Raw genomic sequence first — 135,023 nt, forward strand, 5'->3', positions numbered from 1 at the left:
CCACATCTAACATATCCATAGCAGTCATTCAGATTCGAAAGACATTGACTTATTTCTCTCCACAATTTGCAAGCAAAGCAATAATGCTTTAATTATGTGTCTATTATCGTCATCATCATAATGCACCCACATGGATGGTGGCAGCAAGGCTGGGTTAACATATTCATTAGGAACAGGCACGAGCAACATGACATTAATACTGCTAATAATACCTAATTGGGCTTAATTACAATGTGATGCCTAATATATTGTGATGAATTTATTCTCAAAGTATTTACATATTTGTAGTTAAGTAATTAGCATTCTGCCCATAAATAACTCCTCAAAAGTCCACTCCAGCTCTGGAGCAGGGAGAGATTGAACACACCCTTCTGCTTGGAATGGTCTGGCACAAATGCTCTTAATTTGTGCGAAAATACAGATGTCACGTTTTCCTTAGAGGCAAAATGAAGGAGTCCCACGGGGAAGACATTTGGGGGAAGGTGGTAGGAGGGGGAGATTTGTTCCTCTCACCCTCGAGAGTCTGATGGAGAATAAGCGCTTTCCTGCCGGGGGTTCTGCTGTGCCTGTCAGACCACACAGAGAGTGCCGTGGTCTGTCCTGGGTGACATTCTAGAAGAGGGACCTTCACAAGCCAGGGGAGGGTGAGCCAGTGCAGGGAGGACTCAGAGGTGCCCCTGAAAGTACTCGGCATGCTTAATTTGCAGAAGAGAAGTGGCCGAGGTAGGAGAGCTGTGTTCCCAGATTTGAAGGGCTGTCATGGGGCTGCAGGAGCAGACTGTGAAGTGGGCCATAGCATGGATTTTTCAAGTCAAGGAGACACATTTGAATCCCAGCTTGGCCACTTACTGTCCACGTGACCTTGTGCCAAATACACAGTGTCTCTAGGCCTCTGTTTCCTCTTTGGGTTGCATTGATTAGATCTCAGAAAAACAAAGAAAGGATATGATGTCTGAGATCCTCAGCCTACTGGCCTCAAGGAACAAGGGTTAAATAATCTGGGCACTAGAACTGGAATGCATTTCATGCCTATTCCCGACATTTATTTATTTATTTATTTATTGAGACAGAGTGTTGCTTTGTTGCCCAGGCTAGAGTGAGTGCCGTGGCGTCAGCCTAGCTCACAGCAACCTCAAACTCCTGGGCTCAAGCGATCCTCCTGCCTCAGCCTCCTGAGTAGCTGGGACTACAGGCATGTGCCACCATGCCCGGCTAATTTTTTTTCCATATATATTAGTTGGCCAATTAATTTCTTTCTATTTATAGTAGAGACGAAGTCTCGCTCTTGCTCAGGCTGGTCTCGAACTCCTGACCTGGAGCAATCTGCCCGCCTCCCAGAGTGCTAGGATTACAGGTGTGAGCCACTGTGCCTGGCCTATTCCCGCCATTTAAAATCTAGTGATGTGGGGCAAGTTACTGAATCTCTGTGGACCTCAGATTTCTCACTTATAATGTGAGGATTAATATCACACCTAACTTACAGAGTTGTCATGAGAATTGAATGAAGAAATAATTCATGGAAAGTGCTTGGAGCAGCCAGCACATAGAGAGCACTTAAGGTTAGCTAGTATTATTATTGCTGTGGCCACCTCTTTTGTTCAAGGTCCAGCTGCAGAGAAAAATATCCTCCCTAGCTAGTTGAAGTAGAAATGGAATTTATTATAGTGATTAAATGGACAAAAGGGTTACTGAGTGCTGAAAACAAGTCCAAGGTTGGATTTTCAGGAATAAAGTTCCAAAGCCATGCCACAGGCCCCAAGAGAGCCGCTACTCCTTCTACCATCTGGAAACTACCAGCTCCAAATCCTTCTTCGTGGCCATAGTCAGGAAGCTACTGTGACCAGGAAACTGCCACTGTCAGGAGGCTGCTATGAATACAGTTGCTGCTGGTGGCTCAGCCACATAGTGCCTATTATGATTTGCACCAGCTGACTCACTGCCCAACATCCTGCATCCCAACACGATGCTGGTTCATGGGCAGTGGAGCCTTTGCTAATGCTGCTACAGAAAACAAACAAAAAAACAGAAAAATGAAGCCTCTTCAACCATGGTTTCCAGCAAAAGTAGCAGAAGCAAGGTTTCCCTCACTTCTAAATCTAACATGAGCAACTCTGAGTGGCCAAATTCCAAAGACAGCTAGAACCCCATCTGCAAGGAATCTAGGAAAGGTAAGTTCTACCTTTTGAGATGCTGCACTACAGAACAACACACTAGAAGGAAGGGAGAGTGGTTGCTGAGTTCTAATTCACCTTCTCTATCATGCCACCTCTGCCATGGTCCCATGTGAGTAGATACCTCCTAGGACAGCATGCTGTCTATTACTAGGTTTTTAGTACTCAGTCCTATCTGGTTGTCCATATAAAGCCCAAAAAACTTCTTTTGCTCCCTCAGCTTAAGGATCAGACATGAATTTCGGCAAGAAACTGCCCCTTGGGCCATTCCCTTGACTGCATCCCAATCTTAGACATCTAGATCTCATCATTTCCACGGCAGGAAGAACCTTGCAAAATCCAACAACCCTATAAGAGAAAGCACTTCTCCCTCTGGCACAGAGCTGATCGCCAAAGCAGAATGTCAGTTTCTCCTTCCCTGATCCTGTTTGTGTGCTGGGAGGGGACAAGTGGGAGGGAAGCTCCATCTAGAGCAGACTAAGGCTTGCCTCGCCACCCCAGGTCCTTCTTCTCTTGCCAACTGCACCCACCTAGATCCCAGCCCTCCAGATACTGTTTGGGTTAGGACAATGGCACTGGCAGAAGATCTACAGCAAGAGGAGATCTGAGAGGCAGGTATTTCTGCCTTGCTTCCTCCATATTTCAGCACTGAAGCTCTGGCAGTGTCTGCATTCCTCTGTAGCTCTAGCTCCTGAAAGGTGGCCCTTCATCCTAGGTTCTAGTGACACCATCACCTTCCCTTTCACTAGGAGGCCAGGGAAGTCATGGCTTCCCACCATTGCTAACCTCCGAGGGCATCGCCTGTTGACTTATTTAAGCCTGTCCACAGTTCTGTTCAGTTCCATTATTGAATAACTCTCTTCAGTTAAACGCTATTTCCTGCAGAACTCCTGACTAATTCCAGCCCCAAAGGAAGGATATCTAGGAGCATTTCCCCTTTTCTCAAGACTTATTTTGATTATATTTCCTTTACTCCTCCCACTGAACTCTTCAGTCCCTCCTGAAGGATCTCTGCTGTGTTCTCAGGCTGTATCAGAGCTCTTCTCTCTCAGCTGTTCTATAAATGTCTGTCAGGTCCATTTGTTCTAGAATCCCATTTAAGTGTGGCATTTCTTTGTTTATTTTCTCCTTGAAGGAATATACCTCAAAATTATAAAAAGCCATATATGACAAACCTACAGCCAAAATCATAATGAATAATGAAAAGTTGAAAGCATTCCCACTTAGAACTGAAAATAGACAAGGTTGCCCACTGTCACCACTTTTATTTAACATAATGCTGGAAGTCCTAGCCAGAGCAATCAGACAAGAGAATCAAGGGTATCCAAATGGAGGAAAAAGAGGTCAAACTATTGCTCTTTGCTGACAATATGAGTAAAGAGAAATATCTAGAAAACCCCAAAGATTCTGCCAAGAAACTCCTGGAATTCATAAATAAATTCAGTGAAGTCTCAGGTTACAAAATCAAGGTACACAAATCAGTAGTATTTCTATACACCACAACAGTCAAGCTGAGAATCAAATCAAAGACTCAATACCTTTCACAATAGCAACAAGAAAATAAAATACCTAGGCATATATTTAACCAAAGAAGTGAAAGACCTTTACAAAGAGAACTATAAATCACTCAGGAAGAAAATGGCAGAGGATATAAACAAATGAGAAACATGTCATGCTCATGGATTGGCAGAATAAACACTCTTAAAATGTCTATACTACCCAAAGTGATTTACAGATTCAGTGCAATCCCTATTAAAATACTAACATCATTTTTCAGAGATCTAGAAAAAATAATTCTACAGTTCATATGAAACCAGAAAAGACCCTAAATAGCCAAAGCAACCTTATGCAAAAGGAGCAAATTGGGAGGCATAATTTTACCAGACTTCAAGCTATACCACACTGCTATAGTAACCAAAACAGCATGTTACTGGCACAAAAATATAGACATAGACCAATGGATCAGCAAACGCAGATATAAAACCATCCTCATATTGCCATCTGATCTTTGACAAAGTAGACAATAATAGACACTTGGGGAAAGAATCCCTATTCAATAAATGGTGCTTGGAAAATTGGATAGCCACATGCAGAAGATTGAAACAGGATCATTACCTCTCACCACTTACAAAAATAAATTTAAGGTGGATAAAAGACTTCAATGTAAGGCATGAAACCATAAGAATTCTAAAAGAAAATGTTGAAAATACTCTTCTAGATATAGGCCTAGGAAAAGAATTTATGAAAGAAGACCTCAATGGCAATCACAGCAACAACCAAAATACATAAATCAAACTTGATTAAGTTTAAAAGCTTCTGCATTGCCAAAGAAACAATCAATAAAGCCAATAGACAACCTACAGAATGGGAGAAGATATTTGCATATTATACATCTAATAAAGGGCTAATAACCAGAATCTATAAAGAAATCAAGCAAATCAGCAAGAAAATATCAACCCCATTAAAAAGTGGGCAAAAGACATGAACAGAAGCTTTTCAAAAGAAGATAGACTAATGGCCAACAAACATATGAACAAATGCTCAATGTCTCTAATTATGAGGGAAATATAAATCAAAACCACAATGAGATATCACTTAACTCCAGTGAGAATGGCTTTTATCAAAAAGTCCCCAAACAACAGATGCTGGCGTGAATGTGAAGAGAAAGGAACACTTTAACAAAATACCATAGAATAAAAAAAAAAAAGAAAGGAACACTTATATGCTGTTGGTGGGACTGCAAATTAGTACAACTTCTATGGAAAATAGTATAGAGATTCCTCAAAGAACTAAAAGTAGACCTACCATTTGATCCAGCAATCCCACTGCATATTTACTGAACGAGAAAAAAAGCCATTTTACCAAAAAGACAATTGTATTCGAATGTTTACTGCAGCTCAACTCATAATCATAAAGATGTGGAATCAACCCAAGTGGCTATCAAGTCATGAGTGGATTAATAAAATTTGGTATATGTATACCATGGAGTACTACTCAGCCATAAGAAAAATTGATGAATTAGTGCCTTTTGTAAAAACCTGCATGGAACTAGAGACCATTCCCCTAAGTGAAGTATCACAAGAATGGAAAAACAAATACCACATGTACACACTATTAAATTGGAACTAGCTGATTGGCACTCATGTGCACAGATGGAAGTAAAACTCAATGGAAATCAAGCAAGGCTGTTGGGGGGAGGAGGGGATGGGTGAAATCACACTGAACAGTTACAATGTACACTATCTGGGTGAGGGGCACACTTATCCTTTGATATAAGCTATACAAAAGCAATCCATGTAACCAAAAAATTTTTCTCCCCATAATATTCTGAAATTAAATATATATATATATTTTAAAAAGAAGAATAGATCCTAAAAACCCTCCTACAAGTTGACATAAGGAGCAAGCAAGAGAACCACTGTAAAGTACATGAAGACTGTGTAACCCATTGTTCCTTCCACACCCCTCTTTGTGACTAGGCTTTGCTTATGAGCTTACTCCAAACACAGCCCTAAGATATGAGATCTATGATTTTTTGAGCCCTTTGGGGCTTGGCTACTGCCAACAGGCTGCTGAAGTTGGCCACTCTTTGTGTCTATGACTGCAGGCCGAGTCTTCATTCCTCTCCTATGCTGCATTCTCCCCACATCATCAGTGTTGTTGGTCTCAGTGGAAGGGGCCCTTAAATCCCCCTTTTGGGAGAAATAGTTTCTTCTTACTTGATACCATACAAATTCTATGCACAGTAGCCCAAAGACAAACTCTTTGCACATCATTATCAAAGACACCACTGTAAGCATACATGAACATTGCTGCCAAACCATCACGGACCAGTATTGTATAGGTTCCACCAGGCCCCATGGAAAAGAATTAAGAGTAGGCTGAGCAATCCAAAGTGGAACAACCACCTGTATTATTAGTTAGGGTTCTCCAGAAAACAGAATTAATAGTGTGTGTGTGTGTGTGTGTGTGTGTGTGTGTGTGTGTGTGTGTGTAATAAGATTTATTATAAGAAATTGGCTCATGGGACTATGGGGACAAACAAATCCCAAGATCTGCAGGGTGAGTTGGCAATCCAGAGACCCAGGGGAGCCAAATGGCATAGTAGGCTGGAGTAGGCATAGTAGGCATCAATCCAAATGCAAGTAGGCTTGAGACCCAGGAAGAGCTGATGTTTGAGTTCAAGTCCAAAGTCAGGAAGCAGCCACTGTCCCTGTTCAATGGAAGTCAGGCAGAAGAAGACTCCTCTTACTGGAGAGAGGATCAGCCTTTTTGTTCTAGTCAGGTCTTCAACTGATTGGATGAGTTATCTGAATGGAATCTGATATCTTTGAGATTCTGCCTAAATTGATTCATGAAGAGATAGGCCCTTGAACCAAAGCAAGCCAATCTGCATTCTTCACCAGGGTTTTCTAACCAGGGCAAGGGAACCTCTTTCTTCCCTTTTAATAAAGATCATGAGCCTACAGATACAGGCTGCCAGAAAATGATGGAGAAGCCAGTCTAAGAGAACGGAACCAACATGCAAGACCAAGCGATGTCGTGATAGTGCTCACATTCCTAACTCTAGCTGTCCCCAGGTCCAGCGGTGTCCTTACCCCTTCCTGGTTCTGTGTGCCCGTTCTTTCCCTTAGTATTTTCCTAAGCCAGCCCCCAGTCGGCATTCTGCTGTTGAGTCTTGTGGGGTCTGAAGCTCAAAAAGGCATAGATGCTGAATGCAGACTTGAGGGACTTGAGAAAAGAAACAGCAATTGGAGCTTTTAATACAAATACTGGCCAGGCCCAGTGGCTCACGCCTGTAATCCTAGCACTCTGGGAGGCTGAGGCAGGTGGATCGCTCAAGGTCAGGAGTTCAAAACCAGCCTGAGCAAGAGCAAGACCCCGCCTCTACTAAAAATAGAAAGAAATTAATTGGTCAACTAAAAAATATATAGAAAGAATTAGCCGGGCATGGTGGCACATGCCTGTAGTCCCAGCTACTCAGGGGGCTGAGGCAGAAGGATCACTTTAGCCCAGGAAGTTTGAGGTTGCTGTGAGCTAGGCTTATGCCACAGCACTCTAGCCTGGGCAAGAGAGTGAAACTCTGTCTCAAAAAATAATAATAATAAAAGGCAAAGAGCTTGCCATGGACAACAGTCTAGAATGAAAAGAGAGGGAGCCAGGGACAGACTTTGGAGAATCCCCAATATTTTAAGGATAAGCAGAAAAGAAACCCAGGAATGAGAGTAAGAAGGAGTTTTTAAAAATTGAAGAAGAATAAAGGGAGTGTGATCATTGAAATAAAAGGAAAGAGAATTTCTCAAAGGACTGATCAACAGAGTCAAACATGGAAGAGATAGACACTGAAGAGAATCCATTAGATCTGATCAAGCAATTGGCAGGGGCAGAAGCCTTCTTGCCTCAAGTCTAAGGAGGAGGAGGAGATGAGGAATAAGAGGCAGGAAGTGAGAAGGGGTGTAGAATAATAGTCGTGGTGGTGTGATGTAGGGTTAGGACAGATCTTTAAAACAAGGAGAAGGTCTGGAGTTTGCCTGCATCCTGACAGAAGGTAAGAAGGGGAGAATACTTATGGGGAGTGGGGAGGGTCTAAAGCACAGGGGTAGGAAGAAACTAAAGTTTACAAAGCACATCCACACATCTTTTCTCTTTCCCTTGATATACTTGTGGGTAGTTCCTGGGGAGGTTACTATCATTTCATTTTGCACTGATAAAACTGAGGCTTAGAGAAATTAAGTGACTTACTCAGGTCCCACAGTAAATAGTAGACCTCAGACTCAGGGACGTGTTTGGAAGTCATGCCCACTGCTCTTTCTCCTACACCACGTTTCTTACTGCTCAGGCTAGGGCTGGTCTCTGTCCTGGATTCAGACAGAGGACTTTAGGAGGCAGGTAGAAGAGAACTAACCCAGACAGAGGACATCTGCCATGTATCAGATACCGTGCTGTGCATTAAGAGTCATTCAGCACATGTTTGTTAAGTACCTACTACGTGCTAGGCATAGGAGCTGGGAATACAACAGGAAACCAAACAGATGACCCTGTGCCCTTGTGGGGTTTACATTCTACCAGTGGTAAACAGAAAAACAAAACAACTTCTTATATTCCTACATTCAGCAAACTTACACTGAGTGCATACTATGTGCCAGACTCTCTTTAGTATCTACACATATGGCAGTGAACAAAATTCAAAATAAACATAAAATAAAAAATAAATGAATGAAATCTATACTCTGTCACACGGCCATAAGTGCTATGGAGAAAAGTAAGGGAGGATTGCTAGAGTAGGAGGATTGCAATTTTTAAAAAGGTGGTTAGAAAAGGCCTCATTGATTTAAAAAAAGTTTTGAGAAGACTCTGAAAGAGGTGAGGGAGTAGCCTGTGAGCATAATTGCGGGAAGAGGAAACAGCGTGTGCAAAGGCCCTGAGGTGAGCACATACCAGGAGTAGTCAAGGAACAGGAGGGAGGCCAGTCTTGGTGGGGTGGGGTGGAGTTGGGGAGGTGGGGTAGGTACGGTGGGGTGGTGCACAGTGGAGAAGATCGGAGATGAGAAGGGGTAGGGTAGAGTGAGGAGGATTTGGGTTGTGGTGGGGTAGGGTACACAAGCCCGAGGTAGTGGGCTTGTGTGGAGCTGGGTAGGACATAAGGGCCTTCTAGGCACTGAAGACTTGGGCATTTACTCACAAAGAGATGGGGAGCCCTTGGCAGTGTTGATCTGAATAGCGGCATGATCTGACTTACATTTGAGCAGCACCACTGAGGCTGTTTATTGAGAATAGACTGTAGAGAGAAAGGGTGATATCAAGGAGAACAGTTAGAAGATTAGGAATTTAATTCAGGGGAGAGATACCGGAGGCTTGGACCAGCGTGGAAGCATTGGAGCTGGTGAAAAAAAACGATTCGATTTTGAATATGTTGTGAAAATAGAGCCGGCAGTTTGTGCTAGATCTCAGGTGTGAAAGAAAAACGAGTTGAGGATAACTCCAAGATTCTGGTCTGAGCAACTGAAAGACAGAGTTGCCATTGAATAAGATCAGGAATTCTGCGGGGCCAGGAATTTGGAGATCCAGTGTTTGACTTGGTGAGTGTTATGTTTGAGATGCCGTATCTAAAGTGTTAGAGAAATACATGTGTTTGCCTTCTGTTGAAAGAAAGAAGAAAAAAAAAAAAATAAAAATAAAAATAAATAAAGTGTTAGAGAAGGAGTTGCTTATGTGAGTCTGGAGTTCAGGGGAGAGGCCTGAAATAAAGATAAAAATGTAAGAGTCATTGGCTCAACAGCAGGAAGAGGTTCCCAACAGGCAAAGATGGGACAGTTCATCCAAGAATACTAACTGGCGGGGCGCGGTGGCTCACGCCTGTAATCCTAGCTCTCTGGGAGGCCGAGGCGGGCGGATCGCTCGAGGTCAGGAGTTGGAAACCAGCCTGAGCAAGAGTGAGACCCCGTCTCTACTATAAATAGAAAGAAATTAATTGGCCAACTAATACATATAGAAAAAATTAGCTGGGCATGGTGGCGCATGCCTATAGTCCCAGCTACTTGGGAGGCTGAGGCAGGAGGATCGCTTGAGCCCAGGAGTTTGAGGTTGCTGTGAGCCAGGCTGACACCACGGCACTCACTCTAGCCTGGGTGACAAAGTGAGACTCTGTCTCCAAAAAAAAAAAAAAAAAAAGAATACTAACTGCAGGGGTTTGACACACATAGAATATGGCTACAAATCCAGGCATTTATCATGATGCTAAAAAAAATAACATTGGTCCCTTTGAGGATACTAAAGGACACACTCATTATTTAAAAGCTGGTAAATAACAGAAAATAATTAAGTATTCCAACTGCCTTCCTTTATGAATTGCACTTCCAGGTAATCAAATGGTTGATGAGGGAAAATTTATCTTTATAGAAGTATTCTAATAAATGAAGAAGCAATAATAGGCTCACACCTGTAATCCTAGCATTTTGGGAGGCTGAGGTGGGAGTATTGCTTGAGGCCAAGAGTTTGAAACCAACCTGAGCAAGAGCGAGACCCCATCTCCCTAGAAAAAATAGAAAAATTAGCCAGGCGTGGTATTGCATGCCTGTAGTCCTAGCTACTTGGCAGGCTGAGGCAGGAAGATGGCTTGAGTTCAGGAGTCTGAGGTTGCTGTGAGCTATGATGATGCCACTGCACTCTAGCCCAGGCAATAGAGCTAGATCCTGTCTCAAAAAAAAAAAAGGAATAATAGAGTTAGATGATCATTGCATTTTATAAACCCATGATGAAATATTGGTCCTAGGTTGCAGTCACCGGTAGCATCACAAAGCCTCTAGCTAGACCTGATGCACCTCCTGTCAGACACCAGCTATAAAATATTCTTGCCAAAATATGGAATTTGGCTCCAATCAAGTTGCCAAATCTATTTACTAATTTACAAGAAATACAGGAGACAGAGGGACATGTTTAAAGATACTAAGTGGATACAATCAGCAAAATCCAGAATGTGAAAAGTTTACAGCACAAATAACCTAGTTTCTTCAACAAATAAATTGCAATAAAATAAAAGAAGACAGAAGTACCCATGCATTAAGAGACCAAAGAGCTATCTCAACTAAATACTATGTATTAACATCATTTGGATCCCAATTCAAACATACTACTGACCAGATATTTGATAATATTAAGAAGCCATTACCATTTGGGGGTGTGATAATGGTATGTGATCATGTTTAAGGGAAAGAATCCTAATCTTTTAAGCATATATGTTAAAATATTTACAGTTCACACAGTGTCCTGTCTGGGATTTGCTTCCAAATAGACTATTGGAAAGAGAGGAAGGCAAATGAGAATAGAGGGCTCAAGCATGTGCCTTTATTATACCATTCTTTGTACTTTTGTGTGTTTGAAATTATCCATAATTTTTTAAAAGAAATTTAATAAAAGAGTTATCAGCATAATGAATGACATGTTTGATATTTTCTATTATAAACCAGGCACAAAAGGAATGTATACAAGAAATTCTAGAACAGGCAACCTCATCTACTATAAAGGGGTCCTCTAGGGTGGAAATGCTATCGATCACAAGGGGATACAAGGGAACTTTCTAGTGTGATGAAAACATTTTATATCTTCATCTGGGTAAAGGTTACATATGTTTTTGTAATCATATAGTACAAAGAGTCATAATATGTGCACATTTTACTATATGTAAAACTATACCTCAATTTGTTAAAAGAGAGGGAAAAAGAGTCCCCAGAACATAAATGACATCTGAAGTCATGAGACTGGATGAGATCATCAAGAGAGCAAGTGGGGACAGGAAATAGGATGGAGGACTGTATTTGGGGGCATTTCAACCTCCAGGAGCCCAGGACTTGAGGAGAAGCCAGCAAAGGACACGGAGAAGGACAATCAGTGTGGTGGAAAGACAGCTGGCAGGGAGGCATCCTGAAAGCCAGCTGAGGACTGGCTTCTACTGTGTCAGAGGCTGCTGGTCGGCCAAGTCAGATGGGGACTGAGACATGCTCTTGAATACACCCCTTCAGGAGCTCCCTGAACAGTGAGGGAGGCAGCCAAAGACAGGGCTTGGTGTGGAGGCAATTCGTAGATGCTAAGTACAGAGACAGCACGGAGGAGTGGAAAAGGCCTGGTAGTGCTAGATGGTTCAATCCTGGCATCTCCACTTAAGAACCTGTGGCCAGGGGCAAGCAACCCCACTCCCTGAGCATTGCTTTCTCTGGCTGTAAAGCAGGTTTAGCAATGACATCTGTCTTAGTCTGTCCAGGTGGCTATAACAAAATGCCATAAATTGAATAGATTATAAACAACAAAAATTTATTTTTCATAGTCTGGGGACTGGGAAGTCCAAGATCAAAGTACCAGCAGATGTGGCATCTAGTGAGGGTTTGCTTTCCACTTCATGGTTGCACAGGGGATCCCTCAGATCTCCTTACTGTCATCTCACATGGCAGATGGGAGTGTGTGTGGGGTGTCTCTATGGCCTTTTATGAGGGCACTAATCCTGTTCATGAGGGCTCCACCCCATCACTCCCAAAGGCCCCACCTCCTAATACCATCACTATGGGGGTTGGAATTTCAGGATATGAATTTGGGAGGGGAACACAAAGCCGGTGCACGCCCAGCTTGAGACCATAGCAATGCCCATCTTGTAGGTGGCTGTGAGGACAAAATAAGGTAACGAGTGTGAAAAGTCTAGCACAGTGTGCAGTGACTCAATAAGCCATTGGGACTAGGGTACAAACTGCAAGCCTGAATGGACGAGTTCAACCAGAGATGAGATGGCATTGATTGGGTCTGGAGGATGGGTTGCATTCAGAACTAGGCAAATGAGAGACAGGAGGAGCTGAAATAAATAAAGTAGAAGATTATGTCAGGTTAAAAAAAAAAAAAGAAAGAAAGAAAGAATGGAGAAGGCTGATTTTTAGGAGCCCTCTGGCTCCAGAGGAGGAGCTTGAAGAAGCCGCCTGCCAGCTACACTCAGCCTGCAGCCGTGACCTTGCTAGGCCCTGAGAGTGACAAGAACGGAGCCCATAATTATTAACCTTGCCACTTGTTTCTGTAGTTTATTGTGACAAGACAATGCAATAAGGAGGGAGGTAATCAAAAAGCAATTTTGTAGCAGTAAGCTTAAAGTGACAAACCTCGCTTTTCCTAAATAAATCACCATTATTCCCATATGGCTCAGGACTGACAACTTGGGTTTCCTTAGTAACCAACTACTTAGCTACACCCGTGGCCCAGTGTGAGCGAGTGCGGGCTGCATCTGGAGAGAGGAGCGAGTTGCCAACTCTTTCCCCTCTCGTACCTTACAGGTGCGTGGCCACCATTAACATTCCTGGCTCTAATGTTGCCCGTTTGCACTATTCTCTGGGGATCCTGAGATCTATGACACATAGTAATTTGTCATTTGGCAGCATCATTAATTTGGTTTTTGAGAACCATTTTGCTTTGCTAGTGAGCCGGTTTGGGAACGCAAGCCTCCCTCACCGTGGCTTTTGAGGTTTGCAAGGTAATGCTCATGAAGTGATTCCTAAAAAGGCACCCAAACTGGTTTCCCTGTGACTCAGGGTCCTAAAAAAAGAAAGCCAAGAGCTAATGCTGGTGCTGGAAGGGAAGAAAAAGTAATGAGGACTAGGAAAGGATTGGCTCTTAGAGAGGAAAAGTTTTGTTCCAAAAATAATATATTTTAGATTGCTATTTTCAAATATCTAGATTTATGAGGATTTCTGAATATACCCTTTGCAAGTGTTAAATATCTAAGTATCTATCTATCTGTTGTTCAGAAATTAGCTCCTTCCCTTCCTTCCTTTCTTCTTTGGACACATGTACTGAGCACCCACCTGGTCTAAGCCGTGGGTATCTGCACGCAGAGGCAGAGCCTGGCTGGGGAGACAGAACTGTGAACGGATGAGTTACAACTCCAGGCTGGGAACTGACAGGACAGTGTGACCATCCCAGCCTGCAGGCTTTAGGGAAGGTTCCTGAAGGAGGCGATGGCCCTAAAGGACAAGTGGGATTTGAGATGTAGGACTATGGGCCAATGGCCTGGGGATTGGTGTGACTCTGAGCAGGTCTTCAGCGTAGATTTCTTAGAGGCTCTAGAGCAGGTGTCCTCAAACTATGGCCCATGGGCCACATGCAGGCCACCTAGCACATTTATCCGGCCCTCCAGGTGTTTTTGCTGCCACTGCCTGTCCTGCTTAGCAGCTGACTCGTCCCGGGCCCACAGTGCACATTCTCCAACAGTCTGAGGGACAATGAACTGGCTCCCTGTTAAAAAAGTCTGAGGACTCCTGCAGAGGGATGGGTTTGGAACAGATGTGGAAGGGCCTGGACTCCACACACAGAACCATGTCATGCCAAGAACGCCCCGTCCTGGCTGCCCTTCCTTCTCTGCAGTTCCTCAGGCTCCCCCTGCCTCCGGGCCTCTGCCCGGGATACCCTCCAGCCCCACGCTCTGCACAGCTGCCTCCTTGGCACCCTGCAGCTCTTGCTGTGAACCGTCCTTTCTTGGGATGGGAGAAACCTTCTTCTAGACACTCCACCTAAAGTTCCTACTATTTTCCTGCATGGCCTCTAACAAAAACAGATTTTAATTTTACATTGTTTACTTATTTATCTGTCTTCTCTTAGACTCTAGGTTCCTCAAAATCAGAGAAAACTTGTCTGACTCACGACTGCATCCCCGCATCTGACATGACGCCTGCTCACACAGGGCTGATTGTCCACAAACACTGGTTGAATGAGTGAGCACAGATGCAGACCAGGAGCTGCCTCTTCTGCCAGGCCTTCCCTCCAGGTCTGGAGTAGGGGTCCCTTGGCTGCGTGTGTTGCCGTGGTGCCTGTGCTTGCCTGGTGGTGGCACTTATTTCCTTGTGTGCTCTCACTCCTCCCCCTGCCCTAACCAAGAGCTCCCCAAAGCCCAGGACCACTGGAGTCTCCCCGTCCAGCAGCCGGCACAAATGTGAGCCGAACTGACACTGTGCCGCAATAGCAGGGGTGTTCTCCTGGAGGCAGGAGGAGGCGGGGCACCTTCTGTGAGCGCTAAGCTCCCCTCCCCCATGCACAGGCAGAGGGGCCTGGATGAACCGGACTTCCTTGGGGATCCAGGGCTGGGTTCCCACTCCGTGCCCCCTCCTTCAGTACCCTCCATGTGATGACATCAGGGAAGGAGGGTGGGCCCCTCCTGCTGGCTGCCAGCTCTGCTGTGGCATCCTGTGTGCCTCCCAGGCGCTGTGCTTTGCAAGCTGACTAGTACCCGGAGGCGAGTGCCTGTGCTCCTGCGTGTGGATAATGAGGTTGTGGGCTGTGTAAGAAAGCAGAGCTCGGGCAGCCAAGAGGGGCCCCCCACACCCCGCCTATTTCTTTCTCACCCAGGCGCCAGCCAGACTGCAGGGCTTCTCTCACAAACGTGGCAGGATTGCACATTTGGGGGGTATTTCACACGGGCAGTCTCAGCTACTCCTCTTAACAAGCAGCCCTATGAGTAAATAAGAGGAAGGGTAGGTGGTCAGACAAGCAGGAAAGGGGAAGGGTGGACAGGTTGTGATTCTAAATATGGTGGTCAGGGTAATCCTCACTAAGAAGATGACATTTGAAAAGAAATTTCAGGAAGTGATGGGTGTCTTAGTCCACTTTGTGCTGCTAATAGCTGAATGCCACAGACTGGGTAACTTATAATGAGCAGAAATTTTTTTGACTCATGCTTCTGTCAGCTGGGAAATCCAAGAGCATGGCACTGGCATCTGGCAAGGGCCTTAGGGCTACATCATCCTGTGGTGGACGGCAAAAGGACAAGAGAACATGCATGAGAGAGAGAGAGAGAGAGAGAGAGAGAGAGAGAGAGAGAGAGGTCTGAACTCATCCTCTTATCAGAAACCCATGCCCACAGTAACTAACCCATTCTGGCAAGTACAGAATGAATCCATTATTGAGGACGTAGCTCTCATAACCTAAATGGTCTAACATCTCAATGCTGTTGAATTGGGGATTAATTTTGCAACACATGAACTTTGGGGTACACATTCAAGCCAACCACAGCAAAGGGTTAACCACATGGACATGGAAGAACATTCTAAGCAGAAGGGAAAGTCAATGTAAAAATCCCCCAGGTGGGAGCTTCCTGGAGTTTTTGAAGAACAGCAAGGAAGCCAATGAAGTCAGAGTGGCATGTGGGCAAGGGTAGTAGGAGGTGATATCAGAGAGGAACATATGGGGGCACAGATCATGTAGGCCACTGAAGGACTTTGGCTTTGACTGAGTGAAACAGGGTCCACGGTAGGGCTTTGAGAAGAAGAGTGATATAGCCTGGCTTGTATTTCGAAAGGATCATTCTTGCTGCTATGTTGAAAACAGACCTTAGGTGGCAGGGAAAGGCAGAATTAGTATGGGAGGCTACTGAACTAATTCAAGCAAGGGTGATGGCTTGGAATACATCAATAGAGGTGGAGACGGTGAGAAATAGTAGCATTCTGGCTATAGACCATTCTATATAACATTCTGGACATTTCCTGAGGACTGGATCTGTGATATGAGAGAAAGAGAAAAACCAGGGATGATTTCATGTCAGAACAGCAGAGAAGAAGAAAGGATGAAGTTGCTGTCCACTGAGATGAAGGAGACTTCACATGGTACAGATTTAGGAGGAGGAAAAGTCAAGGGCTCCTTTTGACTTATTGAATTTGGAATATCTATGAGTCTCAGGTTTAGGAGAGAGATCTGAGTGGGAGATATAAATTTGGGATTTATCACCAGAGAGATGGTATTTAATGCCATTAGGATGAATGAGGTCACCAATATAGTGAGTGTAGGTGGAGGAAATAACTAAAGTCCAGCCTGGAACACTCTAACATTAGGAGGTTGCTTTGACACCCAAAAGCTATTAGTAACACTTGGAAAATTAAATGAAGTGCATTCTCTTCATGCTCCAGCTCACTCGCTTCCTTCTCAGTCAAACTTCTTAAAAAAGAATCTAATTTCACAGTTTCCACGTTCTCCCCCAACCTGCCCCAGCAAGCTAGCTTTGGCTCCAGCCACTCTATGGAAATTTCTTCCTTCAAGGTCAGCAAAATCTTCCAGTGAAGGAGCCTTAGTCAAATTTGACAGTGTCCCTAGGAAGTAACAGATGACCACAAGGACTTGCATCTGTGAGAGCTAGACCCATGGGTGGCATGACATGGGATGCCCTGCTGGTTGACTTCTGGTTGGATTTATCTCATGGGAGACTGGTGGGCAGGAGGAAAGGGAAGCCAGAGGAGTTTTTTTCTCTGCTTTCCCTTATTTTCTTTCCCCACTTCTGGCAATGGCCACATTCTTCTTCTTTGGGATTCTGTTCCTCATTGAGCTATGGCAGAACGTTGTCTTCTCCTGCTTTTAACTTTCTGTGTCAGTCTCTGTAACTGGTTGATCCTTCTTCCATGTACTAAATGCTGGTGTTCCATCCTCACCAAAATTCTCCTTTTTCTTTTCATGCTATGTGCTCCGTATGGCCTTGTTTGATCCCATGGTCTTAGCTGCCACTCACATATAATGCATTATTAAATACCTCAGCTAGAGCTCTTTCCCATACCTAAATAGTGAGGTGTAACCAATATTTCGGTACTCATCAGACAATTCTCACAGAGCCCTCCAAGTCATCATGTCCCCCAGTGACCCAAGCTTCTGCCCCCACAAATCCCCAGGGCCTGTTTCCTTGGTTTTGTCATTCCCTGTTCCTAGACTGTCCTCCCACTAAACCCCCTTCTCACCCACTTTTCTCCTCCCTGTCAGCCTCCTGCTAAGGGAGGAAGATGGTCCCCTTTTCTGTCACTATTCCTGTGTTTCTGCTGCCTCCAGCCTTGTGGTCTTGTCACTGGGTGGAGAGTCTGTGTTATTTATGCCTCAGGCCTAACTCAGTTAATCTGTTCAATAATTTATAAGACAGCTAACCTTAGCATGTCTGAGTTATTGAACAAATATCGGAGAGAATTTAGACTTGGTTGCCAATGTGCCGAGGACCTGCAGTCTGGGCAGGGATCAGACTGCTTCTTCAGCTTCTCAAACTAGGCTCGGTCTTCAACCCTGGAAGAGAAGCCACCTCCCACCCAATGCCAGCCTGCTTAACTGAGGTCCTGACAACCTGCCCAACCTTCACCTGCCCAGTAGTGAAAACATATAAATTTTAGAACCCAACTGCCCAAGACTTGAAGCCAGATCTTCATCTTGGCTGTGTGACTCAAGAAAGTCACTTTCCTTCTCTGAATGTGTAGAATGAGACTAATAATATCTGCCCAGATCCTTCATTGAGAAAATGCATAGATTATACAGAGACCCAAGAATTTCACATGCATTATCTCATATAATTCTCTCCAAATTATTAGCGAGCTAATCTGGGGACACATCCACTGGAGTTTTGGGGGAGAGTGGGGGGTGATATGGAAATATCCCTTATCCTATAGGATTTCGTACAGGTGTGAGGGAATGGGGATCCCCCCCAACAGAGCAGCCAACTTCACCCAAGACTCCCAGTTGGAATAATCAGAAGTTCTGCCACCGTATTTGCAATCTGTTGAGTCTCTTAGCCCTTCAGTATCCTTCTCCGTCCCTCACTGCATACCACAGACACGAAGCTGGCCACTCATTAACGGTCTCCCCTTGGCAAATGAATCACTACTGTCAGGAATACAAAGACAAGCAGTTAATACCCACCCCTTTCTGGTAAAGGTCCAGAAGCTCAAATAAGAAGACACACTAGGAAGAGGAAGAAAAAAATGAAATTATTAAAGATTTTTTATTCATCTGCTGAATGTCATCAAATGATATCTAAAATCATGCCTTGGATATAGAGTATTTAAAGAAAGAAATGCCATGTCAGGGATGGTCACAGCTCCTGTTGGGTGATGGCATCACTACCCCCAAGCACCGTAGTCAGAGCACAGGAAGGCTTTGAGCCCCTCTACCCCCCTCCCCCACTCAAATAGTCACCTCTTAACTCCTACCCACCTGCCGCCTGTACATCCTGTGCCGTTCCACCACCTCCAGCTACGAGTTCTATCTCCGTCTCTGGGCCCCCAGCCCACCCTCCACGTAGCCTTTAGAGCTGTCTTTCTAAAACTCAAATGAGCCCAACTTTCTTCCCTGTCGAGAGCCTGTCTTCTCTCTCTACTGCCTCAGTAGTTTTCAAACTTGAATTTCCCTAAGAGTCACCTGGACAGCTGATTAATAATAGATTCTTGGTCCTCACCCCAGAGAGTCGGAATCTGTGGGTCTGGGGAGAAGCGTGGGAACCTGCGGTTTTTGACAAGTACCCTGCCCCTGCTGGGTGTTCTGATACCTAAAGACGACATTGTGGGAGATACTGCAAAGGAAGCAAGGGAGGGCGGGAGGGGGGGGAGGGAGGGAGTGAGGACGGGAGGGGGAGGGAGAAGGCTGGGCTGCGGACTCGGTTCCAGTCTCTTGGACAGCACAGCAGAGGCTCTCCACCCTGCACCTGCTGAGCCACCTTCCAAGTGCCGCCTCTGACCACCCTGTGGCATACAGTGTCCCCTTAGCAGCCCTCGTCCCCTGTACTCTGCTTTGTTTTTCTCCAGAGCACTATCACCACCTGACACACTTTTTATTAACGTACTTATTTGCTGTCTTCCCCCATTACAGTGAAAGCTCTAATGTAAGCAGGGACTTACAGTTTGTTTTCATATCCCTCATTACCTAGCACAGTGGCTGATGCATACATAGTAGGCACTACCTGTGAGTATTTGTGGGGGGTGCAGTGTTGACAAAGACAGAAGTGTGTGCCCAGCCCCTCCCCTGCACTCTCTTTGAGGAGTAGCACCGCCCCCTCAGGCCAGGTGACTCTGGAGGCCCTATGAATGGCAGTGCTGAGCTGGGTGAACATGTGACCAAGGCCCAGCCAGTCACTGTAGCCCATCTCACTGTACTCTTCAACATTTCTCAAACTGACTTTTCACCACCCATTTATCATCTTTGGCCAAGGATATTTCCTCTGTCTGGAAAGCCGTCTCCTACCTTCTCTACTCGGTTAACTCTGATGTATCCCACAAGGCTCACTTCAAGTATTGCCTCCTCCAGGAAGCCTTTCCCGACTGCCACTGCTTACTGCCCTGACCAGGACTGGGCTACACACTCCTTCTCTATCCTCCCAGCATCTTCATCTTAGGTTTATCATTCACTTCCCTTCAATAAATGAACATTTATTAGGGGAACATGCCCAAACTTTCCATTGTAGATGGTATAAGTAATCAAAAGAGTTTAGTGACCTTAACTCTAGCCTCAGTCCACTCTTATTCCTTTAAGTCTTATTCGATGTCTAGTGGAAACCAGCAATTGCCTGCTTGCCTACTAGGTGGTAGACCACTGTCCCAAGCACTGTACACACTATTTATTTATAACAATCCAGTGAGGAAGGTGGGTGTTATCCCCACTTTACAAATAACACAACTGAGGCACAGAGAGATTAGATAATTTTCCCAGGATCACACAGCTAGTAAGTGGCAGAGCAAGATTCAAATTCCGGCAATGCTGACTTCAGAACCTGGATTCTTGGGTAGGTTGAGGCCAATCCACAGCACAGGCACACAAAAGAGCTGGGGGTGACTATAATTATCACTCTCATTAGAAGATACCCGCTTTTCAAGCCTCATTAGCCCACTTTCCATCTCCTACCTGCTTTTTCTCATATTTCTTAACAGTCCTTGGAAGCTTCTGCCACTCCAGCATGACTTCACAATGGAGCAATTACTGTGCTTAGATTCCCACTAGCTCTAACAGGTAACCTGGGAGAGCCTTGCCTTCCCGAGAAGATTTTAGGGAAGGCTAGACACCCTGATGAAATTTTGGAACCCCCAAGATGCCCATCAAAGACATTTACAAATGTTCTCTGCAGTAGGAATGGGAGGAGAAGAGTATTTCCTGGAAAGATTTCCAAAATGCTTCCAGTTAAAATCTGAAGCCCATGAGACAGACTTTCACACTGGGCTTTGCCCTTGGCCAACCTCCCTGGCTTGTTCACTACTGCTTGGGTTATATTCTCATTTATTCAGCAACCATAAGAAGCCTACTATGTGCTGGGCACCAGGCTAGACACTGAGCTTCCAGAGATGCCTAGGTGGCAACCTAAAGGAAAAGTGCAGCACACAGGAGGGCTGTATTATCACACTGGAACAAATGCTGTGATGGGGTCAGGGGAGCACAAGAGCAGGCAGCCTTGACCCAGACCGGGAGCACTGAGGAAAACCTTCTGGAAAAGGCAAAAATGAAAGGAACTTTGAAGATGGATCTGTGTTTGGATCTTGATGTTATTCCTTATTAAACCACATGACTTTGGAAAAATTATTTAACCTCTCTGACCTTGGATGATCTTATGGGAGTAATAGTGTGTACAGCATGGACTTCATGAGATAAGTATTTATGAGGCACATAGCTAATATTTGTTGAATTCTCACTAAGAGTCAGGCATTATTCTTTGCAATTTTGGCCCATTTAACCCTAACAACAACTCTTTGGTACAGAAACTATCATTATCACCACTTTACAAATGAAAGAACTGAGACATTGTCTTACCTTAGATTAACCAATCAGAGGCATGTCCTGAGGCAAGAACCTGAGTGCAAATAGTTTATGGAGAGGTGCAAAGAGCACAGCTAACATCAGGAAAGGAGAAGGCAGCCAATGACAACATTATTAAGCCAGCTACTACGATGGGTAACTAGTGCTTAATCTTGCAGGGGAACTCTGGAAAATGGTGCAGAACACATGCCTTGGAATTATCTCAGTCAAGCAGGGAGGGACCTGGGACATTTATACCCCCCACCTGTCAGTTGTTGGTTAAAGGCTGCCCACAGGAGACTCGGGGCCTGCAATGCACGATGACAAGGTGGCTTCTAGAGGCTCAAGAGCAGCCTTCCAACAAAGATGCAGTGCTGACCACAGAGAGTTGGGCTGGATCATAGGCAAACACTAAGGGGATCTGAAGTAGGTGCCAAGCACTGACGATGTCTGCTACAGGTCCCAGAGGTTAAGGAACTTGCCCTCTGGTCTCACAGCTATGAAGCTAAGCGCCAGAACCGGGATTTGAACCCAGGCAGCCTGGCTCCAGAGCCCACTCTATTCACCCCACATTGTAATGTCTCTCCTACAGTGCTGGCCCCATAAAGTGGTTGTCGTTGTCATCATGACTACTGTTTTCTGGTCCCACCACTAGAGATTAAACCCAAGGGCAGGTAGTCAAGTCGTTCATCCTACCTCGTGTGGTGTTGGAAAGAGTTGGGAATCGGGGCTTGTTGATTCAAGTCCCAACCCTGCCCTGCGTGGCTAGACAGATCACTTTCCTTCTCTGGCCCTGATTCCTTCATTTATAAAAGAGGAGTCCGATTGGAGGCTCTCCAAGGAAGTTTCTCTGCCTGACATTCTTCGCTTGTCTCATGTGCTTTTCCACCAATGTGCAGGGTGCCCTCCTGGGAGGCCGGGTCAGTGGGTGTCTCTGGCTTGACCGTCTCCGCCCCTTCAGATGTCCAGTTCCTGATTAACCAGGACTGGTGGTAATTTATGTACTTATGAAGTCCTCCTGGTTGGGAACAAGAGGAAATTAAATTGCTCACTGGAGTCGGAACAGATGGTTGGCTCCATCTTCTTTCTGACTGGGACCCCTCCAGAGAGAGTAATTGAGGGCATCCTGTCACACGAAAAGGGATGGAGGGGGTGAGGGAGGCTGAGGGGTGGTCGGGAGCCCTTCCTTTGGCACATAAGTCACTCTGATGTCTCCCCATTTCTCAGTGAAGGAGAAAATCAAATAAAACCCGGAAGGAACTAAAGCAGTTTGTAAATAGGGCACGCTGGGGTGCCTCTAACTTTTTTATTCCACTTTATTTATTTTGTTTTGGTGTGCATGTGTGAATCTCCAAAGCCAAGTTGGAGGTTTCCCAAGCATCTGGTCTAGGAAACTCAACTTGGCCAGTCCCAAGGGAACCCCTGGACAGATCTGGAGGCTGCCTGGGCCCTGCTCATTCACACAAATGCTGGCCCCTCTCCAAAACCTTTAAAACACTGGTTTTACCCAAGAGCTGACCCAAGATTCTTTATTATTGCCTAACTGAGGGAAAGAGGGAGGAGAGACTGAAATCTCTACTTCAGGCAAATGGTTCACCCCCAAAAACCCTGTGAACAAATACCCACTCACAAAACTCCACTGTGCCTCCTGAAATCATCTTATTTCTTTTTTCTTTTTTTTTTTTTTTTATTACCATTGTCAAGAAGTCTATCCAGAAGAAATCATCTTATTTTTATTCCCTCCCTAGGTGTCTCTTCAGGCCCCTTAGCCAAATGCCCAGCAGAACGTTAAGGCCTCCCTTTGATGTGTCAAATACCAAAGAGACTTTTTTTTGAGGAGATGTCAAAGAAGTACAATTTGGGGCATAAAAGAACAATAGAGTCCGAAAAAACTGGGTATTAATCCTTGCTGTGTTATTGATAACCTGTGTGTTCTTGGGCACGTCGCTTAGCTGCTCTGATCTCTCTCTCTCTCTCTCTCTCTCTCTCTCTCTCTCTCTCTCTCTCTCTCTCTCTCTCTCTCTTTAAAATGGAAATATGGACACCTTAGTTTGAGGGTTTCAGGAGACAGCACTCAAAAGGCAGCCAGCAGAGGGCCTGGCACACCATAGATACTTAATAAATCTTTGTTCTAAGAATCACAGAAGCTCAAATTTGGAAAAAAAAGTCCTTGAAGTCATTTCTGGATTTACCAACCACTGGATTGATTATAGACCCACAAGGCAGAATTTAGGTACGCCCTGCCCCTGCCCCTTCCTGTTCTCTCCTCGGTGACAGTGGTGGGCAGGGGATCACCTGCCTCCCCTCAACATACACACGTGCATGCTTCTCCCTCACTGCTGGGTCCCGCAGATAACTTGAGGACCTTCCCAATCACACCCTCATTTGAGTCGGACAACGCCAGCCAGACAGGAGCCTTTCTATGATAACCTTTCCCCAATAGTTAATGTCACAAGAGTGTTAACGTTTTGAACATAGGGGAAAATACCGCCTACAATTATACTACTTTAATATCAAATTATTCCATTAGCAAACAAACTTTTACATTATCACCTAGGCTTTTTTTTTTTTTTTTGAGACAGAGTCTCGCTTTGTTGTCCAGGCTAGAGTGAGTGTCGTGGCGTCAGTCTAGCTCACAGCAACCTCAAATTCCTGGGCTCAAGCGACCCTCCTGTCTCAGCCTCCCGAGTAGCTGGGACTACAGGCATGCACCACCATGCCCAGCTAATTTTTTCTATATATTAGTTGGCCAATTAATTTCTTTCTATTTATAGTAGAGACGGGGTCTCCCTCTTGCTCAGGCTGGTTTCAAACTCCTGACCTCGAGCAATCTGCCCATTTCGGCCTCCCAGAGTGCTAGGATTACAGGCGTGAGCCACCGTGTCCGGCCTCCCCTGGGCTTTTTTTCCACTTAAAATTCAGTAGCCCCTGGACTGGATCCTGGAACAGACAAAGGACATTAGCGGAAAAATTGGTGAAATTTGAATAAAGTCTGGGGTTCAGTTAGTAGTAATTTCTAAATTAATTTCTTAGTTTTGACAAATGTCCCACGATAATGTAAGACATTAAGATTAGGAGAAGCTGGGCTGTTCGCACCCCACCCCTCACAGCAGTGGAGGCGTGAGTGTACCCGCCAGCAAAAAGGACGGGGAGAGGCGCCGTCAGTGTCCCTGCAAGGAAGATGGAACATTACTCCTTGGTTCTTAGGCGTTTTGGCCCCGTAGTGGTGCACATCTCTTTCACTCACGTTTCACTGGTCAAAACAAGTCACCTGGTCATGCCTGACATCAAAGGTTCTGGGCACAGAAGGAAGAAGAAAACTACAAATACTGTTGAGTAGCGCTAATGTCAGATGAGCATTATTAATGGAAAAGGGTTTTCTCAGAAGGCTAGAAGCACTTGGTTAGTATTGAAATGGAAGTCAATCTAAATATTAGTATTATTATATCAATATGATGCATCTTCTATATACACAAATATTAATATACACATACTACATAATGCTGTATATATCAATAATAATTGTTGGTTGTGCTTTTATTAACAATTTTAACAAATACTCTTCTACCTCAAATATGTACCGGTTCCACTACTTGCTAATTCTATGATTTTCTAGCTGACCAACTATCCTAAGTTTCCTGTGGCTAAGGAATTGTCCAGAATGTGAGACTTTCAGTCCTGGGCAAACCAGGTCAGTTTGTTACTCTACCTTGGCAAGTCTTTTAACCTCTTTAGGCCCCAGTTTTTTCCATTTATAAGATGGAAGACAGTTAAATCTACTTTTTATGGTGATTAAATGTGCATATAAACACATAGCACAATTCTTTGTGCATGGTAAATTCATTAAATTCTGGTGATGTCATTATTATTATTATTATTATTATTATTAAACTTCCAATAACTGGATGGAATAAATATTAACATTCCTGCTTTACAGATGAAGATACTGGAACCCCAGGAGGTAATGAGACTCACCCAAGGTGTACAAGCCCACCGCAAGCCTGCTCTTTGGAGCCACAGAGGCCAGGCACCGCCCTCCCGCCTCACCCTGCCCAGGGACCTGCCAGCAGGAAGATGCTTGGGGCTGAGACCTGGAGAAAGTGCCGACCTGCAGCATCACGGTTTCTCTTCTGTGATTTACACCTCCCGAGGTGAGCTTGCGCATGCGCCCCTGTTCCTGCATCTGTAGAAAATGCCTCTTGCTGGAGGATTTAGGATCTGGATATGCGGCTAGAGATGCTCTCTGTGCAACCTCTCCTGGAGGAATGGGGACTTTCCTTCAGAGAGTAAGGAATTATAGTTCCCCTAAAGCAGCAGGGACTGGTTTCATAGAAGACAATTTTTCCACGGAAGGCATCGGGGGTGGGGAGGAGAGGGGGGCGGGGGCGCTCTGTGGTCCCTAGCAGGCCACAGACCAGTAGCAGTCCAGGCCCAGGGCTTGGGGACTGCAGCCCTGAAGGAATATTAATCCCTTGCACTTAGGAAGCGTGTTACACCTGGCGAAAGTCTTCCGTAGTAATAACTCCACTTATCCCCCCAAAACCGTGAGAAAGCAAAAGAGTCATCATTCTCTCCATTCTCCAGACAGGGAACGTCAGGCTCAGGGAGGGGAAGGGACCCCAGAAAACAGGTCTCCAGCCTAGCAGAATTCTCTCTGCCATAAGATCTTCAGATGGCACCAAAAAAATCACTTTCTTTTAAGGAGACCAACCAGCCTGATTTGCCTGGCATGGTCTCGATTTTAGAACTGAAAGTCACCTGTCACAGGACACCCTCAGTCCTGGACAAACCAGGATGGCTTCCCCAATTCTCCTCGAAACCCCCTCCTTTACCCTATTACAGAAATTTATATGCATTTGTGCTTCTCTTTTGTATCCCTGACCACAGTAATAATAAAGCAATCAGTTGAGAAACGTGTTATTTGATGTTTGTTTTGTCCACTAGACTATAAGCCTCATGCAGGCATTAATCAAATCTGGATCCCTGGCTCTTAATCCCTTACATTACAAAGAATAGTCTCTCTAGACCTTTCTCTAGTGAATGAAAGAATGAATGAATGAACTGCTCAGTAAATGTTTGGTATATAAGAACACCTAGTAACCACCCTTGCTCCAATCAGCCTTTCCCAAAATATCTTCCTTCCAGGAATTAATATTAGCTGCAAAAAATAAGGGTTTCCTTGGTTAAATAAGCACTAGAACACTGAGTTAAACAAAATCAATCAGGTTTCTTTATTTTGCAAGGACCTTCATGTTTACTGAGCAAAGCACAGTTGGAAGGGCTGGGATGAGGAATACGCAGGTAAGTACACACTGTTTTCCAAACATTTTAACCACAGACCCTTTTAGCAAAGAGCATCTGGGGGACTTATGCTCTGCAAAACATCAGAGAAACATTGGACTAGATAACTAAACGTGTATACTTGATGCCAACTCCATTTCCAGTGTCCTCTGAGCCTGTAGTTATCATTATGGTCACCAATGTCATTGTTATTGTTCCATCAATGGATATGACAGAGCTGAGGCTAAGCTCTGCCTCTCTCACTATAAGCTCTGCCTCTCGAAACTTCCATGCTTCCCCTCCAAGGCAAACTAATGCTTCACAGGAATCAATCACCATGGTGCACTGGCTTATTTCCAGAATACTCCTGCTAAATGACAGGTTGTTCCAGTTTGCTCTTCCCAAAGCCCCCATATCACCTGCCATTCATAAGCCCCATGATATCTCCTGAGCAGTGGAAGGCAACTCTCTGGACATCCCACAGGATGGTGTTGGTGGCAAAATTGCCCTCATGTGATTAGCAAGGAGCCGAGTGCTCATCGGTAAGGTGGCCAGATTCCTACATGGTTCAACAACCTCCCTGGTCATTATTCACAAGTAATGACTGATCGGTCACCTAGAGCCAGCAGAGGAAGAAAAATCAAAGAAGGGGTTTACTTAGCTGTCATGAATGCTAAAAGAATAGCAGCAAGGGGTAAAGGGAAAAGCACCTTTTCCTGAGAGAATGAAATAATGGTGCATTGCAAAGTAAATTTAAAGTTGTTTTGAAATACATCAGCCAATGATTGGGTACAAAGTCATTTGTCAAATGGAAAAAAGGAGTTGATCAATGTTCAGTCTCAGAAAGGACATGAAGGTAAACTTTCCTGCTACGTGCCAGTTCTTTTCTACATATATTCCTGTATGAATTCATCCTTTCATTTGACAAATACTGACTGAGACTGTGTTACATGTTGGGCGCTATCCTAGCCACAAAAGACTTGTGGCCAGCAAGAGAAACAACACCTGCCTTCAGGGAGCTGCTTATAGATCAGTGAGGAGGAGTTCGGATTATCAGGTAAACAAACTCTGACAAGTGCTATGAAGGAAATGAGGGAAAGACACAGGATGCTAATGATATATGACAGGACAATGTGACCTCAGACGGATAATCAGGGAAGGCTTTCTTGAGGAGGTGACGCTTGGGCTGAGATCTAAAGGGTGAGCAGAAATTCTCTCATCTGAACATTGTGAGGTGGGCTTTCTAATACCGCATGTCAGGATGTTTGGGGCTGTGAGTCGCATTAAATCAACCCAAAATGACTTAAACGAAAGAAAATTGATCTCGTGCAATAAGAAGACTGGAGGAGGCACAGTTTCCAGCTTGGTTAAGTGGCTTAACAATGCTATTCAGGACTAGGTGTCCCCGTCTTTCTACCCTGCCATCCTCCTGGGGGTGTGGGGCTTGTCCTTTTGGTCTGCCTTGTGCAGCCTCATGCAATGGCTGACACATCTCCAAGTTGTGGTAACATTTTCTTGAGGGGACAACATTCTGGGGCAGAAAAGTATGTGTTTCCTCCTCTGCGGCTCCTTTCTCTGTTGAAGAAATCCTTTCCCAAAGTCTCCCAGCAGACATCCCCCTCACGCCTCCCTGGCCAGAATTTCATCCCATGCCCATTGCTAAGCCAATCGCTAGCAAGATGGGAGGAATGACCACTGTCCACTTAGATCAAGATTAAGCCACTCGGCCGGGCGCGGTGGCTCACGCCTGTAATCCTAGCACTTTGGGAGGCCGAGGCGGGCGGATTGCTCAAGGTCAGGAGTTCGAAACCAGCCTGAGCGAGACCCCGTCTCTACCAAAAATAGAAATAAATTAATTGACCAACTAAAAATATATATACAAAAAAAAATTAGCCGGGCATGGTGGCGCATGCCTGTAGTCCCAGCTACTCGGGAGGCTGAGGCAGTAGGATCGCTGAGCCCCGGAGATTGAGGTTGCTGTGAGCCAGGCTGACGCCACGGCACTCACTCTAGCCTGGGCAACAAAGTGAGACTCTGTCTCAAAAAAAAAAAAAAAAAAAAAAGATTAAGCCACTGAGGGCTTCAAACCCCTCCCTACAAGTCTGGGATACCATAATATCAAAACAAAAGCAGGGTTTTTTTATAATTTTTTTTTTTTTGAGACAGAGTCTCACTTTGTTGCCCAGGCTAGAGTGAGTGCCATGGCATCAGCCTAGCTCACAGCAACCTCAAACTCCTGGCTCAAGCAATCCTCCTGCCTCACCCTCCCAAGTAGCTGGGACTACAGGCATTCGCCACCATGCCTGGCTAATTTTTTGTATATATATTAGTTGGCCAATTAATTTCTTTCTATTTATAGTAGAGACGGGGTCTCGCTCTTGCTCAGGATGGTTTCGAACTCCTGACCTCGAGCAATCCGCCCGCCTCGGCCTCCCAGAGAGCTAGGATTACAGGCGTGAGCCACCACGCCCGGCCAAAAGCAGGGTTTTGTTGTAAGCAAGGAAGAAGATAGGAATTTTGCCCACAGTCCATTTTAGAACTAGAAAACTGAGATCAGAGAGTTGTAAAACTTGATCCCACAATTTTGAATTGGAGAACAGATGAATTTGACCCCAAGTTCATGCTTTTCTTCTCCATCCTGAAGCCTATAGTGAGGACTGGACCAGATCCAAGGGGGCAATTGATTCTGTACCCCAAGATGTGGGGCTGGCCCTGGTACCAAGTCTGCAGTTGAAGGAGGTTCGATCATGCGAGGAGGCAAGAGGCTGGGAGCAGGGAGGGCCTAACTTACTTTCAAGGGGAAAATTTGGGGACAGGCAACATGAGCAGAAGTAATGACTATAACTACGGATCCCATGAATGTCTCAGAAATGAGGCAAAACTTCCAGCTACTGGAAGTGAGGCTCTAGCAGCCAGGGTAAGCAACTGAGCATCCCCGTGTCCCTGCCCCATCTCATCACTGAACTGTGCACCTGCCTCGGCTGTGAGGACGGGAGGGCTAGAAGGAGTAGAAGCAGGGTAGATAATGAGAACTGTTCCAAGGTGAGCCATCCACACTTACAGAGTAGAGAATGAAATGGAATTCATCAGAAGAAACAGGAAGGAATGGTTAGAAAGGTTAAAAAAAAAATGGAAACAGTGAGAATGCAAAACAAGATTTTCATAGAAAAGGGACAATCCAACCAAAGTCTGGCGTAGAATATGAGTGGACTACACTTGGATGCATCCATGCATGCATGAAGGAATGGGTCAAATATAGAGAAAGGCCTAGAGAGGTTGCAAGACCTGTATGTATCAGGGAACTGAATCTGAGCCCCTAGGGCTTGCGATCAAGGAGAAAAGAGACCGATGGAAGGCTCTTGAAGATGACTGGTAAATCTCAGGGCTTGGCTCCTCTTGGACCTGAACATTGATTGGTCAGAGCCAGGTTAACCCAACCCCTTTCCAAACATAGAAGCTACGGCAGGCTCTGCTGCCTTCCTGCCCTTTACAGATGATGTGTGAGTGCTCCGACAGACTGGCCAGGGTCCTTGGAGCAAAGCCTACACTTCTGCAAATAATAGAATACCAGGCAGATGGACTCCCCCAGGATGGGAGAGAATAGGATAGGAGAGACCACCAAATATGAATTTCCTAAACTCCATGATTATCTTGGAGGAGTCCTCCTGCTCCACTCTAGGATTGTTTTCAATTACACCCTGTCCTCATATCCTACAAATGCCTGGATCAAAGAGAAGAGACACCATTTCTTCAAATATGCCCCCTTGATTTCCCAATCCAATATTTTGGTGCATACTGTTATTTCAAAGTGAAATGCCTGCTGATCGCAAATTGACTGGTCCCCAAAAGAAACAACATCCCAGAGCAAAGTGCCTTTTTATAGATCCCCTCATTTAAGGAAGTATCATAGCACTCATTCCACTCTATTCATATTTATCTGATAATTCACCTGTTTTCCTTCTAACCCAAGAATTTTTCAAGATAGGAACTATATTTCATGCCTGTATCTGCAGAGAGTAGCATAACACCTGATTTATAGTAAGTGCTCAGATCAGGTGTATCGATTGACATGTATATGATTTATGAGCAGGTAAGTAATAATGAGTAAAAGAATGAGGGATAAGTGAATGAGTGCATGGGAACCAGGGAAGGAATTAGTGAATAAAAAATTAAAGAGGGGTTTCTGGTTCCAGTCAAGATGGAATATGCACTCTCCACTCTGTCCTGCTCCCACTAAAAGCATCTAAAAACGCTGGAAAGAAAGCATGGAGCAGCCATCTGAGGACTCTGAAAAGCAAATGGTAGATGATGAATTTGTGAAGGAAATAACTTCAAGTTACAGCAAACTGATGGTGAGTTTGCTGTTAGTTTTCCCTCCAGTGTTTCATAGCCTGGACTCAAAGGAAGCCTGAAATCTAGAACCAAGAGCACCAGGTAGAAATAGAAGAAGCTCTAGGAAAAGTCTTTTAATCCTGGTCCAGGGAGTGGCTTCCCACTCCAGGAGGCAGAGCTTCGTTTCTCTCCTCCTGAGTGTGGGCTGGACTTAGTGACTCATTTCCAAAGAACAGAGTATGGAAAGGAAGAGAAATAGTAGCTTAACAGTGGAGAAATCTGACAGACAGTTCTGTAACTAAGCGATCCGGGTTAACGTCAGCAGTGATAAGTCATGTTGATATCTCGTGTCCCCTGAAGTGACACAATGAGAAGGACACTTCATCTGTGCAGCCCCAGTCCACCGTAAGAAAGCATCAGACAAGCCCAAATTGAAGGAGATTTTACGAAATAACTGACCAGAACTCATCAAAATTGTCAGAGTCAGGAGACACAAGGAAAGCCCAAGAAGGTGCTACACATCAGAGGCAACCAAGGAGACAAGATAACTAAATGTAATATAAAATCCTGCATTCAATCCTAGAACAGGAAAAAAAAAAAAGACATTAGTGGAGAAACTGGTGAATTCAAATAAAGTCTATAATTTAGTTAATAGTTTTTTACTAGTGTTAATTTCTTAGTTTTGACAGATGTACCATGATAATATCAGATGTTAATCTCAGAGGAAGCTGGGTACAGAGTATATGGGAATCTCTGAATATCTAAAATTATTTCAAAAGAAAAAGTATTTTTTTAAGTAAAAGGATAAAAAGATATACCATACAAATACTGATCATAAGAGAACAAGAGGGGCTGGATTAATATAAAACTTGACATCAGGATAGGAAAAATTACCAGAGATAAAGAGATAGAAAGAGACAATTAATGACAAATAGGGAAATAGAAAAGACTGAAAGAAAATATTTGCAACTCACGAATCTAACGAAAGACTTGTATTCAGAATGTATAAAATCTCAAATCTCAATAGTTACAAGCAAGCATCCAGTTTCTAAAAAGGCAAAAAATTTGATGAGACACTTCACCAAAAAAGTTATTCATCTGGCAAATATGCACATAAAAAGATGTTCCACATTATCAGCCATTAGGAAAACACAAAATAAAACCACAATGAGAGAAATAACTATATCGCTATTAGATTGGCTAAAAAATAAAAAGACAAAGCCAAGTGTTCACAAGGATTTGGAGCTACCGGAACTTTCATCCGTTGCTAGTGGAAATGCAAAATCTTACAGCCACTCCTCAAAAGAGTCTGGAAGGTTCATGGAAAGTTAAACCCGCATTTACTGCATGACTCAGCTGCCCCATTCCTAGGTATTTAATGCAGAAAAATACAAACTTTCACGTTCACACAAAAACCTGTACACAAATGGCATAGCTGCTCTTTCATAATTACCAAACATTGGAAACAATGTGGAGTGGATAAGCAAACTGCAGTTTACTCATACAATGTGATACTACTTAGCAATTAAAAACAACAAACACATGGTGAATCTCACAGGCATCATGCTGAGGGAAAGGAGACTGTCTCAAAAGCTTACTTGGTGTATGATTTCATTTATATGCCATTCTGGAAGAGGCAAAACTACAGAGACAGAACAGTCAGTGGCTGTCAGGGGTTAGAGGTGGAGGGAGAACAGGGTTATAATGCAAAGGGGCATAGGGAGTTTTGGGGTGATGGACTGACTGTTCTATGTTCTGATTTATGGTGGTGACATAGAGTATAATGTGCACTCATAGAAAGAAAGTCGATCTGGCTGCATGTAAACTTATGTAATAATTATAACCAACACCAGCAATAATGACAGTGGTGAATGAATGTATTCCTGTTGCAGGTCTTTGCTCACGCTGTCTCACCCTGAAAGCATTTCCTTTGCTCCTCTCAGCCTGTCTGAATCTATAGCAAACTCAGCTAATTCCCGGAATCCCACCTCTCAACATTCTCCCCTCTACTTTTGTCGCTCGCTGTCCCTGGTGACTTTGCTTGCTGCAAAGACTTTGAGAGATGAGTCTCTCCGGAGTCAGCCTCTCTTGCGTCTTGGGGGACCCCATCCTCACCTCCATCCTCACCTCCATCCTCACCTCCATCCTCACCTCCATCCTCACCTCCATCCTCACCTCCATCCTCACCTCCGCACACGCTCTGCTCACCGCCCTCAGGAGCTCCCAGGGGCAGCGGCATGTCGGTGTGCAGCCACCCCAGGCTTCTCTTTCCGCCAGGGCTGGACTGTGTGGAGGAAAACCCCCGCTGAGCCACCTGAGCGGAAGGCCTTTACCACAGGGTGTCCCGGAGACCTCACACACCTGTGGTGGGAAACTGAGGCGAGCCAGGCATCTGTCACAGGGGCCTGCCCCGTTCCCCAGCTCTCCCTCACACCTGCTTGCTTCAGCTCACGCATCAACTTGCACACGGCCCCCAGATCCTCCAGCTCCTGCTCCACACTAGCAGTGGTCTCTTTTAAGTTCCCAGTTCCAAATCTTGGGGAGAGAAACCAAGTAGCTCAGCCCAACTTTTTAAACCTGGCCCCCAATGCCGGGCTTGGATTAGGTGTCCATCTCTGGCCCAATCAGCAACTGGATGACGTCCAGGATCAAACTGTCTCTGAGCCGCTCCGTCGAGGGCTGTGGCAAGGACAGGCAGCACAAAAAGTGCTAACTCACACGTCAGGTTATAGATACACCCCTTGGGCACAAAGTCGAGCCCACACCACAAGGTGACCGCAGGTTGGGGGTAGCAAGGACCATCCATGCTGGCCAGAGCAAGAGGACGCTCTGGGAGGGTGAGGTCGTGAGGCCTGCAGGAGTCTCCGACCCAAACTCAGAGTTCACCTTGAGCAACACAGAGCAGCTTTGCAGACAGATGTGGGGGCAGCCCGGGGAGGGCGCAGGGGCGTGTCTGTGAAGGGCACTCCGGGGAGAGGCGAGGAAGTGGCATCCCAGGGCCACACCTCCTTGCTTTCCTCCTGCTTCCTGCCACCTGGGGACCCTCCCTCCTCACCCAAGGCTTGATTGAGAGGCTGCTGCCTCGTCACCTGTGCTACAGCCTTGCGGAGATTCCATCAGTTCCGCCTGCTCCCAGACAAAACAATTCTCTAGACCTAGTTTGTGAGAGTAAAGTGCTTTTCCCCTTTCTGAGGATAGGAAATATGTGGTCACACACCCTTCCTACCTTCCAATAATTCATTTATTCTGTAAAACTCAAATCCTCCTGCCCCACCCCCCAAAGGCAGAGCTAGCCCGGCCTGCCCTTGGCTGCCTTCGGGTCACTGCTCAGCAGTGACTTGGCGCCTCCCGGGTGGCATCTGTGTGCTTCCCTCTCCAGCTCCATCCCAGAGCGGGAGCTCCTGAGCGATAACCTATCTTTTCTACCTCGTTCCCCACCACCCAGGCCAGCTCTGAAGAAGCTGGGCTCCTCCAGAAGCCACTCTGAGGTATGGCCTGTAGGGTAAGTCATTCCATTGCGAAAGGACCACAGAGTAGGGGACAGGAGCTTGGGGCGGGGCAAGGCAGCACGCCTTGGATAATTAAAGCCAGCTACCGCTGTGGGCGACTGGAGCTTGACCCCCCTGGGCAAACCCTGGGAGTGTAGAACATGCACTTCAGAGTGGCCACCATGGCGGCGGGGAGCAGGGATAGGCACACGCCAGCACCTATCAGTCATCCGTCCAGGGCTGCTTCTAGGGAGCCTTAATTCCCGGGGTCACAGGCTCACCACCAGAACCGGCAAAGTGGGCTTTAGCAGTCAGAAAAAGTCCTCAGCAAAGATGCACAGGTGCTGGCCAGTGGAATTTGGCACAGTGGGGAATGGGGTGGGGATGGGCCAGGCAGCATGGAGTTGCAAGCATCTACTGCACTGTGCTCTGCCGACTTCGCTCAGAGCTCTTCAGGGATCCGCTGTTTGTCATTTGTACCACTATAGAGGAGTATACAAAAGAAGGAATTAATGCGGTTATATTTAAATCTTCGTGATTTGCTGGGGGAACCTCAGGCTGGTTACCTAAGTGCAATGTTCCCTCCTGACTGCCCTTCCTTTAGAAAACAAAAAGCCCCACATTAACCCTCACTTGATATCTGTCGCCCACCGGACAGCCGACTCAGAAGCTGTGGTTGAGCAAGTGGGTGGGTGTCTCCTTCCTCCCCTCTCCGATCCTCTAGCATCTCTCCCAGAGCTGTGAGGCCAGAGCGGGCAAGTGTCCCCAGCAGGATGGCCCATCATCAGTCAGGGGCACACACAGCAGGGGCTCTAGAGTCAGCCCAGAGCAGGACCCTGGCTCTACCCTACTCACTGGACAACTGTGGGCAGGTTGAATCACTCTTCTATGCCTCACTTGTATCATCTACAAAATGGACATATCCACCTCGCTTGGTTTTGTGGGGATTAAATAACATAAATTATGGAAAGCGTTCGGCGCTGTGCTCATCCATTGTAATTCCTCGAATGTATTTCCCTCCCCTAATGCAGGGTAACACGGTAAGAGAGGGTCTAATGGGGGAGAGGAACAACTGATTTCAAGCAAAGGCTGGGATCTTCGGGATCCCCATTAAACATATGCGGGAACTGAAACACAGGAAAATTATCCAAGGTCACACAGCTAGGAAATGGCTCGGCAGGGATTGGAACCCAGAGTGTGGCAGTGTCCACACTCATAATCACTGTTTTACTGATTCGTCAGAGAGAGAGCTGTGTTGGGTTGAATACTGGAAGCAGGAAGTGCAATAATGATGGTCCAAAGCTGAGCAGGCCGGGATGGGGGTGGGATGGAGGCATGGAAGGCAGAGATAGGACAATGGAGGAGTCTGGGGGAGGGGGCAGGGGAAGGGAGGGCAGGAGAAGGAGAAGGAAGGAAGAACCAATCGGGATTTGCATTTCACAAACTGGGACTATTTTTTTGTCATGTGTAATTTAGGGCCAGGAAGCCAGGTTAGAGGGAATATGGTGACATAAGTGATCTTTAAAATCTCTATTGAGTCATCAAACACTTACTAAGCCCCTGCTACATATGACACCCCCACCCCATTAGGCCTTAAATGTGAGTCCGAAGCAACTAAGGAGCTCATTGTTCAAATCCCAGCACTCAGACCTCACTGCAGACAATTAAGTCAATATCTCTGGGGGTGAAGGCTGTGGGCACTGGTGTTTCTTAAAAGCACTCCAGGTGACCCTAATATGCCATCAGGGTGGAAACCAATGGAATTCATTGTCTCATTTAATCCTCTCAGCATCCCTAGGAGGGTCTATTGTTACTGTCTCAGAGAGGCTGAGCAACAGCTGGGAAGGAGCAGAGCCAGGGTTTAAACTTTAGTCTATGCAGCTGCGAAGCCCATCCTTTCAGCCACTCTGCAAGCTTTGAGCTGAAAGGGGTCTGAAAGGTTGCCGGGTCCGTCCCCTCCTGTTTTCCAGAGTAGAAAATGGAAATCCCAGGATGGGAAGCGAATCGTGGCAGGTCACCCACGCCAGTCATGTCAGAGTCCAGACTCCGACCTCCTTCTCCCCTTCCCCCAGACCAGAATTCATTGCTCCTGGCCAGGCTGCATTCTGTTTTAGACTAGAATATCCATCCGGAGAAGAAGTAGTGAGGAAGTCACCGGAGAGTGGGACAGTGCTCCTCACTCCCGAGGCGGGGAAGACAGGCGCTGTATTTCAGGGAGGTGGTGAGGAAGGGAGCCCCAGCTGGCCACTCGCCTGCCACTTCCTCACGTCTGCACAACAGCTCCAGCTCAGTGACAGCCAAACTCCTTATTAAGCGGCCCGTGCCATCCTGCCTCCTGCCCTTGCTGAACTTACACAGCTCGTGTTGTAGGGATTAGGGGGAAAAAATCCCTCCGCCCCGAGGCAGAGCAATAACAACATGGAAGCCGACGGGGAAACCCGTTCATCCTGTTGGCTTGAAAAATAACGAAGGTGACATTTAGGGGGATGCTCTGGCCTCCCTGTCACAGAGCCTCATCATTAATTTAACCGTCTCTGTTACAGCCAAACTTTCTAGTCAGTCTAGGAGGGGTGGGGGTGAAGGCTTCCTGTCCTGTGTGGCCCATTAAAGATGTAGGGGGCTTCTTTTCTTTCCCTCTGTCCCCCTAGTCACCTGAAATCTAGTCCCTGTCCAATTCCTGACACTCAAGTGACATTTCTGCAGGAGAGCATAATTGGCTGTTGTTGACAGGGGAGGGGGAGGAAAGGCAAGAAGCGTCTGCTGCACATCAATGCCCTGCCCTGCTGATAGTCTGCTTACTGAGAGCCCACTCATTCACACATTCATTCGTTCAAGGATTAATTACAAGTGCCTCCTTTGTGTCAGGCACTGTACTGAGTGCTGAATGTGCCACTGTGAGCCAAACAGGCGTGGCCCCTGCCTCCCTCCCTGGAGCTTAGAGTCCAGGGCTGCACTGCTCAATATGGTGGTCACTAGCCTCATGTAGCTTCTTCAGTTTAAATTTTTTTTCTTTTTTTGAGACAGAGTCTTGCTCTGTTGCCCGGCCTAGAGTGCTGTGGCATCAGCCTAGCTCACAGCAACCTCAAACTCCTGGGCTCAAGTGATCCTACTGCCTCAGCCTCCCAAATAGCTGGGACTACAGGCATGTGCCACCATGCCCGGCTAATTTTTTCTATATATTTTTAGTTTTCCAGCTAATTTATTTCTATTTTTTAGAGAGACGGGGTCTCGCTCTTGCTCAGGCTGGTCTCGAACTCCTGAGCTCAAACGATCTGTCCACCTTGGCTTCCCAGAATGCTAGGATTACAGGTGTGAGCCACCGTGCCTGGCCTTCAGTTTAAATTCATTTCAATTAAACACAATAAAAAGTTCAGCCACATTTTGAATGCTTAGTAGCCACACGTGGCTTGTGGCTACCATATTGGACAGACAGGAAACATTTCCATTATCGCAGAAAGTTATTTTGGATGGCACTGATCTAGTGGGACAGGCACTTTCTATATATTCTTGCCTCTGTCCCTCATGGAACGTTTTGAGGTGGGTGCTGTTTTCACCATGTTAGAGAGCCAGGATTTGAACCCAGGTTCATCCTCCTCCCAAATCTGTAAATAAAGTATAGTACCAAAATCAAAGCTGCAGATGGCAAAGTGGCTAAGAGCATATGGTTGGCAGTATGACATACTGAAGCTGAAATATTAATGTGAGCCAGGTTTTTTTAACCTCTCTGAGCCCTTTCTGATAATTTTACTCATTATATGGGGATAATCATACCTTCACTTCATATTTTGGTAGAGACAAGTGATAAGATAATATACATGTGCATCATGCCTGGAATGGAGAAAATGCTCAACATATGGAAGCTGTTGTTGTTTTGAATGAGGAAGCTGAGCTCTGAATAAGGGAAGTAACAGTAGCAGTTTAGGACCAGAAATAAGAGATGAACCCAAAATTATTTGTCTGGAAAACTCAAGAAAGCAAAAATTTAAATCAGTGATGAACAAGGAGTGGGCTCAGGATTCTGAGCATTGTATTATCTATTGCCATACAATAAAATAATCAAAAATTTAGTACCTTAAAACATCAAACATTGATGATCTCACAGCTTCTGAGGGTCAGGAATCTGAGAGCAGTTAGGCTGGGTTCAGAGTCTCTCACGAGGCGGCAGTGGAGCTATCAGTTGGGGCTGCACTGTCTGAAGGCTTGACTGGGGCGAGAGAGGGAACTTGTAGGAGGACTTAGTGACAAGGCTTTCAGTAGGAGGCCTTGGTTTCTCTCAGGCTGTTGGTTGGTTGTCTCTGATCCTCACTTTATGGGCCTACACAAGGCCTCTGAAGAGTTGTTGAGACGGGGCAGCTGGCTTCCCCCATGGCAGGTGACCCAAGGGAGAGAGAAAGAAAAGAGAGGGAGCAAACGTGTGAGTGAAAGAGGTGGGAGAGAGAGAGAGAGAGAGAGAATCTACAGTTTTTCTATAATCCCTTCTCATAAATGACATACAATCACTTCTGCTGTGTTGTATTTATTAGAAGCAAGTCCCAAAGTTCAGTCTACACTGGACTGAGAGAGGAATTAAGCTCCACATCTTGAAAGGAAGAGTATCTCAGAATTTGGCCATATGTTAAAACTACCACAGGCATGAACTAGGCTGAGTGTCTGGAGCTCCCTTTGAGCAGAGTGCGTGGGTAAATCAAGTAGAGTTGGAGGCACAAAGTCTAGACATGTGTACACCACTTTACCACCCAGGAGTTGCGGGACAGACCAGGAGGGCAGGAGAGGCCTGACCCTATCAGATGAAGAAATCCACAGCAGTGGGGCATACATATGCAGAGAGGCGTCTACATGGGGCAGGCAGATGCACAGTCTGCGTTATAACAGGATGTGGACTCGGTGTGCACACAGCCTTTCTCCTCATTGGGATGTTGGCGTGGGAGAGGGAAGCAGAAACACTTCTACTCAGAAACGTTTCCAAAAGTGTATGGTTTTTATTTCTGGCCAGAACATCTGCCCTGAATTCCTGTCTCCCTTTGTTCACTTGACATCATATAGAATAGTGAGAAGGAGAAGGAAAGAAGGGATAATTATTGAACGCTTACTATGTCATCTTATTTATTTCTCATAAGCATCCTATCAGACAAGTGTCCCAGGCAGATAATTAGCAACACGGTGCCCTCCCACACATGCGGGTAGCTGTCCGTGGTCCTGAAGCTCATGGTCCTCTAGCTGACTGGGCTCCAAAATGAGGCGGCCCCAGCCAGCCAGTGTGCATAATGATTCACAGGAGCTATGGGAAAATATATGGGCCCTTCTACTTATATGTTTAAATATAAAGAATATTAAGGTTTACTAAGATGTAATTTTCAGATGGACACTGATGCTCAGTATTTGTCACATACTCTCTCCGAGAAATCCTGAAGCAAGTGTCAGTGTCCCACAAGGCAGAAGGGCTACCCATGAAATCTTCACTCTATTTTTGGCTTTTAACATTTTGTAGCCTATTATAGTTGATTTATGCTCAGTGGCGTGAAGTTATCGATTATAGTATCAAAAATACAAGAGTTGAGAAGAGATGATGGAAATCTTGTATACCCAGATAGAGGTTCACTGGTTATCCCAGCGCTGGATGTGTAAAAGAGTTGTCTAAAATAAAGATGAGAAAGGTAATTGTCTTTCAAAATGACACGGGTTCACAATTTCCTGACCTTTTCTGTGATGAAACTAGCTGTGGGTAGTCTCTTACAGCAAAGACAATAATTAAATTCAACCTTTGGTATAAATTGAACTTTGGATTAGACCTTTGAATAACCATTTCAGGAAGTGTTAAACCAAGGTTTTCAAAAACATAATATTTTAGTGTGAGCAAGGATTTTTGTCTCATTAATAAATCATTTTTAAATTGCTGTTTATTTTTATCTCATGCTTTTAAAAAAATCTCCATCTTAGAAATCACCATTTGTGTATATTTTATATATAAAATATTAGTACAGAATTAACCATGTAATGTGGTATTAAAGAAATAGGCATACATTAGTACTAGATGCTCAAAATTTTCATTGCCAATAGAGGCATCTGATCAACAAAAATTGAAGAACACTGCCTTAGAGCCCAGTCATTTCTCCTAACCTGGTTGGGACTTGTGCTCATTCTCTTGAAGCAATTAAAGTAAGGAAAAGCCAGGGATGGCTGAGAAAGGAGAGAGCAAGGATGGAGACACTTAAGAGATGAAGGCTTGGGAGAGCCAGAGCTGCTCAGGGATTGCCAAGGAGAAAGCAAGAGTGAAATTTGTTTTGAAGCTGTTTTCACATAGTCACAGTAACCAAGGGCAAAACCACAGCAACTCCAGCTAAACCACTAAAAAGCTAAAAAAAAAAAAAAAAAAAAGAGTCAGAAAGGTGCACCTCAAGGGCTACAGAGGCAGCAAATGTTGAGATGAACAATGGTGGTCCTGCGGGTGCCCCAAAGAGTACCGATGAAGGGACCGAACTCACTCTGTGGCTAAATTATTCCGAAAGGCTTCTGGCTTTTCCTCTGTTTTTATTTTCTATCTTGATGAGAAATGTGCTGATTTTCACCCTGTCTCAGGACAAATAGAACTTTGACATATAGTTCACAATTTATGTAACTGCTTCCATACACTTCTGCCGGCTGTATCACACTCCTGACAATTACAAATATTTCTCTCCTCACTCCAAGGCATTGTGGGGCGTCCACAGTTGTGCTGCTATCCCTTGGCTGCTGCAGTTCTGGGTGCTGTCTTTCCATCTGACACTGCAGGTAAACTGAGGCTGAGGGGTAGTGTCACTTACCTGAGGATGTGTAAAGGGTGAATGGCAGAGCCAGGGTCTGGACCCAGGCCAATCTGAGGAGGTACCTTGACTAGAGCCTCTCCGATGTCCCACAGGTCTCCAGCCTGGGTCCCCTCAATCCCAAGTCATCTTTTTAAAGGTTCATGGTACCCTAAGCTATTCTCAAAACTTCAAAAAGTCTCATCAAAATGGCACAATATAGGTTCTTTCTTAATGAATACAGTGTTGAATGAATAGCGTTTGTACTGGATAAAATCTTTGGAGGCAATGATGTAAGAAAATCATATCTGTGGCCAGCAGTGGTCAGAATATGGGGAACAATTGCTTTAGATTTTTATCTAGAAGACAGATACCCTGTATCAAATCCCTTTAACTTCATATGGCCTACAATGTAGCCAGACTGCTCACTAAGTATGTAACCTCAGGCTGTCAATTTGACCTTATGTGCTTCAGTTTGCTCATGTATAAAACAAGAGTGAAGACAGAGACATGCCTCTTAGTGTGATTGTAAGAACTGAAAAAATTGAAACGTGTACAGCATTTAAAACAGTGTTTGACACATAGTAGGAAGTCAGTGACAGCTGTCGTTTGCCTCAGTTTCCTCGTCTGTAAAATGGGGATAGTTCACATATTCTCTACCCCATAGGATGTTTGTGAGGCTCAAATGAAATGATGCAAAAGTGCTTTATAAGCTGTAACATGTTCTGAAGATGAGCAAGTATGCTGCGATTTTCACTCTTATGTCTCACATATGAAACAAGTCTAAGAACAGAGTATTCCAGCCAAGAATTAAAAGCTTTGTTCCTTTGGAGTCAGAGTGTGTCCCTGTACAGATTGGCGTTGCTGAAGCAAAAAGAGAAAGATTTAATTATCTCAAGCCTTAGTGCCTTCCCCACTGAGAGCAGAGAGCTCCTGGTGAGAGGAGTGGCTGAGTGTGGAGGTGACAGGTCGTCTGATGGGCACCTAGGGACTCCTAGACATAAGCTCTGGCACCTTCCTAGGGCCAGACAACTTGACAAAGGAAGAGCTGGCCCCAAGGAAAAGGTGTGAATCTGTGTCTTTGAAAGGCCATGAGCTGTGATGAAATCTGCTGCAGTGTGGCACCCTGGGAAGAAGGCCAAGGCTGCCTTCCTGGCCCTTGCACGGCTGCGTGTGAGTCCTCAGGTACAGGGGACATGGTGTTGGCATCTATTGGTACCCACAGTCTAAGGGGTTTATGCACCCACATACTGAGTCTCACATGCATAAGATCATATGCACGCTTGAGAATCTGTGTGTGGGTCTGGACATATCCTGCATGCAAAACGTGAAATGGGTTTGCATGTGGGTGCTGTCTCTGTCCCCATGGGTACAATACATGTCTGTGTCTCTGCACCTGGCTCAGTGTACATAGATCTGGCTGGCCATGTGGACCCACCTGTGTAAGTGATGGCTTCACAGACATATACGAGTCTGTACGCATCCCTGCCATGTGTCGCAATAGTGCCCGGGAATCAGACAGAGCAGGCTGTGGGGCTGCCTGCTGGGACCATCTGTGGAGCTGGGTCTCAGAGATTGTGGGTAAATGCCCCAAAGCTAGGAAGAGACAGGAAGGTTTGCATGGGGGAAGCTGAGATCATAGCCCCAGGCAAATGGATCCGGCATCCAAATAGGGATCAAGGAAGGTTGGATACTACATGACAGCCTGGGCTGCGAGGAGGGGAATTGGGAACAGGGGTGAGTACAGTGCAGAAATGCAGAAGCAGAGCATTCTGGCCAACAAAGCCATGATTGCAAGCAGGCACAGGCAGAATAGCTTTTTTTAAAAAAAATCAGAGATGTCTCCTTTTAAAAAAAAAAAAAAAAAGATATGTCTCCTTAAAGGTGCCATACCAGCTACACCATGCATCTGCATATCAATGTGTGTGTTGTCATGCATACACGAGTGTCTGTATTTGTGCAGGCCTCTCCCAGGGTTTGATATACAATGTGATTACATCTCAAGGATTTTCACTATTAGATGGTACTTAGACAGCACCTACTGTGTGCTCAAGGTGTTGGAGAGAGACTGGAATGAGGTGGAATAGTGTCCCCTGTCCTGGAGGTACTTATATTCTACATGTAGGCAGAAACAGAAATAGTCAATACAGAGAAAAAGCATAAGCAACATAAAAAAGGAAAGTAGGAATTCTGCTGCCTGGATTTGTGTTCAAGCCTAAACTCTGCCTTTTACAAGCTGTGCTGCCTTGGGCAAGTTATTTAACCTCTCTAAGCTTCTTTTGTTTCATCTGTAAGACATAACACCATCACTAGGTCGCTGTGAGAATTAAAGGAAGTGATATGTGCAAAGTCCCTAATAGAGTACAGAGCAGATACGATGGATGTGGGCTTGGCCAGGCAGGCTCCTTGGAGGAGGAGGCGAGAACTGCCCAGGGTGGTTGGCAAGGCTAACTCCAGTCTAGGGAAGGATGTCACCAGCCTGAACTCCACCTGCGAGTTCATCCTTGTCCTCACGTCTCAACAGTATCCAACAGGCTCCCTCAAATCCTTGAATGGCAGGGCAGGAGAGGAACTTAGAAATGTGAGTCCAACCCTTTGTGTTGCCAAGGCAGAAACAGATTGGAGGTCTCATCTGAAGCCTTTCTAGAAGTTTGTGGAAAGCAGCTGATGCAGAATAAGGCCTGTACTGGCGCTTTTGCACACATTGTAAGGGCGGTTTATCAGCAGAGTTTCTGTTAGCCAACAGAACACCTTTTTCAAATCAGAAAAAGACCCACCTCTGGACAGGGGCAGCCCATGAGGGCCCAGCATGGAGCGCTGTCAGCAAGGTTGTGTGAATGCAAACTAGAACACATGTCTCTTTCGGGCAGGACGGCCCCCTGAGCACACAGCTGGAGCTAGTCTGCAGCCCCTGCGTAACCCTAGAGAGTGGCCCTGTGCTCAAGCCTGGCCAGGGCAGGGGGCAGCCATCATGCAGGAACTGAAGAGGCAACAGGGAACAGGACATTGTCCCCACCCCCACAGGAACACTCAGCTTATTGGAAGAAATGACAACAACAACAACAAAACATGCAAGCAATCATTGTAAAAGTTCCCTGGGAAAGGGAGGCTGCAGGCCCAGAGGAGGACCCCAAAACAAGTCTTGGGGTCAAGAGGAGCTTGGGAGAAAGGTGGTTAAAGGATGAAGGACAGAGCGAGGTGCAGGTATATTCGGCACACAGCAGGGGCGGGGTGTAGTGCAGCCCTGTCAACTGATGCATGGGAAATGGCCCTAAATCAGAATGGCTCTGTTAAAATATTAATAACAATCATTCCATGTATTGAGCACTTATCATTTGTTTTAATTAATTTACTCCTGCAATGGCCTCATGAGATAGGAACCTTATCCACACTTTCACAGGAGGAAACTGGAAGGCCGAGTAACTTGCGTACAGCACCCAGCTGGTAGGTGGCAGAGCTGGGGCTGGGGTGAAGCTGTGCTCCGCACTACTGCCCTGCTCCACCCCTAGACACATGGGCTTCCCTTGGCAGAACCCAGGAATAGAGGACGAGCAGGAGCCCAGACTTTGGGGCAGACAAACCAAGAGGAAGGCTACCAGCACATTCCTCTCAGATGTCCAACTTCAGGTCCGAGAGTGGGCTGAGCAGTGGTCCCAGCAATGGCTCTGTGAAACCCGGCGCCAACTCTGCATCATGATCGCTGCGGCCACTCCCAGCGATGGAGGAAGGGCCATTCCTGGAGATTTGGGAAGCCTCCACGGGCAACTTTGGCTCAAGGCTCCCAGACGGCCTTGCCCAGGTTTCCCGAGGATTGTGTAAGACGCTCCCAGCCAGCCTTCCCCCTCCCTCTCTCCTTCACCGGCAGTCAGACCTGCCTCACCTACTGGTGGCTTTTCTAACGCCCCACCCTAACCCCCGGCTTCCTCCTAGTTTGCCCTCACAGGCATCTACCCTAACAGATTTCTTGCATGTTTAATGATATCTAGGCTTCTGCTTTCTTGGAGGACCTGGACTAACACAGATGAGATTGGAGGGCCTGAGAAGAAGCAACACGGGAGCCCGGGGGCTCCTAGGCCTGAGGACTCCGAGCCTGGACGCAGGTGAAAGGGACACGCCGGGAGCATGGCAGGCGGCCCTCATGGAAAGCCCTGCCGCTTTGCTCTCTCATCCTCAGGCCTCGGAGAGGCTGTTCTTTCATGAAGGGACGCTCTGTCTCCCCGCCACACACCCTCCTCTCTTCCCTTCTGCGGCTGTCCCCTGGGTGTCCTCTGGAGGCCCTTGGCATTCTGCACCGGGTGCTGCTCGCTGCCTGGCGCCGCCACAGCCCGCCTCGACCTGCACCTGTCACAGATCTCGTCCCACTGCGAGGGCGGCCCTGTTTGTGCGCCTCAACCCGGCTGGCTGGGGAGCCCTTGAGCCGGGTGTCAGCCTGTGCCATTCCTCGCTGCGCTCTGGTAGCTAGCGCAGCCGTGCCGGGGACATCAGCGGCAGGCATAAGTGATTGGAACATAGGGGGCAGGAATAAACGATTGGAACACCTGCGGCAGAGAATAGAGGAAAGCCTGGAGGGCGAGTGCGCACCTCCCAACCTCCCAGCAGGTCCGCGCTTGCCTGGGGGGACGCAGACAGAGCACCTGCATGCGGTGCCCCCCACCACACCCCCACGCCCCTGCGGACAACGGGGACCAGAGAGCCTTCCGTGTGAGCCTGGCTGACCCCACTCACGAGCGGGTGGGGGCTCTGGCCGCTCTCAAACTTGCTGTAGATAGAGGTGATAATGCCCAACTCCCCAAATTGTTGTGAAGGTAAAAAAACCTAACACCTCGAAGCCTGTAACAAAGTGGCTGCCACAGTGATAGGAACTCAAACGTGTCTGGCCCTCTGACCTGGCTCCCGGCCGCCCCACTGCAGGCCTGCCGCCCATAGGTGGCCGTGCTCAAACAAAGGCAGGACCTCTGCCTTTCTGGCTGCATCGAAAAATAGTCACTTACGCGCTGCCGTCTGCGCGAACTGCCATCTCTCTCCCCAGTGCTTCGTTTCCTTGTCTCCTGATTATTAAAAACATAATAAACACATATTGCTCCCCTGCTAGTGTCATAGCCACTGGGGATTCAGAAACAAGGAGATGAGAGCCTTCTTTCGTAGAGCTCATGGTCCAGTGAGGGTTGAGGAGCGAAAGAGAATAGAAACAAACATAAAAATAAGTAATTGCTACTCAGCGCAGTAAAAGCCACAATAGACTAAGACTCAACTGCTGGCATGTGACAACATGTATCTGAAATTTTCCAAAACGTACCCAATTTCAAATCATTGTATTACTTTTTGCTGGAGACAATTTGTTGGGTATAATATAATATGTTTTAATTTTTTTATTACAAAATACTTCAGGCGTATGAACAGCATAAGGTACAATGAACGACTGTGTGCCGACCACAGCTTAAAATACAAAACCCGCTTGCATTCCTCTTTCTTTCTCTCCCCAGTGGTAACCTTTCTCCTGCATTTGGTGAGTACCATTCCCTAGAGTGTTTTATGCATTTTAGAAGCACATGTATGCTTCTTACAAATGGTGTATGACATTGTTTGACAGGTTTTAAAATTTTGTATAAATGTTACATGCTGTACTAGTTGCTCTGCAACTTTTTTGGTTTTGCTCAACATGCTTACATTGTGTTTTTGAGATGTATCCATGCCAATGCCTAATTCATTCATTTTCACCGCTCTATAGTATTCTGTTGCATGACAGTATCATAGAATTGAGCTGCTTTCTGGATGATAGACATGTGGATTGGGGAAATAGAATCACTGTGTGTATTAGCGTCCTCCAGGAAGCAGACACCAAGACGGGGTTAGCCGTGCACGAGACGTGTTGGAGAAACTCCCCCGTGCATCATGAAGGAGAGGAGCAGGAGGAAGCAAGGAAAACCTCCAGACCACGATGTGGGTCTGACATGTGCAGAGGGAGAGTGGGAAGGAAGCAGGAGGAAGTAGAAGAGCTAACTGAGGTGCAGTTCTAAGAAAGTCTTGGCCAGGCCAACAGGGAGTCTCCAGCGAAAGGCCACCGATGAGAGTGTCTCTAGAGTGCCACGTGTGCAGGAATGGCCCAGATCTAGTGCCCCTGCCACCTGCAGTCCCTGTGGATCTGAAAGTGCAGCAGCTGAAGCATTTGTTGGCCATTCTGATCTCCACCGGGCTCTCTTAAAGAGTGATCTGTGGGAGTTGGCACACTTGAAGCTCTGGCTCGGGTGGGACAAGGGCAATATACGTAACCTAAACATTTGTACCCCCATAATATGCTGAAATTAAAAAAAATTTTAAGTATAAAATTTAGAAATTAAAAAAAAAGAGTGATCTGAGTGGTGGCCTGCCATGGCTGCCCCACTGTGTGCGAGCAGAGAGGAAGCAGAAACTTACTCTTCCTGAGTAAGTTTATTCATCCATCTATTCTTCATGTATTCATCCATCTTCTATCTTATGAAGAAGAAGGAAAAATAAAAGGTCACCACAGGACAGTGTCCTTAAAGTGAGGTCCCAAGGGACTGTGTCAGACATCATTGCTGGGACCAGCAATCACAACAAGCCACTTCCATTTATTTCTTGGTGTCTATGTTGAGCTCTGCTGCTCATAGAGATCTACCATCAAAGCTCCAGGAGGCTCCATGGTAAGGTTCTGGAGTCACATAGACTTCATTCTTTCACAGACTTTCATTCTCAGCCACTTAGCCGTTGCATAACACTGGACAAGATTTCCACTGCCGTAGGTCTCACTTGTCATCTGCAAAATGAGGATAACAAGACCTATCTCATGGAGTTGTTATGGGGATTTAAAAAAAAAAACAACACAATATAAGCATAGTGTCTGGCACACACAGCAGGTGCTTCAAAAAACATTAGTTCCTTTCCCATCCAACAAGGTCATTATTAGGGGTACAGAAATCTATTCTTGGATGCAACAATTTTTCCCAAACTGAGAAATGTTTAAAAACTCAGAGTCTTAGTTCCACAGACTCCAGCTATCTATAGCAATCGGGGTGAATCAGAATGATCTCCACCAAACCTTCTTATTCACACCCATCACTCTTTCTAAAGCAGCATTTGTGATTAATCTCACTCTAGGGCTAAATTGGTCCCAAGCGTTTCTAAGGCACCTGATAAAGAAGCCCTCTGATTTGTAGCAAACACCATTATTGAGCGGTGGCAGGGAGAGGCCATCGGGGATTTGTCTTGCTGGAAACTCTGTCCATTGGAGCCATTTCTTCTATTTTCCTGGATAAGAGCTCAATTTATTTCAAAATAGATGATGGAGTCCTTGTCTTTTGTTTTTGTTTTTGCTGTTTTGGTTTTGGTTTGTTCCCTTGGTGGGGTAGTAGGAGGGATAGAGGACTTGGATAATTTTTTATAAAATAAATAATAATACTTAATATTTTTAATTTGCAGAGCTCTTTTCAGCTTACACAGACATCAGGACTCAACAGAAAGCTAGGCACATAGTAGGTCTTCAATAAATGTTTGTGGAAGTGCACAATCATCTCATTTAATCTTCACAGTGGCCCTGTGAAGTACCCCTGGGCCGTTCTTTCTGTTTGACATAGGCGGCTGCTGAGACTCACAGCCAAGAAATGGCAGAGCTGGGACTCTGGTGTAGACCCAGAGCCAACCCTCACCTTCCACCACCCAGTTGCCCTCCGGGGGCCACGAGCAGCAGCATCAAACTCATTCCTTGAGCATGGATGCCTGAAGCCCGTCTTACATCAGACTGGAAACCTGGTTAGCCAAGGTGGCGGCTTCTTTTTCACCGATACTTTGGGCCCATTGGTTTATTCCAGAACACGTTAATGGCACATTTGCTTCTCACTTCCTTACTCAGTCCATCTTCCTCACTTCTGCCTACTGAGATCCTGCCTCTCCTTTCCAACAGCCTCATGGGTGGTTGTTCTGTCTTTGTCTTTGCTCAAACATTCGTGGTGCCTAAGAGCTCCTACTCAGTGAAGCTGCCCAGTGTTGAGAGCTGTTCTTCCTTGCTTGGACCAAACTGTTGCCCCTGGAATACAACTGCCCTGGACCTTACACTTCTCCCCAGGCAGAATAATAGCGGCGAAAAAGTTGGGCCTTTCCACTGACTAGCTGTTTGACAGAGGGAAAATGATTTATTCTACGTCTGGGTTTTCTCGTTTGTAAAGTGGCACCGATAATATTTTTCCAGTAGAAATAATTTTGGGAGCCAGTAAGAGAATACCCAATTAACAGTGGCATGAATGATAAAGACATTTATAATCTTACTTCAAAAAAAGTTTCAGGGCAGGCCGTGCCCAGTGTCAGCTCAGCAGCTCAGTGATATTCGGGTTCTTGGTACCTCCAGTGTCTCTGGGCCAACGTATCTTGATGCAACACCTGCAAAAAGGGAAGAGAAGACAAAGGTAAAAACAAACAAGCAAACACACACGCAAAAACAACCTTTTCCGTGGCTTCTCCATCAGGAAGGACGTTGCTTTATTTCTCATTGGTCAGATCTGGCCACGTGCCTGTTCCCAGACCAGTCACTGGCTTAGTGAACAGCAATACCATGACTGACTTAGACGCCCTTGATTCATTCTCTCGGGCAGGGCACACTGCCACTTACACAAAGTGAAGATTTGCTGGGAAGGGGAAGGAAGAATGGCTATTGTCTGAGCAACAACATTAAAGTGAGTAAAAAACTAGAAAACATATGCAAAGGTGTTTAGCAGAATCCCTAACACATTTTGCTTTGTTAAGTGTTAATTATCACTGTTGTCTACTATAATATTATTAAATATTATAAACATTAGTAAAAAGTAACCAGGGCCCCTATGGCCATCTCTCCTCCCACCTGGAACTTCTGTTCATCCTTGATTTCTGCTTTGAGGATCATGCTCCTCTGTGGGAAAGATAAAGGCACCTTAGCAAGGCCACCTGGCTGCCTAACCCTGTGGGATGTCACTCACGTCGTGGTCTGGGAGAAGGGTACCCTCTGGGGGTGTGCAGTGTGCAACCCGTGTGACCATTGGCCTCCGTTCTGAATGGGAATAAAATAGCTCTTCTGTGTCATCTGTCTTCATCCATTATCTTCTCCAAGACGGGGTCACCTCCTGTCCTTGATATAGTTGGTCCTGACATAATTTTATTTTCAGTTTTGGTTTTTATTTTTGTCATTAGCACTTTTCATAAGTCTCACTTCAAAACTTAGCCTGAATCAACATCTTGTCAACATCTTGGATAAAAAGAGGGAGAGGTAGTTCCCCTTCGAGAGAAAGAGTTGGTGACCAGCGTGTCCATTGAGCTTGGCCATGGGAGCTCTACCTGGCCTTCCTGTGTCACTGGGGCCGGGGATGAGGGGAGATCCCGGCCCTGCTGGGATGTCTGAAATAGTTCAGAGAGAGACAGAACACACCAGCAAAGGGCTGACAATCCAAGCTAGGTTATTCCTGGTTATTATTTGCAGTTGTCTTGAGTAGAAAACAAAAGACTTTGTTGAAAACCTCTTCTTATGCTTGTCTCTTGAAGTTCTCTGCCTTATAAAAGAATGTCTGAACTAAATGGAGACCTGGCAAGAAGTGAATCTCCTCCAGGCTATGGCCCCAAGCTTTCCTTTGTGAATCACCCGTGGAAGCGGGCAGAGCACGAGCCACAGGTGAGAGGGAAGGAGGGGCAAAACATCGTGACCACTGGCCATGTGCATCAGACCGGCGCCTCCCCATGGGTGCCCTGTGGGCAGGCAGCGCTGGACATTTGGTAGGAGAGGAAGCAATCCCAGCAATCCCAAGTAGTTTCCTAAGGTCTAGCTCACGCATCCTCAAACTATGGCCCGAGGGCCACATACAGGTGTTTTTGCCCGTTTGTTTTTTTTACTTCAAAACAAGATATGTGCAGTTGTGCATACAAATTTGTTCATAGTTTTTTTAAAACTATAGTCCGGCCCTCCAACAGTCTGAGGGACAGTGAACTGGCCCCCTGTTTAAAAAGTTTGAGGACCCCTGGTAGCTGATTCAAAAGCCATCTCTTCACATCACACTGTGTTTTCATGCATTACAAACCAACCAAACACACAGAGCCAACCCACCCACACGCTTACCACCTCCAATGGCATTCGTTACATCTGAGCCCCAAGAGCTTGCAAGGCTGAGGTGGTCTCACCTGTGAAGTTTGGGTCAAATCACCAAGGCTCTCTGAGCTGCAATTTCCTCACTCATAAATGAAGTGGGACAATCCTATCCACCTTGCAGAATTGTTGCAAAAGTCAAACCAGACGCTGCGTGTCAAGTGCTCTCAGGACTTGGTGTGTAAGAGGTCTTGATAATGAATGGTGGCCGTTGTTACTGCTCCAGTTACTGCACTTATTGCCAGGGACTGGATCTTACTGAGCCCCTGTGACCACAACTCCAGAGCAGTGCCACCCAGGGCCCTGTGCAGAGTGCGTTTAAGTACCACTGAGCAGCCCTCCCCAGACTGGTTTGTCCTCCCAGCCTGCATTTCCTTCACATTTCAACTCCGACAGATTTCTGTGTTCTGAACAGGCTGTTGAGTGTTACTCTGCAATCTGTTCTGGCTGTTAGATAAACTTCTCCTGCTCCCAAAGAGCCGTTACGTGCCTGTAAATATCACCTGATGCCTGGACTGTGGTTTCCAAGTCAGAACTCCCCCTTCATGGCGGCTATTGTGGTCATTCTGGATCCAGAGCCTGTGAATCACGGATTAAGGCTCGAACTGCGGGGCTGCTCTGGGGGCGGGGCGTGTGGCCTGAAAAAGGCCTGATTGGCTATTGTACTTGGGCACGTTTATGGCTACTCTGGGCATCCCAGAGAATCATTGTCCATGTCACCATCATTAGAAGAGGTGGCACTGTGAAGGGACAAGAAGCAACGTGTCCACAATACTACAGGTTACAGGGCCCATTTGTATCTGATAGTTGATTGTTACTTCCTCAAAACAGCGCCAGGAGGTAAAGATTCTTAGAACTATCTGCTGTGTAACCACAGCCAGTTACCTCACCTCTCTGAACTTCAGTTTCTTTGTCTGTCAAGTGAGGTTGTTGTGGGATTTCATAATAGTGATGCTAATGTTGGATAGCTGACTTCCCAGTTTGGGCTCCCCAAAGCAGGACCCAAGACAGGCATGTGGGCAGGGCAGGCAGGCACGAGGGAGTTGGTTTGGCAGCAATCTCAGGAAGCACCGTGAAGGTGGGACAGGAAGAAGAGAAAGGCCACTAAAGAACACACTAAAACACGTGGACTAAAGCTGTGGGCCCTGGGTCAGTCCCACGGGGGACCCTTAGACACACCATGGAACACACCCCAGAATCATTCTGAGAGGGAGGGGAAACTGAGGCATTCACCCACAGACTCTGATCCCCTCTAATTGGGGAATGCGGCGGGGGAGTCAGCCCCCTGCACGTCTGGCTTGCCCGCTTGTGCTGAGAGAAACCCTGGGGTCCTAGAGAAACCTCCCAGACAGAAGAAAGCGGCAGTGTGAGAAGAGACCAGAAACCCTGCACCGCAGCTGTAGGTGGGCTCGGGTGGGCCAGGGGATGCAGGTGTGGCCCCCAGGTGACCCCGACACCAGCTGTCAATGTGCACCTCCTACGTGCTGGGAAGTGAGCCGTGCCCATCCAAACACCGACCCCACGAAGCATCAACCGTTATTGTCTTCACTTTCCAGAGGAAGGAGAAAACATACATTGGGCAGTCCCTTGAAGGACTGTGGATGAAGATGAGCATGGCGGGAGGAGCCAGTGGTGACAGCGAGCTTTCAGTACATCGTGGTAGGTGCCGTAACAGGCTCTCTCCATCTCTACAACACAGGGGTGAGGATAACTGACGTTGGCAGAGAAAGAGTCGCTTGTTCCATCCACAGCTGGTCAGGAAGGCAGGATATGAACCCAGACCCTCTGGCCTCGAATCCTCAGTGGTTCCCTAACCTAGTCCCCCTGAGTGGAGCAGTTGGGTCATTGTGATTAGCTCAAGTCAAAGCTGGTGGCCCGAATGACTTTGGGTAGCCATTATAGTCAAATAAGTCTGATTTCAGAGGAAGACAAGGTCTATGAAGAAAAATAAAGCAGATAACAGCATTAGCAAGTGGCTGGAGGGTGCATAACTGGCAGGATTTTTCTGTACTGTGCTACGGGTGTTCATGGGTGGAGCCGAGGCTTACAGAAGCCTGAGTGCTGGGAGGAGGCATGGGTGAGACTTTCCCTTCACTATGTTAGTAAATAAATTTCACCCCAAAATTATCTCAAACATTTGAATAACTGCCATTGCTTGTTTTCACTCATTCATTTGTCCATCCATTCATCCATTCTTTCAATCTTTTGACTTGAATTCACTGAGCACTTACTATGTGCCAATGTACAGTGGGCTCTTGAATAACATGGGTTTGAACTGTGAGGTTCCACTCATGTGGATTTACCAGTGGTGTCACCCGAGCTTACTGAATCTTCAAACTCCTGGGCTCAAGCAATCCTCCAGCCTCAGCCTCCTGAGTGGCTGGGACTACAGGTACATGTCACCATGCCCGGCTGATTTTTCTTTTTTTTTTTTTTTGTAGAGATGGGATCTCACTCTTGCTGGTCTTGAACTCCTGACCTCAAGTGATCCTCCCAGCTCAGCCTCCCAAAGTGTTAGGATTACAGGCATAAGCCACTGTACCTGGCTTATATGTGGATTTCCTTCTGCCTCTGCTACCCCTGAGAGAGCAAGACCAACCCCTCTTCTACTTCCCCCTCCTCAGCCTATTCAACATGAAGACAATGAGGATGAAGACCTTTATGATGATCCATGTCCACTTAATGAACAGGAAATACATTTTTACTTCCTTATGATTTTCTTAATAACATTTTCTTTTCTTTAACCTACTTTATTGTAAGGTTACAGTGTACATAATATATACAACATACAAAATATATGTTAATTGATTGTTTATGTTATCAGTAAGTCTTCCAGTCAACAGTTGGCTATCAGTAGTTAAGTTTTGAGGGAGTCAAAGATTACATGTGGATTTTTTTACTGCATGGGGGTGGGGATCAGTAACCCTAACCCCTGCGTTGTTCAAGAGTCAAGGGTTCTTGAGGCTACTGGGCCTTTTTCACGAAAACCTCCTATTTACCTGACTGGCTCATTGCAAGGGGGGGCTGGTGTTGAGAGAAGAGATCATGGAAAGTTTCAGGAATTGTGGAAAAGGAGAAAAGCTTCAGGCACTAGAACAAAGCAAGATCCCAAACAAATGTTCCCCACATTAGCCTGCCAAATGCTCTCATTTCCTGTGTGCAAGCAGAGGCAGCGAAAGTCTTTGAGTCTTGCAGACCTAGTTGGATTCCTGCACTATCTGTGTGACCTTGGTCAAGCTGTACATTCCTGCGAGTCCCCATTTTCTTATCTGTAAATTAGGAGAATAACCCATGCTGCACAGCATTGCCGTGAGGATTGAAAAGGGAGACAGGTTGTGTAATCTTGCTCTTAGTAGGGTTCTACTAACATTAGTTCCTGTTCTCCCAGCAGATCATCTGGAGATTGGACTGGTGATTCCAGCAAAAGCCTAGCCTATTTCTCTACATTTAAGCATCAAAATGTAGAAATTAAAAAAAAAAAAACAACTATATAGGTACATTTCAGAGTTTCTTTATCCGTTAAATAAAAATATGACTAAGGTGAAAAAAAAATGTAGAAATTGATGGAAGTCAAGAATATCCTATAGACAAGGGCCATTATGGGATTAATAGAATTAGGTTAATTACACACACATACTCATAAATCCAAGACAAAACATGCCACAAATAAAAGTGTCCCTTTTTCTCACATTTGAGTAAGAACAGATCATCATCAATTCTGAGTTGTAACAAATCAGACAAATAGTCATCTTTTTGGAAAGAGTCATCCTTTTGACCTCTCTTAACAAATACTTTTATAGCCCAGACTAAGAGTGTTAGAATGTAAGAATCAGCATGGGTATAATATGTTGGATGGTCTACAAAACATATACATGTTACTATATTTAAAACCCATAATAACCCTGGGAATTAGGCAGGGCAAATATTACTATCACATTTGCTCAAATTAAAAATAAGATTAGGGACATTGATTCTTGATTCTCAAGCATACAGTAATATAAGAGGGGAATAATTATGGAAAAAAATTAAATTCAACTTGTTTTTTTCTGTGAAAAAACAATAGTTGCTTGAAAAACTCTATCATTAAATATAGAACAACAGAGTCCTTAAGTAGACCAGCCATCATCTCTAACCTACAAAAATATGATTATACTTTGATAACTGGTCAAAATTAATACATCTTAATTCTACTTTCTTTTATATTCTAAAGATTTAAAAAACCCAAATCTGATTTCAGACCAATGCTGCCCAGGATGAGGTTCCAGGCCCCTTGTGGCCTGGGAAGACAGTATTGGGAATCTGCCAGCTATGCTTAATATTTCAAAGAGCCTAAAAATATTATATTTTCTCTTGTATAACTGGGCCACCCAAACTAATTAAAACCACAAATTTCTTTTTCTTTTGGCTGGAATTTTGGTAATACCAGAGATCACATGATGATCAGAGGCCCTGATTGGTCTTTGATGATATCATAGAAATTCTGAGCCCTGGAAACAAGACCACACGGTGACTTCTGCTCTCTGCCTGATGGTCTCGTGCAGTGAGAAACCCTGGTCATGAGTCTAGACACACCAACCCCTCAAGACAGAGAACTTTGGGTGTAACACTCCTTGCACACAGAGCCAGATAATGTAGAAGGAGTCCTTGGTGACGATAAGGCTGGGAGCCACTGGCCTACGTTTTCTGTGGAATTCAGGGGACAAGGTGTGGGAGGGTAGAATACTGATGGGGTTTCCTTCCCAGTAATGAAGCGAAAGATATTTCTCACCATGGATTAAAGAACTCTTTAGGCCCTAATAAAAATATGTTATGAGGTGATTAACAGGAATCTTATCCCTCACATGTATAAATATGCTCAAAATGGATATTTTTACCACTTGTCATAGAGTATTAAAATGAGTGCTTTTAAATAGAGCAAAAGTGGTACTGGCCTTGTGTTCACAAGTGAGGGGCGAAGGGAAGTGCACACTTTCCATCTTCACTTCCTTTGTGAGGTTTGCCGATGGAAGTGGCAGTATATGTGAAGAGCACAGATTCTGGAGCCAAAAGATGCAGGTTTGAATCAGTTCTGTCACTAAGGGCTGAGTACTGCTGGACACACATTGCTTAATACCTCTGAGCTTTGGTTTCCAGATAAAAAGTGGAGGTAATGCCTCCCTCTCCAAAGAATGTAGTATTCCAGAAAGAAGACTGGGTCATAAACCAGTGATTCCTTTGCTTTCAATCCCAGTTCAGTCATTTACCTGAAGTGCATGCTTAGATAACTTGCTTAATTCCTCCAAGCTTTAGTTCTCTCCCTTACGAGTAGATTATTATCTATTCATATTACCATCTGTCCTTTCAATCTCATAGGTTGGTTTTGAGGATAAAAGATAATTCAGGTAAAAAACAAAAACACCTTGTAAATGGTAAGGCAATATGCTAATGCAAATGTATTATATCAGTGTAAAACTCATGCTACATTAGTTTTACTCAGATTAAATATTGTTTCAGACCAAATCTTCAAGGAATTATCCTGTTTATCCTTAAGATAAACCTAAGAGGTTTTAGTTCTAGTTCTCGCCACTTACTTGGTAGACCCTGTGCTTGCAACTGTTCCACCATGTCCCCGCCATTCTCCTTGCACGGTGTTGACTGTACCCATCCTCAGCTCTAATGTTGGATCCTCTTAGGTCCAAGCCAATCAGGATAATGCTGCCCCTTGCCCTGGCAATTGCTTCAGGGGTGCAGTTGGAGTACTCAAGGCTTCGTTTCAACAGTTGTGAGATGAATCACTCTTCCCATCTGGATATGAAAGCATGCAACCCTGGGAGTTGCTGGCAGCCATCTTGATACCATCAGGGAAGAGCTGAGAAAAACTGCAAAGAAAAAGAGCCAATTGCCCTGATGATATCGTGATCCTCTGGATTAAATTGTGCCCGAAGCTAGTGTACTTCTGAGTTTTCCTGTTAGATTGAGGCAATAAATTTTCCTGATTCTGAGTTGGTTTTTCTGTTCTTACAAGTAAAACAATCTTAAGAAATACACCACGTAACCTTGAGCCAGTTTCATTACCCCTCTAAACTTCAGTTTCCTGATCCATAATGGGGGATAGTATAACACCTATCTCATTAATACACAGGGTTGCAGTGAGGCTCAACAGTGCTTGAAGAGTGCTCAGCATGTTCATGGTACAAAGTAAGCACTCAATGAATGGTGACTATTTTCATTATGCTTGGAGCTCTGGATTTTGTGTTAAATGCTTTAAATGCATCATTTCACTTCACTGATCAACCTATGAGGATTTCTTGTCCCAATTTTACAAAAAAATGAGAGTTAGAGTTTACCTGACTTGTCCAAGATCCCACAGCTACCGAGAGGCAGAGATTTCACAAGGTATGATTGTTTCTCCCTCTTTTTTATCCTTTGACCGGATGATTGATGTGGAATATACAGTGTCAATAATAGAGTAATGAATGCCTATAATGTGCTGAGAACTGTTAAGTATTAAGCATAAAGCAGTAAATATACACACTGTCTTTTAGAGGATACAATCTCACAACTATATGAATTATAAGAGATCAGACTGAGTAGGTGCCTTGGGTTTATTAGCATAATGCTCCTAACCACCAAGCTAACCAGCCAACATCTAAATCCTATAGGCATATGAAAAACACTCACAGTAACAAAAAACGTCTGCAACTAATTGCAGAATGTAGAGGTTATTTCCGTATAAAACTTAAAATTTGTGTATACATCTTGCATTTCAATTGCTATTTAATTTCTCCTAAAACACTGAGGTGGATTGTATAATATTTCTTTTACATTTGATTCTGTGGGTTAAAAAAATCTTTTTCATAAGCACTAAATCATCTATTATCTCTGCTCTTTCTGACATGTCAACTTGTATACGTGTTCTAGGAAGTCTGAACAACACAATGAGATGTGACAATGAGAAGGAAGAAAAAAATCTAATGGTGTGTTTTACTGTTTACTTCTAGATGACATTCTCCAAATTTATGTTAGGATCACAAAACTCCAATCAACAGGAGTGTAAATGACTGTATGGAAAACAATTAATGTGAATTTCTACCTTATTAGTGTCGTCTTATGTGCAGATCAAGAAATTTCTCTATAGTAAGCCCTGAAAAACATAAATAGGCTCTGAACTTGCTTTAACATCTAGGTAAATATTTTGTCTAAGAAAATTGAATCTATCAGGATACATCACAAATGAGATTTCACATGCTTTCACAGGCAGGGGGAGAAGCTCCACTTTCCTACTCAACTTTACCCAAGGCTTTTCATGTAAATTTTGATAGAAGGGTCTGAGAGGAGACCCTGGAAAATCATTCTGTAGACAACATAAGTGGTCCCTGATTTTATGAGATTTTTACCTGTATTGAAGCCATACATGAGGAAGCTTACCGATAATTGAGAACAGAGTTTGTTCCTTCTTTTTTGATAGCTTAGTCTTAAGATATCTGAGAGTTGTGGGAAATGGACAGATTTGTAGTCAGACAGATCTAGCTTTGTTTTAAGTGAGAGACAATTGTATGTCATTTAACCTAAGTGTTCTCCTTGTAAAATGAGAATAATAAAGCTACTTTATAGGGTTGTGGAATAAATGAGATAAATATAGGGCTCAGCTCATAGCAGCTATACAATAAAAAGTCGCTCCTTTTCCATTTAAGAAAATATTTAATATGATGTGTTTCAAAGAAAATGTTCCTCTTAGAAATGTAACCTAAGCATCACTAGACATCACTAGTTTGGGAGTACAAATATCAAATAATAACTCATTTCCACATTTATATAATGCAGTAACTTCTGGACTACTGAGGATGTGTCTTATGCTGTTTCTCTCTTTTCTTCTTCCTGTCCCTTTGTTGATTTCTGCTGCTCATGGAGATCAACTTGGGGACTACACCCTTCCTCTGGCTACCTCCAATGAGAACAGAGTTGTCTTCTCTGAGAACCCTAAAGATTCTCAAATTGTAATACCACTGAGAGGCCAAATGACACAACTTTTTGATAAGACTTCAGTACACCAGGAATATGTGTCCAATGGAAATGCCCCTCTCCCCACATTCTGTTTCCCACTTTGTTACCTGGACCACAAACAGTACTTCTTGTGCCTCCCTATGACCATGGCTTCTTTAGCTTCTGCTGGTGGCCTTTTTCCTTGTCATCCACAGGGGAAGACCAGGAAATTCTCTATCCCAAAGTCCCCTTTCCTACATAACCCTACTACAACGTAAATAATTTTCAAAAAACAGAACCTTCTGACTGTGTTTCCCAGTTCATCATAATAACCCAGACTGTGAAATCCAGTTTAGGCTCAGCTGGAACCACTAGGGGTCTGCCTTAGAAATCAAAAGCAAGTATGAGACAGAGTAAAATGTGTAATATAAATTTATTCTGTGATATTTTCTCATTGAAGATATTTTAAAATAGATTAAAATACATCAATATTTCATGAAAAATAAATATCTAAAAGAATTTAGATAATATCTATAATATACATGATTTGAATTGAATAGCCATTTTTTTCATTTCAAACATCATTTTTTAAAAAGTAACATAAAAATGATAAGGATTATTACATTCTTCATATAGCCTTTGTCTCATACATTTTAAATCAACTGCCAGTTCTTTTCTCAACTATGTATGTTAATGGAATTTGCTCCTGTTTTTGAATAGAAGTATCCTTTTTCTGTTTCTTAACAGTGGTATTTAGGTCTTCTTTCTCTGTTTCTTCAAGAAAATGTTTCATGCTGAGTTTGAACAGTAATCGGGGGTCTGGTCCAGAAAGTGGTGGGCAATTACATATCTCTCTAATTTTGAGAGCCTATAAAGAATAAAATAAAAAATATATAATATATAATATATAAATGTATTAAGATTGTTTCAGTAATTCTTAATATGCTCTATGTAAAACAAATGTAAGAATACATTCTATATTTTTAGAATAAAAGATCTCTTGATTATAACACATAAAAGAAAACCATAGATAAACTCATGGGAAATAGTTACCTTCATGATTTAGTCAAATAATAATATTTTAAAAACATAAACAACAACAACAGAAATTGCATCAACTGCCCAAAAGCACTATTGAGGTAAGTAAGTCATAGAGATGTCTCTGTGGTTTCAAACTCTTGCAGACTCTAAGAAAAACCATTCAGATTAAATCTAAAGATTCTACAAGAAATTTTTTCAAGAAAAGGAAAACAGTAGAATATAGATGTCTGCACATACTGAAAAAAATATATACATAACTGGTACAGTCTGGGGAGGAATTGATGCTAATACCCTAGAAAAGTAAACAAATCAAAATCACAACAATTTTTAATCCCAGGGAAAATAAGATGCTGCAGGGGAAGGAAAAGTAATCACAGTATACTCAGCTGTGACTAGTGTTTGCAGTTTAAAACACCAAATCTGGATCTAACCAAAATCACAATTTAATCATTTTGAGAAGGGGAGAGCTGCATGCGTGTGTGTGTGTGTGTGTGCACAGGGTGTGATAGTGGTAAGAGAGAGCTGAAATCTGTCCTCTACAATGAAAAGCAAATAAGAGAAGGCCTAAAATTAAAGTTAGGAAGAAGCAATAAAAGCATGTTATTTAGATATGGGGGGAAAAAAACCAAAAGAATCAACCAACAGAGTTGGAAATAGTTACCCTTGAAGTTGAGGGCAAGGAAGAGGGACAGCTGTCTTAAGTAACTAGTCTTAGAGATACTATTTAACTCTTTAAAGTGGCCACATGGATAACTTTTAAGACATAAAAGCCAAAATAACTTTAAGGAAAAATAGTCAATATTTAAGGGGTTTTAAAAGAAAGATATTTAGGGGGAAAAGCTAATTTAGTTTTCCAGTACCTCTGACTTTTGTGACGTGTCTTATGGAAGTAAATAATGCAGGAAAGGGGGCAGTAAAGTGTTTGGAGGGCTGCTTAAGACTTTAGAAAGGCTGACCAGGCAAGGTCTCTCTGATAAGGTAAGGACTTGGGTGGGCAGAGACTTGGTGAAGGGAGAGACCAGGGCAACCCAGGGGAAAAGCTTTCTGAGAGGGGGCTGTGAGTACAAGGAGGGTGGGAGCATGCCTGGGGTGTTCTGGAACAGTGAAGAGGCTGGCACAGCGGAGCAGAGGGCAGGAGCAGATTATGTAGGATCTCACAGGTCATGGCAAGGATTTTAAGTTTGAATAAGCCTGCCTCTAATATTTGTGGGGTCCATGGCAAGAATGAAAATGGAGGCCCACATGCCACGTGACTAAATAAATACCTAAAAGCTGTAAATCAAGCTAATAAACTACTATATAAAATATATTCTATTCTCCTACTTTGAGCAATATACATTCAAAATTACCTGGAAGTCCATGTACAAAATTCCAGAACATGTAAGGTTGTGGAGAGCCTACTCTAGCTCCTACCACTAGCTTGCTATCTGTCCCTTCTCCTCCCACCTTGGCTTATCTGGAACTGAGAGGGACCTCGTGTGAATGTGTTCAAGGGAAGAGGTCCAGGTGGGCCCTGGCAGCAGGCTTGTACATGTTTGGGCAAGGAGTTTCATTATCCCACATACCCAGCGTGTGGTGTGACAGGGCACAGGTTCTTGGACGGGAATTCCGTTAAGTCCCATGAGGGAGAGGGGCATGCAGCCTGAGGCAAGTGAGGGCAGGAGCTTGGGGCACTTCTGACTCTGATAAGGCTGCGAGTTGCCAAAGTAAGCTAAAGAGGAAAAACCATTGTTTAATTTGAAATTCTTTGGGGGCGGGAGCCTTGTCTTTATTTTTCTTTATAATTCACAATACAAAAGATTCAAGGTGTTCCTTACATCTATTGAGTGTTAAATAAATGTTTACTAAATTAAACAGAATTGAAGTAACAAGACAATGTTTCCTAACTATAGCAATGAAGTAAACAGAAAGTCAGACCCCCAGCTAAAGTATAAACTTCTCTCCAAATTGGATACCTTTGAGAGATGCTACTGAGATCTACACTGAGACATTAGGCATAAGCTAAGACTGTCTTGGCAAAATTGGGTCACACAGTCACACTTGCCCTATCTTCTTTTTAACTATGTTGATTTTCCTTTCCAAGTGAGGAGTTTATCGATCACGGCTACTACATCACATGTCTAAGCCCTGTACTGGTACCAGTAAAGGGAGAAAGCATGGAGTTCAGCAGGCAACAGATGGTATGGCTGAGTGGTGACTCAGCAATGAGAAATGCAAAGCATCAACGAAGAGAACAGGATGCCATCCCCTATAATATCTGTATATTCAGTAAAAACTTCACTTTCCCTTAAATTCATTTTTCATTTTAGTAAACAAACTATATATTAATATTTTATCTCATTCCTGATAGCCAAATTCTGGAAAGAGTACTGCTGCTACTGAGTACTTCACTGACATATTATTCAATGTGTTTCATTTATTAAGGATCTTACATCTTAAAAGAAAGAAAAGTTAGTTTGGCTAGATACCATACCAAAGCTATTGCTTTTTGTTTGTTTGTTCCTTTTCCCTTAAACTCTTACACTTCTTCAAAGTCTGAAAAGGAAGGTCCAAAGTCATTCTTATTACTGAGTGTCTTTAAATTTTCTTTTTATCAAAGCAGCTTGTAAGAGCCTTTCTTTGCAATGAAGATTAAACACTTCATAAATTGAAATACCATGTTTCCCTGAAAATAAGACCTACCCATAAAATAAGCCTTAGTAGGATTTCTAAGCATTTGCACAATAAGCCTTAGCCCAAAAATAAGACCTAGTGATGGGTGTGGCTACCCAGTGTATCTGCACAACCCATGCATTTCATCACAGAGCCGTAAAGACAAGCAGCCCTTCTCATCTGCCCCATGAGAGCTCTATTGCTTGACGTTAGAGATTGGAGCCAATGGTTCTAACGGAAATAGAGTGCAAGAAATTCAGGATGGAATTCGGGGTTTGGAGAGTTATGATGATGTTCCAAAAGAAGATGACTTAACTATATTTGAATAAATGTAGACTGTTGTACCATACTTAAAAAAAATAACACATCCCCTGAAAATAAGCCCCTAGGGTGTCTTCTTGAGGAAAAATAAATATAAGACCCTGTCTTATTTTTGGGGTAACACAGTATCTAAGCATTGTCATTTCAGGGCTTCTCATGCAGGGTACTCTGGGAATCTTCTAAAAACATATCTTGAGAAATGTTATCTAAACCAAAAAATGCAATACAGAAACCACAAAGAAATGAAGATGTGTAAACGAATGAATGTATTGGTCTTTCCCACTGTTACAGGTAGCTTGGATTTCCTGGTGTCTTTTCAACATTCTTTCACTTTTTTAGACTTTTTTTTGGCTTTGGGTGTTTTAATTTGGTTGTGCTCTATTCCTCTATCTTCTGCATCAATGAATCATTGCTTGGGGGCATCAATTCTGCTCAGCCTCCACTGGAAGTTTTACAGCTTCTCTGCTATATTCACGAGTTGAACAATTTTATGAAATGGATGTATCTTATGCATTTGTAAAGTCATTCTTTCAGCTTCTACCACTTTCGATGCAGTTAAATCAGCCTTATCATGCCAGCTTCAGGTAGGCACTGCTTCTACAGTTCTTGACACCTGGGCTGTCCTCCCCAACGTTTAAGTTGGATCTGAGATTTGGTTTTGTTTTCCATTTTTCTAGCTTATCTAACTGGGGACAGTGGGCATTTCAGAAGCTTTATTTTTTGTTGTTATTGCTGGATTTAGTATAGATGAGGGTCCTTGTGGTGTTATTAGTTATGGGACACTCAGAGGTTCAATAAATCTTTTAAATAAAATTACCTTTACTTTTCCTTTCTCTTCAACTCTATTTTTCCAACTCTTGTACACTTTTTGTTCTGATTTAAACGTCTCTCTTATCTACCTCTTAAATCTACTCTTGAATAGGACAAAAATGTGGCTGCAATATCTTTTATTCCCTACAGTCAATTTGGCTGTGATTTTCTTCCTTATGGTCATAAAGTGATTATGGGATGAAAATCACCTTTACAAAGGAAGGATCAGGCTGTCACTATCCAAACCCATTGATGCGGAGCAAACAGATATCAAGAAACTCTGAATGCAAAGCAATATGAAGCATAATTATATCATCTATCAAGTATTCTTGGCAAAATTTAACTTCTATTTACAGGTATATAGAGAAATAAGTTAGAAGTGATACCAGAAAGTAGTCAAGTAAATCTAGAATCTAGAACGTGGGATTAGATATATTCAACAAGTCGATGACAAGTTTAAAAACAAAACAAAAATGAGCGAGGTAGCATCTGTTCTAAAGTCAAAAAGACAAAAGGGATGTAAGAGCCAAATGCAAAGTGTGGATCATGATGGATCCTAATTTGAACAAAATAACTATAAAACTATATTTTGAGCAGAGAAATCTGAATATAGACAGGATATTTAATTTTAATGAATTACTGTGAATTTCCTTAAGCAGGATAATGGTCTTATTATAAAAGAAAATGATACTACTTTCTGAAATGCATACTGAAATTGATGGAGTTCAGGACACTGCATTCCAAAATATGATTATAGAAGACCAGGATATGCCATTCCAAATAAGCCTCTTTAGCATAAGGATTATTTGAGCTAATCAGCAGACATAGAAGAAGCCCTGAAAACATAAGTTACCCTTTTGTTAGAGAAATGTATATCCTATAAAGGAAATCTCCAGTTTGTATGTCTCCCTCCAAGCACCAGGAAGAGAAGGATGTCTCCAAATCACTAGAAACTCTTATTAATGAAGAAGACACATATTATACAAACCAAGATCTGTGTAACAAACCTTATCCTTGTTTACTATGCTTTTGCTGGCCCCTCACCATAATCTGGCCTTCCCTACACCCTTCTATCTTTAAGTTGAAGATGGTATTTATGCCTGAACTCAAAGCCATCTCTTGGAGAATTACTCATTTCATGAGTATCTCCCATGTATACAGGAGGTATACATGTTACTATACTTCTGTTTCTCTCTTGTTAATCTTTCATTACAGGGGTTTGTCCCAACAAAGAACCATGAAGTGTAGAGAGAAAATTATTTTTTCCTCCCCTATTAAGTGATCAGGGGTCAAATGCCCTGATGTCCAGGGTTTTTGTTAAAATACTTCCAGGAAAAAAAGAGAGAGAAGGGACAGATGGAGCAGGTACAAAAAAGGGTTATACTGTTGAATATGGGTGAGTGAAAAATAGGGGTTAAATTATTCAAGATAGAGAATAATTTTATCTTTACATGTGTTTTTAAAAATTTATAATAAAAAGTAAAAATAATAAATTTTTCTAGAAAAATTATTTTTCCTTTCTGTTCTTCATTCTCCTCTGTCATTTTTCATTTCTGTAACTTCACCGTTGATTCTACATTTAAGTTGTTGATTCTAAATGGCTCATGAGAGATTTAAATGTTTCTCCTGGAAAATGAAACCAGTTCCTTTGCTACCACCTCTATTTCCAATTTTTTATCTTGATTTCTGAAAGCACGCATATACTTTTCAAAAGGCTAAGGAGTTTAGCATCAATGACCTCAATCCAAGACTCACTCAGCAACAGATATAATAGAAATTAATGAGAATGGGTTACTACTCTGAGACAGAACAGAAATATGACAGTGATAATGCCTACGTGGCTACTCAAAAACAGAACAAAAACTTACTGTTTATATACCATGTTTCCCCGAAAATAAGACAGGGTCTTATATTTATTTTTCCTCAAGAAGACACCCTAGGGCTTATTTTCAGGGGATGTGTTATTTTTTTTAAGTATGGTACAACAATCTACATTTATTCAAATATAGTTAAGTCATCTTCTTCAGGAACATCATCACAGTAAAATGGCAGCCACAGCTTTCCTTCTTCCCCTGGGGACACACAACACCTAAAGCAGAGAGTCCCACTCCTCACTTCCCTGAGGAGACTTTCCCTTCAAAGCCTCAGCTTGCAGCACGCACAGGATGGCTGGGACCTGACAGGGGGAGCTGACCATGTTGGTGGGGCTGCCTGCACCTTTCCGGTCACATCTGGGATAGTAGCTGTCACGGTGGGGCAGATGAGAAGGGCTGCTGGTCTTCTTTACCGCTCTGCAACAAAATGCATGGGTTGTGCAGATATGCTGCGTAGCAACGCCCATCACTAGGTCTTATTTTCAGGGTAGGGCTCATATTGCGCAAATGCTTAGAAATCCCGCTAGGGCTTATTTTATGGGTAGGTCTTATTTTCAGGGAAACATGGTATTAGTCTGATAGAATGATTTGATTTGTTATCTTTTCTTGAAAGACAAATAGATGACAACAGAAAATAAAAACAGAAAGAGTTGTGGTCTACGGCCATACCACCCTGAACGCGCCCGATCTCGTCTGATCTCGGAAACTAAGCAGGGTTGGGCCTGGTTAGTACTTGGATGGGAGAAAGAGTTGTGAAAGACTTTGAAATAGGCAACAAAGATCATCAGGTGTCCTATAAAGCGCACCCTTCTGGGTTGTCTCTACTTTTCATGGTCTTTGAGCTATTTTACAACTCTGTAATTTGTAGAAAAGTAATAATACTGAAAATGATTTGTGGAATGCATTTAAGTATTGCCCCATGAATGGAGCAGTTTTGCATTTATTTGTAAAGTCACTTCAGCATTCCTTATTCCTATATAATTATGGTTCTTGAATTCTCTTTTGAACTAGTTGTAACGTAGTACCATTTCCCTCATTAATTAATGAATTAAATAAAATCTCAGGCATGGTCATTTTATATTTATATGATTCGTGATTTCACCTTTTAAAAAAATGTATCCTTTAACTCATTTCATTTCCTTTCACAAACATTGCAACGGAAATTGGAGTCTGACTAGCTTTTGAAGTGGTCTAAAAGTGAATAAGTATAAATAATGGAAGTAATTTAAAGTAAATATACATAAAAATTAAAAATTAAGGCCATCTTGACATAGGTCAATTATCTTCTGGTATGATAAAATAATTAGGAAAGGCTTTCAAACATTTTATAATCAACCACTCTTAAGCTGAGAATGATGAAATCCTGTCATTCGCAACAATATGGATGAACCTGGAAGACATTATGATAAGTGAAATGAGCCAGGCACAGAAAGAAAAATACCACATTGTCTCACTTATCTGTGGAATCTAAAAGAGTCCAGCTCAGAAGTTGAGAGTAGAATGGTGGATTCCAGAGACTGAGGATGGCGGTGGGGTGAAAATGGGGAGATGCTAGTTGAGCTTCAGTCAGACAGGAGGAATAAATTCTAGAGATCTACTGTATAAGCATGGTGAAAATACAGTGTAATTCTCAATGCACTGTACACTTGAAAATTGCTGAAAGAGATTTTAAATGTTCTCACCATAAAAAAAAATAAGCATGTGAAGTGATGGATATGATAATTGTCTTAACCATTCTACAATGTATACAAATATGAAAACATCACATTGTACCCCATAAATACATACCATTTAAAAAACAGTTAAAATAAATAAAGGAAAAACAAACACACTTATATAAAAAATAAAAAAACTAGCTATATTTACTCCCAGTAACAACTAAAGTATTTACACGACAACTGCTGGTACACATCAGCATTTTTAAGGCACTACACAGCAATTAATTATTCATAAAAAATAAGCAATAATAATTAAGTTTTTTGAAAAAAGAATGGAAAAAAAATTAATGCCAGAGGCTAGGCTTCATGATTAGATTAAAAGCTTCCTTTGAAAGCAGAAGGCAAGACATTTCAAGGGGAAAAAATTACCTCTATTTTTTAACGTGTTTTTCTAAAAATATCATTACTTTTCTCCCCTTTCCCCCCAAAAGCAATTTTTTCTAATAGCCCATTCATTTCAGCCTCAAGTAGATACACATCACATGTACCATAATTTTTTTTTTAAGGTTTTAGACAATGTTACTGTCAGGCTTCCTGCCTTTATATGATTCAGAGGCCAATTCAATTACAGTAGCTGCTCTGATATTTGCCTTTTCCTCAACACTTGCCATGTCTGACAAAATGAAATTCTGTAAGGTGAACAGTGTATGTTTGTGTACACTGGCCAACAACAACATTTCACTTCAATGTTAAACAGTCTCATACTTTCTACTCATGAAATGTATAATATTAATGATTTATTCATTTACTTTGTCCAATTATAAATGCATAAGAATGATTTACACATGAGTTCAAACCCCTAGCTTCCTGAAAGTGTAAAGGATTCAAAGTAAAATGAGATTAAAATGAATGCATTTACAGCCTGCCACTGAGGAATTCTAATATCTAAAAGCTGAATGTAGTAAATTTGAATACTAAGATTTAAAAAAGAGTTTAGGAATAAAGTTGGCACTGAAAGCTCTAAAAACATTAAACAATAAATCCTCTTCAAGTTATGATTATAACAACCAACCCTAAATATTAAATAACTAATTCCTTCAAATTATATGTTTTTTCTATATATTCTATCATTCTCCATCCTCTTCACCCCATAAAGAGGGGATGGCAATGAGAGAGTTGATAAGAGAAACAGAGAAGTTAAAAATTCGGACTAAATGCTTTCAGTTTTAAAATAAATCTTTCATGTCAATTTCCCTTATTCACATTTATTCATGTTATAACAATTCTTATAGGAAAAATGTTAACTAAAGTATCTCTTTCAAAGACAAATTATAATACACTTAAATTTAAAGTCTGAACAATGTAACCATAATTTTAAAACTGTCATACTATTAAACATCAACAGGTTGATACAACATCTGTTTCTCAATTTTTCACCCAAGTTGTTATGGTAACCAAAATATGTGGGATATGTGTTTCCTAAATTTAACTGATTATTTCAAATAAATAAAATAACATCAGCTTATTAACTACCGATAATATTATTACTATAAACGTATATTTATCCTTTTTAAATGTTAGTGGATCACAAAATTACATTTAAGTAGGTATTTACATATTTTATCTCACAATTCACATTTTAAAAAAGCAAAGGTTTTTTTTCTTATTTAGGGGTATTATCTTGATTTTAAAATGAAATAAGAAATGAACTAGTCTATCTTCCAAATACAGTATGTTAAAATACTCCAAAATTACAGAATTGCATTGCTTTGCAGGAGCTATAGATCATGTCCTTTTCAAACATAAGTCAGATCCTACCACTCCCCGAGTCCACTGCTCAAAACCTTCCACTATCATCCCGTCCCATCGGTAACCAAAAGCCAAAGTCCTCACACGGGCTACAAGGCCTACACTGCCCCCCTTCCCTTGCTTAGCCCCCTCTAGCCATGCGGATTTCCTCGTTGTTCCTCCAGGCTCAGAGCCTCATGCTCACTATTCCCTCTGCCCAGAGGGTTCTTCCCCCAGGCATCACAAGGCTCACTCCACTTATTTCAAGTCTGTGATCAAGTGTCAGCTTCTCAGTGAAACCTCTGATCAGCCCCATTTTAAACTGCTATTCCAGCACCCCTCCCATCTCTGCTCACATACTACCTGTGTGCTACGGACTGAGCTGTGTGCCCCCAAAATTTATATTTTGAAGCCCTACCTCCCAGTGTGACTGTCCTTGGAGAAAGAGCCTATAAAGAGGTAATTAAGGTTACATGATGTCATAAGGGTGGGCCCTAATCCAACAGGATTAGTGTCCTTATAAGAAGAGATACCAGAGAGCCGCTTCCCCCCACCACCACCCACCCCCATTTATTGTCTTATCTTCCTTTACTGCACAATAAGCTTCACAAGGACACGGATTTGTATCTCATATTTAGTTGACATCACCGATAACACCTACAACCTGGTATATAACAGGTGATCAATAAATATTTGTTGAATGCATAAAGCATAAATTTAAAACATCTCAAATGTTGATATACTATGGTAAGAAATAATACAGTTCATGATACTATTCAAGGAATTTAGTAATAAATAAAAATATACAATTTTCAATACATTAAATTAAAAAATCAAAATTACCAAACTGTGTTCGCATCATAGAACCACAGAATCATACTCTCTCGGTTCTCCTCCTATGAATCTGATTCAAAACAGGCTGTCTTCCTCACACCAACTGAACATGAAAAACACCTAATGCTGTTACTTTGATCTTTTTCTCTACTCACTTCCTAGGTGAGCTCATCCACTCTCATTGCTTTAACAATTACCTCTTTTTGGATGAGTCTGAAATCATCATCTCTGGCCTGCATTTGTCTGCTCTGGTGCTGTATTCCCAGCTACCTTTGAGATGTACACACTTTAGCCGTACTGTCAGTGATGTACGGCCTAGGAGAGCAGGGGGCTTAGGTAGAATATCACATTGTACTCACTTGAGCAGAAAAAAATCCTAAATAAAATATAACTTTAAAATGTAGTCTTTAGTAATATATAGATTCACATAACTCTACATACTGCCTGAGGAACTGCTTTCTTTCATTACAGAAATTATACCTATAATAGGTAATTCCAATCTGTGAGTTATGACTGTGTATTCTAATTAACAATATACTCTTGTACTAGCAGTTTCACTTCAACCACTGAATTATTCCCAATATTGTAGTAGAGTTTTATTACTTTCAAATTGAATTTAATCACTTGGGGGGGGATATAAGATATTATATGAGGTTTTCAAATTAAGTTTCTAAACTAGGATAGTTTATTTTTAGAAGAAACATGGCTCCCATTTTTTCTTTCATCATTGGCTCCCAAATAACATTTATTTCTCCAAATATTTTTCTTCATACTCATTAATCAATTCATTATTAAAGACTTCTCTAAAGAAGTAAAAGTAAAAAGACTTCTTTTTACTTCTCTGAAGATCCTCATTAATTTGATGAGGAAATGACAACTCAGAATTTAGAAAAGGCTTCAGATGAAAAGTTGGCTAATGGAATTCATTATCCAATTTAAACAAACCACATATTTTTAGAATTTCACTGCGTAAAAATAGAAAAAAAAATCCCAAGAGAAATATGGCTATTAAGGCATTAAAATAAGGGCTCCCAGGGTGAAATAAGGTCCCTGGGCAGCACTACGGAGGCTTCCCCATCAGTGATCCTCAGTACAAATCAGTTACTGATAAAATACATCATGTCCCAGGCCTATGCTGGCCTTTTAAGATGAACGAGTACTACTCATTATATCAGGTAAACTTCACTACTATTTCTTTCTCAAATATTTTTTATTCAAATTAAGAGTATAAATGAAATCTAGTTAGGACAGGTATTGATACAGACTGAATGTCTGTGTTACCCCCAAATTCGCATGTTGAAATCCTAACTCCTAATGTGATAGTGTTAGGAGGTGGGGGCATTTGGGAGGTGATTAGGTCATGAGGGTAGAGCCTTCATGAATGGGAGTAATGCGCTTATGAAAGAGGCTACAGAGAACTGCCTTGCCCCTGCCACCATGTGAGGTTACAAGGAGAAGACAGCCATCTATGAGCTGGGAATCATAGTGTCCTCACTAGGCACCAAATCCACTGACACATTTGGTGTCCTCACCAGGCACCAAATCCACTGGCACCTGGATCTAAGACTTCCCATTCCCAGTCTCCAAAACTGTGAGCAATAAATTTCTGTTTTTTATAAGGCACCCAGTCTACGGGATCCTGTTACAGCAGCCCAAAGAAACTAAGACAGGTGTTAAGAAGCCACGGCTGGCTGCCCTCAATGCTCGTGAAAAGCACAAAGTATGCACAATCAACAATTCCTGTCATCACTCCTTTCAAAATATACCCAGAATTGGACCACTTCTTTTCCACTCTTTTACTACCAGATATCTTCGTTCAAGCCACCTTTATCTCTTACCAGGATTACTGCAAGCCTCCCAAATAGTCTCCTGAATTCCACCCTTGCCCCACTACAGTCCACTTGCCACACAGCAACCCTGGTGATCACAATAAAACATGAGTCAGATTAAGTCACACACCTGCTCAATACCCTCAACCAGTTTCCCCTATCACTTGAAGTAAAAGTCAAGTCCTTACAATGGCTTAGAAGTTCCTTCATGGTCTGGTCCCCTACAACTCATCTTGAACTGCTCTCTGCCTTCCTTACTCCATTCAGCCCCGTGTCTTCCTTGCTAGTCCTTGAACACACCAAACACTCTCACTTCAGGCCCTCTGCTTTAGCTGTTTCCTCAGCCTCAAAGGCTCTCCCTGCAGGTATCCATAAGACTTGCTCCCTGCTCCCCTGCTTTCTTCCAGGTGCTATTCAGTGAGCCTTCCTTGACAACAGAACATAGAATAGTACCCCTTCTCTGCCACCCATCCCTCTCTAATACATTTAACCTATTTTTCCCCAACGTGCTTATCACTGCTTGACATACTATATGTTTGTTTGTTATTTGTCTACCTTACTAGAATATTAGCCCCAAGAAAGCAGTGCCTGCTTTCTTACCTGCTCATTCCCCAGCAACAGAACACAAAATGGTGGATTGTAATAAATATCAATAAATCGTTTCTTATCCCAAACTAGCTACAGATCCTTTTTCCTTCAAACCACATACCACTATATTTATACTTTTCTTATGATAAGTCATACTTTGTATTAATAATCATTTTTACTTATCTTAGCATCCTGCAAATATCAAGAATGATGTCTTATTTCTCTTTGTATCACCTGTATCTAAGCATCATTTCTTCTTTTAATAGGTGCTCCGTATTTTTTTAGCTGAATTTGAAGTCATACTGAAAGATACTTTTATGATATACCTGGATCTGTCCTGTTATCATTTAGCAAATAACCCAGTACTAATTCTTAAATTGCTAAAGAGTGTTCTGCTTTCATAACCAACCAGAAAATTTAATGCAAGCAAAACAGAAGAGAGCCTGGCTCAGAGATGCCTGACATCCATTTTGTACTGATGTGGAAGCCACAGAAAACATTTTTGAATGATGTTAACAAATCAAAAGTTTTTCAGAGGCTTAGTGAAAACTATTTGGGAGAGAGCTGCCTCAGCTTGATCCATTAATGAATTCTACAAAAAAAAGGGGCGAGGGGCCAGACAGCACATGCTTCACTATAGCATTATAAAGAAATAAATAACCAGAAACAAACTAACATGACGAGATTTCTCCTAAGAAAACAAATTCTGGCATCACTATTGTAATTAATACCCATTTGACCCAAAACTTTTGTACAACTCATTAACTGATAGTTTTAACAAAAAGCTTAAATCACCAAGGAAAGACTGAATTATAATCAATATGTGGAAAACAAAAGCAATATGACTTAAGTTTTAAACTTTCATCAGATCAGTTAAAAGTAAAGATCTGATACTAAAGGGGTTAAACCTTCACCATCCAGAAAAGTCAACTATACACAGCAATTTATTCTCCAGGACTTGTGGACAAACAGAATTTTATTTTTCAGTCAAAGTCTTTGAAAACTGATAATCCATAATTATAGTAATCAAAATAGTTGACAAGCTAGAATTCTCTTTTTCTAAGCAAAAGAAGTAACAGTATTAAAAATAAATGATACAGTAAAAATAACTTCCTGCCTTACATAGCGTTAGCTCACCTGAGGTATAAGTCTGTCCAAGTGCTCGGCTCGATTTCCATGGGAAGGATGTGTAGATAACCATTCTGGCAACTTGGGATGACCATGAAGGCTATCTACAAACTCCATCTGCTGCCAAAACACTGAACTTGATCTTACATCCACACAAGCCTAAAACCAAAATTAATAAAACCACACAATGAGCTTAGTTAGTTTTGAGACTTTTTAAAAATTTTTACCTTTATGTTACTACATGTTTTAAAAATGTATTCTATCATTTTAATAAAAGTAGATGTTCAATGCTTTTTAAAAAAACTCAAACATTGTGGTATTGCAGTATAGAAATAAGAAAATGCCTACCATCCCTCCTCACCCCTCCCCCATACACATTTACAACAATCCTCCTCCCCAAAGATAACCCACTATTTTCAGTATGACAGATACTAAGAATATATATTAAGGGTAAAATCTTCCACACAAATTAAAAATTTCTGTTTTTGTAAAAAGGTTTTAAAATATAATCTGTAATTAAACAACACTAAAGAAATTTTACTTCTAATCTATACCACTAGAATAACTGTAAAGACTTCAGATAAATATGTAGAAAGAAAAGAAAGTATGCAGTTATATTTTTAATGTGTACATCAATTTATCTACTTTTCCTCAGTGTATATGGGGAAGAACATGTTTAGCTCATCAGAACACCTCAGAAAAGTACAGCATTAGTATTTTTTTAAAAGAATATATTCATCACACTCGAGCTTCTAACAAAGAAAAAAGAAAAAAAGGAAAAAAAAAAGAATATATTCAGATCTGGGTACATGTGTGCACAATTCCATCATATACTCATATGCATATCCACACATATACACCTGTGTATGCACAGAACATATCTATAAGACTTAACAGTAGCTGCTCTAAGAATTTAAGTGGGGTATTTGATGGTGATGGTGGAGAGGGAGCAGTACTTTTACTTCTGAATTAGGTTATTAAGTGTGAAATGTCTGAATTCTTTAAGTACTAAGTTTGACGTTTGATATCTCTGACATTTCACTTCGACACTTCTTGTTTTATGTTTATTGTGAAGTTGCCATCCTGAGTCTTTCAAATGCACATTTTGGCTTGTGATTATCTCTCAAAAATGTTTTACAGCAATTTTTGTGAAACCATGGATAAGTGAAAAATTCATGTTATTTTCAAATATGTGTTCCGTCATGGAACCAAGGCAGTGCAGACAGCTTGAAATATCAACGAAGTGTTTGGGAAGGATGTGGCTAATGAAGTCCATGGTTTGAGAAGTTCTGTTTGTTGATTTTAATCTTGAAAATGAGCCACACGGGCGACCTGAGACCAAAGTGGACAATGATGAGTTGAAAGCTGTAGTAGAACGGAATCCATCTCAACCTACAGGTGAATTAGCAGCAAAGTATGATGTTACTATTCCAACAACACTGGACCATTTGAAACTAACTGGCAAGGTAAAGAAGCTGGATAGATGGGTTCCGCATGAGTAGGGTTCGCCTTTATGTTGTGAGAGCAAAGAAAGGCAAGCTTCAAGATGATTTCTCTTGTGATGCTCATTTAATCGACCATGTTTCATGAAGCTGTAGTGGATAACACCAGCTCTGGACCACCAACAGACACCATTAGCTGTTTTGATGAATATCTGGTTTTGAACCATGTTTCAGCACTTCATCTTTATCCAACCATTGTGCCAAATGCTTGTAATTTGTCAAAAAGAATCCCTTTTTCATCACACGTTAGCCAATCAATTACAGAGGATGTCTACTGCAATCAATTGGACAAAATGATAAGGATATTGCAATTAAGCAGCCAAGATTGGTCAACAGAGACAAGCCAATCCTCTTGCAAGACAACGCTTGACCACATGTCACACAAACAACCCTACTCAACCTACAGAAGCTGGACTTGGAAACTCTGTCATGTACTGTATTCACCAGACCTTGTACCAACTGACTACCACTTCTTCCAGGCTTTGGACCACTTCCTGCAAGGAAAAATATTCAATTCTCAACAAGCTGTACAAAACGCCTTTCACAATTTCATCACCACTCGCTCTCCAGACTTCTTCGCTGCTGGCATAAACAAGCTACTGTTATGATAGCAAAACTGTGTTGATGGTTTAGGTGCATGCTTTGGTTAATGTACTGCTTCTTTTTTGAGACATAATAAACTACAGTTTTAATTCAAAATCGGACATTTCATATTAACAACCTAAAATATATTATTTTTATTAAAAAATATTTTAAATATTCCATAAGGTGACTTTATAAGTTTGTTCAATTTATTTACATTTCTTAATTTACTGTTTCTATTAAGTAGTAACTGGAAATAAGTGATATTTCCCACTGACTTTACTTTTGATTAAAAAAAATTACACTGTTGACTAAAACATGCTCTCGAAAAGGTCTAAAATAGTATAGTCGTGACATCCAAAAAGGCAAATGTAAAACACTGCATGCTGATATAGCTAGTCAACATCCATGCTATTAATACATCATTTCTTAACAAACACCACTAAAATATTTTTAAATGTTTAAAAATAAAAGGAAAAATAATTGGAAATTCAAGTAAATCTGGTCATGGTGGCTCAGGCCTATAATCCTAGCACTCTAGGAGACTGAGGCTGGCGGATGCTTGTGACCAGTGTCAGCAACATGGTGAGACCCTGTCTCTACAAAAAAAATAAAAATAAAATATTTACCCAGGCATGGTTGTACACACCTGTAGTCCTACCTACTTGAGAGGCTGAGGCAGGGGAATTGCTTGAGTCTAGGAGTTTGAGGTTGCAGTGGGCTATGATGATACCACTGCACTCTAGCCAAGGCAACAGAGCAAGACCCTGCCTCAAAAAACAAACAAACTAACTAAAACACACACACACACACACACACAAATCAATGTATTCAATATTTAAATGTATTCAATATTAAAAGAAATATAATTCTTTAAGATCTTTGTGTATCCTGAGTTAAAATGAATACAAGGTACTTTATCCTATTGCAAAGATATGATATATATGTATATTTGTATATAAATAGGAATACATAATATAAATGTACATAACAGATAAAAATATATGATCCATGTTTATACATATATAGATATGTCTATAAATATGCAAGATATGTGTGCTTATATGCAAAATGTGTAATATGCATATCCACACAAATAATTATTTGATGCTGAATTCTAACACCTACAGGAATACATCACTCAATAGCAGATAATCACATTCACAACATAGATACAAGCTGAGATAAGCAAGTAAGGTATTCTAAAATAATTCATAAAAACATAAAATGACTTGAAAGAATTATGGCTGAAACAAATTCTGAAAACTGGAAGATAAATATTTCAATAGACTTTTATAAATTCACAAATTATCTAACTACATGAGGTTTTTCTGCTATACAAACCAAAAGCATACTTATCTAATTTTTTGTAACCTAAAAGTGCGAATCAAAAGACAAGTAAAATAATTCCCAGTTCAATCTCTAAGTAACACAGTTGAAGGGAATCTTTAAACCATATTTGATGTGCAGAAATATAAGAAATTAATAACCCCAACAGATTAGAAAGTATTTCAAACTTTAGATTAGAAAGTATTAAAGATTGGAAAGATTAGAAAGTATTAAAAAGGAACTAGAGATATCTGTTTAATATTAAGATAAGGGTGTCAGAGCTAGTCTATAATGTCCAAACTCAGTGTAAGGACTCATTAAAGCCAGATAATTTTGTTTCCAAAATGAGTATTTTATTTATATTTGTCTAATTTATGAAAAATAAGTGACAGGATGACTTCAGCAAGATGGCAGAATAGGAAAGCCCCAGATCCTCCTCCCCAAGAACACACTGATTCAACAACATACAAATTCCCTTTGTGAGAAATCTTGAAATTAGATGAGGGCTTCTGCACCCTCGGCAAGTACATAACCAGCCACACTGAAGCTTGTAGGACTACTGGAGACACTCTTACCACAATCTGTACCCCTAGATCAGTACCATTATGATTGGAAGGAAACCTGCAGCTCCCAGCTACTCCTGACAAGTCCAACATTCCAACTTTTAAAAAGGGGTTGGTTGCCTGAGGGACTGGCTTCTGTCTTGCCAGCTTTATAACACTGATGGAACCTAGAACACTCTAGACATCTGGAAGCCAGCAATAGCAGAGACAACAGTTTGAACAAGCACACAGTTGCCATTGCCCCTCCCCAAGGCTCAGTGCAGAACAAATGTTTAACCCCAGATCCCAGGTTCTCCCTGCAGAGGGAAACAGGTGGACCGTATGTCCAACATTCTAACATTTCTGGGGGCTGCCCAAAGAACTGGCTTCTTTCTCCTCTCTCTTGGAACACTGATGACACTCAGCATACACTAGATACCTAGAAGCTGCTAAGAACAAAGATGGTGGTTTGGACTATCAGGAATGTTTGAGAGGATCCCAGAATTTCTGCTGGGCTGGTTGGTTAGGGTCCTTTTCTGATATACAGCCAGTCTGTAAAAACTGGGAAAGGTGGCTACTTTTTTCCTAACACGTAGATACCAACAAAACGAGTCAAACAAAATGAAGAAACGGGGAATTATGTATGAAAGGAACAAGACAAATCTTCATAAACCAATCCTAATGAAAAGGAAATGTATGATTTATCTAACAAGAGAATTCAAAACAACCATAATAAAGTTGCTCAATGAGGTCAAGAAGAACAATGCATGAACAAAGTGAGAATTTCAACAAAGAGACAGAAAATGTAGAAAAGTACCAAACAGAAATCCTGGAGCACACTCCTGAACAGCTAGTGGGTCACAAAATAAACCAAAAGGAATATTAGAAAATATCTTGAGATAAATGTAAATAAAAATACAACCTAATAAAATCTATGGCATATAGTAAAAATAGTTCTAAGAGGATAATTTATAGTGATGATGCCTGCATTTAAAAAAAAATTTAAATAAACAACCTAACTTTATACATCAAGGAATTAGAAGAAGAACAAATTAAGCCCAAAGTTAGCAGAAGGAAGGAAATAATATAAAGCAAAAAATAGAGGAAATAGACAATAGAATAGCAATAGAAAAAAATCAATAAAAGAGCTTTTTTATAAAGAAAAACAAAATTGACAAATCTTTAGCTAGAATAATAGAAAAAGAAAGACTCAAGCAAAATCAGAAATAAGATAAGAGACATTACAACTGATACCACAGAAATACAAAGAATCACAAGACTACTCTGAACAATTATATGCCAAAAATTGGATAACCTAGAAGAAACAGATAAACTCTAATAAATAAACAAGCTATCAAGATTGAATCATGAAGAAACAAAATATAAACAGATCTATAACTAATAAATAGACTGAATCAATAATCAAAACCTCCCGACAATAAAAAGCCCAGGACCAGATGGCTTCACTGGTGAATTCTACCAAGAACATTTAAAAAATTAATGCCACTCATTCTCAAACTTTTCCAAAAAACTGAAGAGGAGTGAATACTTCTAAACTCATTTTACAAGGCCAGCATTACTCTGCTACCTAAAACATAGATGCTACCAGAAAAGAAATTTATAGGACAACATCCCTGATACAGATGCAAAAATCCTCAACAAAATACTGGCGAACCAAATTCAACAGCATATTAAAAGGATCATATACCATGATCAAGTGGGATTTATCCCTGGGAATCAAGAATCAACATACAAAAGTCAATTAATGTGAAACACCACATTAATAAGATAAAGGACAAAAATCTTATGATCTCTCAATAGATTCAGAAAAAGTATTTGAAAAAATTCAACACCCTTTCATGATAAAAACACTCAACAAGTAGGAATAGAAGGAAATTACCTCAATATAATAAAAGCCACATATGAAAAGCCCACAGCCAGCATCACACTCAATGGTGAAAAACTGAAAGCTTTTCCTCTATGACCAGAAACAAGGCAAGAATGCCCAATCTTGCCACTTTTATTCAACATAGTACTGGAAGTCCTAGCCACAGTGAAGAAAGAAAAGAAAGAAAGGGAAGGAAGGAAGGAAGGAAGGAAAGAAAGAAAGGGCATCCAAATCAGAAAGGACGAAGTAAAATGATTTCTCTTTGCAGGTGACATGACTATGTATTTGGAAATCCCAAAAGATGCTACAAAAAAACTGCTGGAACTAATAAATGAATTCAGTAAAGTCAGGATACAAAATTCAACATATAAAAATCAGTTACATTCTATATACTAACAACAAATTATCTAAAAAGGAAATTAAGAAAACAATTTCATTTACAAAAACATCAAAAATAAAAAATATATTTAATAAACTTAACTAAGGGGGGTGAAAGACTTGCACAATGAAAACTATAAAAATTGATGAAAGAAATTAAAGATGACTTAAATAAATGGAAATACACTTTGTGTTCATAGATTGGAAAACTTAAAATTTTTAAAATGCCCAAAGCAATCTACAGATTCAGTGCAATCCCTATCAAAATCTTATTAGTATTTTTTTTTACAGAAATAGAAAAAAACCAATCCCAAAATTCACATGAAACCACAAGTGATCCTGAATAGCCAAAGCAGTCTTGAGAAAGAACAATGCTGGAGGCATCATACTTCCTGATTTCAAAATATATTACAAAGCTACAGTAATTAAAATAGTATGGTACTAGCATAAAGGCAGCCATTAAATAAATGGAACAGAATAGAGAGCCCAAAAAGAAACCCACTCTTATACAGAGGTGCCAAGAATACACAATGGGGAAAAAGTAGTGTTTTCAACAAACAGTGCTTTGCATGTGGAAATTTGGAAAACCGAATTTTCACATGCAAAGGAATAAAAATGGACCCTTACAAAAATCAACTCAAAATACATTAGACTTAAACTCAAGACCTGAAACTATAAAACTCCTATAAGAAAACTTAGGGGGAAAGCTTCATTGCCAAGAGTCAATGGGTCTTGGCAATGACTTCTTGGCTGTGACACCAAAAGCATAGGTAACAAAAGCAAAAATACACAAGTGGGACTATATCAAACTAAAAGCCTTCTGCCCAGCAAAGGAAACAATTAAGAGAATTTAAAAATAAGCTATGGAATGGGAAAAAATATCTGCATATCACATATCTGATGGGTTAATATCTGAAATATACAAGGAATTTCTATAACTGAATAGCACAAAAACAGAAAATCCAATTAAAAATGGGCAAAGGACTTGAACAGACACTTCTTCAAAAAAGACATAAATAGACAACAGATATTTGAAAAAACATTCAACATCACAAATCATCAGGGAAATGTAAGTCAAAACCACAATGAAATATCACCTCACACCACTTAAGATGGCTACCATAAAAAAATAAATAAAAGATTAGCACTGGCCAGGATGTGAAGAAACTGGAGCCCTTATACACATTGATAGGAATGTAAAATGGTACAACCTCTATAGAAAACAGTATGGAGGTTACCAAAAACATTAAAAATAGAACTACCATATGATTCAGCAATCCCACTTCTGGGTATTTATATAAAGGTGAAATCCAGATCTCAAAGAACTGCACTCCCACATTCATTGCAGCATTATTCACAATAGCCAAGACATAGAAATAACCCAAATGTTCATCAATGAATGAATGAAGACAATGTGGTATAAACATACAACAAAATATTATTCAGCCTTAGGGAAAAAAGGAAATCCTGCATTATGCAACAACATATATGAACCGTGAGGACAGTAGGCTAAGTGGAACAATCTGTTGCAGAAGGACAAATACTGTATACGTGATTACACGTATATGTGGTATGTATCTCAAGTAGTCAAACTCATAGAAGCAGAGAATAGTGTTTGCCAGGGGCTTGGATTAGGAGGAAATGGCTAGTTGTTATTCAATGGCTATAAAGTCTCAGTTATGCAAAATGAGTAAGTTCTGGAGATCTGCTGTACAACACTGTGCTTATAGTTAAAAATATGGCATTGTACACTTAAAAATGTAGCTCTCATGTTAAATGATCTTGCCCACCCAAAAAAGAGAAAAAAGACAAAGTAACAATTATAGACCAAAATAAAAACATTTTTTAAATAAATGTTCAGCTCATCACAAGCCTAACTCATTTGCCTCAATAAAAATTATGGCAAACTATGGAACTTGTGTTTATGAAGCATCCAGAAGTACATAAGGAAAGAAAAGATGAAAAATGACAACTTTTCCTTCTTAAAATAACAATGACCACGGCTAGCCAGAGAAACATAAGCAAATACATGTCAGTGAAATACATTGGTCCTAGAATACTTTTTGAAGCAGTAAAGTGAGACAATGGAAAGATAGGTTTTAGAACCAGAAATATCTGGGTTTGAAATACCAGTTATCCATTTTCTTTAACAATCACTCCCACGACACTCCCATGTGCCATGCACTGTTCTCAGTGTATTACAAACATCAATTGACTATATTAACTCATTTAATCCTCATAACAACCTCATGAGGTAATTACTATTATTACTCTCACTTTACAGATCAGAGGAGGAAACCAAGGCCCATGGTGATTAAGTAACTTGACAAAGGTCATATAGCTACAATAGTAGGTGACAGAGCATAATTTGAACCTAAGTAGTCTGGTGCCAGAGTTTGTGCTCCTGGGACAATAATTCGGTCTTCAAGAGTCTCACTTTCTTCTGTAAAATTGAAATTAAAGCAGTGAATCATCAGGATAAAATGTGATAATTCCTGCAAAGCAGCCAGTCTGGAACCCAGAGCACAGTGGACCCTATTTCAATTCTTCCTTTTCACTGATGAGCAACCAGAGGCCTCTGGTAATTGCAAGATGCTACCTATGGTCAGAAGCAATGATGTCATGAATTTACAAATAAAGAAGGTTCTAGTATAATGCAGACTATAATATGAATATGTATGAATATGCTCTAAGGGATATATTAATTGACAAAGAATTTGCTACTATTCAATTAGAACCTCAGTGGGATATTATTAATAATAATCAGCAGTATAAGAACTGTTCTTATAATTTTAACATCTCCCAATGCCAAAACAATACTAGAGAAAAATATATATAAATATATCTAGACCAAGTGGAAGGCCTACCTGTAACCCCACCTGTACTCAAAATTTTCACTAGAAAGACAAAGATGTAAAGTGTTTCCGAACTTTGCTGTTTGTATTCACTAGACTCTCGAACAAAACTGTCAGCCATCACCCCCTCCAAGAGGTAAATCCTGATGTTGAATGAATCTGAATCTTTTTCTAGAATGCCATTGATATCTTACACATGTCCCAGTCTTTCTGGCATACCATCCTATGTTACACATAGATATTTGATAGGTAAAATAATCATCTGAGACAATACTACAAAGGGCTGCGGCAGAGGGTTGGATTCCTAGAGCTGGAAAAATACACTAAGGCTATTATAGGATGAGATTTAAAGGGAACAAAACAGATACAAAAATGATCGTTATTTTAGAGGCAGTACTGCAAAAGATCAAAACTGTTTCCAGTAAGTTTAAATAATATAGGAACTTCCATTTCAGAAATGAATGTATCTCTACCTTGGGAGGGAAAAGTCTTACTATCTGTGAGGCCTTTGCCAAGTTTCTTAACTTCTCTATCCCTCAGTTTTACCTATACCTAACAGGATTATTATGAAGATTAAAAGAATTAACACATGTAAAACACTCAGAACAGTGCCCAAGATATGAAACATTTTTTTTTTCTTTTTTTTAGAGACAGGGTCTCATTCTGTCTCCCAGGATGGAACTGTTGGGTTCAAGAGACCCTCTTGCTTCAGCCTCCCAAGTAGCTGGGAGTACAGGTATATACCACCACACCTGGTTACATTTTTTTTTTTTGTAGAGATGAGTTCTCGCTATGTTGCCCAGGCTGAAAAAATGTTATTTATTATTATGACCAATGGCAATATCATCATCAGTGTTGTCCACACTACCATCATCACTGTTATCATCACCTAATAGGAAACTACTTCATTTCAGTCTCACACACTTTCATAGACTCATGATTTTTCCAACACTGCTGATGGCACCACTTGTTAAACTTCATTTTATTTTGTAACCCACTTCTCTAAACATTTTTTCTAGTCAATAATTTAACTGTTTTCCAAATGAATGCAACATAGTCTCAAGATGGTTTTAGCTAAGCCATTCTTGGTATTTACCAATCTTTGTCACTAAAAAAGAAAATTTGATATAACAAAAATACTTTGTGTGTCCCAACAGAGATGATAAAGGGAGACTTACATTATTTTGTAGTTCATTTAATTTTAAAGTTCTTTTGGCCCATCTTTTGATTGTCAGTATGTCAGTTTGCCAATCAATACAATAAATTTTAAGTAAATTCTCACATGTATATTTTTTCTCTATCTTAGGTAAATTTTTATCTTAAGACAACACTCAGAACTCAAATCACAGCAACTAAAAATTAAATATACAAAATCCTGTCTCATTTCTCTGGGTGATAAAATTATTAATAGGTTCAAAGTAAGATGTTAGGCATAATATATGCATTATGAAAGTTACTTTGTAACACACCTGTTAAAAAAGACGGTCTCGTTTATCATTTTTTCTTTCTTAAATGAATCATTAAGCAAAGAACCTAAGACAGAAACCCAAATAAAACACAAAGACAGTCAGTTTTCTCTCATGAAGGCTCAGAATACTAACCTGGAAAATAAGAACCAAGGGTCTTCTTACTAATTAGGTATAGGTTATTAAAAAGTCACTTCACCTCTTTGGACTCTAGTTTCCTTATCTTAAAATGAGAAGGTGGATTAAATTAGCTCTAATTTTCCTTACTGCTCCAAAAGTCGATGATTCTATAATGAAGTATTTGACATAAACTTTAGAATTTTAAATTTTCTCTTATTTCTGTGATAAAGGTAGATTTTGCTTATTACCTAATTCTCTCACTAGATGGTGCTATTGGCATAGTTATCTCACATTATTTAATACTTGAAGAAACCAGCAACCAGTGTTTCCCAAAAAGGGCATTTGAGGCTTTGGGGGCTGAAGATTCCCCCCTGTGAGGGCTCTTCAAGCCACTACAGGATATTTATCATCCCTAGTCCTTGTCTGCTGAACACCAATAATCCGCCCCCCACCTCCCCAATCACTATGACACTCAAAAACAACAGGAGGCTGTCCCCAGTTTAGAACCACTAAAAGAAAATAAGTTTTCTTTTTCAAACTTAAGAAACAGATACTCAAGAATAAAAACAGATTGTTTAGTTACTTGTGAAATCAAGAAAACAAAAGTCACTTCTATAAATGATTAAAGTGTCAAAATCTTTTTATAGTGACAAATAAATATGCATACCAAACAAAATCAAATATGTAACAGGACATCTTTTTGTCAGCTGACAACTGAACAGCTAGTTATTCTATGTTTCATTCATACCTCTGTTCTACTGGTTATTAATAATTCTATATTAATCACTCTGATAATTTACATATGATAAATACCTTCAAAATGAAAAATTAAAACTCCCATAAAAATGTAAATATACAAAATAAACTCATTCATAGCCAATAGCAGAGCAGAAAGGAAAGAGAACCCGAGGGAAGGTGAGCTCTCTATTCTAAAAGTTAACTTCATTTTAGTGAATTTTCCATATTGTTTGCCTCTTGGTCTTGACAGCACATGACCAATAGATTCATCTCTCTGGAACAGTCCCCACTAGCCAAGCTCACAAGACTGACATAAAATCAGAATGCCAACTTCTGAATTTACAAAGATGATGACAGCTGCTCAAACCAGCAGTAGTGCAGGCATCTGCCTCCTTGGGTCAGCACCGTCTCTCCCTTTTAGGCATGCTATAGAGGAAGCCAGGGTATAATCAGAAGGTTGCCTTGGAAGGAGAGAATGAGGAAAAGGAGGATTATGTTATGTAATTAGAATATTAAATGACAAGAACACAAGTCTGATGGATGAGGGACCAAAAAAAGGATACAAGTCACAAGAATCAAGTCCAATATACCCAAAATAACCCTTTGAGGGAGGTACTATCATTATTCCTGTTTTTCAGGTTAGAAAACAGACTTGAAGAGGTTGAGTGATTTGCTTATGGTCATGTGGAAGAGAAAAGAGCTCAATTATAAGTCTGTTTTGACTGTGGAGTCTAAAGTCCCTAACACCTCTGCTAGATACGGTAGAAAATGCTTAAAATTGCTCGCAACTCCCTGTCTACCTTTCAGTTTTATCTCTTGTCACTGATGCTCTTGAACTCTGTCTAATTTTAGCCACAGTGAATTTTCAATTCCTGGAATAGGCTATTGTTTCTCTTGCCTTTGAACATGCTGTTGCCATGCCCAACACTACTCCCTCCCATCAACATCTTCACCAGGATAATTAATTACTCTTTATCTTTCAGATCTCCATTTTAAATATTACTTTCTCAGTCTAATTCCTAGACAGTTTTCCTGATCCCTAGACAAAGTTACTTACATCTCTACTATATTTTTCCATGGAATAAATATTTCCTGTATATCCCTATCATAATACTTCAAACTTTGTTAAATGTACTTATTGAATATCTCTGTTGCTTAAATTCTGACCTCCATAAAGGTATTATGTAACATTACAACCTGACAATTATGTTCAATTAATAAATGAAAATCAACATAATAGACTAAAGAAAAGCTAGCACCTGGGTCTGTAAGATCTGTCTTCTGACTGTATTAACACAGATTTTAAAAGTATCAATCTGAAATGATGGATTGGTCAGCCCAGAAAATGAAAAGTCTGGAGACAAATGTTGGCCACTGTCCACTTAAGTCTTATCTTGAGAAAGTGAATATTCCAGCTTACTGGACCTGCTTCTTATTTGTGGCAGGGTGGGGAATGGAATACAGGAAAGTATAGTATAATTGCAGTCAATGAAAGCTATAATGAGGTAGAAATTTTACATGAATTTCTGGTTTAGAAATTCAGGTAAAAGATGCTAGTAGTAGATACGGAAACATATTGAGATCTATTTTATAGACAATTTGAATTGTCAGGACTTGGTGAAAAATTAGATATAAATGATAAAGTAGAGGGAAGCACTAAGGAGGACTCTAGGTTTTTTCCAAAAGAAACTAAAGAGGGTGGTGTATTCACTGGGAAAAAGAAAACTAGAAAAGAATAGGTGTAAGCAGAAATCAAGGATTTAATATTGAGCATATTAGTTTTGAGATAATGAACGTGTGAAACAGAGAAGAGGAAATAAATGATAATAAGCCTAGAGCTCAAAGGACTTTAATTATATTAATTGTATTAACTCTACAAGATAGGTCCAACTATTATTCCTATCCTACAAAAGAGGAAAGTTGAGGCACAAAAAGGACAAATAACTTGCCCAAGATCACATGATTAGTATTCTCTATGACAAAGAAGATTCTCAAACTTAGGGAGTCTAATACCAGACCTCATGCATTATCAGTATACTGCATTGCTTCTGGGGCAACTCACACTGTGGAGACTCCAGAAAGGTTGAGTACTTAGTATCTAAGAAAGAGGATTGGGGCAGAAGGTTCATAATACAGAATTACTAAAACACTCCACAATGAATAGGAAAGCCCCACCTCCTTCTCCCTTGCAATCCCCCAACAATGACAACCAGTTTTACAGAATTCATCTACAAAGACACTTTTTTGAGACAGAGTCTCCCTTTGTTGCCCAGGCTAGAGTGAGTGCCATGGCGTCAGCCTAGCTTACAGCAACCTCAAACTCCTGGGCTCAAGCAATCCTGCTGCCTCAGCTCCCCGATTAGCTGGGACTACAGGCATGCGCCACCATGCCTGGCTAATTTTTTCCATATATATTATTAGTTGGCCAATTAATTTCTTTCTATTTTTATAATAGAGACAGGGTCTCACTCTTGCTCAGGCTGGTTTCAAACTCCTGACCTTGAGCAATCAGCCCCAGCTCTGCCTCCCAGAGTGCTAGGATTACAGGCTTGAGCCACCACACCTGGCCTACAAAGACACTTAATGGCCACAGAGACAAAGACTATCTATACTTCACTGCAAGGTTCCCCAAAGAGTGAACTAGTTCACTGTCCTATAATTTTACAGTAAAACTCACTATCCCAGCCTAAGTAGGCAGAGTTTGTCCTCCCACCATCAATAACTATAAAGCTGGACAAAATATACAAGGCAATTATTTTCAGGTAATGGACAACAGGCAGAACAAGATCCTTGAGAAATACTTAAGTTGATCTTGAGATTTGCCTCTGCTCTCTGCCTGGGGCAGTTTCCTGACCACAACACAGGGAGGCAGAAGCTAAGCAGAACATGGCAAGTCTAGCTAAGCTAAGAATTTAGGAGATAGGAGTTCAGGGCTGCAAATGTGGCTGGAATTTGTGGAGTAAGGTAATAGAAGGAAACATGGCCTCAGAAATTAGTATAGAGGTTTCTTCAAGGTTCCTTACACTAGACTTAATCAGTTAAAAATGTTTGCTCTGGGGGTGGAAGGAACCTGTTAAGAGAAAGAAAAGACAAGCCACAGGTGGGAAAGAACAATTTTCAAATCATATATCCAACAAATGACTGTATCCAATATATGTAAAGAAAACTCTAAAGTCTATAGCAAGAAAACAATCGAATTAGAATATGGCAAAAGACTTGAACAGTTAACCAAGGAGGAATACACGTAGCAAATAAGCACATAAAATCATCAGCCAGATTATAAGACTAAATCTTCCATAACCAGAAATCAACAGGTAATATCTACACCTAATGAATCAAGAAATTACAGGCCGGGCGCTGTGGCTCACGCCTGTAATCCTAGCTCTTGGGAGGCCGAGGCGGGCGGATTGCTCAAGGTCAGGAGTTCGAAACCAGCCTGAGCAAGAGCGAGACCCCGTCTCTACTATAAATAGAAAGAAATTAATTGGCCAACTGATATATATATATAAAAATTAGCCGGGCATGGTGGCGCATGCCTGTAGTCCCAGCTACCCGGGAGGCTGAGGCAGAAGGATCACTCGAGCCCAGGAGTTTGAGGTTGCTGTGAGCTAGGCTGACGCCACGGCACTCACTCTAGCCTGGGCAACAAAGCGAGACTCTGTCTCAAAAAAAAAAAAAAAAAAGAAATTACAAAATAAATGTATTACATGGAAATATAGAAGTAAATAGCTAAACACTTCAAAGTGACTATCTCTGGGGTGCAAGTCTAGGCAGAGGGGACTATTATTTTCCATTATGAGTTTATAATCCTATATGACTTCCTATGCTATAATGAAATGTATGGCTACACATACAAAATACTAATATATATTTTTAAAAGGGGAATATAGTTAATAGTATCAAATGCTACTAAGAAGTAGAACAAGATAGAAAAGTATGACAAAATGTACTCTAGCAAGGGCAACAGAGTGAGACTGCCATTCATATATATATATATATATATATACACACACACACACACACATACATAAATATCACTAATCTTACACAAACTCTTCCAGAGAAGAGAAAATGAAGAACATTTTCCAAATTATGGATTATGAGGCCAGCATAACTTTAGTACCAAAACCTGACAAGACAATACAAGATAACAAAATTCTAGGCCAATATCTCCTACAAATATAGATATAAACATCCTAATCTAAACATTAAACCAGTTCTAGCTCACTATTAAAGGATAAGATAAATGACAAAAACTGAGTTTAATTCTAAAAATGAAAATGTGACAACTTAAAAAAAATTTAATTTGCCACATTAACAAATCAAAGGAGAAAATTCATATAATGATTTCAATAAATGCAGAAAATATGTTTGATAAAATGTAATATTCATAATTTTTAAAAAATCTTAGGATACCAGAAATAGAAGTAAAACTTTAATCTGATAAAAAGTATCTATTATATTAAAAAAGCTTACAATGAACATCATATTAATGATGAAATACTTAATGCCTTCTTTCCCCTAAGATCAGGAAGAAACAACATTGCCCCCCATCAATGCTGTACTGAAGTTTCCAGCTATTGCAATAAAGCAAAAAAAGAAAGAAGAGTTGGACCCTTGAACAACATGGGGGATGAGGATGCCAATCTCCATATCAAAAATCCACATGTAACTTTTGACTTCCCCAAAACTTAACTACTAATATAGCCTACTATCAAGACTTTACCGACAACATATTCAATTAACACATATTTTGTATGTTTTATGTATTATATACTGTGTTCTTAAAGCAAGCTAGAGAAAATGTTATTAAGAAAATCATAGGGAGAGGGAATACATCTAAACCTTCCAAGGGAAAGGCTAAGGATATACAATGTAACCCAAAGGTTAAAAAAAAGGGAAAAAACAAACAAACTTTTATCGGGTGGTGGGCAAATGGGAGGGGGAAGGAGGGGAAGAATCTACACTTACAAAATAGGTGAGATACGCACCACCTGAGAGTAGGACATGCTTGATGTTTTGGTGAGGGGGGGGGGAAGAGGCGCGTGAGGAGGAATGGCAGGGGCAATATATGTAACCCTAACAATATTTGTACCCCCATAATATGAAAAAATTAAAAAAAAAGAAAATCATAAGCAAGAGAAATTATATATACTATTTATGAAGTGGATCATAAAGGTCTTCTTCCTTATCACCTTCACATTGAGTAGGTTAAGGAAGAGAAGGAAGAGGAAGGGTTGGTATTGCTGTCTCAGGGGTGAAAGAAGTGGCAGGAGAGCTAGGCATACTCAGTGTAACTCTATGGAAATAAATTTCAGTCACTGAAAGTCGAAAGCAGTCTTAAATAATCTGAACTCTTCTGCCAGATTGTCTAATGTCAATTTGTTTTCTTGCATTGCTTCTTGAACATCTCCTTCCTCATCCATCATCTGGCACTGGTTTGAAATCACTCATCTCTATCAAGTCTTCATTAATTCCTCTGATATGGTATCTATTAGCTCTTGAATTTTGCAAAGATCCTTATCTTGAAACGCTTCACTCCCCACTTTTTTGCTATATCCAGTCTGTTTCATGATTTCCTTTACTGGCTCTATAATAAATCCTGTGAAGTCATGCACAACATCTGGACAGTTTTCTCCAGCAAGAATTTATTATTTTGGGCTTGATGGCGTTCACAGCTTTTTCTGTAACAATGATGGCATGTTCAATGGTGTAATGCTTCCAGGCTTTTTATCGAATTCTCTTCCATAGTGTTCTGTGTGTAATGAACCTTCAAGATTCTTATGACCTCCTGATCTAGAGGCTCAATCAAAGACATTGGTTGAGGGAAAGTAGATCACTTTAATGCCTTCAATGTTGAATTCATGGGGTCCTGGGTGGCCAGGGACATTGTACAATGTCAAAAGAACTACAAAAGGCAGTCTGTTATTGGCAAGGTACTTTCTGACTTCAAGAACAAAGCATTGATGGAACCAGTCCTGAAAAAGGGTTCTTATTATCCAGACCTTTTTGCTCTACAACCAAAAGTTGGTGTTTATTTTTCCCCTTCAAGGCTCAGGAGCTAGCAGTTTTATAGACAAAAGAAGTCCCAATTATAAACCCAACTGCAGTTGTGCAAAACAGTAGAGTTAGCCTACCCCTTTCTGCCTTACATCCTGATGCTTGCTTTACTTCCTTAATAATAAATGTACTTTGTAGCATTTTCTTCCACAATAGGGCACTTTCCTCTGCACTAACAACTTGTTCAAGCAGATAACCTTTCTCCTCAGTGATTTTCTTAATGGTTTCTAGGAACTCATCTGCTATCAGATGTTGCTTCTCCTGTTATTTTGACATTTTTAAAGCCAAACCTCTTTCTGAAATTATCAAACCATCCTTTGCTGCCAATAAATGCTCCAGCTTTAGAGCCTTTACTTTCCTTTTCTTTAAGTTGTCACATAATGACTTCACTTTTTCTCAAATCATATTAGAGTCTATAGATATATATTTCTTACAGCAATTGCAGCTGCACCCACATAAAAGCTGCATTTCCAATATAAGATAAAAAGGCATTTCACAAAAAGTGCAAGGCTTTTGAGCCTGCTGGTATAGCTGCAGCTACGGCTTCATGAATTTTCTTTTCTTTTTTTTAATGGTCCTTACACTGGACTCATTTATTTTGAAATGGTGGGCAATGACAGCTGTAGACCTCAATCTATGGTACATATCAAGCAATTCAACCTTTTCTTGTAATGTCATGACTTTTCTCTGCTTCTTGGGAGCACTTTCAGCATCACTAGTGGCACTCTGTATGGGTCCCATGGTTTTAGTTAAGGTTTATAGCATTGCACTAAACACAATGAAAAATGCTCAAGAACCACAGAGATCACTTTTTACTGCAATATACAATTTACTGGAGAGATGAACTGCTCAAGCAGAGATGATTAGTGTCACACAAATGTTGTTCAAGCAGATACTCAAAACACATGACCTCACCCCAACAGCAACAGGAGGTAGCCTGAAATTATTACAGTTAATAATAATAAATTTGCTGTTTTTATAATAGATTTGTGTATATTTTATGTAGTTAATGATAAAAATAGATGAGTACCTCCATATATTTTATGCATTCATAACATATCTTTTTCCTAATTTTTTTCAATATTTCTAGGCTACATGGTTCATCTGCAAATTGTTTCAAATATCAAAAAAAAAAAAAAATTCCAATGTATTTATTGAAAAAAAATCTATGTATAAGTAGATTCACACAGTTCAAGCCCATGTTGTTCAAAGGTCAACTGTATACAGATTGGAAAGGAAGAAATAAAGGTTGATGGATACAAAGTCAGTTATAAAAATCAATTTTATTTCTATATACAAGCAATTTATTTTTAAAATGACACTACCATATCAAAAAACATGAAACTTTTAGCAATAAATCTAACAAAATATGTATAATTTCTATATATAAAAAACTAAAAATTTAAATAGTATCTAAATAAATGGACAAATATATTCATGGATGAGAAGAATCAATATTGTACATACTAGTCAACTGTTCCCAAACTGATATATGAAAGCAATGCAATTCTAATCAAAATTCAAGGAATGTTTTAGTATGGGTGTATAATTTAATAAGCTGATTATTAAATGTGTATGAAAATGCAAAGGTCCAAGAATAGCCAAGTCAATTTTGCAGAACAATAGCATTGGAGAACAGAAGCTATCAGACATGAACACTTACTACAGAGCTATAGTGATAATGTGGTATTAGTGGAAAGACAAACAACAGGCCAATGGAACAGAATGGTGAGTCCAGAAATAGACTTCATAAATACCTTTACAACAAAGAGATCTATATGGGAAAAAATTATGTTGACCTGTTCCTCATATTTAAAAAAAATAATAAAACAATAGTTTCTTAGAAATAATGCAGGAATAATTTATTGAGATAGACAAAGATTTCTTAACCAGAATACACTTAATATAAAGGGAAAATGTGGCATGCTATAGTACATTAAAATTAGGAATTTCTTGATACAGCCAATCTGTGAGCCCTTATTTGGGAACCTGTTAATGTATGCAGTCTGATGATTTACTTAACCATACTAAACATTCAAAGAACTGTTTTGCTTTTATGAATGAGTAGTATCTTGATTTATAAAGTTAAATCCATAAAACATATGAGAGATTCAAACAATAGTGATTTTTAATAATTTTAGTAACTACCAGAAACTCAACAAAGGATCAAATAAAATTTGAATTTAATATATGAAGTGACACTGTTTTTACTCATTTTTAAATGACAGTTATCACAAGTGATACCTTTCTCCAAATGGGAGAAAACAGCTACACATCTTATTTACTCAAAAAGCCTCCCTAGGAGTAAAATAAAGATAGCATTAGTTTTCCAGAAGGCACAAATTTAAAAAGGCTGGGATGGGGGGGGAGGTGACACATTACATAACCATGTATTTTTTAAATTTTTATTTATATATTTCGTATCTGTAATCAAAAATTTATACATGCAAAAAATTCTTTCCAATAAAAGATTAGAACTTTTTAAATATAACCTGATAATTACTACAACCTTATGTATTCTGTCTATACAGCGTCATATACATGGGAGTTAAATGAGTATCTTTAATTATGCATTCTTTCAAGGTCCATAATCTTCAAATTTCTATAGATTAATAGAAATTGTACAAAGGGTTAAGATAGTCCAACTCTCATTCTGTGCTCATGCCAACATCATTAAGACAACAAATACATACACACAAAAAGACAACACACATTCATCTTTTACTATGTGAAGGACACTATGTATTCTCAACTATTAAACACTTTACCTTTGCAGCAAGTTGTAGTCCAATTTTATCAGCTTCCGCCTCCAGTGTTCTACTATATGGTCTATCAAACATATACTAAAAAGAAATAGGATAGAAAAGCTCCATTAAGGCAACTTATTCACGACAAAAGGAATAACCAAGAGATTTTTTTTAAATTAATTTTATGGTGTATCTAGGATAAAATTTTTTATACTCTTAACATTTAGAAAACATCATGGTATAAAATATAAATACAGCCATTATTTCCTCCCTTAGAGATTAATACTTTCAAAACATGGAAAAAATAGAAAAAGTCATGCCTATAAAATTCCTAAACAGTCTGTAGTATCATAAGTAGTTTACTTCTCTTTCTGTTATTATAATCTCCACCCACTGAGTAGAGGGTTTCCTAAGAAAGATTATTGAGGCAGGCTTTTAATATGGTCAAGGAATATTTTGATCTTGCAGTTTTAAAAGAAAATTGAGAAAATGTATGTATATAATGGCCAGTGACACTACTAGAGGGTTTTTACTTCAGTGAGAAAATTAACCACATAGCAGAATGTTCTTTCTTTGATAAATTATCTTAATTTCCTTCTCCTTTTCTAAGTATTGATTAGTTGAGAAAATTAAATTTTCTTCCAACTTCAATAAAAAAATACAAATAGATATCATAACTTTAATTTTCCTAATTACTTGTATTTACGTGACTGCTTTCCAGTTAAATTCTAATTTTCAGTAAGTACTAAAACTTTGTAGGAGATGTATCGATAGGCAGGACTTTTGAGAAAAGAGCTATTAACTGGGGAATCAATCTTTCAAAGGTGGCTACATGTCTATGACAGCTAGAAATAATATAATCAATCTGATCCACAGTATGTGACCATTAGATATATGTTACCATTAAATATGACTTTCGCCCTTCTCAATCACATCTGTTTTAGGCTGATGAACTGTACCATATAGTGTCTTCACTCTGCATGAACAGTCTGCATGTGCCCCCTCAGTATATTAATGATATACTGATTAAAAATTTTGACTTTAAAAAGAGAGAAACTTAAATTTAAGTCCCAATGCTAACACTTATTAATTAACTCTAGGCTAATTGTTTAACCTTTCTACCAAAAACATCATATGTAAAATGGAACTTGTAATAGTACCAACCTCTTAGAGTTGCAGAGAGGAATAAATGAACAAATAGTAATGATAATGAATTCATGTTTACTGAGTCCTTACTTTATGCCAGGTACTGTGCTAAATGTTTTAAATCAGTGGTCCTCAACCTGGTATGATTTTGTCTCCCAGGTCCATATATAAATATTTGGAAATATTTTTCATTGTCACAACTCGAGGAAGGGAGAGCTACTAGCATCTAGTGGGTAGAGGCCAGATATGCTACTAAACATTCTACCATGCACAGGACAACTCCCCCAACAAAGAATTATCTGGGCCAAAATGTCAATAGTGCTGGTATTAAGAAATCCTGCCTTAAATGTATCATTCAGTCCTCACAACAAATGAATGAATAGATGAATGTTAGCAATTCCATTCCCTAATGACTGTACCATCTGCATTCCTCTCTGTTCTCCAATCACAGTAAGCAAGGGCTTAATTTATGGAAAGAAAAACATCTTATCACCAAAATTATTGAGGGGCCTTGATTAAGGGAAAAACAATGCAAACAGAAGTTATTCTTATTTTATTTTCAGTTTAATTATTAAATTGAAGAATTACACTGAAATGGCAGGATTTATCAAGTATTTCAAGGGAGAAACAGATACGAGTTATCTTTCTTATGATCAAATCTTGATTCCATTACAGAAAATGCAATCTATAGATAGATGGAGAAAACAACTACATCAACTCCTTTGACTTCCCAGGTCAGTGACAGAAACAAAATTCAAACTATGAGGTCCTATTACCTAAGCAATAATCATTCTTTCTTTTTCTCTTTAAGAACCTTTACTCCAACATAAATGAAGCCAAACGATAACACTGATGAACAGACTTAGCTATCCAATCTCAAAAGCAATTTGTCTGAAAGAATTCTGCACATTAGATTTAAACAGCACCCAGATGGCACTCTGATGGGTGCTCTACAAATCATTAAATAAACAAATAACAGATTGTTCCTAAACAACCAAACCTCCCAGGACAAGAGGAAATATATGAAGAAAGATGCAAAATAAAATAATTAATCATGATTAACAAAGCAGTTATGAAGATTCGAAGACCTGCTTTCAATAGTGCAGTGCTTTGAACAAATGAGGGACTCAATAAATTTTTGAGATTATTATACATAACCACTAAAAACAAAAGTTAAACCTAAAAAGACTATCCTTTCAATATTTTCAAAGCAATGTTAGTTTAACCTAGGAGTGAGAAGGAAAGGAGGGCAGTAAAGCAGCTTCAACCAATTTTGTACATGTTAAAGTTTAGGGGTTTCAATAGCTCCCTATCAAAATACAAATACAGTTGGCTCTCTGTATCTGCATCTGTGGATTCAACGAACTGAGAATGTAAAATATTCAGAAAAATAAAAAATAAGAATACAACAAGTTTTTTTTTAAATACAGCATAACAACTATTTATATAGCATTTATATTGTATTAGGTATTATAAGTAATCTAGAGATGATTAAAAATACATGGGATGATGTGTGTAGATTATAAGCAAATACTATGCCATTTTTTATCTCGGACTTTAGCATACTCAGATTTCGGTATCATGGGGAGGTCCTGGAACCAATCCCTCACTGATACTGAGGAATGACTGTATTTAGAAAAAGGGGAATCAAGTTAGTATAACACAATCAGAACAAACGGATCAGTGACTAGGTTTTCACTCTGTAGGACCAATAACTATACTAAAAAAATTATATTAGCTAAAAATTGCTAAGCCCTTCTAACCTATCTATAGTCATCATCTGAGAGATGTAGTATTCCTTAAATGTTCATATATATGAATATCCCCTAAAAATGAGAAAACAGAATATGCTAAAAATTAGTACCCATAATTCATGATAAATATGAAAATATCTCTGGTATTTGTTGTTTTACAATACTAAAATATCCTCACCAAAGGATATTATTATAAATTCAAGTTATTGTGTCAGACTTACCTCTTGCAATTTAGACTGTATCCACTGGCCCAAAAGTGCCAAACTATCTCGAGGACAAATGGCCCAAATCATTATGAGAAAAATCATACCTAGGAAATCCAATAAATGAACCAAGCTAGCCTTTTCTGCCTGAGAATAATCAAAATAATGAAAATTACATTTAATAAATTGAAACAGCTTACATTTTCTAGTTCATTATGTGTAATCACATTAAATAACTACATATTTTTTTTTTTTTTTTTTTTTTTTTTTGAGACAGAGTCTCGCTTTCTTGCCTAGGCTAGAGTGAGTGCCGTGGCGTCAGCCTGGCTCACAGCAACCTCAGACTCCTGGGCTCAAGCAATCCTCCTGCCTCAGCCTCCCGAGTAGCTGGGACTACAGGCACGAGCCACCATGCCCGGCTAATTTTTATATTATATATATTAGTTGGCCAATTAAATTCTTTCTATTTTTATGGTAGAGACGGGGTCTCGCTCAGGCTGGTTTTGAACTCCTGACCTTGAGCAATCCGCCCGCCTCGGCCTCCCAGAGTGCTAGGATTACAGGCGTGAGCCACCGCGCCCGGCCAATAACTACATATTTTTAACTGACCTTCACCAACTTAGATGGAAAGTTTTTTTCTTCATTGAGGTTACTCTTTCCTGGTCTGTTTTTCCCTTCCCTTTTTTACATACTTATATATCCATTCATTCATTTAACTAGCATTTACTGAGCCACTTACTATATTAGTCACATGTTATTAACCTACAGTTTCTTACATTAACAAGCAAAACTATCTTTTAAGAAAGGTACAATTATCCCTATTTACAGATAATGAAACTGAGAGAGAGCTTAAAAGAGTTGTTTGAATTCACACAGCTATTAGTAAAAGGCCCAGTAGTTAAACCTGGGCAATTTCAGTTTCTAATATATTCACTACGTCTTTTTAAAAATCAAATAACTGTGTTTATTTTACTTATATATCTGAATAAAGATTAAACACTACCTAACATATGAAGTAGTTAAAATAAGGAAGAATTCAAAAAAGGACTGGAGGTTTCTTTTTGAAAAATCTTTTAGTTTTCAAGACCCAATATACAAAACATGATTCATTTATGCAAATTTGCAATTTTATAAATCTGGTATTTCTCACTGGGGAATCAGGTTCTGTGAATTTCTATATTTACTTATAGCAGCAACCAAAAAATGTTTTACATAAAATAGCCGTTTTCAGTAGTAATATCTAAATATAAGTTTAATGTACTATATTGTTCACTGTTTGCCATTAAAGTTGATTAATAAATGTTAACATAATGCTGATACTGATAATATAGCAGTCACTACTTAAAGGTATGAAACATGACTGAAAACTAAAAATAATGACCTAGAATATGTCTCTTAATAATATATTCTGCCCTCACAAAACATACTTTGCTTCATTATAAGAACTATGTTATGAAAAATAATTATGGAATCATTTTAACACGAAAGAGTGAAACTCAGAATGATGAAGCCATTATATAAGAGAAAGTCTTTGTTATAAATTATTAATTATAATTGCTACTATACAGTCTTAAAAAACTAGAAATAAAAAAAAAAACACTTTTGTGTATTGGTGGAATAAATAAAACAACATAAAAGATTACATCAAATCAGGCTGGGCGTGGTGGCTCACGCCTGTAATCCTAGCACTCTGGGAGGCCGAGGCGGGTGGATTGCTCGAGGTCAGGAGTTCGAAACCAGCCTGAGCAAGACCCCGTCTCTACTAAAAATAGAAAGAAATTAATTGGCAAACTAAAAATATATATACAAAAAATCAGCCGGGCATGGTGGCGCGTGCCTGTAGTCCCAGCTACTCAGGAGGCTGAGGCAGGAGGATTGCTTGAGCCCAGGAGTTTGAGGTTGCTGTGAGCTAGGTTGATGCCACGGCACTCACTCTAGCCTGGACAACAAGTGAGACTCTGTCTCAAAACAAAAAAAAAAAAAAAAGATTACATCAAATCAAAATTGAGACTCCCAAAAGAGAAAATATTATGTTGATAACATTTAAGACCTCTGCCAAAGAACTATTAATAACTATTTTATATTTTTAAGGCTATTTGCTTTTTACATCTCATCTAATTATTGTTCTTGCACTGACAGAGATGACAATACACTGAATATGAGCATTGAACCAGATGCCAGAAAAACAAAGGTACTGAACAATAACACCTTTTAAATGTCAAAATCACCAAAACTGGTTTTACAGTTATGAAGCCATTGCTTAAAAGATATTAAAATGCATATGATAACACTATTTCAACTGCTTAGACAATTCTTGTATATATTTAAGAAAAATATTTTTTAAGTTTTCTTATAACTCAGAAGAAATAAAGGAGAAAATCACTACTTGTGCTTCAGAAAAGCACAACTTTGGCTCACCTCATCCTAGTAATCTCTAAGAAATAGGCAGAATTTTAGATGACTTATAGAAGGATCAGAAATATCATTTCTATTTGAAGTTAATAGTATTTGTATTTCCGATTTAGCATTTCACAGTCTTTTCACTATTTACTGGAAGCACAAAGGCATTTATCTTCATATTTTCAATTAAAGAAAATATACTTCTAATTATGTAGACAAAGAGTCATTTATATTTTTAATAAATAACAAAAAAATGAGAAGCATAATTCAACAAGAATTCTATGATCTTTAAGAAAAGTACTGTTAACAACCAGGTAACTGTGGTAAAAGGAGGAAACACTGGACTTGTATACAGAAAATCTGGGTTAAAGTCCCAATTCTGCCACTTTTTAGTTATTTAATCTAATCCTCATATACAAAACAGGAATAATACATACTTCGTGAGGTATTAAAATTATAAATGAGAAGGCACATATTAAAAAGCTAGGTAAACTGTAAAATGGCAAGGGATCATTATTACTCTGCATTAATTATATATAGCACATTATTCTAGACATTTTCAAAGATGCTCCAAGCTATCTTCTGAGAATGAATAAAAAAGAAAGAAAACTGATTTATGCACTTAAACAGTAATTTCACTTTCTTACAATTAATTTTATGACTAGATTACAAGTATGTTAATAATTATGGAAAGTTTAAAATCTAATTTGAAATAATTAGAGGCTGAGAATAATTACTTTTTGCAAAAGAGACAGGTGATAAAAATAGTATTTAAGAGAAACAGCAATTATTCAGTACAAAATACTACAGACTAAAAAAATTCTCAAAATAGCCCATCACATTTTTCAGGTAATAGAATAAGGCAATTACTAAAAAACAAAATTCCATCTTTAGAAAAAGAAGAAATAAAATATAAAATTCACTTCTTTAAAAGATTTAACTTGCTAACCTCAAAGCAATATTTCAAAAACTGAACATTCATTTTAGGTACTTACAGCATGCCCAAGTACTGCGTGTGCTATTTCATGGCCCAGAAGGAAGGAAAGCTGATGAATATCATTTACACTATTTAAAAGCCCAGTGAAAATAAACACTTGTCCATTCTGCAGCATAAAGAAAATGATGTAAGCAATTAGAACACCATAAAAAATAAGGACATTAAATTTGACAAAAATATGTTTGAGAACATTTACTTACTGGAAGCACAAAGGCATTTATATCTGGGGAATCAACCACATGAATAATCCAATTGATCTCAGAGATCCCTGGGATATCTTTATTGCATTCAATTAGATGATAAACCACTTCTTTAACAGTCAGATATCGGGCATCTTTCTCAGTTAGCATATCATTTTTAAATTCTTCCATCCACTGAAAGATTAAAAAGTATTCTTTATTTTTTGTGCTACAAATGTTGTAGTGGTACAAAATAGCTTCATGGAGACTTACATGGCCTACCCATTGTTGAACACTTTTAAGTTTTAATTATATAAAAATTTGCATATGAAACACTCAAATTTGAATTATTCATACAAAGGCAATGCAGTGTTTCACAAAGAAACAAATTCTAATACTAAGATTTTCTTATGGACTGAATGGATTGAAATCAAATTTCATTCATTTGTTTTAACCTATAAACAAATAAAATGGTTAAATATTATTTCTACTTTTCTAAATATTTTAGCAATCATAGTGCCACCTAAGGAACATAAAGATCTCATATAAGAAAATTAAGTACAAAAGAAAAATGCTTAAGTAACCCACTGAATAGAAAAACAGCCTATACTTAATAAAAAGGTTAAGCTTTTACCAAAAAAAGATAACATTTCATTAATTTTAAACTGTTTTACTCACACAGATTGAAAGGAAATTACAGAAATCTCAGAACTAATGAGCAACTGTCTCTACATCATGCTGATTAAAACTAGCCTCTATGTGAAGACTCTTTTTCTGAAGATGTTCATTGAGAAATCTTTCAAGTGTACTGAGAAAAGGATGTTCTGGAAATATTACTTTAATATCCATAAAATGTATAATTTTTTTCACATAACCAGCAAGTTGGCAACTTCTTCCTTGAGATGCCTTAAAAAGACATGATTTTGTAGAATATGAGTTTAAAATAATTTTTGTATCAATCAGCATTTTTTAAAATAATTCACCAACATAAACTGCCTGAAATAAATTTTAAAAAACTCACTACTTATTAATCCTTCTGAAGTAGAAAGGATTGTATGTAATTACAGCACTTTGTAATATTCCTATGAGAACATGCATTTAAATTTTCCTATCATGCAGGTATTACATTTGTAGCTTAAATAAGAAAAAAAGAAAAGTATAATTAAGGCTACATATACACATATGCAGATACATATAATTTTTAAAATTTTTCTTAGCAATATGAATTGGTAGAAGATGCACTAATTTAATATTAGGTCTGCCTCAAACTTACCTTATACTTGCCTCTGACTAAATTCTAAGCAACTCCTCAAATCTCTACTACAAGAGATTGGTCTTACTTTCAGAACAATTTTTATAGTGAAAAACCATTGTTATTTCTTCTTTGCATGGTAACTTCCCATTGACTAAGTCAGAAGCTCATTTGGAATAAAAAGATATAAAGATCTAACCATACCAAGTGACGCTATGACACATCAATTCAACAAACATTAATTAAGCCACAGAGCACATACCACATATGTATGCACTGGAGATAGAATGATCATCTCTGTCCTTAAGGAAGAACTCACTAGATTACAAAATGTTTAACTACCTGAGTTATTATACTTTCCAAGGAGTTAGGAGTTCAGAATTCCAACTTCATTTTGGATTCAAAGTACACAATAAATTGCCAAGATTGATGTTTGGAAAAAAACTATCTTATTGTATACCTGACTTTCAAGTTATAAAAATTCTGACTATAGATCTATTTATTCAAGCACTACTTTACACATTGTGCTAGTGCTTAAGATAAAATGATAAACAAAACAGACAAGATCCCTGCTCCATGAAGCTTAGTCTAACAAGGGAGACAGACCAGCAAAAAGTAATTATGCAAATAATTATTAATGTGTTACCATCATGTAAGTGCTTTAAAGAAAAGCATAGTCTGCAAAAAGAAAAAAAACTAGCAGACCTAACCCCAGTATAGCCAAGCACTGGGCACAATTACAAATGAGCTGGTTTATAATTCAGTCTGTATGAAAGATACCCCTAGAGCCTGATCTAGTCACCCTGCCTAACCCAGTCTGGATAATCAAGGCAGGCTTTCCTGAGAAAGTGACATTTAAGATGACAGGTGCTGAGCAGAAGTTAGCTAGGTGAATGGGAGGAAAAAACAACATAGGTAGGAATATTAAGTGTGAAAGGTCTGAGGCCTTCTGGAAAAAAAAATGCTAATTTCATATCAAAGACTAAAATTTAAAAGCAGCACATCTTTCATATTTAAAAATCTTTCCTGCTTTGAGTGTTATATTAAGCAATCCAATTAAAAACAATTCTTACTACTTACTGCTTCATATTCCAGTTCTGATAAAAGTCTGAAACGCTCTTTCCCCAACAACAGTAGCTTGCTTCTTCCTGTGATTGGACTTACTTCCAGGTGAGTAAAATAAAATACTATGAATACTAATCCAAAACTACTCAAACCAAGGAATAACTTCCATTTATTCTTCCTTATACTTTCTTTAAATAGTTCCTTCTTGTTAGGAGGAAGTGCCTGCCACCATTTCCTTATGCCCCTAGAGCAAAAAGAAAAATTTAAAGTTTTGATAATCTTATCAGCATATATTGCTAAAGCTCAAATGCATACACTAGAATTTCATGTCCTCAAACACTTGAAATTTTATGATATAGTTCTCTATATAGATGGCTTTTTCAATTTATAAAATTCTTAGCTAAATGATGAAAAAGTAATCAACTATACAGAGCTACAGTTAAAAATTCTAACGCTGATTTCAATTTTCTTCTTCAGCTATTTTAAGTATAAATACTAAATGAGGAGCTATTTTACTATGACTACCACTAGTTAACATTTACTGGCTATTTAACACATGCAAAGTGCTTTCCTAATCATTGTATATATTAGGAAAGCATTGTATATATTAGGAAAGCCATCTCATTTAATCTTCATAGTAACACTGTTACAGAAGAGAAAATTGAGATATAGAGAAGTTAAGCAACTTGTGCAAGGTTACAGAGGTAATAAGAGAAAAACTAAGCAATGAAGGCAGTGACATTCCAGAGTCTGACTACTTAACCATTTAATAGGGATAAATGACCTAAATAAATATCTAAGGGGTTACAATACAATAAATCTATACCTCTAACCACTATTCTTCCCACTGCTCCTTAAACTCCTGGCACAATCTGCCAGTGTTTCAGCAAGGTACAAGGAAAACTACCTCAGCATTGATTTTGGAAATAAATAGTGCTCAGTAGCAGAAACTCCACTATCCTCTTTAGAACATAAGAGAGGTAATAAGAAGATCATAAGCACTGTAATTAAGCAAATAGGAAATGTTATAAAAAACATGTGAGGAGGTCCACTTTTCTCCCAGGCAACAGTATTCTCTACGAGCGTTCAGAAACATTTTGACAACAAGCAATGTTTCCAATACTGGGATAAAAATTTTTCCCTGTGAGTTCAAACCACAACAAAAATTTAATATACATACATCATTCTCTTGACAAAAATTTATTTTACAAAATAACTTCTTAAAGTTATGTTCATTTTGTTAAGCCACACACCTGAAATGCCTTTAGACAAAGTGTTTCAAACTGAAGGGACATAAACCAAACTATGAAATACACTTATTTTCTATTGAAAAATTGATGACATGATTTATTTAAAATATATGCAAGAAATATTCCAAAAGGAAATTGTAGGTGACTTACAATAGTAACAAAAACAAGAAGGTTAAAAGTAAATAACTTAAAAGGATGAGAATGCATTAGAAATCAGAAAAAGCTATTACCCCAAGAACCTAGATCAGTTGTTGCTTTTAACTGATAGCTACTCTGACTGTATCTTTTCTGGGTGGCAACACCAAATCATGAAGAACACAATAAATTACACAGCAGAAGCTCTCAATTTTTGATCAAAAGCAAACTGGGTTGGTTAGCATGAAAGTACAAGGAAGGCTAAAAGGGACTTCATAGTTATCAAACTCAAAGTTTTAAGAGGAGACAATGATTGGCTTTCTTCAATCTTCATCAGATAGTAGGAAAAAAGGGTTAAAGTACTATTTAGCTGTGAAGATACTAATTATTACAAAGGGCCACTAAGAGAAAATAAAGATTTGTTGGAAATAAAATAGGAATATTAATAGTTTAAGAGTTAAGTAGGAAGGAGCCCATTCTCACATAAGCAAAGTTCCTCAGTGTCATGATTTGCTGCCTCAAATTCCACAAACTAAAAAGGCATGTTTGCAAATACTGTTCTCATCCCTGAGTTATAACTCCTGATTCTTCTTATACTAATAAATATCTTTTTTACAGTGTCCATAAAATATTTAAGAAAAACTTTTAAAAGATCAGACATTTTTACACCATAAATTAATGTGCAGAAAATTATTTCAAGATTACTAAATCACATATAACAAATTTGGGTAGGACCTACTGGAACTTAATTTTGAGCTAAATAGGTGGTTGGAAGGGGATTTAACAAGGTCTCTTTAAAAGTATAATTTTACAAACACAAAAGTTTAATTGTTAAAAGTTAATACAAAATGTAAATGCAAAAAGTTAATACAAATGTTTAGTTTTTAAAAAAAGTTCTTTACCTGCCTACAATGATTGCAAGTAGCTTCTGTACTGGTTTAAGAATAATCAACAACAGAGGAACTGGAGCAGCTTGAAACCGTGGAGAAGTGTGGAAACATCTGATAGCTCTTATAGGAGAACAGCTTAGACGACTCAAAAGAGCAGGAACTACTGTAACGTCTTTTATCAGTAACTGTCTTGAAAAAGAGTCATTCCATGCAGTGTATTTGCTGGTAGTCATCCAAATTTCCTTACTTTTGCTACTTGGGAGGCATGCTATTCTTTTGTTTTTAAATGTCCTATAAAAAGTAAAGTTTCCAGGCAGAAAAGTCAACCTATTACACTGACTTACTCCCAGTCCCTGACACTTATTTACTGTACAGTTAATTTGTGAGGTTACTACTATTGTGTTACATTTTCTCCAGTTGGCTAGTGAATTAAATCGGAAGAAAACACAGTTTCTAGCAGCAGACTGCAGTCCACACATGAAGCTCATCATTCTTTCACTTGATTATCTGGAACACAAAAAATAAACTATAAATATCTGTGCAAAATATTAATTTACCAAACTGGAAAAACAATATTTATTCGATGGGTGTATCAGTTCTTCCTTTACCATAACTCAGACTCATTCACCTTAGGCTTCCTTCTACTCACCCCCCTACAGCAATGCCTTTCAGCAATGCAAACCAGAGGAGCATATATAACATTACTTTTACTACACAATGTGTAGTAACTTTAGAAACTTGAATTATTTTCATTTCATTTTTTGTTAGGGAGGAGTCTATTTTTATTTTAATGACAAATTATTTGGGGAATAAGAAATGGATTATTTAAAAACAACTATAAAATATTGTCGATTTGCAGTAACTAGGAGGAAGAAGTATGTAATGGAAAAATCTAACTTATAAAATGCACGGGACATTAGACAATGACAGACAGTGATCCCAGAGAGATGGGAAACAGATGAAACAATTGCACCAGCTTACTGTCTGGAGAGTGTTTCCAGGCCACAATACAGACAGGGTAAACCTAGGTGAAGCCTAATGGTCCTCCTAAGTTGAAGAGATGAAGCTGGGAGTTCAAGGAGACCAAGGTAGCAAGAGCTCACAGGGCAGAGCACAAGAGAAGATAGAGCTACACAAAAAAAGAACTCCAGACATCTGTGGAGCATACCCCTCTCACATTGAACTAAGTCCTGTCAGGACATACGTGCAAGAAAACACCCTGGAGCTTGGAAAGAACACCTGAAAGATTAGAGGGAACAACATACAGAGCTCACACAGGGCAGGGTACAGTGCCTATTCACACCCATCAAATTGGAAAACTCGTAATTCATGGGCTCTAGATAGAGTACTCAGAGGGTTCTGCCTCAGTATTAGGGAAAAATTAGACCTAGACCAAAAGCTGCTCTGGCCCAACCTAACAAAGATAAAAAGCAACACCCAAAGAGATAAAAATGCTTCTAAGCATCCCAGAAAAAAAGCTCAAGAACAGTTATTATAATACAGAAATATCCAGCACTTAACAAGGTATTATTTACAATTAAAAATTCACAAGCAGTTAAGAAGCAGGATATGTGATCCATAATTAGAAGAAATATCAATTGAAAACTAACTCCTAAATAAATGAATGACAGCATTAGTAGACAAGGATATTAAAGTAGTTATAACTATATTCCATATGTTTAAGAAGCTAAAGGAAAATATGAGCATGTTATGTAGACATGGAATATATTTCTTTTTTTTTTTTTTTTTTTTTGAGACAGAGTCTCGCTTTGTTGTCCAGGCTAGAGTGAGTGCCATGGCGTCAGCCTAGCTCACAGCAACCTCAAACTCCTGGGCTCGAGCAATCCTTCTGCCTCAGCCTCCCGAGTAGTTGGGACTACAGGCATGTGCCACCATGCCCGGCTAATTTTATATATATATATCAGTTGGCCAATTAATTTCTTTCTATTTATAGTAGAGACGGGGTCTCGCTCTTGCTCAGGCTGGTTTTGAACTCCTGACCTCTAGCAATCCACCGCCTTGGCCTCCCAGAGAGCTAGGATTACAGGCGTGAGCCACCGCGCCCGGCCAGGAATATATTTCTTAAAAAGAACTATGCTTTCAGAATCTTGTGGATTTTGAAAAAAAAAAAAAAAAAAAAAAAAGAACTATGCTGAACTTCTAGACAAGAAAACTACAATACCCAGGATAAAAAATATACTGCATGAGACTAATAGCAAATTAGACTTTGTAGAAATAAAGATTTGTGACCTTGAAGACAAAATCAATAGAAACTATCTAAAATGAAATGAGAAAAACTGAAAAAACAATGCACAGAGGTAAGGAATAACTTTAAGTGGCCTAATATCCACCTAACTGGAGTCCCCAAAAACGGAGGAGAGGTAGACAGAAAAAAATACTTGAAATAATGGCCTACATTTCCCAAACCTAATAAAAACTATAAATCCACAAATTCAAGAAGTTTAATGAACTCTACACTAAAGAAAAAGAAACAAATGCAAGGCACATCACAACTCCTTAAAACCAAAGAAAGAGAAAACCTTAAACTTGACATTTTAGATGAACTGTATATAAATTCCCTGAAAAACACAAACTACCACAGCTCATCAACAAGAAATAATCTGAAGAGCCCTAAAACTAGTTTTTAATCAAATGTGCAATTTAAAAACCTTCCCACAAAGAAAACTCCAGGCCCAAATGGCTTCACTGGGCAATTCTACCAAACATTTAAAAAAGAATTAATACTAATTCTGTACAAATCCTTCTAGGAAATTCAAAAGGCAAGGATAGTTTGTAATTCATTCCATAAGAATGTAATCAGCATTACCCTGATACTAAAGCCAGAAACTTACATTATAAGAAGACTATAAATATCCCTCATGAATCTAAATATGAAAATTCTTAAAATTTTAGAAAATCTAGCTCAATATACAAAAACGGTAATACTTCATGCCCAAGTGAGGTTCACCCCATGAATGCAAGGTTGGTTAAGTATTCATAAACAATGTAATTCACCCTATTAACAGACTAAAAAAGAAAAACCACATGATCATCTTAATAGACACAGAAAAAGCATTTAATAAAATCCAATACCCGTCCCTGATAAAAACTCCCTGTAAACTAGGAATAGAAGGGAACTTCCTCAATCTCATAAGACATCCACATAAAAGCTAAAGCCAACAGCATATTTATTGGTGAAAGACTATACTTTCCTCCTAAGATCAGGTACAAGGCAAGGCCATTCACTCTCATGACTTCTATTCAACATTGTGCTGGAGGTCCTGGTTGGGGGCAGGAGGAGGAGAAAAGGGAAAGAAGGGGAGAGGGAAGAAAGAAATGGCATCCAGACTAGAAATAAACAAGTAAAACTATATTTCTAGATAACATGATCATCTATATACACAACCCAATGGAAGCAACAAAAACGTACTAGAACTAAATTTAGTAAGATGGCAAGATACAAGATAGATATACAAAAACAACTGTATTTCTATACACTAGCAAGTGACAGAACCCAGACCTGCCCCTGCCAAAAAGTACATACTCTGATTCTAGCTCTATAATATAACTGCTAAAAATGCAAAATATGAGGTATATGCATAGTGACAGAGAGATCAGTGACCACTTGGGGAGGAGTAGATATAAAGGGACAGGGGGAGGAACAACAAAAAGTGGGTGTGATGAATATATTCACTAACTTGATTGTGTTCTATCGTGATAGTAAAATCTAACTTACAAAATGCATTGGACATTAGGCAATGAAGGACAGTGATCCTGAGCGATGGGAAACAAAATATGAACCTTTTAGCAATACAAATATCTGCTGGTTTCACAGTTTGACATATATCAAAACTTATATGCTACAGTTTAAAAATGTCTTTTATTGTATACCAATTATAAATTAAACTATCTTTTAAAAGATACTACAAAGAGCTGGGTAAGTGGCACATGCTGGTAGTCCCAGCTATTCTGGAGGCTGAGGCAGGAGGATCACTTGAGCCCAGGCATTTGAGGCCAATCTAGTGGGCAACAAAGCTAGACCTGAGACCCCAGTCTTTAAAAAAAAAAAAAAAAAGATGTAACAACTAAATACAATGTATAAACTTTGATTTGGATCTTAGTTTGGAAGAAAAAAGTCAGCTTTCGAAGACAACTGAGACTGTTGGAGGAATCTGAATATGGATTTGCTTTTAGGTTAGGTAATTATTACTTATTTTCCTAGGTAATAATGATATTGTGGTTACAATGGTGAATATTTTATTCTTGAGATACTTGCTGAAGTATCCATTCATGATGAATAAAACTTATTTTAAAATTGCATAGCAAATGTGTATATACACACACACACAGAGGACATAAAGTCAATACAGTAAAATAGTAATAATGATTGTATCTAAGTGATGGTATATGTGCGTTCCTTAAATTTTTCTCAATTTTTCTGAGTGTTTCAAGATCTTCATAATAAAAGTTGGGAAAAAAAATAGGTAAAACTATAGGCTAATACAATAATATCTATAAAGATGCTTCAGAACTACCAATTTTAATAAATACTATTCTCTATATACCAAACTATTTGAAAATTACTCAAATTTATTTTTATGTAGTTTATACATTCTGCCCTTGCACTATTAACATGTGAATAAAAGGTATGCTAAATAAAAATTAATTCCAAGTTAATCCTTTTTGAATTACTACTAATTTTAAATTAGTAGAATCTAGGCTGATATATAATAGTTTGACATTATTAACAAGATAAATTCTGTTTTTTTCTTTTTTGAAACAAGCTGAAAAGTGGTAAAATAATTTAAGCCTGGAAGTCTTTTCAAAATTAGTATTTGAGTAACTAGTAAGATTCTTCATTAACTAGGTGGTAAGGGAGTTACGGGTGCAGCATAAAATATAGTCCTGCACTCAAGGGGGGGGGGTTATAGTCTAGTTGAGGAGACAAAAATGAACCTAAGTAAGACTATTAGGGGTTAATAAAATATGGTTCCTTAGTGCTATGTACTATATGAATTAAAAAAAAGATTTCCATAAGTAGCAGAATAGTTTAGGAAGGCAACAATTATTTTCTATGCCATTTAGGCAGACACAGAAAAACAAAACCAAAAATTGAAACTATTGTTTTAAATGGGAAAGTGTACTTAAGGTTTCAATATATAAAGTCATCTACTAGAAGTCAAACTGTAAAAACAGCACAAACCGCCGGGCGTGGTGGCTCACGCCTGTAATCCTAGCACTTTGGGAGGCCGAGGCGGGCGGATTGCTCAAGGTCAGGAGTTCGAAACCAGCCTGAGCGAGACCCCGTCTCTACCAAAAATAGAAATAAATTAATTGACCAACTAAAAATATATATACAAAAAATTAGCCGGGCATGGTGGTGCATGCCTGTAGTCCCAGCTACTCGGGAGGCTGAGGAGGAGGATCGCTGAGCTCTGGAGATTGAGGTTGCTGTGAGCCAGGCTGACGCCACGGCACTCACTCTAGCCTGGGCAACAAAGTGAGACTCTGTCTCAAAAAAAAAAAAAAAAAAACAGCACAAACCCATTTGCTTTCCTTTACATCAAATGTGATGATCTACTGTAGAAGATAAGCTTCAGACAGTTACCCCCTTTTTAGTAAGTGCATCCTACAGCCTCAACTTAAGGGATGGGCCTAGATGGCCACATTTGTCCCTAGCAACCACTGCCACTAACCACAGGGCTGAGAGTGGGTATCTGATACTGAAAAGATTTTACATAAGACAGTAGCTGGCACAGTGATATAAGGGCATGTATTAATATAAATTGGGGCTATAGCAGGTGCTGAGGCAAAATAAAGCAATATGCAAGTAAGTACTGCACATCAAAAGCTTTACAAAAGTGGGGCAGGACGCAGTGGCTCACGCCTGTAATCCTAGCACTCTGGGTGGCCGAGGCGGGTGGATTGCTCGAGGTCAGGAGTTCGAAACCAGCCTGAGCAAGAGCGAGACCCCATCTCTACTATAAATAGAAAGAAATTAATTGGCCAACTAATACATATATAGAAAAAATTAGCCGGGCATGGTGGCACATGCCTGTAGTCCCAGCTACTTGGGAGGCTGAGGCAGGAGGATAGCTTGAGCCTAGGAGTTTGAGGTTGCTGTGAGCTAGGTTGATGCCACGGCACTCACTCTAGCCTGGGCAACAAAGTGAGATTCTGTCTCAAAAAAAAAAAAACAGCTTTGTAAAAGTAGATGTACAGAAAAGACAAAGCAATACAGGTATGGAGAAAGAAAATAAGTGAGAGACCATGGAAGGAAGAGGGAGAGAGAGGGCAGGGGAGGAGAGAAGGAGGGAAGGAGAGAGACTGAGACTCTGCTGGTTCCCAAGAGACTACTGTGCTTCCAACATTTAATAGATCTTTATGAGCGTTTATATTAGCCCTAAAATAACTCCTTCTTCAATGACTTTCTGTATCTTGCAAATAAATGATCTCTAAGATGTTCACATGGTATAAAACAGTTACACATTTGTTTACATACAAATTGATAACATTTTAATATTATACACATTGTTTATTGAAACTAGCTGAGAGTTCCTTCTGTACTTTGTAAAGCTAAATTTTACCAATCTTCAACATTGGAATCAGTTCCAGAAAATATTGGATTATCTCTATGGTGACTTTAGCATCCAAAAGATCTCAGCCCACATTAAATCAGCCTTGTCAATTCCACTACCTTACTATCTCATTCTAGCCCTTCCTGGGTTCTGTGGCCTTAGCGTGTTGATTACCATACATCTCCTAATCTCTCTGCCTTACTTCACCACCAACCTCTCCTTCTCTAGTTCATCCCCCAAACCAGAACTAAAGCAATATTTCTGAAAAACGCAACCAGAGAACAGAATCCTACCCCCACAATTTTCTTTTTAAAGATGGTGTCTCACCATGTTGCCCAGGATGGAGTGCAGAGGCTATTCACAGGCTCAATTCCACTACTGCTTAACACAGGAGTTTTGATCTATTCCATTTCAAACATAGGCTGGTTCACCCCTCCTTAGGCAAACTTGGGGTCCCTTGATCCCAGGAGGTCACCCTTTTGATGTTGAACTTAAGTGCAGACTCCCTTGGCAGGCTGCACTACAGCCCAGAACGCCTGGACTCAAGTGATCCTCCTGCCTCAGCCTCCCAAGTAGCTGGGACAACATATGTGAGCCACTGTACATGGCCCCACAATTTATATAAAGTCCTACCCTGCTAAATACCATGTAGTCATTTAAAATATGAAGATCCGGCCGGGCGCGGTGGCTCACGCCTGTAATCCTAGCTCTCTGGGAGGCCGAGGCGGGCCGGATTGCTCAAGGTCAGGAGTTCGAAACCAGCCTGAGCGAGACCCCGTCTCTACCAAAAATAGAAAGAAATTAATTGACCAACTAAAAATATATATACAAAAAATTAGCCGGGCATGGTGGCGCATGCCTGTAGTCCCAGCTACTCGGGAGGCTGAGGCAGTAGGATCGCTGAGCCCCGGAGACTGAGGTTGCTGTGAGCCAGGCTGACGCCACGGCACTCACTCTAGCCTGGGCAACAAAGTGAGACTCTGTCTCCAAAAAAAAAATAAAAAAAAAATAAAATATGAAGATCTGTGTCATGACAAAAGGATATACAAATTTTAAAAATAATAACAATAAATGCTACTTGCAAACACTGTGTAGCAGGGGTGACAAGTATCTAAAACAGCAATGCACAACTAAACTTTCTGCAATGATGGAAATGTCTGTATCTGTGCTGTCTGATAAGGTAGGCCCTAAATGTGGCTACTGAGCACCTGAAATTTGCTGGTGCATTTCAAGAATAGAATTTTTAATTAATGGCCATATGTGATTAGTGACTATTGTATGGGGTCCAGGCAGGTGAATACCAGCAAAGTCATATTGATGAGAATGCAGATTCATGCCATCTAAAGGAGGTGTAACAAGTATAATGGAATTTCAACTTAGTGTGGCCAAATGTTTAAACACTTTCAAGGAAAATCGGAAATTCACATTTTATGTGAAATATACCAATTTTATTGGCAACCAATAAAATTTTTTTAACCACTTTGACCAAACATTCACAGATTTTTTTGTTTTCAACCTCTGAATGGTATGCTATTCATTCACTCATTCAGTAAATATTTAATGAGAGCCTTCCACATGCTAGACACCACTTCCGATTCTAAGGATACTGCAGACAACAAAACAAAGAACTCTTCCCAAACTGCAAAAATAGCAATGATAAAATATGCCAGTCTATACAAAAATAAATAAATCTTAGGAAAGGTACACCAAACTATTCATAATTACTTTGGGTGGCAGAATAGTGATTATGAGGGATTATTAGTATTTTCATTTTATATTGAGCAGTTTAAATTTGTACAGGATATTTTAGTTTTGTAAACCCCCCAACAGCTATTTTTTCTGATATCCACTGTTGTCTATTGGCTTTGATAAAGTCTTTTATATGGTAGCCAAGACCCTATCACTACTTCTCCAGGCACTTTCCTCAACCTTCCTTTTTCCCTTCCTAAGTTCCAGACCTCCTGATTTACTTACACCCCTCAAAAAAGAAAGCGCTCTATGCCTATACACATCTATTCACACTGCTTAGCTCTGCTCAGATGACAAGCAAACTCCTGCTCATCTCTCATGACTTGTGTGAAAATTTTTAAAAAGAATTCTACTGACACAGAAGGGATAAGCAAAAGTCCCAAACACTACGCATATATAATTAAAATCAATATGATTTATATCACTGACAACCAAGTGTCATTTAGAACAGAAATAGTGTCTGATATTTTGTATTCCCTGGTTTATCCTTAAGAAAGGGTATAAAGAATGAGGGAAGAAATCTATTTATGCATTTTCAAGAAGCCAATCACTAGATTACATAGCACATAAGAAAAAAATCAGGGCTGACACATTCTGTTCAAAGAGCTGTGGCAGGTCAACAAACATAGCTGGCAGACTTCTAAGATTACAAAATTAATGATGTGAGAAAATTAAACAATTTGGATTGTTAGCCTCTAAGAACATTTCAGATCCTTAAGTCTTTAAGTACCATCGCAGAATGAGCAAGTGCAGCACTCACTGGCACTCACAGCTGAAGCCTGGAAGACAGTTTTAACAACTCTCGCTGAAAATGACTATTTCTTCCCTAGTTTCTATGGAAACAGCTGTCAGATTGGCAAAAATAGGACATGTACTTTAAAACAATCATTCAAGCAAAGTACACACATGATGGAAGGCTTTAAAAAAGAATTGGGAGGATGCAGACTTGGTTCTTAAGCTCCCAAATGTCAGACGACACCCTTTCACCCTGGCTGCGAAGGACGGAGATGAACCTAAATCCTTTTAGTGATGGCTGCACGGCCTCGATCAACCCCCTGAGTTCCAAATGAGGGATTTTCATCTCCCTGGGCTCAAATTTCTCGTTGAGGCCGCATGGCACAATAAAACTGTTGCTCCATTTCACACAACGGGCGACGTTTAAACAGTGTAAACAGTGAGTTTTGTAGACAAGTTCATGAAGAAATTACCAAAGCTCCCTAGAACTGTTTAGACAGGATACTTTGTTTTGCATCGCCGAGTTTCGGCAGGAAAACTTTTTCTTTTCAAGAGTGAGGAGGAAAAAGAGACGGACTCGCAGACGCCTCACGCCGCTGGACGCGGCTTTCTAGGAGCAGGGTGTCAGGGTGAGGCCCACGACACCGCGTTCTTGACTCTTTAAACGGCGCCGCTGACGAGAAGCAGAGGCTGAGGGACAGGGAAGGCGTCTGGCCGGAAAACACAGCCACGGCGCCCGCGGCCGGCTTCCCGCATTTCCCGGCGAGGCGGAGGAGGATTTCCTCTCCCTCCCCCGCCACGCTCGCCTCCCGCGCCCGCACGCCGCCCCCCGCCTCCCCACCCCCGCCCGGCCCCGGGTCCCCGCCCTCGCCCCGGCGTCCCCCGGAGTTCTGCCCCCACCAACTCCCGCACTCCGCACCCCCTCCCTCAGCGAGGCCCAACTCGGAAAAGCAGGGCAAAGCGTCACCGTGAGGGCAGATTCTAGCAGGGGAGAGAACGCTCACTCCTCCGACACGACCTATGCGCACGCGCGCGCCTCGCAGCGGCCCCGCCCCCTCACTTCCTGCCCTCAGTCGAGGACCCCGGAGCCCTTTGCTCCGCCCACACCGGGCAGTCAATACACCCGCCCAGAGTCGTCCTCCCGGCGGGCCCCGGGGCCAGACTGGACTGCGGCGCCGTATCGCCCCCGTGTGGCCGGAGGAGGGATATGGCCCTGAGCTGGGCAGCTTGGCGGGAACAACTTAACTTTTTCGTGTCCTCCATACTTGACTTGGCTGAGCTGGGTCTTCTAAAGAATGATCAGGCAAGGCTGTGCCCGCTGTAGCTGGTAGGGCAGTACTGGACAAAAGGTTTTGGAAACAGGTGGTCCTTGAGCCAAAATTGCCTGTTAGAGGAGTCCCATAGTGGGCATCCACTAGTGTTCCTACCATGCTCAGTCACAGGCTAAGAGCAGCCTGGGCAGAGCATGAGCTTGTTACAAATATGGTGGCAGACCCAGAAAGTCTCGGGTAGGGGCTGGCTGCCGCCTACGCTCCCCACAGCAGAGGTGAGCGGCACATTTCTTAGGCTGCAGGCTCTGAGGATTTGGAGTTTGAATAAGTCTTCTGTTCTGGCTATACATCTTCTTGGTGCTGCCCTTTTAAAAATTATTTAACCAACATGCTATGGACTGAATGTTTTGTTCCCCCCAAATTCATATGTTGAACCCCAATCCCCAACTAGGGAGGTTTCTCCCCAATAACACTGTGCACGTAGATTTATCTGAGAGTCTGTTTCCAGGGAACCCAACCTAAGACAACTCAGTCTTCTCCAGTGGAAAACTGTATTAAATGCTTTGACACAGAAAGACATTGATTCACAACTGCTCTGGAATGTGCTGGAAACTAAATGCTGTGTTAAAGGAGAGAGTAATTCTGAAGAATTATGATGCATGGCTTGCCTCATATGAGGTTTAGACAGAAACTTAACAGGAAACAATCAAATCTCTGATGATCTAGATTCAGGCTGGGAACCAGGTGAAATGGCCACCGAATTTGATGAGGGTCACATAGCTGGGAGGCTGCAATGCATGCATGGCACCTTAGCTGAAGTGGCCTTTCATTCTTCTTGAATATGTGCCAGGCATGACTGTTCAACATGGATGAAATGACTGGCAGTGAATTTGAAATCACCCCAACAGGAGGCTTTCAGCATCTTCGGTATCATTTACATGCTCTACTCCAACAAAAATTAGCTCAGCGTTTTCTTTATCTCTGTGTTTGACTTCCTTTTCTTTCTTCTGTCATCCCAGCCCTTTTTCACACATAACACAAATAGATCTGCCATTTTTAAATTATTCTTTTGCTTAAAGAGAATGGTCACGCCAAGTTCTAGTATGTTATTTTTACAAATTGCCACCTGCATTGTTAGTGTGCTGCCTTCCTGACTGGTCTCCCACTTCCAGTCTCAGTCCTGTTGTCTAAACAGCAGCCACCATGATCCAGTTCCTGAGGTGGGTGCAGGATAATGCAATATGGCTCAGGGAGCTGCAGGCGGGGCCAAAGGGGAAGGTCACAACAAGGACATGTCCTTGTTCATTCCCCAGACGTTAGTTCTTTAGAGATTCCAGTGGAGTACTTTTCTAAGTGTCAGTACAAGCTCCTATTTATTGCACAAGTAAAATATTAATACCTCAGAAAAGCAGAATGGAGAAAACAAAATTACTCTTAATCTCACTACCCCAAAATAACCACTATTGACCTTTTCAAGAATTACCTGGGGCTTATAAATAGATGGATACCATGATGTCATGACTGGTGTTTTATTTCAGAACTTGTTGAAGTTGAGGTTACTTTTCAAGTTGAGGTTACTTTTCAACCCACTTGAAAAGCAAGATTAAAATTACTTTGAATATTTAAAACATTGATAGGATAAAAGTTTCCTCATTGTTGTTTTAATGTGCATTCAATGAGATAAATTCTATTTCATGCTTATGTGCTGCTTGGAATTCTTCTTTAGAAGAATGCCCTTGATGCCTCAACCCATTTTTCTGTAAAATATTCATTTTTATTGTATTGACTTGTAAAAATATTTTATATATTTAAGAATCATCTGTTATTTACACAGCCAACATTTTCCCTCCTTGACGTTCTTCTTTCCACTTTGTTGATCCATTTATACAAATATACCTAGTTGTTAACATTTTGATAAAGACAAATCTATCCACCTTGTCATTGTGGTTTCTGCTTTTTTTTTTTTTTTTTTTTTTTCTGAGACAGAGTCTCACTTTGTTGCCCAGGCTAGAGTGAGTGCCGTGGTGTCAGCCTAGCTCACATCAACCTCAAACTCCTGGGCTCAAGCAATCCTCCTGCCTCAGCCTCCCAAGTAGCTGGGACTACAGGCATGTGCCACCATGCCCGTCTAATTTTTTCTATATATATTAGTTGGCCAATTAATTTCTTTCTATTTATAGTAGAGACGGGTCTCTCTCTCTCACTCAGGCTGGTTTCGAACTCCTGACGTCGAGCAATCCATCCGCCTTAGCCTCCTAGAGTGCTAGAATTACAGGCGTGAGCCACCACGCCCGGCCGGTTTCTGCCTTTGAAATCATATCTACAGTGTGTCAATCCCAAGATTATATTACTTACCAATATTTTCTTCTAGTACTTCAATGACTTTGTTCTTTCTTAAATCTTTTAAACTTTTTAATCTACCAGGAATTTATTTCAGCATAAGGCAGGAGGGAAAAATATGACCTAAAATATGTTCTAAATGATTAGGGAGTAGAGGCCGGGCGCGGTGGCTCACGCCTGTAATCCTAGCACTTTGGGAGGCCGAGGTGGGCGGATCGCTCAAGGTCAGGAGTTCGAAACCAGCCTGAGCGAGACCCCATCTCTACCAAAAATAGAAAGAAATTAATTGACCAACTAAAAATATATATACAAAAAATTAGCCGGGCATGGTGGCGCATGCCTGTAGTCCCAGCTACTCGGGAGGCTGAGGCAGTAGGATCGCTGAGCCCAGGAGATTGAGGTTGCTGTGAGCCAGGCTGATGCCATGGCACTCACTCTAGCCTGGGCAACAAAGTGAGACTCTGTCTCAAAAAAAAAAAAAAAAAAAAAAAACAAGAAAACAAGAGATTAGGGAGTAGAGCTTTTACAAAAGATGCATGCATGTTTCCTCCCCTTGGCTAGGCCCACCTAGATAACTGATGTCCTGGGAATTCATTGAATGATTTATCCTTTCCTGACTGAAGCGACGCTGTTGTTATATGCTAAATTCATTTTATTTTCAAATATTGTCTGGCTCTTCTTACATATTTGACCTTCAAGATCAACTTTTGAACAATTTTTTTCAGTCCACCCCCCCAAAAAAAATGAGCTGGGATTTTGATTTTGTTATTGTTGTTTTTAATCTGAGATTAATTTGAGGAAAATGTATATCTTTGCAATGTTGACTATAAACCAGGAAACCAGCATGCATCTCCATCTACCTAGGTCTTTTTTTATGTCTTCCATAAAATTTTACAGTTTTCTCATATGGGTCAAAGCAGTATATTTTTTAAAGGAACTATAAACTTTTACTTCTTTGGATTATAGAATCTCAGAGCAGGAAAGGACTTAAAATTCACCTCGCCACCCCCACCCCATCTGTTGCTGAGTCCTCTTCTTAAACAACCAAAGATATGTGGTATATTTTTGGTGTTTTTTTTAAAAAGACATAATGATATCATACTATACATATTTTCTGAAACTTCCAGTTTATCACTTGAACAACATGCCTTGGAGAAATTTCTTTAACAATACTTACAGATCAACTTAATCCATTTTAAGTACTGCATGGTCTATGCAAAGGGTATTGCATCATTTAGTTTATTATTCCCCTGCTGGTGGACGTTTAAGCCATTTCTAATGTGTTGCTGTTGTGAATAACTCAGTTCACAACCCTGAGCTCTAATTAAAGTCAAAGTCCCCAAAATTCTGGAGCACACAAATACTGCCTGCACAGTGCCCCTCCTCAATTACTGCCACCAGGTGGCGCAATGCCTGTTCAAAGAAAGGCATTTCTTTGCTTTTCCCCGGAGTCCTGAGTTCTGCTCAACAAACATCTATTGCATGTGAATTATTAATATTTAGTAAATACTGGGCTTTTTTTCTAACCAATAAGCTTTTATTTTGGAGAAATTTTAGGGTCACAGCAAAACTGAGCAGAAAGTACAGAGGGTTCCTATATACCCCTGTCCTCACACGCACATGGCCTCTCTCATTTGTTAAAAAATTGAACCCACAGTTATCACCCCAAACCCACAGTCTACATTAGAGGCATTTTTTTTTTTTTTTGAGACAGAGTCTCGCTTTGTTGCCCAGGCTAGAGTGAGTGCCGTGGCGTCAGCCTAGCTCACAGCAACCTCAATCTCCTGGGCTCAACTAATCCTGCTGCCTCAGCCTCCCGAGTAGCTGGGACTACAGGCATGCGCCACCATGCCCGGCTAATTTTTTCCATATATATTAGTTGGCCAATTAATTTATTTCTATTTATAGTAGAGACGGGTCTCGTTCTTGCAAAGGTTGGTTTCAAACTCCTGAGCTCAAATGATCCACCCGCCTCGGGCCTCCCAGAGAGCTAGGATTACAGGCGTGAGCCACCGCAACCGGCCCTAGAGGCATTTTTAATGCACGAATTTCGACACAATAAACAAGTCAATTAATTCACTGATACTTATAGAGGACACACTATGTGCTAGGCATTCTATAGAACCTGCGGCTCCTGGGAAAATAAACAATCTCTTACTCCTCAACTCCCAAAAGTCCCAAAACAAAACACCAGTCATTACATCATGGTATCCATCTATTTATAAGCCCCAGGTAATTCTTCATCCATAAGACCAGTACATTAGGCAGCTGATTTCCAAATAATTTGGACAACCTCTGAAATGTGAGGTTTCCATGCTTATATTTCCATGTTCTCGCACATTCCACTCCTTCCGTGTGGGATACTGGATATTAGGAAGTCCCCCTAGAAGGAGGCCCTAAGATAAGGATTCAAATGTGAGTAATTTATTTGAGAGATGATTCCTAGGAAGCACTGCCTGGGGGTTAGAGAAGTGAGACGGAGAAGGAAAAGAAGCCATAGAGGATACACTAACAAACTAGCTACAAATGGGGCAAAGGGAGTATAGTCCCTTTGAGGAATGCTAGGAGAATGTGTACAACAGGCCTCAGAGTTTTCCCACCTGAGGGACGAAGGAGCTGGGCTGTTTATCTACCACTCCTGCCAGGAGTTAGTGGAAGGCTGTCCTGGGAGTGATTAATTCTATGGTACTTCCAGCCTCCTGCATGTAAAGTGGGCTCCTATGGCTACAGAAAGGCTCAAGCAAAGAACTTCATGTTCTGGCAGTTGTAAGTTGGACCAGTATGTGCAGAAACACGGGCCAGGCACCAACATGCAGGGACATGTGAGTAGACTCCAGTGGTATCTGCTACAAATGCCTTTCCTACCATCCCGTGGTTAATTCACTCTTTTTTTCTTTATTTTTTCTTTCTTTCTTTCTTTAGACATCCAAGCTGTGTTATGGTTAATTCACTCTTAAAAACACACTTGTTTGACTGGGCTAAAGGATGCCCAGATAGCTGGTAAAACATTATATCTGGGTGTGTCTCTGAGGGTGTTTCTGGAAGAGATCAGCATTTGGATTGGGTGACTGAGTAAAGAAATCACCCCCACTAATGCGAGTGGGCATAACGCCGTCTGTCAGGGACTCCAACAGAACAAGAGGTGAAAGACGGACCAGCCCGCTCTCTGTGCTTGAGCTGGGACATCCACCTTCCCCCGCCCTCAGATGTTGGCACTCCTGGTTCTGGGGCCTTCAGACTTGGACTGGGCTTACGCCCCAGCCCCCCTGGTTTTCAGGCCTCAGGCTTGGACTGCAACTACACCCCTGGCTTTCCCGGGCCTCCAACTTGCAGATGGCAGATCACAGCACTTCTCAGCCTTTATAACGGCAGGAGCCAACCCCTCATAACAACTCTTTCTATGCATCTACCTATATCCTACTGGTCTGTTTCTCTGTAGAACCCTAACTACTACATCTATCTAAAAGACAAAAAAGAGATATTCAGAGAGAAACAGAGGCCTGGCAACATTACTTGAGCCCTTGGATGCAGCCATGACTGAAGCTAACACCTCCCCTTCACTTCCTAGTTATATGAAGCAACATATTTTCTTTTTGCTTAAACTAGTTTGAGTTAACAACACTCACAGCTGAAACAGCCCTTACTAATATACTCAGTTACCACAGATCTAGTTTTCTCCTCAATCCATTTTTTTTCCTTTTCCCCTCCTCCCCCTTCTCCTCCTCCCCTTTCTGTCTCTCCTTCCCCCACTTCTCCTCCTCTCTTCCTTCTCCTCCTCCTCCCTTTTCTCCCCTTTCTCTACCTTCTTCTCTTTCTTCTTTTCTTCTCTCTCTCCTCCTTCTTCTCTTTCTCCTCTTGCTCCTTTCCTTTCTCCTTCTTCTTCTTCTCCTTCTTCCTCCTCTTCCTCCTCCACGTGACAAGCTTCCATCTAGCCTCAGGTCTCAGCTTAAACATAACTTTCTCAAGCAGATCTTCCCTAAACTAATCCCTGTTTCCACCCCAGGTACATCAATTCTCCTTGCTGAATGTCCTCATGGGCCCTTTATGCCTTTATAACACTTGCCCCACGTTAATATAATTACTTATTTTATTTATGCCATCACCATGCTGAACTGTAAGATCTTGGCCAGAAAAAAAATTGTGTTCATTACTAAATTCCTGTTTCTAGCATAGTGATGGAAGGAAGTGGGTAGCCAATGCCTATTCATTCATAGCTTTAAATCATCAGTGATCGTCAAAATTAGAGTAAAATAAATCATGACCAAATGTAAGTGTTTTTGTATGGCTACTAGATAATTTTAATATGTTCTGATTAATTTTTAGCATAAAATCTAGTAATTGCTTTTACTTAAGGAGCTCTAAAGGAAATTATAATAATTTTTAATACTCCCCAGGCTGATCAAAGGGAATAATTTGAAGAAGATAATTATACTCATGGAGGATAGAGATTATTGCTTTAATAGTATTTAGCAGTCTGATTAGACTAAAGAAAGGGAGAACCCAATTTTCCAGTTCTTTGAACATTTTCTGAAGATCTGGATTAAAGTCTAAATAATACATCATCTTGAATCACCCTTCTTTTAGATAATTTTTGTTGTTTTCCTGATTATTAAAGCAAATTTCGATCATTTTGGAAAATACATAAGAGCATAGTTGGAAACAAGAGACAGCCCTGCTGCTACCGTTGGTGAATCTTTGTCTTTTCTGTCCGTGTGCCTCTGTAACCAGATCTCGGCCCAGATCCCCAGCTCTTGCCCCCAGAGAAACCTCAGCCCTTCCTGGCCTCTCCTTCTCAGGGTCCCTTCTACAGGATTCCTGATTTCACTTCCCAGGGTATTCCATTTTTATTTCGCAGAAACACAGAGATTCCTCTTCCTAAATTTCCACACAAACAACACTACCCCTACAGCACGCTTGCATAACCAACTTAAACTGAAAATCTGGGGGTAGTGGCAAGGAGGAATTTATATCATAGTTCCATGTTCATCATTCATCTACTCAGCAGATGCTTATAGTTTTAAAGTAAATGGGATAGGCCTGACGCGGTGGCTCATGCCTGTAATCCTAGCACTCTGGGAGGCTGAGGTGGGAGGATTGCTTGAGGCCAGGAGTTTGAGACCAACCTCTGAGCAAGAGCAAGACCTCGTTGGTACAAAAAATAGAAAAATCAGCTGAGCACAGTAGTGCATGCCTGTAGTGCCAGCTACTCAGGAGGCTGAGGCAGGAAGATTGCTTGAGCCCAGGAGTTTAAGGTTGCAATGAGCTATGATGATGCCACTGCACTCTAGCCAGGATGACAGAGAGAGACGCTGTCCCAATAATAATAATAATAATAATGTAGGATATTAAATTTCCCTTTTCTTAGTCAAGCCACACACTAGGGATCTGAACTGAGTTGAATAGCATCCCTCTGAAATTCACGTTCACCTGAAACCTATGAAGGTGACCTTATTTGGAAATGGGCTCTTTGCAGATGTAATCAATTTAAGAGCAGGTCATCCTGGATTAGGGTGGGCCCTAATGGAGTGGCCAGTGTCCCGATGCAAAGATAAAAGTTTGGACACAGAGACACACACAGAGGGAAGGCAGCCATGTGAGAGGAGCAGAGATCAGAGTTACGCTGCCACAGGCCAAGGAACTTCAAGGACTGCCGGCCACCCCCACAAGTTAAAAGATGCAAGGAAGGATTTTTCCCTAGAGCCTTCAGAGAAAATATGGCCCTGCTGACAGCTTGATTTCAGATTTCTAGCCTCCAAAACTGTAAGAAATTAATTTCTGTTATTTTAAGCCACTGAGTGTGTGGTAATTTGTTATGACGGCCCCAGGAAGATGACACAGGGTCCAGTCTCCTGCCAACTGTTTTTTCCTCTCCTCCCCACCCCGTCCAGCCTCCATCCAATTCCAAAAAATTTACTCCTACTCTTTTTTGCTTTTCTTTTTCTCTTTTTAAGAGATGGGGTCTTGCTGTGTTGCCCAGGCTGAAGTGCAGTGGCTAGACACAGGCATGCTCCCACTACTGATCAGCAAAGAAGTTTTGACCTGCTCTGCTTCTTACCTGGGCCGGTTCACCCCACCTTAGGCAAACTAATGGTGCCCGCTCCTGGGATGTCACCATACAGATGCCAAATTTAGCGCTGACCCCCTCAGCATAGCACACTACAGCCCAGAACTCCTGGGCTTAAGTGATCCTCCCACAACAGCCTCCAGAGGGGCTGGGACTGCAGGTGCCTGTCCACGTCACTGTCACCGTCACTGCACCACAGCTCTCCCACGTCTTTATGCAAAACGTTTCCGTTTCCGGTTCTGTAGCTCCTCACCCAAGCAAAGGGCCTCCCTGCATACCAAAGGCTCCTACTCTGCTTCCCCAAGCAAGAGGCACCACCAGAAGGTTTCCCTTTTTTCTGACCTCTCAGGTTCTTCAGAGGGTGAAGAGTGGAATAAAACCCAGTGACGTAAAACAATTGATTTCTCCATCGACAAAAATTATACCATTCCCCTTGAAGAGGAAAAAAAGAAAGAAGAAAAATGAAAGCAGTTACGATCAGTTTGGATTTAAAACAATACATTTTGCATTTAAAATAACAAATTTGTTCCCAGTTTTTAAAAATAAAGTCATTATGTAATTTTGTTACATTTTTCTCCTTCACTTAACTGAACAGTATATTGTAAGCATTTCCCCATATAAAAAAGTCCTCAAGGGCTATGCCATAATTCATACAGATACACAACTTTATCCACAAATCCAAAAAGCCCTGAAAACCAAAAGCTGTTTTAGAAATCTGGCACAAACTCATCCAGCAGCAAAGCTGACCTGAAGTGACCTGTGGCTATTTGTGGTCTATTATACCACTTAGTGCGACTACTAATAAATTTCATGACAGAAATCTGAATGTGTTGATTAAAGGATGCTGTCACAGACTCTGCTGAGTGGATTAAATAACTTATGCACCAAATTATTGTTTTAAAATCCAAAAATTTCTGAATTCTGGAACACACAGGGGCTCGAGGAGTTACAGATCTATATAACCACCACCCCGCGGTTGTTTGTTTAAATTATTCTTACCTTTCTACGACGGCAAAACGAATTGTATGGAGTATGTCATGTATGTGAATCTTGTCTGCTTCACTGTTCATTTCCTTAAGATAAATTCCCTGACATGGAATTGGAAAGCCAGAAAAAATAAACACATCTAAGGTTTTCGGTGGATAGTGTCATGTCAACTTGTTTTCCCCCCACAACTAACACTGAGTAATAGCAGTTTTATTAATTACACGAAGGAAAATTTTATCCCATTGTACTTTTAACTCATTTAATTACCAGTGATTTTTAAGAAGAGTTTTATGGCCGGGTGCAGTGGCTCACGCCTGTAATCCTAGCTCTCTCGGAGGCCGAGGCGGACCGGTCGTTTGAGCTCAGGAGTTCGAGACCAACCTGAGCAAGAGCGAGACCCCGTCTCTACTATAAATACAAAGAAATTAATTGGCCAACTAATGTATATAGAAAAAATTAGCCGGGCATGGTGGCACATGCCTGTAGTACCAGCTACTCCGGAGGCTGAGGCAGGAGGATCACCTGAGCCCAGGAGTTTGAGGTTGCTGTGAGCTAGGCTGATGCCGCAGCACTCACTCTAGCCTGGGCAACAAAGCAAGACTGTGTCTCAAAAAAATATATAAAATGAAAAAAATAAATAAAATGTTTTATTACTATTTCTAGTTCCTCACCTGGAATTGCCTATTCATGACCTTTGTGCATTTTATACTGAAGTTGGGGTCACCTCCTGAGGCTATTCTGTGTATATGGTGCATAAAGGCTGAGGGAGCCGGGGTGGGGGGTGGGGGGTGGGGGGTGGGGGGCGCAAAATCAAGCCTGACTCAGATCACCGACCTGTGTACCCTCCACTGAGGTTACTTACTAAGGTAACTCCCTGCCTGTGCACTGGCCAAGCCCCACACACTGCAAGGCTGAGTCTAGTTGACGGGATGTCATTTTCTAATTTGTCTGCCCAGAGGGAGGCACCCTTTCTAATTTGCACAAAGGTACCTAGCTGAGGCCTTAACTAGATAATTGTTTTTCTAATTAATTTGAGTCTAAGTTCTTTATATAATAAAGCTATTAACTTTTTGCATATTATATGGTGCTGTGTTTTCCCTCCTTATTGCATTGTCTTTGTTCTACTCATAAATGATCTAAATGTATTCTGTCTTGCTTTTTCTTAAGAAACCTGTGTGGAGGAGCTCTAAGTACTTTTCTTTTTCTTCCTTTTGCTTTGAGTGGTGCCATATGGGTAGAAACATATGATATCTACTCCTTGAACAGTCATTTAATCTCAGGTGTCAAAGAGACATATTTGGCCCTGTTTAAATTCTCAGGCCAGACCTAGCCCTTCTGGGATCTACATCCAACTCATCCATCTACCCATTCAATCAGCATTAATTATTGAGCACTCACTATGCTCCAGGCACTGTGTTAGACATTGGGAATACAAAGGTGAATAAAAAGAAAACATTTCTCCATTTATGGAGTTTGCAATGGACACCGTGTATTCAAGTTTCATATAACCATTACAATAGCTAACATTTATGAATGCTCATTGTGTTTGAGGCACTAGTCTAAGTGCCTCGCACGCACTGTTACTTCCCTCACCAATCCTATGAGGAGGTAGGGCTATAATTGTTCCCATTTTACAAACAAGGAAATTGAGGCATGGGGAGATTAAGTAACTTGATCCAAGATTACACACTGGCAAATAGCTTGGCTACTTGCAAATTTATGTCTAGCAAGTCTTGGTCACTTCCGTGTCCCATGTCACTTTCGCAGATTAGTCACTTGAACTGTCTATTCCAACTCTCTTCTTTTTCCCAGATGGCTGCCCCAAACAGCAGGCAGCTGGTGGACAATAACCATTAAGGCAGACTCTTGGGTCAATTATGAAATAGCTCTTGATCTGGGGATTTGCTTACACCAATGCTTCCCTCCTGGATCTGCTCAACAGCCCCTCACTTCTGACCTGGCCTTTATCTCCTCGCACCAGTCTAGGCTTGTAGTTTAGTCTCCGTCCTGGCTTTTTGTTTGTTTGTTTGTTTGTGTTTTTTTTTTTTTTTTTTTTTTTTGAGATAGAGTCTCACTTTGTTGCCCAGGCTAGAGTGAGTGCCATGGCATCAGCCTAGCTCACAGCAACCTCAAACTCCTGGGCTCAAGTGATCCTTCTGCCTCAGCCTCCCAAGTAGCTGGGACTACAGACATGTACCACCATGCCCAGCTAATTTTTTCTATTTATATTTTTAGTTGGCCAATTAATTTGTTTCTATTTTTAGTAGAGACGGAGTCTCACTCTTGCTCAGGCTGGTTTCAAATTCCTGACCTTGAGCGATCCACCCACCTCAGCCTCCCAGAGTCCTAGGATTACTGGCGTGAGCCACCGCGCCCGGCCCTTCATCCTGGTTTTGACTCTTCTTGGTTTCCTTTGCCAGCTCGCTCTTGTCTTACTGGCCTTAAAGTGCTACAGTCTTTTGAGGCACCTTTCCCTAGGCAATCCTATCCCCACCCATGGCTTTTAAGTACTGCCTCTATATCAGTGCCTCCTAAATTCCCATCTCCAGCCCATAAAACACCAGACTTCTATATCTAACTCCTGAATGGAAGCCCAAACTCAACATGTCCAAAACCATACTCACCATTTCCCTCCCACCAAGCATGTTCTCATCGCTGTGTTCTCTGACCCTTGCCCAGAGTGCCACTAACCGGTCATGAAAGCCAGAAGTCTGGGAACCATTCTGGACATTTCCCTCTTCCTCACCACCCCAATACAGAATCCATCCCACATCCTATTGATTTTATATTCTAAATATCCTTCCAATATAGCACTTCTCCCCATCCCCATCACTATCCCTTATACCTGCCCCCGTTCCAAGCTACCTTTATCTCTCACCTGACATACTCCCACTGCTGGTCCTCGACTCCTTTCCTTGCCTCTGTTCTTGCTCATTTTCAGTCTACTCTCCATACTTCAGAAAAAGAGCTCTTTTAAAAACACAGATCTAATTATGTCACCCCTTGCTTTCAATTTTTTTTCAAAGATTTCCCTATGCTATTAGCAGGAGGGGGCTACTCTGTGTCTGCAGGTCCTTTTTCTTGATACAAGGGTACTTACCAGCCCATTTGCCAAACACTGCACTGCAGGGTCCAACTAGATAAGGAGACTTTTTCTAACTTATCTGCAAAGGGGCATGCCTTTTGTCAAAATGTTTAACAGGCTTATTAGTCTGTCCCCAGCCCACTTGTGCAGCCTCACATAGCACGAGACTTGTCCTTGCTATCCATATTCCAGCCATGCTGGTCTACTTTCAGGTCTTCAAATAAGCCACACTCCCTCCTGCTTCAGGACCTTTGCACATGCTGTTCTCCCTTACCAAAATGCTTCTCTTCATGCATAAATATTAATAGGATCTACTCATGCCTTGCATCTCAGATCAAGCATCACATCCCTTAAGGATGTGACTCCCACGACTAGGTCAGAACATCCATATTTGATCTTTTTCTTTAGAACACTTGTCTTATTTTTAAATTTTGTTGTTACTTATGTGATTATATAGTTAATGAATGTCTCTGCTCTAGCCTTTAAGTTCATTAAAGGCAGAGACTCTAATAGTCAGGATTCTTGGTTGTTAGCCACAGAAACTTAAGAATAAAAGGAATTTATTGGAAAATTTGGGGTTAAGTTCACAGAATCAACAGAAAGTGACCAGGAACCAAGGTTGGCTGGGCAGCAGGGAATGTGGCCAAGGTTAAGCCATGGGGCAATCCAACTGGGGTGCTCCACTGCTGCTGCTGACACTAGACATTTGGCACCTGTGGAACAGCTGAACTCTTGGCAAAGCCAAAGCTGCTGTAATTTCTCAACTGGCCTGATTTATGGCTTTATGCCCTCTAGATCAATGTCCCAGGCAGGAGAGTTCAATTACTGAGCCATGTCACATGCCCATATCCCACCTGCCAGGGAACAGGAGCATCTGGCCTCCCCCCAAGATTCACATAATGGGGGTGTTTCTCCCATGGAGAAGCTTGTGGGGATGCCAGGTAAGGAAAGAAAATGAACACCAGAGAAACCCTATCTGCTCAATTCATCATATGTCCCCCAGACTAGTATGCTATCTGGCATAAAATTACACAAAAAAAATATTTTTTGTGTAATTATATTTTGTGTAAATATTTTTTGGAGGAACAAATGAATGATCAATGCTTGTAATCGTTAAAGACACAGGCTGTCCCACTGTGACTGCTTCAGGGCAACCACTCACAGTCGCTGGGGCTCTGTACACCAGCTCCAGCCAGCACGGGCCATGCTGGCTGCTCAGTCAAACTCACCGCAGTCCCACTGAAGAGAGATAAGGAGATTGGCGCTCTATAAGCTAGAGTGAGTGGATAGTATTAGACCCATGTTATGATGCAAAGGTGAGGTTGAGGGAGGTGAACTGCCACATTCAAGGTTACACAGCTGGAATGCGAGGACCAGGACTTGAAGCCTCATCTGCTGACCTAGTTGGGAAACTTTGCCCACCTTCTGTCTCAACAGCATATGATAATGTGCTTCACATCAGTATAGATGGGTGGAGAACATTGCCTCCAACAGTGTCAGATAGGAAGGGAGTTGAGCACACTGGGACCTAAAGAGACCCCCCACATTCACCGTGGGAGCTGTGAGGTACAAGGCTCCTAACAGGTTACATGATCTAGTCCAGGTCCCTTCCCTTCCAAAGAGACAGGATGCCCTGGTGTGTTGAGCTATCTGCTGTTAAACTGCTGGTTAATGTGTTCAGACCATTTCTCTGGGTCTTCTCTTTTCCTTCTTACCCAGCTTGGTTTGGCCTCCTTGTACAGCACAGACCTGAGCATTTCCACTGACATTGAAGACACTGCTGTGGTGCCAGGGGACAAAACTCTCCTCTTTTCAGCGTAATTCCCAGAAAGTGAATGGGCCTAGCCCTCCCATTCCTCCCCACACTCCCAACCATTCCTTCCTCCAGCTCACCATAAAAGGCAACAATAAAACCTCTAATAGTGACAATTACAGAGAATGGTTCTAGGAGGGAAATTACACCTGGAAGATGTCTACCAAGACTTGCTAATTTTTTGTTTGTTTGTTTTGTTTTGTTTTGGAGACAGAGTCTCACCCTGTTACCTGACCTATAGCTGTGAGTCACCACGCCCAGCCTGGGACTTGCTATTAATTGTAAAAGAAATCTATTTAGTTCCCAGATGGTTCTTTGTTTTATATAAATAGGCAGCTTCCAAGGTTGCTCTAGTGCCACTGAAAGCAGAAGTCTAGAGACAGAGATATCTCCTTAAAAAAGTGGAATAGAAGTTCTGTTCACATTATGTTGGAAAGAACTCAACCCATACCAGTAGTTTTTTTCCCCCCAGGTTCTTGAGGTACTTTGCTATAGTTCTTATTTACTAAATACATGCTCAGTCAGGAGACTACCCAGGGAAGCAAGTGGAACAAACATCAGACAGTATAGAATCAGGGGACTGGAGCTCTAGGGTGGCTCTGCCACTCTCTGACTTGGGTAAATCCATTCAGTTTCCTCATCTGTAGAATGGGCATGTTGGGCTAAATGATTCTCCTTTCAGCACTGACATTCTGTGATTCTGCCTGGAAAATAATGAAGCAAAAAATATGTAAGCACAGGGGGAAATGGGTGATCTTAAAAATCACTCCAGGCCGGGCGCTGTGGCTCACGCCTGTAATCCTAGCTCTTGGGAGGCCGAGGCGGGCGGATTGCTCAAGGTCATGAGTTCAAAACCAGCCTGAGCAAGAGCGAGACCCCGTCTCTACTATAAATAGAAAGAAATTAATTGGCCAACTGATATATATATAAAAAAAAAATTAGCCGGGCATGGTGGTGCATGCCTGTAGTCCCAGCTACTCAGGAGGCTGAGGCAGGAGGATCGCTTGAGCCCAGGAGTTTGAGGTTGCTGTGAGCTAGGCTGAGGCCACGGCACTCACTCTAGCCTGGACAACAAAGCGAGACTCTGTCTCAAAAAAAAAAAAAAAAATCACTCCAATTGGCCGAGCCCACTGGCTCACATCTGTAATCCTAGCACTCTGGGAGGCTGAGGTGGGAGGATCGCTTGAGCTCAGGAGTTTGAGACCAGCCTGAGTGTGAGTAACACCCTGTCTCTACTAAAAATATAAAAAATTAGCCAACACACCTGTAGTCCCAGCTACTTGGGAGGTTGAGGAAGGAGGATCGCTTGAGCCCAGGAGTTTGAGAGTGCTGTGAGCTAGGCTGACTGCACTCTACCCAGGGTGAGATGTAGTCTCAAAAACAAAGGAACTTGAACTCCCCTCCCCCACTCCCCTCGCTTTAAAATTAAAAAAAGAAAAAAAGGCTCCAATTAAGGAAATAGCAGGAATGGAGAAAGCCCTGGTGACCTACACAAGGAAATCAGTCAGGCCTCCTAAGGAGTCACAGAAGACCGGCTGTGACTTGTTGGGTAAGCCACACCTACTCCTCACATTCTTTCTGAGGGCAGCCCCAGCCTGAACTCATAGCCATAACCTAAATTTGCGGAGCCAGGAGGCGCGGGAAATCCTAGAGGTGGATGCTAATTCTTAAAGATAGCTGCTTCTGAAGTCCTATCCTCAGCAGAGGCAAGTTGAGTTTCAAAACAGAAGCACGAGGAGGCTGTTCCTTGGAAGTGAGTAAAAAGGTGTCTTAACCTGCTAGGTAGCTGGGCTAGGAAGCCAAAGACAGGTTTTAAGCCCTGGCTTTGGCACATGGAGAACATGTGTTCATGAGTTCATTCAACCTCTTCAAACCTCAGTATTTGGGCATGTGACGTAGATAAAATCTAGATGAGAGAAAATTTAAAATATATTGCACTCGGCCAGGCGCGGTGGCTCACGCCTGTAATCCTAGCACTCTGGGAGGCCAAGGCGGGCGGATTGCTCTAGATCCGGAGTTCAAAACCAGCCTGAGCAAGAGCGAGACCCCCGTCTCTACTATAAATAGAAAGAAATTAATTGGCCAACTAAAAATACATATAAAAAACTAGCTGGGCAGGGTGGTGCATGCCTGTAGTCCCAGCTACTCAGGAGGCTGAGGCAGGAGGATCGCTTGAGCCAGGAGTTTGAGGCTGCTGTGAGCTAGGCTGATGCCATGGCACTCACTCTAGCCCGGGCAACAAAGCGAGACTCTGTTTCAAAAAAACATGTAAATAAGGCCGGGCGCGGTGGCTCACGCCTGTAATCCTAGCTCTCTGGGAGGCCGAGGCGGGCGGATTGCTCGAGGTCAGGAGTTCGAAACCAGCCTGAGCAAGAGCGAGACCCCGTCTCTACTATAAATAGAAAGAAATTAATTGGCCAACTAATATATACAAAAAATTAGCCGGGCATGGTGGCACATGCCTGTAGTCCCAGCTACTTGGGAGGCTGAGGCAGGAGGATCCCTTGAGCCCAGTAGTTTGAGGTTGCTGTGAGCTACGCCACGGCACTCACTCTAGCCTGGGCAACAAAGCGAGACTCTGTCTCAAAAAAAAAAAAAAAAAAAAAACATGTAAATAAATAAAAATAAGATAAAATACATTGAACTCTCCACTGAGTGCTCAAACTGTTCTAGGCACATATCATTGACTTCATTTAATCCTCACAATAGTGAGAGAGGATTTGTAGTTTCATTTAACAGATAAGGAAATAGAGGAATTAAGTGACCTCCTGGCCCAATACAGCAAGATTTGAATTCAGGTTTGTCAACATCTGAGTTATTTTCAGTAAGTCAAAGTCTCAAAGATTATATGTGTGAAAGTGCTTTGCAAACTGTAAGTGCTATAAAGTGCAAGAAGTTGTAGTCCTGAATTAATGCATAAAGTTAACATTGTCCAGAAGTGACATTTTGATGGAGGAAGGGATTTTTTTCAGGAAGCCTCCTTTGTTCAGCTGCCCACTTGATCCTTAATCTATTTATTTTCTAGGCAGTCAAGTGAGTTTTTAAAAGTGCCTCTTGAAACAACATGGCTTTCTAGTTCCGGTTGTGCCACTCAAACATTAATCTCGAGAAGTCACTTGCTCTTTTCATTGGTGAAATGAGAGGTCAGGTCAGAGGTGATCGCCAAGGTCTCTTCCCTCTCAGTTCAGTGACACAGAGAAGTGGTAGCCACCCAGGGAGCCTCACTCTCATTGCTAAGGAGCCTATTCTAACCTCAAATACTTTGGTCATCCTTCCCACTATGGGGGAGCCTGCCCACATCCACCCCCTCCCTTTGGTAAGTCCCATTTGAGCCTGAAAAGAGGTTTGGGTCCTGGAGGAGTCCCTCCCTAGCTAGAGTGCCTGCAGACTTTGAGATCTCTGGCAATCCTAAAGTCTCCACTCCAGGAATGCGAACCAGCCACAGCTCCAAGTTATGAAGACAGGCTGAGAGCTGCCTCCTCCCAGTTCTTACTGGTGTTTCAATCTTGACGAGTAAGCTTACACTGCAGCCCGGATGGAAGGAGGGGCATGTGATAGATTCCAGGGAAAGCAACTGAAGTCTTGGATCTAGCTTATTTGTTGTTGGATATTTGATATACCAACCACTCCCTCCTTCGTACACATCTATTGTTGCATCAATTGCCTAGTAATTGCAGTAACTTGTTCACCTGTGGGCCACCCCACAGCTACACCCACAAATGAATGTGAATAAGTGAGAAGAGATAAATAAGAAGGAGACAAGTGGCTAATTTTTACAGCCAATAGGAAATAGAGGTCTTTCAAGCATATTAATTGTAAAAATCTTAGGAAAGCAACCTGGGCACACAGACCCACCGCATAGGACCCACTACAGATGGGCTGTGATTATATGGGAAAGCCATTTAATCTCAGAGCCACAACACTTTGAGATTAAGTAATTTGCCCAAGGGCTAAATGGGAATAGTACCACCTATTTCAGAATATCAACGGGATTCCAAGGAGATACAGCTTGTGAAACCAATTAAGAGTTTCCCTTTTCACTGGTGACCAAAGGCTGGCACCCTTTTGCACAAAAGCAGTTAGTTTCAGCCTCCTTCCTCAAGCTCACTCTCCCGTGGTTTGAAGGTTTCCAAATAATCTTACTTGAAGAGCATTTACACTAGCTGGTTAGGATATCTCAGGACACACCAGAGCAGCAACACAAAATGCCCACTTCTGCAAAAACAGTGTTAGCATTTGAAATAAAACCACAAGCCATGGGAAATTAGAGGAGACCAAAGTGATATAAATCTGGAAGGAGTTTTCACAAACGCCATCTTTTGGTTTGGGCCTTTCACATATTTTATTAAATTCATGTTTTTTTTTAAAAAAAAATCACAGCAGCATTATCAAAGACAACATATGTACATTCATTTTACAAAAGAAAACATAACTAGTATCAGCTGTAGTAAGGGCAAGCTGAAGAATAGACGTTGAGTTTTCCGGGGTAGCGTCTGGGTTGGAACGAAGACCCTAAAATGTGTTCAGGCAGCTGAAACTGCCCTCTTACATGGTGACAAGCATGTGTGGTCGGTAATACAAATGCTGGTAATGAGGATCCTACACAGGCCCAATTACCAAACTCCTCATCTGTAAGGCCATGATATAAGCGGAGCTCATCAAATAACTTAAACCCAACACAGTAAAAGTGCTGTCTCCCATCTAAACCCATTTAGGCCTTCAAAATCTATTCCGTCACTTTCAAACGATGCTGGGTTGTCCTACAGACACTTGCTTCTTACACATAACGCTGCGCCATCCTTTCCTTAACTCTCCCAACCAGGTTTCTTATTGGACAGACAAGGAAGGAATTTTAGAAATGCTTTCTTCAAGACAGAAGTCAGAAAGAAAGGCGACTCAGACCAGGATCTATTAAATTTGGTGCGTGCGCAAAGGGGGTGGGGAAGACAGGAATTTGGGAGGAGAAATGGCTCCTCTGGGCCAAGAGTCAGGAAGCGTGACTCTTGTTGGTCTGGGACGATGCTAGAATCCGGTACCCCACCCGGCTCCCTACCCCGCCGGTACCTACGAGCTCGGTTCCTTTCTCAACTCCCCCAGTTCCTTGATCTCCACCTTCTTGTACTTCCCCGACTTCCTCCGGTTGGAGATCACCAGGACGACCACGCCGGCGACGAGGGCCACCACGACCACCACGATGACGGCGATGAGGCCGGCGGTGAGGCGCTTCATGGAGAAC

At 41.0% G+C, this 135,023-nt stretch overlaps 2 protein-coding genes across 2 annotated transcripts in view; both read right to left on the reverse strand.

Annotated features, from left to right (window-relative positions):
* Positions 1 to 59,578: 59,578 nt before the first annotated feature.
* On the reverse strand, positions 59,579 to 115,275 carry OMA1 (OMA1 zinc metallopeptidase). Its single transcript, XM_012785124.2, has 9 exons — positions 115,195 to 115,275; positions 105,178 to 105,672; positions 102,906 to 103,134; positions 100,595 to 100,768; positions 100,393 to 100,500; positions 97,016 to 97,144; positions 93,916 to 93,990; positions 73,697 to 73,846; positions 59,579 to 60,032 (listed from the first exon to the last, which is right to left on the reverse strand). Exons 2-9 carry the CDS (start codon positions 105,654 to 105,656, stop codon positions 59,823 to 59,825), a joined length of 1,554 nt encoding a protein of 517 aa, XP_012640578.2. The 5' UTR covers positions 105,657 to 105,672; positions 115,195 to 115,275; the 3' UTR covers positions 59,579 to 59,822.
* An 18,829-nt stretch (positions 115,276 to 134,104) lies between these two features.
* The window catches only part of TACSTD2 (tumor associated calcium signal transducer 2), a 1,927-nt gene continuing 1,008 nt past the window's right edge, over positions 134,105 to 135,023 (reverse strand). The window contains exon 1 of the mRNA XM_012785125.3: positions 134,105 to 135,023. This exon is cut by the window's right edge and continues 1,008 nt beyond it. Within this exon, the coding sequence (XP_012640579.1) occupies positions 134,852 to 135,023 (172 nt within the window). The 3' untranslated portion in view covers positions 134,105 to 134,851.

Source organism: Microcebus murinus, chromosome 2, assembly GCF_040939455.1.
Source record: "Microcebus murinus isolate Inina chromosome 2, M.murinus_Inina_mat1.0, whole genome shotgun sequence".
In the NCBI taxonomy this organism is placed as follows: Eukaryota; Metazoa; Chordata; class Mammalia; order Primates; family Cheirogaleidae; genus Microcebus; species Microcebus murinus.

Coding starts and splice junctions, on each gene's coding strand:
- OMA1 (XM_012785124.2), bottom strand. CDS start 105,656: ATGATGAGCTTCATGTGTGGACTGCAGTCTGCTGCTAGAAACTGTGTT. Junction 100,769..102,905: donor CAGAACTGGAATATGAAGCA/GTAAGTAGTAAG, acceptor TTAATCTTTCAG/TGGATGGAAGAATTTAAAAA. Junction 100,501..100,594: donor TAAATGCCTTTGTGCTTCCA/GTAAGTAAATGT, acceptor TTTATGCTGCAG/AATGGACAAGTGTTTATTTT.